This window comes from Eubalaena glacialis, chromosome 11 (genome assembly GCF_028564815.1).
Source record: "Eubalaena glacialis isolate mEubGla1 chromosome 11, mEubGla1.1.hap2.+ XY, whole genome shotgun sequence".
Taxonomy (NCBI): domain Eukaryota; kingdom Metazoa; phylum Chordata; class Mammalia; order Artiodactyla; family Balaenidae; genus Eubalaena; species Eubalaena glacialis.
This window is the reverse complement of record NC_083726.1, coordinates 72,678,679-72,822,857: the sequence shown is the minus strand read 5'-3', so window position 1 is coordinate 72,822,857 and position 144,179 is coordinate 72,678,679.

Genomic DNA, 144,179 nt, shown 5'->3' with positions numbered 1-144,179 from the left:
ATTAACACCTTCTATGTCCTATTTATATGACAAACTACATGCTCAGTTTGGAACCACTGCCTTGAAATGGAATTTTTTTTTAAAAATTGCTATGGTAGATAACTTTGTAAACTGCTACCCTATGAATACCTCAAAGGACAGAAACTGCTTTCTTCATCTTCATACACATCCAGCAATCAGCACATGCCTGACTAGCATAATGACAGGCACATGGCACCTCATAGTGTTTTGGTGTGAATAAGATAAGTGGGTAAGATATGAATAAATTTAATCAGAAAGTCTTCTGATATGGGAAACGTTTCCAGATACATTCCATCTGTTTATCACGGTTTATTTTTAGCTGTTTTTAGGAGAGATTTTTCTAAAGATTAGGTAAAACTACCGGTCAAACCATCCCGTGAAGGTACCAGCAAGTAAGGAAAGCAAAGAAGCTATGTGTTCATAAAATGAACCAATAAAAATTACGATTTTAATCAAGGACTGCAAATGAACAGGGTCGCATTCTGTAAAGAAGAACATCTGATGATGTAAGCGATTACTATCTTAAATTAATATCTGCTCTGAGATAACTACACAGCTTGAGGCAAAATGCAGGCTGCTGGAAACACTCTGGTGTGCACTATTGGTGATAAGGCCTGAGTCAGCAAATATTTTTATCATTAGATGGTACTTCTACATTGGAGACTATGGTTTTAATTGTGATTTCTATTTATAATTACTAATCAAAATTCTATGAACCAAAAAAAAAATCTCTTAATAATATGGCACTATATTTTCACTGAGAAAAGATTAATTCTTCACTTCATGTGTGGGGTGTGTGTGTGTGTGTGTGTGTGTGTGTGTGTGTTTTCCAAGTTTGGCTACACAGTCTCAGTCAGCCATGAGTCCATGTTTATTTGAAACCCTTCCTAGGTGGCTAAATTGTAAATAACTCCAGATCAAAATGCTGAGAAACTTGTTACCTAAGCTCAGTGACCATTTTCCCAGCTTACTTAGAGATAATCACAGTTTCTTTGAATCCAACTTTAAAAAAGATCTTTCTGAACATGAAATTCATGAATTGTATGGTTTTCGATCAAATCATTTTGCAAAACATATTAAAAATAGGTTTCTAAAGCATCCAATGGATGTGGTTTCTCTCCTTCCTTAGATTCCCAAGGAGTCCACAATCCTAATTGTCTTTCTTTTTTTGTCTCTGCTGACTCTTGCTGTGGTCCCTTTTCCTCCAGTTTTATAAATATAAATGCTGTTTAATGTACTGTCTTAGAGCTTGGCAATCACATTTTATTTCCTCTGTCATTTCAACAATTCCCCACCTCTTCAACTATAATGCTATGGATGCGACTCCCTAAATCTACATTCCAATCCTAAATTTTCTTCTAATTCCAGACCTGCCAGCTAGAACTCTTTATTAAAATAACATATCTGAACAATATGTATGTGCTTCCCCTCACCTGCCCAGTAATCTCCTCTTGACATCTCTTTGCCTTGTAAATACCTTTTCCAGGCACTATCGCCCCAAATCTCAAATCATTGTTAATTCTTTCCCTTCCTTGACCCCCACATCAAATTAGTTTCATACTGTAGTTTATGTCTACATTATTCTATTTCTTCCTTCCTGATCATTCCTAGCCCAGCTGTCTTTGTTCAAGTTCTCATTACCTTTCAGATATACTATTACTCGAGTCACCTAACAGGCCACCGGATTCCTTGCTCCAAGTAACTAAAGTGACTCAAGTACATAATATATAACATTATATAAACAACTGAATTTTTAAGTCATTCCCCCTGTTGTGTGTGTGTGTGTGTGTGTGTGTGTGTGTGTGTGTACATCTCCATTTATACCATTTGACCGTTTAAGGTTTCTGTGTCATTTGCTCTAATACCTGGAAGTCTCATACACTGCTGGTGGGGATATAAAATGGCACAATCACTAAAAAACTGTTTGGCAGTTTCTCATAAAGTTAAATGTGAACTTACCATATGTTTCAGTCATTCCATTCCTGGGTATTTATCCAAGAGAAATTATTTAAGTCATTTTGATAATCACCCTAATGCATTAGATTAACCAGTTTTTAAACCAGTATTTTTCAACATATAATGATAACGCACAAGTGTGCTTATGTAATGTTTCACAGCATCCTAAATCAAGCACATTAAAGTGCTTGGAAGAAATAGAACTTCTCAGAGAATGGGATGTTTGGGGAAAACATCCTCTCTAATTACATTAAAGAAACAAGCAGGAATATGGTGTTAACTTCATTATTTCTCCCCCAAAGAAATTGAACTTGTCTTCAGTTTTACTGGCAGACTTGATATGAGTGAGTTTATTCACCGGCTCATTGATGTGAGCAATTGTATTTACAGTAGACAAAACTAATGAATACAGGGAAGGGGTGACTGTTGGGAAGTAGCAAACAGGACTTTTTAGTCATTAAACCTGTATAGACTCTGTCAAGCTCCTTTCCCTGAATACCTCGAAGGACTTTACAACTGTTATTTATTAAATCTGTCTGATCCTGATGCAAGAAGAATAATGGCATCACCACCTCCTTTTTGGAGTTAGAAAAAGAAATACCTCTAACAGAAAAAAAGGAAGACATCTCTTTACTAAATGAGCTAAAGACAGGGAAGAGCCCAGAGTCTTGTTCCAAGGCTGTGGCCTCTGAACCTCAGACATCATCAGCTAGGTGACTTCAAGTAGGCCAATTACATGAGAGAAAGGAGAGGGATTTAGCTAACCATTCACCCAACTTTTGACTTTCTCAATTATCACATGTAACACCATATCTTCCTTTGTATCCCCCATATGTGACACATGATAGGTACTCCACATTTTTTTGCATTTTAACACTTTTATTGAGGCATACATGACATACTATAAAATTCACCCATTTAAAATATGCAGAATGATTTTTAGTAAATTTACAAAGTGACACACTATCATCACATTCCAGATTAGAACATTTCTATCATCCCCAAAAGTTCCATCGTGTCCTTTGGTAGTCAATTTCCTTTCCCTCCCCTAGTCCCAAGAAACACTGATCTGTTTTCTGTACTTATAGTTTTGCATTTTCTAGAAATTTCATATAAATTGAATGATACACTATATAATATTTTACATCTGAATTTTTTCACCTAGTATGTTTAGGTTCATTCATGTTTTTGCATGGAACTTTTTTTTTTTCATTTTTATTGTTGGGTAGTATTTGATCGTATGAATATGCCACATTGTGTTTATCCTTTCACCAGTTGGTGAACTGTGGACTGTTTTCACTTTTTGTCTATTATGAATGAAGTTCCAATGAACATTTGCATTACAAGTCTCAGGAACATATGTTATTTTTCTCCAAGATATGTACCAAGGAATGAAATTACTAGGTCAAATGATAACCATATGTTTAACATTTTATGGAACTGCCAAATTGTTTTCCAAAGTAACTGTACCATTTTGCACTACCACAAGCCATGTATGAGGGTTCTGGTTTCTACGCATTTTCTCCAACATTTAGTATTTTCAATGTTTTTTATTATAATTAATTTAGTGCGTATATATTTAGCTGTATCTCACTGCGTGTGTGTTTTATTGGTAGCTCTATGGACATATAATTAAGATACGATAAACTGAGTATGTTTAAAGTATATAATTTTTTAAGTTTTGACATATGTATACAACCATGAAATAATCACCACAATCAAGATAACAAAGATATCCATCACCAACAAAAGTTTAATTTTGCCTCTGGGTAATTCTTCCATCCCACATTGCCATCTCTACTCCATGCCCAGGAAACCACTGATCTGCTTTCTGTTACTGTAAGTTAGTTGCATTTTCTAGAATTTTATATAAAAAAATTAATTCATACAATATACATTCTTTGTTATCTGGCTAATTTCAGTCAGCATAATTATTTTGAGATTCATCTATGTTATTGAGTCTCTCATAATTCAGTCTTCCTTATTGCTGAATAGTAGTGCATTGTATGGACTATGGTTTACCAATTTACAAGTTGAAAAGCATTTAGGGTGATTTTTTCCCCAATTTTTGGCTATTACAAATAAAGCTTCTATGAACATTAATGCCTAAGACTTTGTATGTTCATATGCTTGCATTTCTCAAGAGTAAACACCTAGGTGTTGAATGGCTGGAACATAGGTAAGTGTATGTTTAACTCTTTAAGAAACTGACAAATTGCCTCCCAAAATGGCTATATTTTATGTTCTCACCCAAGGGATTAGAATTCTAGTAACGCCATTCTTACCAACACTTGGTATAATCAATCTTTTTAATTTAAGGCATTCCTGTAAGTGTGCAGTGGTATATCACTGTGGTTTTATTCACATTTCCTAATGACTAATGATGTTGAACATCTTTTCATGTACCTTTATGAAAAATACTTGCACACCAATATCGGAAGGAATTATAAAAAGAATTCTCAAAACCCAATAATAAGGAAACAATCCAATAAAAAGTAGGCAAAATACTTGAACAGACTCTTAGCCAAAGAAGGTATACAGAGAGCAAATAAGCACATGATCTGAGCTAACTCAGATAATCTCCTCACCTCAAAATCCTTAAATTAATCCCAACTGCAAAGTCCTTTTTGCCATGTAAGGTAACATATTTCCAGGTTCTGGGGACTAGGACATGTACATATTTTGGGGGGCTGTTATTCTAACACAAGTGGCATCCCATACATTTTGGTATGTTATATTTTTATTTTCATTTTATTCTAAATACTTTCTTATTTCCTTTTTGAAGTCTTCTTTGACCTACAGGTTTTATTTAAAAGTGTGCAATTATGTTCCAAATATTTATAAATCGTATAATATCCTTCTGTTATTGATTTATATTTAATTACCTGTCATTAATAACATTCTTTATATGATCTAATCCTAAAGTTTTTGAGACTTGTATTATGGCCCAGAATTTGGTCTGTCTTTGTAAATGTTCTAAGTGTGCTTGAAAAGAATGTGTATTCTGTTGTTCTTGGGTTTAGTGTCCTATAAATTAGGTCAAGTTGATTGACAGTGTTTGATATTCTTACTGATTTTCTGTCCACTTGTTTGATCAACTATTGCTATTGGGTGTTGAAATCTCCAACAATAAATGTAAACTTGTCTATTTCTCCTTGCAATTTTTATATCGAGTATTCTGAAGCTCTGTTATTAGGTACATAATACATTTAGGATTGTTATATGCTCTTAATTAACTGGTCCTTTTATAATCTTCAAGAGACACTTTTTATCTCTTATAATATATTTGTCTTAAAATCTACTTCATCTGATAGTGATATAACCACCCTGGCTTTCTTTTGCTTCATGTTAGAATGGCATATCTTTTTTTCATTTTTTTACTTTAACCTATTTACATCTTTATACTAAAGTGTACTTCTTATAAGCAGCATATAGATGGATATTCTGTTTTATCCAACATTACATTCACTGCCTTTTTATTGGAATATTTAGACCATTTACATTCAATTTTATTATTGATATTGCTGTGCTTAGATCTGTCATCTTGATATTTGTCTTTCATTTGTCCCATCTTTCCTTTGTTCCCTTCTCCTGTTTAACTGCCTTTCTTTTGGATCAAGTAATTTTTATAATTCCATTTTATCTCTTTTGTTGGCATATTAGCTAGAATTCTTGTGTTAACATTAATGATTACTTCAGGATTTATTGTACATTTTTAACTTATTAAAATCTACTGTCATGTGATATTATATTACTTTACATTTTGGTATAAGAACAATAAAACATTATACTTATGTTTTCCCTCCTTGTTTTTGTGCAATCATTGTCATACATTTTACTTTTACATATGCTCTAAATATTATAGTAAGTATATTATTGCTATTTTGGTTTTAAACTATAGATTATCTATTAAAGAGATTCTTTGTGTAGATCCATCTTTTTGACTAATTATATTTTTCTTGTGCTTAAAGGACTTCCATTAACATTTCTGGAAGTGAATGTCTGCTGTTGAATTCTTTCAGCTTCTGTATGTCTGAAAAGGTCTTTATTTCACCTTCATTTTTTAAACAGATTTATTGAGGTATAATATACATAGTATAAAGTTCACCCTTTGTAAGTATACAAGTCAATATATTTATAATTCAGTACATTTATAAAATTGTGCAAACATTCTAAAATCAAGTTTTGAACATTTCCATCATCCAAAAAATTCTATCATTCCTTTTTGCAGTTAATCCCTGCTCCAGGTCTCAGCCCCAGGCAACCACGAATTTTTTTCTGTCTATAAATTTGCCCCTTCTAAGCATTTCATATAAATGGGATTCTACAATATGGTCTTTTGTATTTGCCTTCTCTGAAGTAATATAATGTTTTTGTGGCTCATCCATACGGTAGTAAGTGTAAGTAGTTCATAATTTTTATTGCTAAATATTTCTTCATTATATGGATATACCACATTTCATTTTTCCTTTCACCAGTTGATGAGCATTTGGGTTGTTTACAGTTTTTGGTGATGATGAAGAATGTTTCTATGGACATTTGTGCATGTGTCTTTGTGTTGACATATGTGTTATTTCTCTTAGGAGTGATTACCTTCATTCTTGAAAGAGAGTTTTACTGGGTGAAGAATTCTAATTTGACAGAGTTTTTTTTCTTTCATTATTTTAACGATATTACACCACTGTCTTCTAACTTGTATTCTTTCCCATGAAAAATCTGCTGTCATCCTTATTTTTGTTTCTCTCTACGTAAAGTGTTCTTTTTTCCCTCTGGCTCCTTCTTAGGTTTTCTATTTGTCTCTGGTGTCAAGCAATTTGATTTTGAAGTGTCAGTGTAGTTTTCTTCATGTTTCTTTGTGTTTCATGTCTGATAAGCTTCCTCAATCTGTCAGTTTATACTTTTCATTAAATTTGGAAATTTGGGGCTATTATTTCTTCAAATGTTTTTTTTTTCATCCACATCTCTCTCTCATCCCCATCAGTTTTGCTTCTCAATAGTCCTAATGTCCACTACTTTCATTCCTCCTCATTTTCAGGTACAGCCTTCCACTAACTGTCCTCTCATCACAGACATTTACACCTACCAGATGGTGGTTTGTTCCTTTTCTTCACACTCCCTACACTGTGCACTGCATTGATGTTGAGTGCAATAAACATTTCAGCTGTTCAAAAACTGTTCTAAAATTTATGACATAGTTAGCTTTGTTAACCATTGTTAACCATGCTGGTTGTCATGAGAGACTGAGCCTTGGTTAACCCCAATGACTTCTTCAAATAATAAGTGACACATTTTAAAAAAGAAGTACCTTAAGAGAGTACTAAACACAGCGGAATGAGTAACTCTGGGCATGGAGGTGTGTAGGATTTTCTTAAGAAAGCATCATGGAAGAGGTGATGTTTGAATTGCATCATGAAGGAAGAGTAAGAGTTTGTCAGACAAATAAGAAGGGAAATAACATTCTAGGCAGAGAAAACACTACATTCAAGACTCAAAAAGGGAAAGAACTAAATATCTTTTGTGTACAGTGAAAAGTTAAAAAATTCTGTAACATGTGGAGAGGTTATAAGGGCAAGTTGTTGAAGGACTATTCCAAAGATAACTGTCCTATTAAATCCTTTTAGAAAGTTTGTTCAATAAACGGTGTGCTAAAAATATTAAAACAAACAAACAAACAAAAATAAACACTGTTGGCTTTGTTTTTTGCATCTGGAATTTCTCTAATTGTCCACCACAGATAATTGTTCCAGGGCCAGGAAAGCCCAGTCTTTCCCTAGCTCCCTCTCTGACTGCCCTTAGTATAGACAACTTTAATGGACTGATGACTCAACCTCCACACGGATCTCCCTCCAGAACTTGACTTTTGTATATGCCTTCTGGTTCTATTGGCCATGATCTCTGGAGAGAACTTTATGCCCTCCTCTTCCCACCCCCATCCCCCCTGCCCCCCACCCCCACACCCTGCCTTGGGTTACATAGTAGTTACCTGCTGGGTCTCCACTCTCCCAGCCTTCCTCATCAGACACTGCGATCAGGCAATTAGCAAAACAAAGTCAAAGAGTGGATTCAAGCAAAGAAAAAATGTGTTAGAGTCATCAAGAGTATTAATATTGGCCTTTTCCCCCCTTATTAAACATAAAAGCAACAATCATTAAAATATTAGAATTCAAAGAAAGCCAGGTAATGCAACTTCAACAAATTTTCTCAAGTGATAGGCCTATGAATGGCAAGTTTTTACAAATTAATTATGGGTATAATAACACACTCAAACACAATAAAAATAGTAAACTGTACAGGTTTTTTTCAGAATTAAATATTTGTCTAATATCCGTTTTCTCCACTGCCATGAATTTCATTAACCAAAATAACATGAGAAGCCAAGAAAAGAGACAGAGAAGGAAGAGTGTGGTATAAGATAACAAACATGAGTACTCATTATTGGACTGTAACGCAAAGTAATATTAAAATGTAAATCCCCATAGCATGAATTTAGAGAGATTTGCATGATATCAATGTCATTTATTATTAGTTTTTCTGCACTTAGAGATAAACGTAGCCAAGAAAATCTCCATTTTCCCGGCTGCAAATTTTCTGACTATGGTGTAATATTAAGCTATTGAATTGAAGAGTGTTGTCTGCTTTAACTACTAGTTTTGAATATAACATAAGTAATCAGCATGAAATAGTATTCTTAGACCCCTCATTGTAATCAGCATGTCATTGTTACAATATTATGGTACCCAAATAAAGTAGATTCTCCTCATTCTTAATTTTTGAATAAGTGTTTAAGGCATAAATTATAATAATTTCCAAACACATGAAGGACAGCTTTGTAAGAGTGCATCTTTCTCCTAAAAATGATAAGAAATTCACTAATGAGTCCATTAGACAGAGTCCATTAAAGGTGACAGGACAAAGATCTCTTGGAGACCTCATCAAGCGGAGACAATATGCAGGATTAATTCAATGTCCATTCAGCTTTCTGCGCTCAGACGGGAAACGAGATTTGAGTGACAACTTTATTTAGCAAGTCAAAGACTGCTGAAAATTTTATGAAATGGTGCAATTCACATGCAAAACAGGGCAGAGTTTTATTAGGAGAGTTTGATATGATACTGTGAAAAATGTGAATAATTCTCATTAGATATAAGTTAATAAAAGTCATGAAATATAAATTAGTTTCAGGCTTGACTTGCATAAAGTTGAATTTGTGTTTGTGATAGTGGTGTTATCACTGTACGTTTATTAAACAGGATCTTAGTTATTGTTCTGTCTCCTTTTATACTCAACTCATTTGAAATCATAATGGTTCCTATTAGTTAGGCTTCATTTAAAACTATCATTGATTGTTTAAACACCCATCCTTAGAAATTTATTTATAATTGCCATTTTTGGTTCTCAGAGATTTTGCTTCATTCAAGAACAAATTTTTAAATTAAGAAAATGTCTTATATACACAGATATACAAAGCAAGGGTTACGGATACTTCAACAACTGGAAGATTGAATTCTAAATTTTTAAGGAGTTAGTGGAAATATTCCCATCTGAAAAAGCATAAAGCTGTATGAACTAAAACCCACTGGGAACAATAATGCACATGTATAAATTTTATAATAAATATAAAACTTATTAAACTATATTGTTATATTACATATTATTATAAAAGAAGCTAAATTTTAAACAAAGAATATGGAAGCAAAGCCTAACTTTATTATATTGTATTCTATTGTAATCATGATAACACAACTCAATGTTCACAGAATTGTAAACATAAAACATTCACTAAATAGTTTACATTTTTTAATATCTTAACAATATATAAGTTCAACAGATATTTGTGTATGTTTAAGGATGTTTTGACAAAATAACCATTTCTAACTTGTTAATACATTAACCAAAATAGCACTATTAAAAAAAAAAAACAAGATGTGACTGGCATTCAGTTTATGCTGATTTCTATTATTTCAAACAATGAAATTCTTAGTGTTAGGTCCATTTTTGGGGTATTTTAGGGGTATTAATATACCACTATGTCCCAGGACAGAAGCCCAAGATACATAAGCCTGAAAATTCAAATGAGATCACTTTCACCATAGTACTCCAATCATGGATTCTCTGACCCCCCACCACCTCTTTAACCATCAAAAAGTTGACATCAGGGTAGTTGTCTGATGAATGTCCCACAGCACAGATGTGTTCATTTCCTGTGATATCATTTTACTGGTTCCTCTGAGCCCTATATCTTCTGTAGGTAGGTAGTGAATTCAAGTTAAATATGTTTGGCAAAAATATTTTCTAAGGGATGCAGAGTACTTTGTATTACATCACATCAGGAGGCCCCTGATGTTTGGTTTTCCCACTAGTGCTGTAAGTCTGATCACTGGATTAAGATGGTCACACTAGGATCTCTCTATTATCAAGATAAGTTTTTCCATTTGTGGTTAGCAAACAATCAATAGGGTGATACTTTGGCATCATACGAAGTCTTTTGCTTAATAGTTTAGCATCATGTGATAATGCTTGCTTGAATCAAATATTATGTTAGAGGTTAAAAATGATTTGTTTAACTGCATCATTCCTTCTGCATTTAAGTTGGCATTCTTCTATGAAGTTCTTGAGAGAACTTCAACATGAGTTATTTGCTTACCCTGAACTATAGTCCTAGAAAAAAGGTAGGATAAATACTTAATTCTCTCTTTTTAATTACCAACTTCTAAAGTAAGGAGTTCATTTAATAGTACTTGCCAATGGTGACAAATGAGAGTTTAGTGTTCTGTTTTATTGTAGTTGTTAAATATCAATATAAATTCATAATTTTGATATATTCAATGACTTTCAATTAATTGCATTATTTATGATGATCAAATTTGGTAAGTTGGCTTCCTTTCAAATTGGTTCCCATATCCATTTGATATGATTTCTTTGGTTACTTTTTTACTTTCTGGCACAAAATATCTCAAACCTGGAAACAGCTATTTTTCCAAGAATTTTTTTCTATATAAAGTGTTTAGAAATCATGGTTTGGACACCAAGAGTTTCTTTGCTCCTGGGGTATCAGTGATTCTAGGCTTTCTCAGTGGACAGAGTTAGAAAAAATATACATTCTAACATCATGGGTTCATATGGATAGTTCCCATTCAAATGTAACATTTCAGAGTTTTACTTCATTTCTTGGATTCTGTACTTATATTTCTTTTCTCTTATACTTAAAATTTGTTTCCTACTAACCTTAGTATTCATTCTTGCTCTATCTTACAACATTAACAAAAATAAATTCTAAATAACTGTACCAGTATTATCAATACTAACAGTGAAACTACTGACTGTAGTTTAATATTTTTCACAGTTGTTTTTTGTCCTTAGAATATATACCAGTAAATGTATTCAGAGTCTAAAGCCGTTAGAAATACTTTTCTTTGTGTGTGGTTGTTTCCAACTTGTCATAGAGTTAAATTCGTTCTCACTCAGAAGACTTCCTTTAGTTACAGCTCTGCAGTGCTTCATTAAAGGCACATACCATGGTTGACTCAACCATCCCCCTATGAATGTCCCTTTGTGTTGTTTCCAATCTTTTGTTATTACAGTTTGCCTTTAATTCAAATCTCATCACGCACCTCTGATACTATGACCTCTATTTAAATATGAAACTGAGGTTCAGAGAAATTGAGTACTTTTCCCAAGTTTGGATAGCTGTCTGAAACCAAAATCTTGCTGTTCATTTCCAAGTACAGTGCTCCTCAGGCATCCCCATCACCATAATCGTTAACTGTTTTCTGTGCTTCATTGTTTCCAGGCGTCTCTGTGAAAATGAACAAACAAATGAACAAAAGAAAAAAAGCAAGTCTCCATAGGCACATTTGGATCCAAATGAATATGTGAAGAAGGCCTGGGCAGGAGGGGTATTATCTAACACCTACGGCTAGAACTAGCTCAATACCACCCCTACCTCCTAAGGCACAGATAATTCACTATACACCCTCACTTTTGCTTAACCAAAATGCAATATCTAATTGCCAGCAAAGTGTAGTGGAATGCACAAATCCTTTGTGACAGTGGATACTGATCCTATCTGCTTTGGTATCAGTGTACAGAGTTACATTGAAATAATACAGTTTTATTAAAATTTCTCCCTATTCAACAGTATGAGATCCACCGATAAAATACCCGATATGAGTCTAGGTATAATATATGAAGAAACAGTACATGATTAAGGATTTGTTTTAGAAGCCCTAATGAATTTCCTGACCATAGACTGTTTTCACATGACAGAAATTAGCCACAACTTCAAAATGGCCACTAAGATGTCATTGTTTCAAAAATAGCAGAAGCCCACACACTCTACAGGAGTGGCTTGATTTCCTGTAAGGGTGAGTGTCAGAGATTCAAGGGAAAGATTCTGCAGGCCCTTTTCCACTGATGCTTTGTGGTAGAAGTAGGGGGAAGTAGTGAACTGACTGTTCCTTTGCATATAGAAAAAAAAATAGAAACTCCTCTTGGTTTGAATTTATATTTCATTTTCATCAAGCTTACTTTGTCCTAGAAGATAGTGTATTACAAAGTTTCACCTCTGGGATTCATGATGGCAATCCATCTCTTTCCCACAGCTAAAGCTAGAATTGGCAGTATTCTCCTTATTCTGTGAACTACTTTTAAATGACATGCAGGAGAAGAAAGACACTGTAGTTAAATATATAAAAATAAATTTTCTTGGCTTACTGGAGTAGCAAACAAATATCTATGAGTAATGCCCCTATATCACCAGCTAGCAGGGCACTTAATAAAACCCAAACAACTGTCACACACAGGTTATAAGGTCATTTCTCACATGTAAGATAAACTAGAAATCTATCCAAAGGATAGAATCACGGAGAACGTTATGAAGTTTGCTGGAAAATAAAAAACGAGTTTCACATGTTATTTCATTTCCCAAGGCCACTTTGATAAGCATACACACATATTGTCAACGCATGTTGGGCCCCAGTGCATGTTATGGACACAGAAACAAGCAAGTTCAAAATAGTAAATGTCATTTAGTAACAAATTAAATATTTGCCACAGGTGACAGGAAAGCAAATAAGTAAAATAAAGCTGTATTTTTTTCTGGTTGCCAGCAATGTGGCAAAAGACATAAATGTAAAATATAAAGACACTGTTCTTCAGGAAGGTAATGATAAGGTTTATATTTATAACATTTCCATTTAAAATAGTCACAGAAGCTTGCACCTGTCCATGTTTGTTGAATGAATGAATGAATGAATGAATGAACGAATGAAAATAAATGTTGTGGGAAGTGAGTTTATACTCACTTGTAAGGAGAAAAGGGAGCTCATGGACATTGTTTCAGAATGGTTTAAGAAGCAACAGATTTCCAAATAAAATCTAAGACTAAAGAAACCATTAGTTTTCAACACTTTCCAATACTGTGCACACATGCACAACAAAAATTCTAACCTAGTGGTGTTTAAACTTCTGTTACACTAAGATTCCCCTGGGGCATTTAACCAAAATGGAGATTCTGATGCAGGCCCAGGAATTCGCATTTAAATGCAGCCCATGTGATTCTGAGACAACGTGGCCCAAAGACAGTACTTTGAGAAACACCGTTCTATACCAAGTGGCAGGCCTGAGGAGAGGTTTGGGTTTCCGCTCTCTCCTCTGTGGGTTTTCTTTGATAGCAGTTTTTATTTTGTTTGTTTTTATTGTCCACACCACACCTCACTGTCCAATATAAATAAATATTGAGAAGGATTTTTTGCCCTCATATTTAAAACAAATTCTATCTTGCTTAAAGAAAAGTACCCTGGAAACAATTGCAGATGCGTTTTGGTTTTGTTTTCTGCAGTAAAGTAAATGTGGAAAGTTATTGATGGGCTAATACTCAAAATGTTGGGGGTGATTGTGTAACAGAAGACTACTGAATAACTGTACAGTTACATGTTTTGAAGTTAAACTAACGTATTTCAGGTACTTATGAATAATTTGAACTTGAAATTTTTGATGAACTCAATAACTACTGTCCCAATAGCCTCAGATAAGAGGGTTTCTACTATATACTAAATTATATGTATATATACTTTTAGATATTAGCAAGGTATATTTTTGCAGTAGTTTCACTTTTGTTATTATGCTAAATAACATTATGTAGTAGATAACCTCTATAGAGTTTAATCTTTCAGTCGTTCCTTCATGATTTATTTTTTATCACTTCAAATAGTTTACCAAGTTATTAATATGCAATACTGATAAATACCCAATACTGTGTTCAAGCAGTTTATATATTTTTTTAGTTAAAAAATTTATTTGATAGATATGTAATTTATTTAGTGTTCTATATTTTTCTTAAATTGCTTATCAGTGTATTCCAGTGTCATTCACTGATTTTTTTCCTAACCCATTTTTGGGTGTAGTTGACTGTTCATATTTTTAAAAATTAAAATTCTACGAAGAATTTCACTTTCATTTTCCCATAAGAAGCAAGGTAAATTACTATCTTTTCCCACCTCGAAAGAAAGAAAGAAAGAAAGAAAGAAAGAAAGAAAGAAAGAAAGAAAGAAAGAAAGAAAGAAAGAAAGAAAGAAAGAAAGAAAGAAAGAAAGAAAGAAAGAAAGAAAGAAAGAAAGAAAGAAAGAAAGAAAGAAAGAAAGAAAGAAAGAAAGAAAGAAAGAAAGAAAGAAAGAAAGAAAGAAAGAAAGAAAGAAAGAAAGAAAGAAAGAAAGAAAGAAAGAAAGAAAGAAAGAAAGAAAGAAAGAAAGAAAGAAAGAAAGAAAGAAAGAAAGAAAGAAAGAAAGAAAGAAAGAAAGAAAGAAAGAAAGAAAGAAAGAAAGAAAGAAAGAAAAGAAAGAAAGAAAGAAAGGAAGGAAGGAAGAAAGAAAGAAAGAAAGAAAGAAAGAAAGGAAGGAAGGAAGGAAGAAAGAAAGGAAGAAAGAAAGGAAGAAAGAGAAAGAAAAAGAAAGGAAGGAAGGAAGGATGGAAGAAAGAAAAAGAAAGACACAGTAGGGAAGGAAGAGAAGCTGCAATGAATTACAACCTATTCATGCAGAGCAGTGCTTCTCAAGTGGGGGTGATTTTGCCCTCCAGGAGACATTTGGCAATGTCTGGGGACATTTTTGATTGTCACTCAGGCAGTGATTCTGCTGCCTAGTGGTAGAAGCCGGAGACGCTGCTAAACATCCTACAATACACAAAACAGCCCCCAACAACAAAGAATTATCTGGCCCAAAATGTCAATAGTGCTGAATTGAAACAAAAGCTTGTTGTTGTAAAGAAGTAAATAGGATGCCTTGAGGAAACCAGAGACACACACCAAAAACTCAGAACTTAAGAATGTTTAAAACAGGAAGGCACAAATGAATTTTCCATGGGAAAAAAGAGAAAGCCTGATGTATACAACATTGTTATTAGATAATTACATACACTTAAAAATGAATGTGCATTGAACTGCCCTCTACACACTTTCATTAAAAATGTCTGTGGGGTATTAAGAGGATCTTGCTGGTAGAGAATTCTATTGATTGAGTAAAATAGTCTTTGTGGAAATTTCTCAGATGTTTGATATAAATGGTAGTTCCCAAGGTAGGGGAAATATCTTGTAAAGTTTCCTTCAAGTGGAAGTCAGATCCCAGTTATATCAGGGATCCATTCAAAGATACATCACTCACGCTCTTCACTCCATGGCCCCCAGAGAAGTAGTTTTTAACAATAGTTTTGCATGGGAAGTATTAGAGTTACCATATTTAACAAATAAAAATACAGGATGATATTTATACTAGAAAAGTATTCATTGTATATCTGAAATTCAAAATTAACTGACCATCCTGTATTTTATCAGGCAACGCTTATATGTATTTTAATTACTTTTAATTAATTTTTAATATAAAGAAAACAATTTTTACGTGTTACATTTTCCACTACAAATTCCATTTAATTACCACAGAATCAAAACTCTTGATTCACTAATTTTCTCTGTTTAAATGCTGGCTTTTGTGGGAATGGTTCTAATTTAAAATACATTCCAAATATGAACTCTGAGCTTAAGAAACAGACATTGCCAAATGTCTCCTGGAGGGCAAAATCACCCCCACTTGAGAAGCACTGCTCTGCATGAATAGGTTGTAATTCATTGCAGCTTCTCTTCCTTCCCTACTGTGTCTTTCTTTTTCTTTCTTCCATCCTTCCTTCCTTCCTTTCTTTTTCTTTCTCTTTCTTCCTTTCTTTCTTTCTTTCTTTCTTTCTTCCTTCCTTCCTTCCTTTCTTTCTTTCTTTCTTCCTTCCTTCCTTTCTTTCTTTCTTTCTTTCCTTTCTTTCTTTCTTTCTTTCTTTCTTTTTCTTTCTTTCTTTCTTTCTTTCTTTCTTTTTCTTTCTTTCTTTCTTTCTTTCTTTCTTTCTTTCTTTCTTTCTTTCTTTCTTTCTTTCTTTCTTTCTTTCTTTCTTTCTTTCTTTCTTTCTTTCTTTCTTTCTTTCTTTCTTTCGAGGTGGGAAAAGATAGTAATTTACCTTGCTTCTTATGGGAAAATGAAAGTGAAATTCTTCGTAGAATTTTAATTTTTAAAAATATGAACAGTCAACTACACCCAAAAATGGGTTAGGAAAAAAATCAGTGAATGACACTGGAATACACTGATAAGCAATTTAAGAAAAATATAGAACACTAAATAAATTACATATCTATCAAATAAATTTTTTAACTAAAAAAATATATAAACTGCTTGAACACAGTATTGGGTATTTATCAGTATTGCATATTAATAACTTGGTAAACTATTTGAAGTGATAAAAAATAAATCATGAAGGAACGACTGAAAGATTAAACTCTATAGAGGTTATCTACTACATAATGTTATTTAGCATAATAACAAAAGTGAAACTACTGCAAAAATATACCTTGCTAATATCTAAAAGTATATATACATATAATTTAGTATATAGTAGAAACCCTCTTATCTGAGGCTATTGGGACAGTAGTTATTGAGTTCATCAAAAATTTCAAGTTCAAATTATTCATAAGTACCTGAAATACGTTAGTTTAACTTCAAAACATGTAACTGTACAGTTATTCAGTAGTCTTCTGTTACACAATCACCCCCAACATTTTGAGTATTAGCCCATCAATAACTTTCCACATTTACTTTACTGCAGAAAACAAAACCAAAACGCATCTGCAATTGTTTCCAGGGTACTTTTCTTTAAGCAAGATAGAATTTGTTTTAAATATGAGGGCAAAAAATCCTTCTCAATATTTATAATGTCTTTCAGTATGTTGCAATTATCTATACCACTCTAAATTTAAAAGTATTTTTCACTTAGCAATTAATCTTTATTCTGTCCTTCTGAAACATTCAACTTAATTTTTACAGAAATACCTGTCTTTGGCACTCATATTTTGCTGTTTTAAATAATATGAAGTTGAACATTAATTATATAATACATATAAATTTCAAGTCACATGAATGAGTGTGGGAAGAGCACAGTTGACTCTTGGTAAGAATACGATAAATACACTTTAAATAAAACTGTACAATTGGCAGGAGAACCTCTAACACTAGCAGGACCCTAATTGCAAACTAAGAAAATAGACTAGTGCATTTCAGGAGCTTTTCGACCATAAAGATTGAAACATTAATCCTCAGGTATAAGAATGAATGAACTCTATAATGCTCAAATGGGTTGATGTTTGGACTGTACATTGCTGTATTATAAAGAGGAAGGAGGAGACCTTCAAGATGGTGGAGGAGTAAGACGTGGAGATCACCTTCTCCGCACAAATACATCAGAAATACATCTACATGTGGAACAACTCCTACAGAACACCTACTGAATGCTGGCAGAAGACCTGAGACTTCCCAAAAGGCAAGAAACTCCCCACGTACCTGGCCGTGTAGCTGACAAGGTCTTGGTGCTCTGGCTGGGTGTCAGGCCTGTGCCTCTGAGGTGGGAGAGCCAAGTTCAGGACATTGGTCTACCAGAGACCCCCCCAGCTCCACATAATATAAAACAGCAAAAACTCTCCCAGCGATCTTCATTTCAATGCTAAGACCCACCTCTACTCAACAACCAGCAAGCTACAGTGCTAGACACCTTATGCCAAACAGCTAGCAAGATAGGAACACAACCACACCCATTAGCAGAGAGGATGCCTAAAATCATAAGGTCACAGACACTCCAAAACACACCACCAGACGCAGTTCTGCACACCTGAAAGACAAGATCCAGCCTCATCCACCAGAACACAGGCACCAGTCCCCTCCACCACGAAGCCTACACAACCTATTGAACCAACCTTAGCCACTAGGGGCAGACACCAAAAACAATGGGAACTATGAACCTGCAGCCTAGGAAAAGGAGACCCCAAACATAGTAAGTTAAGCAAAATGAGAAGACAAAGAAACACACAGCAGATGAAGGAGCAGGTAAAAACTCACCAGACCAAACAAATGAAGAGGAAATAGGCAGTCTACCTGAAAAAGAATTCAGAGTAGTGGTAGTAAAGATGATCCCAAATCTTGGAAATAGAATGGAGAAAATACAAGAAACGTTTAAAAAGGACCTAGAAGAACTAAAGAGCAAACAGAAAATGATGAAAAGCACAATAAATGAAATTAAATATTCTCTAGAAGGAATCAATAGCAGAATAACTGAGGCAGAAGAACGGGTAAGTGACCTGGAAGATAAAATAGTGGAAATAACTACTGCAGAGCAGAATAAAGAAAAAAGAATGAAAAGAATTGAGGACAGTCTTAGAGACCTCTGGGACAACATTAAATGCACCAACATTCGAATTATAGGGGTCCCAGAAGAAGAAGAGAAAAAGAAAGGGACTGAGAAAATATTTGAAGAGATTACAGTTGAAAACTTCCCTAATATGGGAAAGGAAATAGTCAATCAACTCCAGGAAGGGCAGAGAGTCCCATACAGGATATTCAAACTATCAAAAATTGAATTCAATCAAAAATTGAATTCAAAGAAAAAATATTAAAAGCAAGAAGGGAAAAACAACAAATAACATACAAGGGAATCCCCATAAGGTTAACAGCTGATCTTTAAGGAGAAACTCTGCAAGCCAGAAGGGAGTGGCAAGACATATTTAAAGTGATGAAAGGGAACAACATACAACCAAGATGACTCTACCCAGCAAGGATCTCATTCAGATTCGATGGAGAAATTAAAAACTTTACAGACAAGCAAAAGCTAAGAGAATTCAGCACCACAAAACCAGCTTTACGCCAAATGCTAAAGGAACTTCTCTAGTCAGGAAACACAAGAGAAGGAAAAGACCTCCAATAACAAACCCAAAACAATTAAGAAAATGTTAATAGAAACATACATATCAATAATTATGTTAAATGTAAATGGATTAAATGCTCCGACCAAAAAACATAGACTAGCTGAATGGATACAAAAACAAGACCCGAATATATGCTGTCTACAAGAGACCCACTTCAGACCTAGGGACACATACAGACTGAAAGTGAGGGGATGGAAAAAGATATTCCATGTAAATGGAAATCAAAAGAAAGTTGGAGTAGCAATTCTCATATCAGACAAAATAGACTTTAAAACAAAGACTATTACAAGAGACAAAGAATGACACTACATAAGGATCAAGGGATCAATCCAAGAAGAAGATATAACAATTGTAAATATGTATGCACCCAACATAGGAGCACCTCAATATATAAGGCAAATGCTAACAGCCATAAAAGGGAAAATCGACAGTAACACAATCATAGCAGCGGACTTTAACCTGACTTTCACCAATGGACAGATCATCCAAAATGAAAATAAATAAGGAAACACAAGCTTTAACTGATACATTAAACAAGATGGACTTAATTGATATTTATAGCACATTCCATCCAAAAACTACAGAATACACTTTCTTCTCAAGAGCTCATGCAACATTCTCCAGGATAGATCATATCTTGGGTCACAAATCAAGCCTTGGTAAATTTAAGAAAATTGAAGTCAGACCAAGGATCTTTTCCGACCACAATGCTATGAGACTAGATATCAATTACAGGAAAAAATCTGTAAAAAAAACAAACACATGGAGGCTAAACAATACACTACTAAATAACCAAGAGATCACTGAAGAAATCAAAGAGGAAATCAAAAAATACCTAGAAACAAATGACAATGAAAACATGACTACCCAAAACCTATGGGATACATAAAAAGCAGTTCTAAGAGGGAAGTTTATAGCAATATAATCCTACCTAAAGAAACAAGAAACATCTCAAATAAACAACCTAAACTTACACCTAAAGCAATTAAAGAAAGAAGAACAAAAAACCCCCAAAGTCAGCAGAAGGAAAGAAATCATAAAGATTAAAGCAGAAATAAGTGAAAAAGAAGTGAAGGAAACAACAGCAAACATCAATAAAGCTAAAAGCTGGTTCTTTGAGAAGATAAACAAAATTGATAAACCATTAGCTAGACTCATCAAGAAAAAAACCGAGAAGACTCAAATCAACAGAATTAGAAATGAAAAAGGAGAAGTAACAACTGACACTGCAGAAATACAAAGGATCATGAAAGATTACTAAAAGCAACAATATGCCAGTAAAATGGACAAGCTGGAAGAAATGGACAAATTCATAGAAAAGCACAACATTCCGAAACTGAACCAGGAAGAAATAGAAAATATAAACAGACCAATCACAAGCACTGAAATTGAGACTGTGATTAAAAATCTTCCAACAGCAGCCACATACACTGGGAGATCAGCTCAGTGCTTTGTGACCACCTAGAGGGGTGGGATAGGGAGGGTGGAAGGGAGACACAAGAGGGCAGAGATATGGGGATATATGTATATATATAATTGATTCACTTTGTTATAAAGCAGAAACTAACACACCATTATAAAGCAATTATACTCCAATAAAGGTGTTAAAAAAAAAAAACTTCCAAAAAACAAAACCCAGGACCAGATGGCTTCACAGGCGAATTCGATCAAATATTTAGAGAGAGCTAACACCTATCCTTCTCAAGCTCTTCCAAAATATAGCAGAGGGAGGAACACTCCCAAACTCATTCTACAAGGCCACCATCACCCTGATACCAAAACCAGACAAAGATGTCACAGAGAAAGAAAACTACAGGCCAATATCACTGATGAACATAGATGCAAAAATCCTCAACAAAATACTAGCAAACAGAATCCGACAGCACATTAAAAGGAGCATACACCATGATCAAGTGGGGTTTATCCCAGGAATGCAAGGATTCTTCAATATATGCAAATCAATCATTGTGATACACCATATTAAAAACCATATGATCATCTCAATAGATGCAGAAAAAGCTTTTGACAAAATTCAACACCGATTTGTGACAAAAACCCTCCAGAAAGTAGGCATAGAGGGAACTTACCTCAACATAATAAAGGCCATATATGACCAACCCACAGCCAACATCGTTCTCAATGGTGAAAAACTGAAACCATTTCCACTATGATCAGGAACAAGACAAGGTTGTCCACTCTCACCACTATTATTCAGCATAGTTTTGGAAGTTTTAGTCACAGCAATCAGAGAAGAAAAAGAAATAAAAGGAAGCCAAATCAGAAAAGAAGAAGTAAAGCTGTCACTGTTTGCAGATGACATGATACTATTCATAGAGAATCCTAAAGATGCTACCAGAAAACTACTAGAGCTAATCAATGAATTTGGTAAAGTAGCAGGATACAAAATAAATGCACAGAAATCTCTTGCATTCCTATACACTAATGATGAAAAATCTGAAAGAGAAATTAAGGAAACACCCCCATTTACCATTGCAACACAAAGAGTAAAATACCTAGGAATAAACCTACATAAGGAGAAAAAAGACCTGTATGCAGAAAACTATAAGACACTGATGAAAGAAATTAAAGATGATACAAACAGATGGAGAGATATACCATGTTCTTGGATTGGAAGAATCAACATTGTGAAAATGACTCTACTACCCAAAGCAATCTACAGATTCAATGCAATCCCTATCAAACTACCAATGACATTTTTCACAGAACTAGAACAAAAAAATTGTGCAATTTGTATGGAAACACAAAATACCCTGAATAGCCAAAGCAATCTTGAGAAAGAAAAATGGAGCTGGATGAATCAGCCTCCCTGACTTCAGACTATACTACAAAGCTACAGTAATCAAGGCAGTATGGTACTGGCACAAAAACAGAAATATAGAGCAATGGAACAGGATAGAAAGAACAGAGATAAACCCACACACATATGGTCACCTTATTTTTGATAAAGGAGGCAAGAATATACAATGGAGAAAAGACAGCCTCTTCAATAAGTGTTGCTGGGAAAACTGGACAGCTAAATGTAAAAGAATGAAATTAGAACACTCCCTAACACCATACACAAAAATAAACTCAAAATGTATTAAAGACCTAAATGTAAGGCCAGACACTATCAAACTCTTAGAGGAAAACATAGGGAGAACCCTCTATAACATAAATCACAGCAAGATCCTTTTTGACCCACCTCCTAGAGAAATGGAAATAAAAACAAAAATAAACAAGTGGGACCTAATGAAACTTAAAAGTACTTGCACAGCAAAGGAAACCATAAACAAGATGAAAAGACACCCCTCAGAATGGGAGAAAATATTTGCATATGAAGCAACTGACAAACGATTAATCTCCAAAACTTACAAGCAGCTCATGCAGCTCAATATCAAAAAAACAAACAACCCAAAAATGGGCAGAAATTCTAAATAGATATTTCTCCAAAGAAGATAAACAGATTGCCAACAAACACATGAAAGGATTCTCAGCATCACTAATCATTAGAGAAATGCAAATCAAAACTACAATGAGGTATCACCTAACATTAGTCAGAATGGCCTCAAGATTTGCCTCATAAACTCTTTTCCTTCACTGCCAAAGTTCACAAAAAGTAGTCACATTTGTTGTCTCTTTCTCACTTCCTATTTCTCCTTAACCACTTGTCCCATCTTGTCTATTGTTTCTACCAGTCTATTGCAGATTCTCAAAATTAGTGCATCTACTTTTCACTTCTCCCGAGCCTTATCTCTTATATTTCTTACTCCTGTTAATGGTACAGCATCCTCTCAAGCACTCAGGTTGCCAATAACCATACCCCATGTCTGCAACACTTCTGCCATTTGGCCTCTCCCTTCCATTCCTCCTGCCACTTTCTACATGATTTTGTTACCTCTTACCTAGTTATTTTAATAGTATCCTACTTGCCCTCCTTGCTCCTAGTGTGGCCTTATCCAAACTATCCTGTACAAAACTATAAGCTCAATCTTCTCAATTCAAAGTTCTAACCTTATCCTGTCCCAGTTTGAAGATCTTTAATAGTTTTCCCCATTGTCTTTAATCCCACCACAAACTGGATCAAATTCATTAATTTCTACTCACCCATGAGAACTATTTCACTTCATGTTTTCTTTTGATTTTCCAATCTTTGTTGATGCAATTCTGGATTCTCCCCACTTCTGAATGTCTAAATTCTTCCCATTTTTCAAGATAAAAAGGCAACTTCTTAATAAATACCCTTTCCAATCTTCTCTATCTGGGAAAATCCTCTTTATCCTTCAAGACCCAGCTCAAACATCATTTCTTCCCCAGTCTCTGTACACTGAGTTAATCATTCTTGATCTCTTCTTCCAAAGCACATTGAACATCCCACTTATAAAGCAGTCCCTACCACATAGTACCGCAATTATTCTTTCTGTGACTTTCTCCCTTACTAAGCTCTTAGCTCTCCCAGAACAAGTGTGATATAATTTAAATCTTGCATCCCTAGTGTCTAGCCTAATACCTTGCAGAGACACATCTATGATAAATGTCTATTGAATGATTGAGTGAACCCATTTTTAAAAATTAATTAATTAAAAAAAAAAAAACTACAATGAGGTATCACCTAACATTAGTCAGAATGGCCATCATCAAAAAATCTACAAACAATAAATGCTGGAGAGGGTGTGGAGAAAAGGGAACCCTCTTGCACTGTTAGTGGGAATGTAAATTGATACAGCCACTATGGAGAACAGTATGGAGGTTCCTTAAAAAACTAAAAATAGAACTACTATATGACCCAGCAATCGCACTACTGGGCATATACCCTGAGAAAACCATAATTCAAAAAGAGTCATGTACCACAATGTTCATTGCAGCACTATTTACGATAGCCAGGACATGGAAGCAACCTAAGTGTCCATCGATAGATGATTGGATAAGAAGATGTGGCACATATATAGAATGGAATATTACTCAACCATAAAAAGAAACAAATCTGAGTTATTTGTAGTGAGGTGGATGGACCTAGAGACTGTCATACAGACTGAAGTAAGTCAGAAAGAGAAAAATAAATACCGTATGCTAACACATATGTATGGAATCTAAAAAAAAAAAAAAAAAAAGTGGTTCTGAAGAACCTAGGGGCAGGAGAGGAATAAAGACACAGATGTAGAGAATGGACTTGAAGACACAATGAGGGGGAAGGTTAAGCTGGGACGAAGTGAGAGAATGGCATGGACTTATATATACTACCAAATGTAAAATAAATAGCTAGTAGGAAGCAGCTGCATAGGACAGGGAGATCAGTTCTGTGCTTTGTGACCACCTAGAGGGGTGGGATTGGGAGGGTGGGAGGGAGACGTAAGAGGGAAGAGAAATGGGGATACATGTATATGTATAGCTGATTCACTTTGTTATAAAGCAGAAACTAACACACCATTGTAAAGCAATTATACTCCAATAAAGATGTTAAAAAAAATAAAAAATAAAAAAAGAGGAAGAAACATGCACAATTTCACACTTAATCAAACAAATTAGAATCAGTGACATCTAATATTTTCAATTATTTCCTCACACAGTAAACTGTTTCCAACTTCATAGATAAAATATATTAGAATATCTTTATAGTAAAGTTTATTTTTCTTCTAAAATTTGGAATTTAAAATTTTTAATACAATATACTTTACATTCACAAAAATATTCAGAACTCAAGAGCACTGACATTATTTAAACACTTTGTTATGTAAATTTTAAAACTGATTCAAATAAATCCATATTTGAATTTTAAAAAAAACTGTACAATTATCAATTTTTTTCTTTATGTATTGTACTTTTGGCATCATATCTGTGAAACCTGTGTCTAACCCAAAGTCACCTTTTCTTTTATATTACCTTCTAGATTTTTTATAGTTCTCATTTTTACACACTGATCTATTATCGATTCTGAGTTATTTTTATACACAAATATTAATAGTGTAAAGAATAGATTGGATTAGAATTTTCTGCTACTCAAAACACATTTAAGAGCATGAAAAGACAAGCTACAATTGGTGAAACTTAATTTTAAATTCACCTTGTCAAGTTCTACACAGGAAAAAACAAAAAAACAAATGAGATTTTGATTTGAATTTTATTGATTCTATAGATCAGTTGGAGAGGAACTGACAGTTCTAATATGTTGAGACTTCCAAACCATAAATGCTCAATTTATTTAGATCTTTCTTATTTATTTATTTATTTATTTATTTATTTATTTATTTATTTATTTATTTATTTATTTAATTTTTGGCTGCGTTGGGTCTGCGTTCCTGCACGCGGGCTTTCTCTAGTTGCAGCGGGCAGGGGCTACTTTTCATTGCGGCACACAGGCTTCTCATCGCAGTGGCTTCTCATGTTGCGGAGCATGAGCTCTCGGTGAGCGGGCTTCAGTAGTTGTAGTGCACAGGATTTGTTGCTCCGCAGAATGTGGAATCTTCCCGGACCAAGGCTTGAACCTATGTCCCCTGCATTGGCAGGCAGATTCTTAACCACTGTGCCACCAGGAGAGTCCTAGATCTTTTATCTATCTCAATAATGTTTTGCAGCTTTCTGGGTAGAGGCCTTACAAGTACTTTCTGTTTTATTCATACGCATTTCATATTTGTTATCTTGTTATAAGTAGCACCTTTTAAATTCTTTTCTCTTTATATTTCTGTAATTTGGTATATGTTTTCTCTATGTTAATTTTGCCCCTTTTTTCTAATGCTGTGAATTATACAGATTTTTTTCATGCTGAACTCAAGCTGCATCCCTGTAATAAACCCAACTTATATACTTTCTTATAGACCTAGTTTCAATCTGACTATATGTTGCTTAGAATTTGTACATGTGTGTTTATGAATAAAATCGGCCTGTAATATTCTTTCTAATAATGTCCTTGCCAGGTTTTGATATCAAGAATATGCTAGTCTAAAAAATAAACAAATGGGACCTAATCAAACTTAAAAGCTTTTGCACAGCAAAGGAAACCATCAACAAAAATGAAAAGACAACCTACATAATGGGAGAAAATATTGGCAAACAATGAGATGGACAAGCGGTTACTATCTAAAATATACAAACAGCTCATACAACTCAATATCAAACAAACAAACAAACAAACAATCAACCCAATCAAAAAATGGGCAGAAGACCTAAAGAAGACATACAGATGCCAAACAGATACATGAAAAGACGCTCAACATTGCTAACTATTAGAGAAATGTAAATCAAAACTACAATGAGGTACCACCTCACACCAGTCAGAATGGCCATCATTAAAAAGTCTACAAATAACAAATGCTGGCAAGGGTGTGGAGAAAAGGGAACCCTCCTACACAATTTGTGGGAATGTAAACTGGTGCAGCCACTATGGAAAATAGTATGGAGCTTTGTTAAAAAAAAACTAAAAATAGAGCAACCATATGATCCAGCAATCCCACTCTAGGGTATATATCTAGAAGGGATGAAAACTCTAGATACATGTACCCCAATGTTCATAGCAGCACTAGTTACAATAGCCAAGATGTGGAAACAAGCCAAGTGCCCATTAACAGACTTAAGAAGATGTGATATATATATTTATCTGTATACACACATACACACACACACACACACACACACATACATACACACAGAGTGGAATATTACTCAGCCATAAAGAAGAATGAAATATTGCATTTGCAGCAACATGGATTGACCATGTTTAGATTATCATACCAATGAAATTAGTCTGACAGAGAAAGACAAATATATGATATCACTTATATGTGGAATCTAAAATATGACACAGATGAATCTATATACGAAACAGAAACAGACTCACAGACACAGAAAAAGAACTTTTGATTACTGAAGGGGGGGTGGGAAATTAGGAATATGGGATTAACAGATGGAAACTAGTATACATAAAATAGATAAGCAACAGGATTTACTGTATAGCTCAGGGAACTATATTCAATATCTTGTAACAACATATATAACTGGGGGAAAAATGACAACTCTGCATTATGATTGTTGTTGAACAATTCTGTGGGGCATTTGTTGGGTGGATGGAGTTCCTACCTTTCTCATTTTAGTGACAAACTTCCAATAGAACTTCCCTTCCTAAAATGTCCATCCTAAATATTCCAATAATTACAGTGATCTTGCATTGTGTTTGAACTTTTATAATGCTGTAAACTACTCGAAAATAAATGGACCAGAAATAAAATTTTTTAAAAAAAGAAAAGAATATGCTCATCTCATGAAAGGTTTGGGAATTGTTCCTTGTAGTCTCTGGAAGAGTTTGTATAAGATTGGTGTTATTTCTTCCTTAATACTTATTAAAAATTAGTCATGAAAACCATCTAGTCAGAATCAAATCTTTAATTAGTGCAAGTCTCTTCTAATTTTCTATTATTTCTTATGCTAATTTAAGTAAGTTGTATTTTTTTAGAAATCTATTTCATCTAAATATTCTAATTTATTGACATAAACTTGTTCATGATGACAATCAGAATACTGATATTTTCTGTGGTATATGTAATAATGTTCTTTTTATATTTTATTCCTCCTATTGATTATTTGTTCCATTGCCATTCTTTACTTGATCAGTGTAGTAGAGGGCTATAAACTTGATTAGTTTCTTAAAACAGCCAACCTCGAGCTTTATTGTTTCTCTTGATTGTATGTGTTGTCGATTCTAATAATTTCTACTTTTATGTTTTTTTCCTTTCTCCTACTCTCTTTGGATATAACTTGACGTCCTTTCCCTAATTTCTTGCTATGAATTCTTAGCTCATTAACTTTTAGTCTCTTTTCTACATTTGGGCTATACTTTTACCTTTAAAAAGTTCTAATATGCAGTATTTTCTTTTTCATTTAGTTCAAAATATTTTCAAATTTCCATTCTGATTTCTCCTTTAACTCATGAGTTATTTATAATTGCATTTCTTAATTTACAAAAACATGGGGTTTTTTTTCATTTTATTCTGTTATTTGTTTCTAGTTTGATATCATTGTTGTCAGAGAACATACTCTCTATAATATTATGCTTTAAATATATTGAAATGTGATTTATAGCTTAAATATAAGCATATTTTTATCAATATTCTATTCATACTTACTTTAAAAGAGTGTGAAATCTCCAAATTTTGTGAACAGTGTTCTATGTACATCAAGTTTTCTAACAACCTTATTCAGATATTTACTATCTTTGGTAATTTTTCATCTGATTGTTCTACCGTAAATAAGAGAAGTTACCCACATACTTACTATTTTCACTGCTTTTTTATTACTTCTACCACTCCAATCCTTCATCAAAAATATTTGTTCTGCTTGAAGAACAATTTTTGTTACTTTCTTTAGTGTATATCTGCTGTCAAATAATTTGCTTTGTTTTGTCGTTATTCATCTAAAAATGTCTTTGTCTTCTTTCTTGTAGGGTTTTGTTTGTTTGCTTTTTTGTTTGGTTTATTGGCTGATAGGTTTTTGGTTTTGAGGGGTTTTTTTTTTTTGCATATATAATTCTTTCAGCACTTATAGACATCATGCCATTATTTTCTGTTTTCCATTGATTTTTACTGAATGACAATTATCAGTCTAAATGTTGCTCCCTTAAAGACAATCTGTTGTTTCGTTTTATGTTGTTTAACTGCTTTTAAGATTTTTGTATTTGTCAGTCTAGAGAAAACTGACAATATTGCTTCTGTCTAATTGCTCCTCTCCTCTTCTGCTGGGCCCCTGATCAGTTGTGTTACAGAGTTGAGGCTCATACTGCTCGCTGCACATCAAGACAATGAATCGAGAGACAAGGTGTTGGGGCAAGGAATAGCGACTTCATTCAGAAAGCCAGCAGACTGAGAAGATGGTGGGCTAGTGTCCCAAAGAACTATCTTACCTGAGTTAGAATTCAGGCTTCTTTTATACTAAAAGGGGAGAGGGTGTGATTGGTTGTTGCAGACTTCTTGATGCCAGATCCTTCGTTCTTACAGCTATCCACATAGTTTTGGTCATGATATTCCTGTAAAGCTCCAATAAGACAAATGTTATTCTCTGTTCCTTGACTTTTTAATCTCTATTTGAATGAAAAGTGTTATATCTTTAAAAGTCAAGCCTGGGAGGCAGAGCCTTGAGAATGGGCTATCATGTACATTTCAGGCTCTAGGCAACATTCCTTTAGACAAAGGTGCAGAGCCAGCGTGACTAAGCACAGGCAACGGAGCATAGATGTTAGAGCTAAAGGAATAGTTACAATGTGGAGTCAGGTTTGGTCTTCTCTGTTACACATCTATATTAGACCTTATCATTCTCTTGTCTATGTCTCTTAATCCTTTCTTCTCTGCTTTAAATCTCTTATTTTTCATTACTTTTTTGTTGTTACTATTCTAATTTATCTTCTTCAATAAATCTCAGTTTTATCTAATGTGCTGTTATTCTCATCTTTGTGCTCTTAATTTTGATTATGATACTTTATTGCACTAGAATGAACATTTAATATTTTCCTATGGTTTCCAATTCTCTGACAAAATAATCATGTACTTTTTCAATTATAAACGTATATTTTTAAAAGTCTCTGTCCAATAGCTTCATCCTTCCAATATTTGAAGCCCCTATTTGTCTATCTCTATTGTTTGTTATTTCTACTGTTTGTTCATGTTGTATTGTCACCTTGTGTGCCTGATTTTTTTTAATTGTATGCCAGACATTGTATTTGCAAAATTGTTTGTAAAATTAACTTGGGCCTAAAAATTATCTTTCTCTAGAGAGAATCTGGAACTGATCAGAACCCTGTGCCCCCACTCCCCCAGTACAAAGGCCCCTCCATGTCCCCTTCCCCTTGTTTGTCGAAAAGTTGAAATGTCCCAGGCCTCCCTGAGTCACAAAAGGGACTCAAGTCGTTAAAGATTAGGGCAATAGAGTCACAGATTCAGTATCTGATGTACCCTCCTGAGTTGTTTTACAGATGCTGTAACTGCCACCAGAGGGAAAAAGCTAACTGCACAATGACCAGACTACAGTCGTGACATAAGCTGCTCCATCTTGAGCAATACTGAATCTATGGCTACCACAGTTCCAAGAACTGGCCTTAAGAAAATGGGATTAACACTATTGCTCATAATAATCTATATCTTTATGCGCATCAAAATAATCGTAGCTTGTCCTGCCCATATATGTAAACAGGCAACTACAATTGTCAGCAAAGAGATGCTACAGACCCATGTCAACATCTTCCACTCTAAGAATACAGCGCCCTATGTCAGCAGGAAGAAGTTACAAAAGATGGACCTTTGCCCATAATCCCACAGAAATGGAATGATGTTCTAACCAGCAGGGATTTGTAAGCAGCTTTTGGTAGGAAAGAGCTTTCTGTCGCTTGTCTTGTCGCTTTAGCAAAGCTATATTGTAACTAACCTTAAACCAGGCACCACATGCTCTGCTCATCTCCAGCACAATCACACCTTTTAAATCTTTTGATCACACAATACTTTGCTTAACCTGTTGGTTCTTTCTGTAACTCAAAGAAGTAGAAATGAAGAATAAGTAATTAACCAATGACAAGATCTCTTCCTTAGCTTCCCCTTCAGTAATCTCACAAACAGTGTGAACAAGACAGCATCTAAAGAAAGATCACTAGAAGTTGACAAGCCTGCACGCAGTGTGGGATGGTGAGGACTCTGATCCCCATCTCAATGATTAACAGATTATTTCCCTTTTCCCTTTAAAAACTCTCATGGTTGGGCAGAATCTTGGGAGTTCGTTTTCGGGGACGCTGAGTCTGCGTTCTCCCCGTATTGCCAGCTCTCTGATTAGAAGCAACGTTTCCCATTCTACCAACACCTGCCTCACAGGTATTGATTTTCGACTGGTGAGCAGCCAGACCTGAGTTTGGTAACAAGTCAATGTTGTTTTTGTCAACTATTTGGGGCCCCTGGCCATCTGGGACCACCTTCTTTTAGTTCAGAAATAAAAAGTATTTGTAGGAAATCCAGTCCTTTCCAGGGCTGTTTACTCTGGTCTGTCTTTAGTCCTATAATGTAACCCCATGGAGTATGAGCCCAAAGCCAGAAATTTTCACCAGAACCTTTTTGCCCTCTTTCCTTCCAGCCCTGAATTCAAACTTCTATTCCTTTCAGGGCTGTCAAGACAACCAGTCAAGTTCTCAGTCTCTTATTTCTTTTCTCTAGAACCAACAATACACACCCTCCTAAGGAAAGCAACCCCAAACAGGGAACTCACTTCTTTGGATCTCAATCCTTCCAGGTTCTAGCCTGATTTAACTCTACTATCTTGATAACTTTCTGATGTCTTCATTGATAAATCGCTGTTGCCCTTTGGAGCCTCTGAGCCCAGCAGAGTGGGGCCAGTTTTCCTATGTGAGTCGTAAGCAAAAAACATCATTGTAACATCAGTGACAGTAGAAGCTGAGAATGAGGCTTCTTTCTCCAATATTCCTTAACCACATAAGACCCATGTTTTCTCCTTGTATTCAGTGGAAGAATTTCCTAAATTATTCATAACAACAATTACAGAAGTGGAAGCCAACTCATCTGTGGTTTATGTCTTTTTGGTTCCCTTTGTTACAGTAGTTTAGGTTTCAGACTGACTAATAAAACACTTATAAAAGTTGACCCATGAATCCTATTTCTTGGGGAAAAAATGATATGCTACATGATATGTATTGTAGCATTATATACATGATAGGAAAATCTATTGAGATGTGAATATGGGCTTAATTCTTAGAGGACATATAAGAAAATTTTTTTCCCTTCCTTCCTTTACACAACGGACATGTATGACTTTGTAATATAAAGTTCAAGGCTCTTCTTGGAGTGGAGTTCCTGGGTGCTTAACAAGCTCTTTTTGTTCTCTTTATTTCAGAAGCTGCCCTAAAGTAAACTCCCACAGAGGCCTTGGTTTGAGAGGTCTGGATTTATAAAGGAAGAAATTAAAATTGTCTGACACAGGATGGGAACAGAAGCTGGAACCACCAGAAGAGCAAGTTAATGCCAGAAGACTGCAAGGAGGGTTTGGGTTTGGGTTTTTTATGGGGGAAAAACTGTGCATATGATTGAGTACAGTGCTCCAGAAGTAGCAGAGGGAAGGTGGTTACCTATCCGAGCTGCTACCAGTGGGGCAGGGCTTCTGTGAACAGTCATCACTGCTGTCATTTGGAGCAGCTGTAAGAGCAAGATGGTGGGGACCAGCCCCCCACATTGGACTGTAACAGAAAACAAAAGGAACAAAGATGAGCTGAGGTTAGGAACCCTTCTCTAATTTTCTTGAGCCACATTAGCCCCAGGTTTCTGGTAAAACCAATGAAAGACACAGAAACTGTTTCAGAAATGACTGGGATTGTATTTCTCATTAACCTTCACAGGTGGGAGCCCTAGCCAGATTTCATTTGATTTAGACAAATAAAGAAAAGTGACCTTTCTAATACTGGAGCAATTTATTTAGGTTAGATTCATAATAGTAAAATATAGAAAACAATCTAAATGTCAGACAACAGGGCAAAGATAGTCGCACTATAGCAACACTAAAATATTTTATGCAGTTATTAAAAACTGTAACTCCTCAGACTATTTAGAAATATAAGGAATGTTTATGCAACATTTTAAATGCCAAAAGAAAGCAAAAATTCATCTATGATATTAGTTTTTCAGAAATTGTGTACAGATAAAAATGAAGTATGGAATAGAATAGAAAATAATGTAGATGATCTTTGGGTAATATACTTTGGGTTACTGCTTTTCTGTTTTGTTTATCATCACTACTACTATTATTATTATATATCTTATCCCAAAGTTAAGTGATTTTTATTTTTTAATGGTGCATGATTTATTTGTCTGCAAAGATTCAGTACATCTGAATTCTATTATTTGGTTGATTATTAATCATTAATTCATTCAAAAAATGTTTATTAAGCACTTAAAAATGTACCAAACACTATTCTGGGTGATATTATTATAAATATTATTTACAATAAAACTGAACAAATCTCCCATGGACCACAAGCTGGGAAGGGGTAGACATAAACAAAGCAAAAGTACAAACATGTATTTCAACTTTTAACTGCTATTATTCAAATTACTCCTTGCTAAGAATGAGTAGCACATAACACTCTTCAGGGAACTTTGAAATTAATATTCAAGCTGATACTTGAAAGATATGGAGCTAGGTAAGAAGAAAAGGGAAGAAACAGCCTTAGAGGAGATGCGTCAGAAAGTATCAGGCCCCGTTTTGAGGCTAGAAATGGGAGCAGAACATAGTAAGAGAATGGGAGCTGTTTAATGGTTCGAGTTTCCCTGGTGTGCATCATGTTTTCTCAGATGAAGTATTAGTCAAAGAACAATCTCCACGCCATGCTCTCTCATACAATTTTAATTTCTTCCCTCTATAAATTGGTCATTGGAGGAGAGTTTAATAATGAAACTACGTGTAGGGACTCATAAAGACAGCAAATAGGGAAGCCACAAGGGGTAGTGCAGTACTCTAGGACAAGTAATGGTAGGAGGCTGTACATGTCCCAAAACTGAAAGATGGAGGGAAAGAGCAATTACCAGAACCTGAAACAAGTGTTGTGTGGAGAGGGCCACCTGAAAGGGGCTGTGACCTAGGGCCTGGGCTACAGCCAACTGGCAGCAACCCTGAAGAGAGTGGATAATTACCTTCACTTTACTGTCTTTCCTCCCATTGATCTCCGGATGGTGTTCCTTATTGGCCAAACCCAACTGGAAGCTGAAGAGCAAGAGAAAACTGGAATGCATGCCACACAGGTCGGGCTCCCAGGGCAAAAAGCAGTGAGGAGAAGGGTAGAGATGGGAATCTGGAAAGGCACATGGAAAATATCCAGCATGGATGATAAGTTGACCTTGGCTTTGCTGTTGGACAGAGAACCAAGAGGTCCAGCAGTCATGAAGCCAAGGTCCAGAAAGGGTCACTGCTATTGCACCCATTGCCGGCCACATCTAATCCAAGGTCTAACTGGTCCTGAGACATTCTTGCTTTCCAGGGTAAGAAGTTAAGGGAAAGACAGTTGGTGCCACCTCTACTTTTTCAGTCTTCTAAACCCCCTAGATTGGCTTCTGTTCTATGAAATAACTCTATTCAATTGGTCCACATGGCAGGTTAGGGAGAATCAGGGTCAGCTAATGTTCTTAACCCACCCTTCCAGCAAAGCATGCACTGAAGCATTCTAAAGTCCTTTTTACTCCTAATGTGTGAGTCATAAATATTTTTAGTTTTCTATATCTTCTCAAAAGTCCTCTGTCAACTAATTATGGATAGACTTTCCTTCCCTTTTTCCTTATATACATTCTGAAATGTTCTTAATAGTTCATTCCAGGGTACCAAAAAGCCCATTCAGCTTTGAATGTCAGGTTAAAGGATATATCAGTCCGTCTTAGGAACTGCTGTGATTTTAATGCACTGCAAATGAGTGGAATCAGTAATAAACACAATTGCTGTACCCCTTTTGAAAAGGAACAAGAACAATCCCACAGCAACTGCCATTGTCTTGAAAAAACTCTTTCCTCATAACTAAATGAAGGAGTTGACTTCTTGACTAGGGCTTTAACAATTAGCTACTCAGGCTGCTGGTTCCTTGAACACAATTTGCAAAGTATCTGCAGAGTCACAATCAAAAAAACAGGTCCAATATTAAAATGGGCAAGGATTTATTAAATAAGACACAAGGTAATCCACAGAAAAGTGATAAATTTGATTTTCTTAAATAACTTCCGTTATAAAGAGACATCATTAAAAGAGTAGAAAGGTAACAGACTAGGAAAAATATTTGTGATAAACATAGCTGACAAAGGACTCCCATCCAAAATATACAAAGACCTTCACACACCTGTAAGAAGGATATTAAATAACAAAACTTTTCAAAGTGGGTACCAGACAGATGCTCCACACATACCTACACACACAGACACACACACAGAGAGAGAAAAATGACCAATAAACATATGAAAATGTGCTAAACAACATTACTTATCAGGGAAATGTTCCCTAAATGAAATTCAGGAATATATCACCAATCCCTCACCAGATTAGCTAAACTTTTAGAAGACAGACACAGTCCCAAACAGTGAGGATGTGGAGCAGGTTTAACTCTTACACTATCAGTAGGAACATACACTAGAAAAGTCAGTCACTTGGAGAATTATTTGGCAGTATTTATAAAAATTATGCCTAGGCCTGCCCAATGGTCCAGCATTCCCACACTGAAGTATATATTCAAGAGAAATGAATGCATAGATCCACCAAGACACTCAAGAACATTCACAGCAGTTTTATTCACAGTAATTCTAAACTGGAAACAACCCAGATGCCCAAAAAGAAAATGAATGAATAAGCTCTGGTATATTCGTAGAGTACAATACTGCTCAGCAATGAAACAAAATAAGCTGTTACACACAGCAACATGGATGAATCACACAGACATTATACTAAGTGAAAGAAACAAAAGTCAAAAGACTATAGAGTATAGGATTCATTTAGGATTCATTTCATGAAGTTGAAGAAGAGACTAAACTAAATCAATGGTGATAGAAGTTCAAGGTGGGAGTATAGGCTGGAAATAAGCACAAGGGAACCTTGTGGGAGGCAAGAAATGTTCTCTGTCTTCAGCAGGGTGGTTGTGATGTGCATATACATATGTAAAAATTCACTGAGCTGTACACTTAGGATCAGTGAGCTTTCTGCTCATTACTATGTGTATGGTATGCTTCAATTTTACAAAGTAAAAAAACGATCAGGACCCATTCCCCAAATTTCCTCAATCAGGAGAGCCTCATGTGAGTTTAGCAAAATTAAAATGAATGCACTTTGCAGTTCCCTCAGGTGAAACTCTAACATGACAGACCACCACAAATTCCAAGTGTAATTGAACTGACTCAATACTCTCTCATAATGAAATTCTGCAAGTTTGGATTTAGCTGAGAGCACAGAGAGACTCCAAAGGAGCTGTTAAGAAGGATGGTTGAACAAGCCGTTACATTCTTTCTCAACATATTTTTAAATGAAATAGGTATTTGAATACGTATTTTTAAATGAAATGAGTATTTAAATACACCAGTTATGTAGGTCAATGGAGATCCATTATCATCAAATAAACTAAACCAAGGACTCTGCAATAGGGAAGGATGAGAAAAAAATGTTTTTGAAAGTGCTTTGTGCTCATTTGCACCCAAATTCAATAGCTTTCATGCAGAAACCCAGGGGAGTTTTTGTTTAATTCAGTCCTTGAATTGTTTCAAGTTAACAGTCTCACTTCTATTTACAACATTATTTTCTATTAAAGGACAAGCCTGGAAAGTCAAAGAATTTAGAGCTACTGTTTTACTCGAATAATCAACACTTCCTAGGCTGCCTTTATCGTTCCCTTATAAAAGGATGGAAATCAAAATGACTGCTTTTATCAGCTGAGCTGAAACTTTCCAGGAACAGGGATTTGCATAAATATATATATACAGTAACTATAAAAATGTAATCAGCCATGAGAGGAAGCCAGTTATGATCCTATAATGGAAACAACTGGAATCAGTGGCCTTCTCACACTGAAAGATGGTGAGAAGGAGGCTCAGTTACAGCTCAGCTTCTCCATGACAGCAGATCTCATGTGGAGACACTTTGACTTTGTAATGCAACCAAAATATTTGACTTAAAGTTACCTTCTAAATTCTGAAGCAATCTTGAGCAAATCTCAAGAAAAACCACCTCTCATCACTCACTGATCTAGGAAACAACCAAATAACTTATTCTTTTAAAAATCAAAATCTGAACAAGTTTTCATTTATTCCAGAATCCATCACCTTGGTACTAAAGGCTTTGAAAAATCCCATCCCTGATCACTGACTTTGAGGGGGTTACCTGAGCATTTATACCGAAGTCTTTCTTTTAATTTTTTTAAGGGAATTATAAATTGCAATCAAACCATGGGTTTAAGTGACCTTTCAGAAGTAATATTCAAAAGCCCCAAGAGGACACATCAGGACTTCAAATCCTGTGTTTAAAACATATGATGGTTTTTATATTAGTTAGCTGTCAAAGCACTGGAACAAAAACTCAGATCTGATCATTTCTAGACCAAGCCTTTCTCTACTAACCACAGTGACCCTCCTCCGCCCCCAGACATCTCTACCATTGACCTTGAAATTTCTTCCATGTTGTAATGCAAAGAAGTATCTGGGATAACAAATTTATTAAGCTATTGCCCATTGTTATACCTACTCACCCTCAGGAGAGTAAATCATCCTAGAAGCATCAAAGGTTTTTTCCCTCCAAAGAATGGGTGTCTGACCCTGGACACCACTGAGAGTAGCTGCCATCAGGAAGATGAACAAGTGGCCAAGTAGCTCCACTGTCTGCAAAAAGTGGTGTAATCACATCTTTTTGTGTTTTGAGAATTTAAAAGAGACACCACCAGACCCTCACATACGAGACTAGAAGAAGGAAAAGCACCTGGGTTCTGGTAAATTCTGACCTGTGCTCTGAGCCAAGGTGTAAGTGTGGTCTTGAAGGTTCTATGTATGTGGACAGAGAAGAACTTCTGTAAATGGTCACTAGGGCTGTGACATAGCTATGATAGAAGACCCAGCTTGACACCACTGTAACCTGATGATCTTATTACTAGAGCTAGACTATCATTTTTTTTTACTATTATTATTACAACTACTACTACTACTACTACTACTACTACTACTACTACTTGTTCTAAACTGTCTTTTGGCAACCCAAAGTCACTATCACTTTCTTCTAAGATCTCAGGATAGGAGCCAGGAACAACAGTGTTTAGTATTTCTTCTCTGAATGGTTCCAGGTTAAATAATAAGAGACACTTACTTGGGATTTGAAAAGTGGAAAAGGAAAAGCCACTGTTCTCCAGAGGCAGCTGCAAGCAGATTTGAGCTTCTTTAGAGCAGCTTCCAGGGAAGCTTTTAAAAACTACCCTCTTTAATGCTTCAGGCTGATAATCTTGCTGGAGGCTTCCTTGCCCTTTGTTCCTACAGACTTTCTAAACATTGTTTAAGACTTTATTTTCCTTATTAAAATGTTTTTCATTTGAAATACAGAGAGTTGCATATGTTTTCCTGACTGACACTTTCCATCTCAAAATTCTGAGATGAACTACTATAACATCGTGAGATGCTGGTATTACCATTTTTCCTTACAAAACAATTATGCCGTTGAACAGCATTATTCATGGTAGTTACGTCCTACCAAGTCACCACAAACACTGAATCTGTGAATACTAAACCACTGCTCCTAAGGGAAACACAGGGTTAGGTTCCTGTGAGCCTCTGGGCACATTTTCATCAATCAGTCAATACATTGCCTTGTTTTGTGTGTGTTTCTCTTTAGAGACACTTCATTTAATATATATTGTTACTTAATTAACATTGAACTCAGGGCCAACAGCACTATAACTCATGTCTGAATGAAATGTAACTAGCACACATATTTCCTCCAGAAAGCACATCATAGCCTTCTTGCACTTAGGAACACAAAACAGCCATGAGCACTATGCTCGGGGGCTATTTTGAAAAGAAAAGTCACCAACAAAAAAGCAAAAGTTGGAAAAAAATGTGGCACTTAATAGAGCATGAGAAGACACTTGTTTACAGCATAAGAGCTGAAGCCTTGTTTGATCTCAGCAGGGAACATGTGCTTAGGGTAACAAGTTTTTCATTGCTCTGTGCCTGTCCATGAATAACAATAAAAGTACCATGCATATTGATTTGGGGGTTACAAATAAATTTTAGCAAGTAGGCAAATTTGCAAATATGGAATTATATTTGAGAAATTAAATGCCTTCACTTAGTGACATAGTGAGTGACAGAATTAGGACCAGAATCTCTGCCTTCTGCTTCCAAACCTGCTGTCTTCCCTTCCTATGCACATCTGTATTCTCTCTTTTCTTTTTATTGCATCCATCCTGTAGGACCAGGAAGCAGGGCTTACTGTGTTTATAGCTTAAGAAATAAATTCATAACTCAAAACTACTCTGAAAACAAAAACAAAAACGAAAGTCACACAAGACACACTGGCTGGGAAAGCATGTGGAAAGCTATCAGCAATGTCACAAGTTTCTGCAGACTTTTTTGTTGTTCAATCAATTAAAAATATAAGGAAATTGCAAAGAAGTAGGAATGAGTTAATACTAATAACCCATTCATTGGCCCATATTTTTATAAGTATCTAGTTTATTCTGACCTATTAATAAAAGATATACATGTAGAACCAGGTTTCATAGCAAACAAAGAGAGGACAGACCAGGAGTTTTCAAGCCCATCCAGAGAAGAGCTTGGTGGACTGTGGTTCCCCTTCATGCCACATGTAAAGAATCCACACATCGTGCACTTCAGTGTCTTCTTATCCTCCCCTTTCCTATGACCAAAATAAAACTTCTGTATTGTTTCGTCAACTAGTGACATGGTGGTTAACAACACACTCATTGTTTTATCTCTATGTTCTTTAGAATTTCAGGGAGCTATTTTCAATGCTTTGGGGTCAGTTGTGCACATAAAGTATTTAAAACAGATTGCATTCCAGCTCTCTAATGCCTGAACACTAAAAGAGATCCTGTCTGTTGAACTAAAAGCATTTAACACCTGTGAAATGCAATGGGATGAATCTGTCCAGAACCAAAAGAAAACCTATATTTATAGCAGCTGATTTATTTGGTTGATATACATTATGTGCAGTGGTTTATAATTTTTGAGGCATGTGGACTGGGACACATTAGATATTACAGAAAGAGTGAGTTGATGATTTACAAGACTTCATATCAGGCCTATTGACCTTCTCAATAAGAAAGGTTGGTGGTCATAAGAGCACTGAAAAATGCAGCCCTAGGGAGTCAATTTAATGTAGAATAAACTCTTTAACAGCCAGCAAGATGACCATATCAGCTCTCCATCTGCAGATTATGCTGCTGTTGTAAAAAACACTTTTTAATAAAAAATGCATAGGCTTTATTTTTGAAAACATATGTTTCCCCTACCAAACCAGCAGTTTCTCCCACATAAGCACCTTTGCATTGCAAGAATACTGGGTGTTAACAATAACAAAAAATGAGGGGAGGGGCGTGCCCTATTTTCCCAATACAAAGAATGCTGGCAGCAATTTGCTTAGTGTCCTTCTAAAAGTTAATTATGGGTCACAAAACAGAGATATACCTGTGTGCCCTTTGTTCTGATTAGACACAGTCATCTCACTCTCAATGCAAGCAATATTAGTCCATGTACAGCCCAATACAATCAATAAATGGACTCAGCAATTGATGGTACTTCATGTTAACACCCTCACTCTAAAGTTGATCTTTTGAGGACTTGATGTCTCACTTAATTACCAGAGTCATATGTCAAGGGGATTCCATACTAAACCTGTCTCAAACATAGTAAATCAAGGTTGAAAAAAACTCTAAAAATCTTCTTTATTAGCACAGATTTTCTGGGAAATCATTCACCTTTCTACCACTGGAATTAAAAAATAAAAATGCATTATAACTTGCATGGTCTTTGACTCTGTTTAGGGGAGGGGGGTGTTTCCATAGCATTCCATAAGCAATTAGCCAAAATCACTCAGGGAAAAAAGAAAAAAAGGAAGCATGATTGAGCCCTGTAGAAAAAGTCAAACTTATAAAAATTAAAAAATATTTTTGTTTATGCCAACAAAACAGTAGTTGAGTGAGACTGAATCTGTAAACAACAGTAGAGCATTGGGATGCAAAGTGAAAAACTGAAACAATAGATAGCATAATCTAGTATTTGCCGAGCAATGAGTTTGGTTGAGTCTTCTTACTGTGTCAGGTTTTTGGATGATCAAGACAAAGCTTACCATCCCACAACTTTCCTTCAAAGATTTCCTTTTATTTGTAAATCCCTGTGTCCACCCCTCTATCTTAGAACTTATGCCATTGCCAATTTGTGTCTCCGTCTCCCTATTATGTTGTGAGGTCTTTGACATTGCGACCATTTCTTAGTGATCTTTGAATTCTCCAAACCTAGCATAGTATATCTAGTACATAGAAATCATTCAATACATATATTTTAGATTGAATAAACTGTGTATATGCAAGTCCTTTCAATACTAATGGTCTTTTCTGTAGTCAGACTCACTGGTACTCATCAGAAGTTCTCTGGAATGCAAGTATCCTTTTGAAAGTATCCAGTAAGCCAAAATTTAATCAACATTCATTCATCCAACATATCGATATATTTATGGAGCAGCTGCTGTTTGAAGTCACTCAAATAGGTTATGTCGAGGATAAAAAGAATGTTAAGATGTTGTCCTTGCCTTCAGTAAGACTTTATTCAGAATGAGGATATAAAGTTTAAAATCTAATAAGGTAAAGAACACAGAACACTTAGGAGTCTCACGGAAATGGATGAATAATTACCAGGTGAATGGAACAGGCAAGAAACACCGAGGGGCACAAACAAAGGAGACATTTCTTTAAGCTGCAGACTGGATGATCAGGAAAAGGCATATAGCAAGTAGGATTTGAGGTAGGTCTTAAAGGGAAAACGTGCTCTACTTAGTACAGAAAGCCCGGGAAAGCAGCTGAGTCGTTTGAAGGGATTTTATATCCTTTCTCCAACTTCCCTTTCCGCTCTATGCCATTTCCGGTCAGGACTAAGTAGCGGCAGAAAAAAGCATTTTAAAGCAATGATTAGTATGTTCGGGAGTAAAACACGTAGGCTGTGCTGCTTGTGGGGCTTCTCCTTCTCCAGCGAGCACTGGTGAACTGTCTCCAGGGGCGCTGCTTCCGCGGCCACCTCCTCCGGTGGGAAAGCTCTGTGCCTGGCGGAACACGCCTTCCTTCAGCGCTACTCTCTAGCTCCCTGGGGGTCTTCTAAGTCTCCTTTTCTAATATGAATTCTGGTTACAAGAAAACTTCCAGAAAGGCAAATATCATAAAATGTGACTTTTTAAAAGATAAAATGCATTCTAAAAATGTTTAGTTTTAGTCTGGAAAAATGCAACCTGGCAGATACATTTACAGTACTTCATATACTACAACAATGCACAGGAATTTTTTTGTCCTCAATTCAACTGATAAATCTCTCTCTCCCCTCTCCACACACAGACAGGGAGAGAGACACGTACATTTCATGGAGCAATCAGTCATCCAAGGGTCTTCAAGACACTATTATGAATTCTTGATGAATTTTTTCTAATAGAAAAAAGAAAGGAAAGGCAATTAATTTTTTAGGTTGGTAATCTCCAAAATATTTAAATCTCCGTGCAGGTACACATTCACTAATTGATATTTAAGTAAACCTTCAGAAGATCTTAACTTGGATATCCTCCAAGATGGCCTGCCTGCCGGAGAAGTTAGGTCAGTTTTCAAATGTCAGTTGCTAGGCATTTCTTCTGAAATAGTCTGACTCTGGGTTTGAAGCCAAGTTTCCTTAAAATAGTACTTCTCAGTCTTTTCCCTTGAAGCAGGCCTAATAACAGAGGGTGAACCCATTCTCAAAAAAGCCTGAGGGCATCAATTGCTTTGAAGTCTCCTGTTTCACACCAGTGTCATGCTTATCTTAATATAAAATCAGTTTCAAAAAAAAAAAAGGTTGGGGGGAATAGTGCTCTTAAAGATGTGCGTTTTAGCATCTCATCTGGCACACTGAGATACCCTGGTGTTTTGTGGTCACCCCACAGAGGCAAGATCAAGCCTCCAACCAAAACTGGTCAGGATGTTGACACTGATGATGCCACAAACTCACTGATAGGGTGACAAGGTTAATGACTCATGTAATGAGGCTCTCTGTGGAGAGTAGGGTAACTTCTGGTCCAAAATATCTTGAACAAAGGGCAGGGTGAGTGGTTTGGGAGTTTTATTGTGGTTGCGGAATTAGGCCAAGGTGAGAGTTTCCACCTGAAGTCCAGGGTTTGAGTGGTTTGAACTTCTGACCCAAGGGAGGGAAAGTGGGGGGGTTTCTTACCAGCTTTGCCAGATTTGGGACAAGAGGGGAAGAGGTAGTAGAAAGACTTGAAAGATATCAGCAGTCATATATCAAAACCTGAGTCAGAGTCTTCATTAAAATTCACCCCTGATGTCTGACCAATGATGGAAATGTGTCATGTCTCCTTTAATTGAATTGGGACGGGTTGAAGTAAACAATGATGGCACTCTTTGAGGTCTGCCCTATGAGGTCAGTAAGAGTCCAGCATTGTGCACTTTGAGAAGTGAGTGCCATTGGGTATTAGTTTCCTATGGCTGCTGTAACAAATTACCACAAACTTAGTGGCTTAAAACAACAAAAATCCATTATCTTACAGTTCTGGAGGTCAGAGGTCCAAAATCAGTCTCTGGGTTAAAACCAAGGTGTCAGCAGGGATGGTTCATTCCTAGAGGTTCTAAAGAGAATATGTTTCCATGTTTTTTTCCAGCTTTTAGAGGCTGGCCACATTCCTTGCTTTGTGGCCCCTTCCTCCACCTTCAGAGCCAGCAGTGTAGCAGCTCTCTCTCTGATTTTCTGATTTCTATTTCCACTTTCATAGCTCCTTCCCTGACTCTGGTCCTCCTGCCTCCCTCTTATAAGGACCCTTTTGATTACTTTGAGCTCATAATCAGGAATAATCTGCACATCTCAAGAGTTTTAAATTAATTGCATCTGCAAAATCCCTTCTATTAGGTAACATATCCACAGATTCTGGGGATTAGAATGTGGACATCTTTAGAGGGTTATTATTCCCTATATCACAGTTTGTAACCTTCAGTAGTGTCTAGAACTTCAAAGGGGATAAGAAATTTTAGTGAGGCTGTGTTCTATGGCTTTAGTATATGCATAGACGTGTGTAGCCTTAATTTATATTTTGGATATCTGTGAGACAAGAAACTTCCAGAGTTTTATACCTCAAAGAGGAGTACCTTGGATATGGAATTGTTGTTGATATTGGTAGGACTAGACAGCCAGACCATTGGCAATGGGCCAAAACTCTAAAATTGTACACGTGGAGCTGCTTGTTGGCCAGGGCAGCCTCTAGTGCTAAGATAATTGCCTGAAGTTCAGCCTGCTATGCTGACTTTCAGATCTCATGCTTGATCAGAGACATCCCAGTCAGGGGATGGATAGCAGTAGTGTCCAGCAGACTATAACAAGTGATGGTGACACTACCATCCATAAAGTGCACAGACTCCCTCTGCATTACTCAGGTGATCTCCAGAGTCTTCCCAAGCGGCCAGTGGATCCAAAAGAGAGGTGACTTCCTTTCGTGTAATTACACCCAGCAAGGAACTGAGGACAGGGGAAACCACTTCCTCCTGTAAGTGGGATATGCTAGAAGGCCAGGAGTTGGATCTATCTTGTGAGTACCATTTTATGTCAATAAGAGGATCTTTGTGGCCGTGGCAATCCTGAAGGGTGCTGCCTCCATGACCTAAGAGGTAATGGGCAGCTGGGGGCAGGGAGAAGTCACAGGCTCAGGACCCATGAGAGCCTCTGTCTTCAAAGGGCCAAGAGTTGCCATCCTAATGGTGTGTGGTGTGGACTGAGAAGGGCGGTTTCTTGCACTAGAAGTTCATGGGCAACTTATGGCCGTCATGGGTTGTCCAGGGACTCCAGGAGGCTTGAGAGGAGACTGCTAAAATCTCAACAGTGAAGGGATCTCTGGGGATCACTAATAGTTGTATTGCAATTTACATGGATTTTAGAGCATTACTTGTACAAGACTCCACTCAAAATAGGCCAATTTGTGGGACAGTATGAATGGGCTTAACTAAAACTTAGAAATAAGAAACATGTTGCATCTAAAATCTAAAAAGGCCTGTTTCAATATTGGGAATGCTAGGAGGGACATTAGTTGCTTCCTCACAGTGTAGAGACAGAGCACATCAGTTGGTGTCCAAATAATTAGCAGAAATTTTACTGAGGTGTCCAGACCTTGTAATTTGTATAAGGCAATGGGCCATCCCTTCTTGTGAGAGCTCCTTTGTAATTGTAGGTCCTGAATGGATGTGTTCAGTGAATCTCCTTGGAGAATGTCATCAGTAGGATGTCAGACCTGTGTTCCTGGGGAAAGTTGGATGTGGCTGAACTCTTGTCTGCAAAGATTGTGTGCACATAAAACCTATGTTGTAGAGGTGCAAAAGCCAAATGATACCCCTTTTACCTTTTTTAGTTTTGGTTTCTTTCTTTTTTGTCTGTTTTAATTTTTGTTTCCTGTCCTTGGGTCAAGGTGTTTTGTTCTGGTTTGTTTGGGTTTGGTTTTGATGGTTACGAGATACGCTTTGGGAAGCTCTACCCTGCTCACATTGACAAATTTCTTCCTCCAGGGATTGCCAAATCAGTATCATCAGGGAAAGAGACCTCCCCCGTTGCTCTACTGAGTTTAGGGACCCTGGACTTAACGCTTTGCTGTGTTGATAAGCTGCAGCACTCAATCAAACCCAGAGTCTTTGTCTATCCATTTTGCAGGTGTTCCATAGGGCAATGGTGTCTTTGCATCCTTTAAAGGGCATGGGGTAAAGCATTAGGGCTGCCATTCTTAAGGGTCCGGGCTATGGGTGCATTCCCTAAAATCCAGAGGATCACAATCTTCTTGATGACAGAGGCCTGGGCAGCAGCAGAAGAATTATTTTGTAGAGTCCTAATGAGCCATGGGCTTTTTGGAGTATGGGCCTCAGCACTCCACATAGTGACTACTCTTCCTCATGTGAGTGATCACCTGATGAGCCATATACTGCCCAGAATAGAGTCTTTCCCTTGAGACAGAACAAAGGCCAATGCCTACTTGAGACAGATCCAACGATCACAGGGTAAGAGTCATTCCCCTCAGTCCAGTATCAATTACTGCTTATGCTGAAATTGAGACACACGGTTTAGTCCAAGACTCATAGATAGATCCAGGACAAAACACATGGCCCATGGCCACTTAATAACCAAGACATGGCAATAATAAGTATCCATTGAAAGATGAATAGATAAAGAAAATGTGGTATATAGGCACAATGGCATGTTATTCAGCCTAAAAAAAGAAGGAACTCCTGCCATTTATGACAACATGAATGGACCTTGAGGACATTTTGCTATGTGAAATAAATCAGATAGAGAAAGACAAATACTGTATGGTCTCACTTATATGTGGGATCTAAAAAACCCAAACTCACAGAAACAGAGAATAGATTGGTGGGGAGCAGGGGCTGGGGGAAATGGGTGAAAGTTGTTAAAAGGTACACACTTCCAGTTATGAGATAAGTAAGCTCTGGGGATGTAATGTACAGCCTGGTGGCTACAGTTAACGATACTGTACTGTATATTTGAAAGTTCCTACGAGAGTAGATCTGAAAAGTTCTCATCACCAGAGGAAAAAAAATGTAACTATGTGAGCTGATAAATGTTAACTAATTATTGTGGTAATCATTTTGCAATACATACATATATCAAATGAAAGAAAAAGAAAAAGAAAGAAAGAAAGAAAGAAAAGGAAATAAGAGAAAGACCCAGTCTTTTCCTCCTGTCCCTAAGCACCAATTACCAAAACTTCCAACAACTTGGGTCGGTGAAATCTATAACAGAAGTTCGGTAGGACTTGGGAAATGTAGTATAAAGTGGGACAGTTCAAAGCATACACTAGCCAGCAGGCAGGAGCTCAGAGTGCACGCTCACTGTTAGCCAGTTAGCAAACAAAAGCCAGAGAAGAGATAGTCACCACCCAGACCATCCTGCTCATAACACCAATCATTTTGTGGTTGCCCTCAGACAGCAGGATCAATGTCCCACACACAATTGGTTCAGATGTTGAGATTATTCATGCAACACATGCACTGTAAAGGTCTGAAAGGTTTATTATTCACATAATGTGGCTTTCTGTGGAGCCGGGGCAGACACCCAAGCTGGTCCGAAATGGCTTGAGTGAGTGGCTTTGGTTTTTATTGTGGTTAGAGTGTAGGGCCATGATGAAAGTTGCTGGCACCAAGGAAAGGAATCCACAGTTTCCATACTGGCTTGCCCAGATGTGGGTATAAAAGCTGTCAGCAATCAACCATCAAACATGGAGTCAGACTCTTTACTCCACCTCAAGAACCATGGTTTTTTTTTTTTTTTTTGGCCCCACCATGCAGCATGTGGGATCTTACTTCCCCGACCAGGGATCAAACCCGCACCCCCTGCAATGGAAGCTCAGAGTCTTAACCACTGGACCACCAGGGAAGTCCCCAAGAACCATGGTTTTAAGTTAACTGATTTCAACATTTTTCTTGGTTTATTTAGTAACAACCTAACCTTTCTTCTCTCTTTACGCTGATACAGGAATGTCTAAGAAATCTATTCTTTGATTCCCTGAATCTCCAGATATTTTCCTAGTGCCAGGAGCCGAGATTCAACTCTACATGTGCAAAACATAAATAGTTAGAAAAAAATCTAAGTCTTCAGCAAAATGCAACTCAGTGATTTAAAATGCCAGAAATTGATTTATCCTATTCTTATGCTAGAATCAAGAGTAATTAGGAATTACTTTTTCACTTTTTCCCAGTCAAAAATGAATGCAGGGCTTCCCTGGTGGCGCAGTGGTTAAGAGTCTGCCTGCCAATGCAGGGGACGCGGGTTCGAGCCCTGGTCTGGGAAGATCCCACATGCCGCGGAGCAACTGGGCGCGTGAGCCACAATTACTGAGCCTGCGCGTCTGGAGCCTGTGCTCCGCAACAAGAGAGGCCACGATAGTGAGAGGCCCGCGCACCGCGATGAAGAGTGGCCCCCACTTGCCACAACTAGAGAAAGCCCTCGCACAGAAACGAAGACCCAACACAGCCATAAATAAATTAATTAATTAATTTTAAAAAAAAATGAATGCATTCTTTTTATTTTGAAAGGAAAGCTGAAAATGTATGATTTTTGTGACATAGAATCTGGATCCAAAAGACGAGGAAAGCTTCCAGAGAAATAAAGCATTTTGGTGTCATTAAAGCAATTATCCTTCTCAAGGAAAAAAGAAATAACTTTCCAAATTAGATACATCAATAAAGACTGAAAGTTAGTAAGTTAGTCTGCAAAGAGCACAGGTCATGTTTGTACGTGGTCACTGACTCAGATCGTTTCCAGCTTAATTTTTTTTCCAGCCAACTTAAAAGACTTCTTCAAAATCAATGGAATCAATGATCTAGTCAATTCACTTTAGTTATTAAGGCAGGTAAAAACAATGGATTGACTATATTTTTGATCCAGTTGTGTTTGGGGAGATATTTCAGTCAGAGAGATATGGCAATAAATTTTCTTTGAAAGGAAATCTGGGTGGGAAAAGAAATGGCAGCATTAGCTAATAAATGTTGCTTTTCAAACCCACTAATGTTCTCAGATGATTTATCACCATTTGAAAGCTTTGGGCTACTTTACCAAAGAAAATGCATCATCCCTTGAAGTTGTGTAAAATTTTTCTCAAGGTCACATTTATAAAACCGAATACCACCTGAAACGCACAAACTCAAAGTTGTCCAGATGCTCGAGACCTGATGGCCGACAACAGCAAGGCAGCCTGAAGGATCTTCTGCCGTCTCGTTTCAAAAGGTGAGATTTCACATATCATGTATCTCCAGATGCTGGCTTCCCATACCCCTCTCAGAAAGGAGTCTAACTGGTGATAGTATTTGAATGATCGCCACAGAAGTCCCCCCCAGAGGTGGTATCTGGAGTATTCACTCCTATCTATCTGATGAGAGAAAGATGGAAAAAAAAAAACCCTAAGAAACAAGACTTTGGAAGACACTACACTATCTCGAGGACTTTTATATGGATGCCTGTATGGTTTGCCGAGATAGAGCTCCCCTGATCATCCACAGCCCAGTCGAGTCCCAGCCAAGCCTCGTGGTGTGAGGCAGCCAAGAGACAGTCAGTCCATGGTAGGGCAAAGGAATATAAACAAATCCCTCCTGCTTTGTTTTCAAACCAATGGCAAGATTTTTAAACGAGACAGTACAGCATTTGGCAGGTGCAGTTTGTATCAGCAGCAGCATCAGAGGAAACTTCAACCCCTGAAAATGAAACAGGCTATACTATTGATCATTCACTGAAAGTTCATTGACATTCCATGGTTTACTTTTACCCTTCTTACCCCAGGTATAATTCATCAGAAAACACACATGGTCTTCTAAAGTTTTATAAAGAGGCGACTGTCCCAGCTGAAAGTTAAAAAGTCCCCCAACCACCCCCAAAAAAAGAGAGAGAGAGAGAGAAAGATGTGAAAATAACCTGAAGTGAGGTTTCAAGCAGATAAGCTTCCTCTTTCCTCCGCAAGTCCAAGTTGAGAAATCTTTTTCTCGTTTAGTAATAAATAATTACTGAGCACCTACCGTGTGAAAGATGTGAGACCAGGCTCCATGGTCATACACACAAAAACTGATAACTGTATCATGATAAATAATAAATAAGTGATAAATTGTATCATGGGAGATAGAAGACTTGCTCAAGAGGGGAAAAGTGAAGAATTGTACCATATGATAAGTTATTCCATTCAATGTAAATAATCACTCATGGATGCATGGCTACTTGTTTATTTATTCATTTGACTCTATGGATTAAAACCTCGTACTGTCATTATTTTGTTGCTTAACTGTTTCAGTTTGGGCCATTAGAAGCTCCTTCAGGTTGGCTCCTGTATTCTTTCAATAAGCACCACCACTTCCAGGTTTTTTTGAGCATTTCCTTACTTTCTGGCACCACAAGACATTCCAGGCTAAGTTTGTATTTTCCCCGCAGCAGCCCCAGCAGCAGCCACTTCTGCAAGGAGCCTTGGCTCCTTTTTTTTTTGAAGAATGGTGTTTAGAAACCAAGATCTGTGTGCTAGACGTCAGTGATTCTTGGTCCTCTCAGCAGACAGAAGTGTATGTATGGAAGTGTATGTATGGACTCTATCCCACCTCACACACATATCTATATTTATGTATTTATCTACCTGTATGTGTAATAAAAACCAGGAGCTCATAGTGACACCTCTGATTCCAATACAGTCCCGCAGGGTTCATTTTAACCTTCCCTTTTCTTTTTTTTTTTTTTTCTTTTTTATAAATTTATTTATTTTTTACTTTTGGCTGCGTTTGGTCCTCGTTGCTGAACGCGGGATTTCTTTTTAGTTGCAGCGAGCGGGAGCCACTCTTCATTGCGGTGCGCAGGCCTCTCATTAAGGTGGCTTCTCTTGTTGTGGAGCACGGGCTCTAGGTGCACGGCCTCAGCAGTTGTGACTCGTGGGTTCTAGAGCTCAGGCTCAGCAGTTGTGGCACACGGGCCCAGTTGCTCCGCTGCATGTGGTATCCTCCCGGGCCAGGGCTCGAACCCGTGTCCCCTGCATTGGCAGGTGGACTCTCAACCACTGAGCCGCCAGGGAAGCCCCCCTTCCCTTTTCTTTATTCATAACTTCTTTCTCTAACAAAGAGAACCCAGCTTTCATTATCTACTATCTATTCACTTATTTATGCAATTCTAGTTAAGTGCTTAAAAGAGTTTCAGAATTCCCAGTCCAGATCCTGGTGACAGAGAACTGACCTACTTTTACTAACGAGATGGCTGCGAGCACGTGTACAGTTCTTTTGCGTTGGCCTCAGAGTAACTAATCCAAGACGCTGTTTTCCAGTTACTTAAGTTAGGTCTTTTCTTTCCCACCCCATCAGTGTGGGTATGTTATTTGTTTGTAACACAGTAGGTTTGTTTGTTAGTGTTTGTATTATTGCATTTTGTGTTCCTCCCACTGCCTGCTTGCTTTTCATCTTTTACTAATTAGGTGTGTGAAATAGTACTATGATTCTAAGAGTCAGAGCTGCACAAAAATTACACTCACAAAGTGTCATCCCTCCTTGTCCAGCTACCCTTCTCCCATGTCCCCTTCTTTCCAGCCCATCCTCTCCCACCCTTTAGGAAACCAGTCCCTTAAGTTTCTGGTTTATCTTTCCTGATTTTCCTTTGGCAAATATAAGCAAATATCTATGTAAGTACCTATATCCGCTTCCTTCTTACAGGAAAGGAACAACTATAGATACTCTTCTGAGCTTTCCTTTTTTCACTTAACAATGTGCTATTGCTGCAACTTCTTGCTTAGGCTTCACTCCTGGCTGTAACTTTGGTAAAACTTATTCTTCGTATGGAGTTTAAAGGGTTTCCTCTGACTTCTAGTTTCACTGAAAATGTCATTTATGGGCTTTGTTTTTGTATTCTCCTTGTTGCTCTAGAGGGTTTCCAAGAGGGAAAGCAGATTCGGAACTAAGCTGTTGCCTTATTCCCACTGAAACCAGAAACCAACAAAGTATTTGCATTTTAAAATGTTTCCCCTAGAAGAAGACTGAAGACAATGACTTTATATTGCAGTTTGAAGCATTGAGTTCCTTCCTGGAGATGTTTGAACTCAGTGAGGAGGGAGGGGCCTTTATAAAAGCAGTATCAATTCATTACTCAGGCAGAGTCACTTAGCAAGTAGTTTTCAGTGCCTACTATGTGACAGCATTGTTCTAGGTACTGGGCATACATCAGTGATCAAAGCAAAGATCCCCATCCTCATGGAACGTACTTTCTAGAATTCTTTCTATATGCAAGATACTATACTAAGGACTTAAAGGAAAATAGATATATAAAAGATAGAAATACATAGGTCCCTGCCTTAAGAAGTTTCCATTCTCACTAATAGACAATATGTATACACTTTTTGAGGGGAACTAATGTGCACATTCATGAAAAATACAAAGTGACATCCTAAGTTCCAAATGATTAACATGAATTTCTTTCTTCTTTCACTTAAATATTTATGGAGCATCTACTATGTGGCAGTCACTATTCTAGGCACTAAGGATACATCACTGAACAAAAGAGGAAAAAAATCCTGTTTTCATAGAGCTTACAGTTTTGTGGTGGTAGAAACCCCATTGATCGATCAAAAAATATAAAGTCAAAACACATCAAATATCAGGTAATATAAGTGCTCTGAAGAAAAATAAATAAATAAATTTATTTTTTTAAAACAAGAGAAAAAAAAAAGAAAAAGAAAGCAGGAAAGGGGAATGGGGTGGTTGGGATACAAATGGAGTTGCAAAGTCTCAGGAAGTTCATTTCAAGGAGTAAAGACCTAAATGATGTGAGGACTGAGCCATCTGGAGGAAAGCATGCCCAGGCCAAGGGAGGAGCTGGGGGGATTTGGAAGGGAGGAAGTCACTTGCATTGGTTTCCAGGGAGACCTCGTGGGAGGTGCTGTGTGTCTAGGCTTTGAAAGATGACTAGCCTCTGGGATGTGGAGAGAATAGGAAGGTCATTCTAGGCGAGGTAATAGAACTAGTAATGGAGCACAGGCAGGTCCAAATGAGTAAACCCATCTGATTGTAGAGGCGAGTTTGGGTAAGGTCAGAAGAGCAGGTTGGAAACAGTTACGAAGGTGCTGAGTGTAGACCAAGGAGTAGGCACTGGGGAAACCATTAAAAGAGCCTAAAAGCAGAATACACAGTACTGTACAGTTTGACCTCCATTTTATTATCAGGGAAAAAAAGCACATGTATGTATCCTCAGAGATAAAAGTCTACAAGGACTATGCCAAATGATAACACCAGTTACTCCTGGAAGATGGAATGGTGAGTGATTTTTAGTTTTCTTTGAATTCCTCTACATTTTCCAAATTTTCTGAAAATAATAATTATTACTTTTACAATCAGAAAAAAATAATAAGCCTTGCCATCCTCACAAAAGAAAGATTTAACCTGGGCATAGCCCCAGGAAGTGTTTTAGAAAAATTAACAACAGTGGATACAGATGGACAAGAGAAGGAAGGAGGAGGCTACTCTGTAGGAGCATCATTTGAGCTCCAGAACCCCAGCTCTTTTCTCCCGTAAGGCTGGCCCTGGTGCTGCTATTGGAAGTCAGCAATAAGACAGCTGTGCGGATGGTGACACTGCTCCCCATTTCACCCAGCTGTAGGCAGCAGGCCCATTTTCTCCCTCCTCCAGTGTGGAAGGAGAATCTGCTAAATTGGAAAAAGAAAAAATCCAAATCCAAAATCCATTAAGATATAGCTCCTATGTTTATTCCATTTACATATTTGTGTTTCACAGCTCACATTCCAATCTAAAAGTGATAGGAGAATGAACATTCCTTGAGAAGTGCGATGGAGTCTCCAATGTATGAAATTCTTCCTCTGGGGTGTGCACAGAAGCAGTCATCCTCCTTTATGTAACTCTGGGAAATTAGATCGCATGGGAGAGGATGTCTCTCATGGAATCTGTCAGGATTGGAGGGCATTATATGGGCAGGTCTTTGTCCTCAGATCAGCAGTGCCAGAAGCTCACCTTCTGCTGTGGACTGAATCATGTCCCCCAGAGTCATATGATAGAGCCCTAACTCCAAATGTGATGGTATTGGGAGACAGGCCTTTGAGGTTAAATGAGTAATTAAGGTTAGATGAGGTCATGAGGGTGGAGTCCTCGTGATGGAATTAGTGCCCTTATAAGAGGAGATAACAAAGAGCTTGCACTCTCTCTCTCTCCACCACGTAAGGATGGAATCCCCTTTTCTATGCCAGGCAGCTGGATGTTGATGGGGAAAAACACACAAGGTAGTTGACTAGTCAGTGCTGCCCCTAAAGCCTATCCCATTTCTTTAGTAGACTCACATTGCCCTCCACTCAATATTTCATACCTTTTTCACTCTCTTCAACTCTATCACACCTCAATCCACTCACAGCATATGACCTTGCCATATACTCTAAGGAAGTATAAGCCATCAGATCTAATATCCTACATCTGCCCACCCCAAACCTACCAACTTAGTTACCCATGTACGCATCCTCTTTACTCCTGGTACAATGGGGAAGAATCTCCCCCTGTCAAAGGACAACTGCATCCACCCTCTTTTCCCTTCAAAGATTTGGCTCCTTCAATTACCCCCAGTTATTCCCTTTCTCTAATTTGTATGGGTATGGATCATATTCTTGTGTATCTCTCACTTTTTAAAAGTATATATATATATATATATATATATATATATATATATATATATCTCACACATGTATGTATACACATATTCCCACACCCATTTCCAGCTACTGAAACATTCCTCTTCTCCATTTCATAGCCAAATTTCTGGAAAAACCTGTCTACAAAGGCTGTCTCAACTTCATCTCCATGTACTTCATACCCCACCACATACCATCATCTATCCCAGTCCTCCACTGAGACTGCCAAGGTCATCAAAGACCTCTATGTTGCTGAAACCAATGAAAATGTCTCACTAGGCTGAAACACTAGGTGGCTCAATCAGTTTCCATCAAGGCATATACCATTTACGTCTCTAGTCTACAGCATTTTCTGAGCTCTAGAATTGCCTTTTGTATTGCCTAGTTGATACCTTTGATACTGAAACTGGCTTCTGTACACTGACACTGAATTAAATCTCAGAGATAGAGTTTTGGGTGAAGTGGAAAAGAATAGCTTTATTGCTTTGCCAGGCAAAGGGAAACACAGTGGGCTAATGCCCTCAAAACTATGTGTCCCAACCTGGAGGGGGTATTGAGGAATTTTACAGTAATGGTTCAAAGTGGAGGGCGTGATCAGCTCATGGACATTCTTCTGATTGGTTGGTGGTGAGGTAACTGGGAGTAAGCATCATCAACCTTCTGGTTCCAACCGGACTGGGGTCTACGTGCTTGTGGGCAGCACACAGTTAACTTCTCTTACCTGGTGGGGGTTTCAGTACCTGCAAAACAGCTCAAAGATATTGTTATGTGTATCCCTTGTGGGGGAACCAGGACCCTGCCCCAAGGCTGCACTACTGTTTCTTGACTGTTCCTCCTTTGTCTCTGCATCCCCTCCCTTCCCTGATTAGCAACTGTTTGAACCTGCTTGTTGGAACTCAGGGAAGGTCATGGAGGCTGAATGAAGCCTATTTCCTGTAATAAAGATATGGGGGACACAGAAAGGCTTTTGTGCCCGGGAGCCCCACAGGGTCCTGCTTGGTTTCATTTTCCCTTGGATGTCTCACAGTCTTCTAAAACAGCCCCACAAAGTGACCTTCCTTCACCTCAGTCTTCCTCTTCTCAGTAAATGTTATCATTGTTCATTCAATTCACAGGACAGAAACCTAGGAGATATTATTTTTTGGTTGCTTCACCCTTTTCATCGATATCCTCCCAGCGTATATTTCCAAGAGTATGAAGAGGCTGTGCTCTCGGCTCACCTCCACTGTAACCCCCACAGTGCAGCCTCCGTTATCTCTGTCCTATGTGACAACCTCCTCCTATCTTGTTCCCTTCATTTCTTCTCTCACCCATCCCATTGCCCACTTGCCTGCCAGGGTGATCTTAGGAAATAGAAGACCCTCTTCTTCCATGGGTTCCTATTCATACTGCATGATTCTGTCCCTCCCTTCCTCTCTGACTACGTCTCAACCCACTCTCACCAAATCCACTGAGCTCCAGCCACAGTAGTCTTCTTTTAGTTTCTAGAACAGACTATACTACTTCTCACCTCAGGATCCTTATTCATCTTGTTTTGTCTCCACACAATGTGCTTCTCTCCCTCTTTAAATGGCCAAATTCTTTCTCATGCTTTATGTGTTAGCTTTTGAAAGAATGGAAAATCAATCTTCAATATTATGGGTGTCAGGTTTTAGTTGATAAGAATGTAGAATGAATATCAAGCAGGATGAGGGGGAGAAGGAAGAAGAAGAAAACAATAGAAGAAAATAAACTAAAATTGATGAACACATCACGTATGAGGTGCTATCACTTGAGCAGATAACAGAGATGCATACAGGAGCAAAATGAGACTTAGAATGGGGCCAAGGAAGGGAAGAAATGAGCAGAATTGAGGATGCCCTCATTCAGGGAGGTTCCACCTCACTTTATAATAATAACCACAAGGGTGGTTGTTGGGGAAGACAGGAAACCGGTAAATGAGCCAAAGAATGACTGATGTCATTGACCAGCCTCAGAATTTCACTTAGAATTTAGTGTCCACTCATCATAGTTTCCTTCCAAGCATCAGGAGAGAAGCACGGGCCAGGCTGAGCAAGCATGTGTACATGCCATGTTCAGACACCAGCCCAGGGATATGAGCAGTGGAGCACCATCCACCCAGCTGGGGTGGAAGATGGGTACATGGCGGGGCAGACAAAGGGCAGGGAGAATGGGTAGGCCCAAGGAAAAACACTTAAACTCCATCCCAGAGTAACTGCTCAGTGAGTATATGTACAGCACCCTAAGTCCTTAGCATAATGAAGGTCCTTAGAAACTCAGAAAAAACATTTTTTTTAAATGCTGTAACTGAAGTCTCAAAATTAAAGTTGTGTGGTTCTAAGAAGCTACACCTTAAACCCACTTTTCCAAAAATTAGCAAATTAGAAAAAAATCTTTGCTTTGAATATTTTACAATGCTTTGTTTTTCATTCTTCACGCTAACAGTATTTTATAGAGATACAATTTACGTAAGAGTCATATGCACACGGCTCCAGTACCCAGGTCCGTGACTGCTAACATATGTATTCACCCTCTGTCACCACTGCCCAGCCCAAGAGGACAATGCAATACAAGTACTACCATTGGTTCCAAGGTGAGAAATACAATTACTTGTGCTAGGCAATACCCATTATTGGTGACCGCCCCCCCCGAACTTCAGTCTAAGGGAGCCAAGGTAATTTTGGTATGGTTGAGTTAATGCCTGGCATAGAAAAGCCATTTTCACTGAAGTTACCTGTACAATGTCAAAAACCCAATAGATACCATTCTTTTCTAAAAGAAGTGCCAACCATATGAGAAAAATATTCTTATGCTTTGGAGAGTAATTTGTGACCCTGCTTCTCTGAGTGGGGTTTTTCCAGGTTATTCTGTTTCTTAAAGCCACTAATAACCCCAGCTCTACCGGTTTTCCTTACCCTGTGCCCCCAGAGGGACATGTGTACAGTCCTGCCAGGTGTAAAAGCAGAGGGACAAGAGCCTTTTAAAAAATCTGTTATTACACTGCTTTCGCCTTTGTGGGTCTCACCCTAGTGGGAGGGTCTGTGGTTTCCATGGCAATGATACCTGGCATCAATGCTGGGCAGCCTTCCAGGGACTGGGGTTGGAAGCTGTGAGGCTAAAATACGTCTGTCAGAGGTAATGAAGAGTTCTCTGTGTAAATATTTCTATCTGTCTGCTCCACTCAGCCACCTGCACAGGTCCAGAAGGTAAAGCGAATGATGCAGGGGTAGGGATCAAGGGATGGGAGTGTCAGCCTGAGACTAACATAACACGTATCACACAGAGCATCTCTATTGCATGTATCATGATAGGGCCAACACTCCCACCCAAATGGATGGCTTATTTATCCAGATAATAAATTAAAAGCTGATGCTGGGTGACTGCTGGAAGTCTTTGCAAAAATTTGCAACAATTCTCAGATTCAACTCTAAAAGTTGAATTCCCTGTGTTCCTACACCCTGCCATCTTTCATGAATTGTTTTCCCTAAATTTACTGTCTGTTAACACTATCATCATTTTCCTATGCATCTAATGCTTCAAGTTGGGCTTTCAACCCATTTTTTAAATTGAAGTATAGGTGACATAAAATAATAGTTTCAGGTATATAACATAATGATTCGACATTTACATACATCACAAAATGATCTCCACGGTAAATGTAGTAACCATCTGCCACCATTCAAAGTTATTACAATATTGTTGAGTAATTTCCTGTGCTGTACATTACAGCATGACATTTATTTTCTGACTAGAAGTTTGTACTTCTTAATCCACTTCACCTATTTCCATTCCCCCTCCCCCTTCCTCTCTGGCAACCACCAGTTTGTTCTCTGTATCTATGAGTTTGTTTATGTTTTGTTTTGCTTGTTTGTTTTGTTTTTTAGATTCCACATATAAGTGAAATCATACGGTGTCAATATTTGTTTTTGTCTGATTTATTTTGCTTAACATAATACCCTCTAGATCATACATGTTGCTGCAAATGGCAGTCAGAATGGCTATTATCAAAAAGACAACAAATAACAAGGGTAGTTTGGGGGGGTTGTGGAGAAAAGGGAACCCTCTTGCACTGTTGGTGGGAATGTAAATTGGCGCAGTCACTATGGAGAAGAGTATGGAGGTTCCTCAAAAAATTAAAATAGAACTACCATATGATCCAGCAATTCCACTGCTGAGTATCTATCCAAAGAAAACAAAAAACATTAACTCAAGGAGATATAGGCACTCCTATGTTCATCACAGCATTATTTACAGTAGCCAAGATATGAACACAACCTAGGTGTTCATGAACAGATGAATGGATAAAGAAGATGTTGTACATATGTATAATGGAATATTACTCGATCCCTTTTTCTAATTGAGTCAACAAATAATCCTAACAGCTTCTACTCCCCATTTTTATATCAGCCATTTATATCCATTCATTTATTCGTGCATCCATTCACTTTAAAAATACTGAGGATGCAACAAAGAACAAAATAGAAAAGGAAAAGTTCAGTGTTTACAGACAGACTAGCGCACAGAGCAAGGTGAGAGCTGTAACTCTCTATTGAGACAGCTCAAGTCAGATTTCTGCCCACTAGACTAAGAATTTTTCCAGTTGTAAAGATCAAGTAATCCTCTGGTAGGATGCCCATTTCTTTCATACCTCTGGACTTATGATGAATTAGCTACCAGGAAATATCCTTTTCAGGTCCACGTATTCTGATAACATTCCTGTTGTTATTTACTGTTTCTACTTTGTTGGTGCCTTATTTCTGGAAGTAAGTGCTGGTGTTTGATCTCTGCCACTGTAGGAGCCCTTCATCCCCATCATAATGACAACATCTCCCACCACCAATCTAGCCTACAGAGGCAGCTTCCATTGAGCTTTTCAAGAATGCTGGTAATTGATTCACCAGTTTATTTTTTAGTGCCTTCATGAAGTGAGTACCTCGTGGGATTACCAAAGCACATCCACCACAGAAGAGACTCTTAATATCCAGCCATTCAACGAGGTGTGTTTTGTGGCAGGTAGCAGCTTTCCCCAGCCACCTCAGGGTTCTTAATGGCAGGGATGGAGGAGCTTACGGTCATGGAGTTCCACTCTCCAAAGCTGAACTGGCAATCACTATGGCTGAGTGTTTAACCTACCAATAGCATAGACCAAAACTATCATTTGCACAGAAACCAAGTAGAGAGAGCTACCTAGTAGAGGACTCCTTGTATTGGAATGCTTCATCATAGGAGGGAGCCACTTGTGCTGATTGGAACATACACGTATTAGAGTATGGACTTCTCTTCCCTATCTCTAACGTTTCTGCCCATACCATTATCCTTTGACTCACATAATGCCTTATTCACCAACATGGTATCCCACACAATATTGCTTTTAACCAAGGAAATTATTTCATGGCACAAGAAGCATAGTGGCAAGTCCACGCCCATAGAATCTACTAGTCTTACCAAGTACCACATCACGCAGAAGTAGTTGCTCTGATCAAATGGTGAAATGCCAATTAAAGGCCAGTTGAGAGAGAAAACCCTAAAAAATCTAGGTTCTATCCTATTGGATGAAATACATGCTTTCAACCAGTGACCAATACATGGAGCAATTTATCCCATAGGCATAATCAAAAGGTAGAATTTGGGAATAGACCCTCCTACAAATACATCTTATAATCTACTGAGATAGTTTTTGTTTTCTGTCTCTACAGTGTTGGCTTTGCTGGTTTAGGGCTCTTAGTTCACAAGGAAACATGATTCCACTTAAGCTTCTCTGACCATTTGGGTTTCTCATGCTACTGGACCAAAGGCTCAAAAGAGTCTCATATACTGCTGGGAAATTTGGGTTCTGCTCCTCATGGGGGCAGAAAGGACTATGTGTGCAAACTATAGTCTTCTATGGGTATCTCTTAGTACTTACATGTTTAAAATTTGTGGAAATCTACATCAACCCACTGAAATAATGACTTCTGGGAATTCAGACCCTTTTAGGAATAAACGTTTGAGTCATGCTACCAGTAAAGAGGCTTTACCAATTGAGTTGCTACCTTAAGATAAAGGGAACATCAAATAGTTAATGGAAAGGAAATTATAAATATCCATCATGGCCTCATAAACAATTACAAAGATGTCACTGTTATAAATATTTTCTACCATGTTTGTAGTGTAGACATTGCTAATGTTAAGTCATGTTTTTCCTCACACCTCCTTTCTCCTATTATTTTACTTAAGCACTACTGTTGGTGTAACAAATCTATAACTTTTTCTTTACATTACAGAATATTCAGATATATGTGCATATGATTTCTGTAGGAAATCTTTCCTTTTGGGGAGAAAGTACAGTCTTGGTTTGTATGAAAGATAATTGCATCTTTAGTCAGAAGCATAAAACTCTATCTTGGTTGGGAGAGTATGGGTGCTGATTAGCTGAGGAGATAGATGGTATTGGTTATTTACTTGTTTTTTCAGTGCCCCCAAGTGCTTCTGTGCTCTGGGCCTAGATCTGCATACTACATTCTTCACACTAGCTTGCCAGTTGGCATAATAGGTTTTGCTGATGGGAGGCACCAAAGAAATGGAAGGTGGCAAGAGGAGAGAAGGGACATTCCTCCTGTTTTCAGTCCCTTTAGCAAAGCTCCAGCAAACACAGATGATTGAGTCCAGCCTCCAGCCTTCTTCACTATTCCCAGCATCAGCCTTTCCACGCACCTTCATAGGTACCAGCAATAGTGAAGCTGGGGATTCTTTGGCATTCCAGTACTAACCACGTCACACTCCCTCCCCTGCTGGGCCTGGCCCCCCTCCACAGTCTGCACCTGTCAGATCATGCCGACTCTCAGAAGTCCAAGCACCCGTTAGGTCACACACCAACTTCAGAGGTCCAGCACTCACCTAACTATACCCTTCTTCAGAATTCTGAACACCAACAGTGAGGGGGTGTTTTATTTTTTGTTAATATAAATTCTAATATTGCTTTAAAAGTGATAATATAGTTCTATATGTTTTCATTACCAAAACAGAGTTCTGTCTATAATAGGAGTATCATGTATCCTAATAGTAATCAATCTTTCTAAAGAAGATTCCTTCTTCTCTGTTTGCAATAAAACTGGCATTCATTCAAACATTCCTGACGGAGGGTAGAAAGTGGGAAAATGATGTACTCTCTGTTTTAAATGTCTAGTTTCTTAGGTTTTGTGGGGTTGTTTTTTTGTTTTTTTGATTTCTAACTGGACCCTGCTTGATATAGAGAAGAGTGTCAGGTTTGGAGGGGAAACTAATTACCACCACCATTCATTGTTACTGTATTCATTCATCCCTTCCACATTTGATACTTATTGGATACCTATTGGGCTTTGGGATTATAAAGATGAGCCAGGCATTGTTCTTTCCAGCCATCAAAGAACTTAGAGTTAGTGAAGGAAACAGGCAATTAAAGCAGCAAGAGAGTGTAATAGATGTTAGAAGAGTGCTTATCTCAGTCAAGGGTTGGGGGAGAGTGAGCATAAACTTCCAGAAGCCATGATATCTGAACAGAAACACAAAGTGTGAATAGGAACTAACAAGGTAGAAAGTGGAGGTTGGGGAGAAAATGTTCCATGCAGACAGAACAAGTGACAAGAAAAAATGTTTAAGAAAATGTGACAAGTTTAATACAGCAGTAAGGATGGAGCTTAGTTTGCAGAGCAGGGTGGGCCAGAGCTGGAGGGGATGGCAGGGAAGGTATAGAGGAAAAGCCAGGCAAGAGAACAGAGGCTGGGGGGCTTCCCTTGTGACTCAGTAGTTAGGAATCTGCCTGCCAGTGCAGGGGACACGGGTTTCAGCCCTGGTCCGGGAAGATCCCACATGCCACGGAGCAACTAAGCCCACGAGCCACAAATACTGAGCCCTCGTGCCACAACTACTGAAGCCCGCGTGCCTAGAGCCCGTGCTCCGCAACAAGAGAAGCCACCGCAATGAGAAGCCTGCACATCACAAGGAAGAGCAGCCCCCACTCGCTGCAACTAGAGATAGCCCATGCACAGCAGCGAAGACCAAACGCAGCCAAAAAAAAATTAATTAATTAATTAAAAATAAAAGAGAGAGGGGCTTCCCTGGTGGCACAGTGGTTGGGAATCCGCCTGCCAATGCAGGGGACATGGGTTCGAGCCCTGGTCTGGGAGGATCCCACATGCCGCGGAGCAACTGAGCCCGTGAGCCACAGCTACTGAGCCTGCGCGTCTGGAGCCTGTGCTCCACAACGGGAGAGGCCATGGCAGTGAGAGACCCGTGCACCGTGATGAAGAGTGGCCCCCACTTGCCACAACTGGAGGAAGCCCACGCACAGAAACAAAGACCCAACACAGCCAAAAATAAATAAATAAATAAATTTTAAAAAGATAAGAGTGTGACCCAAAGCCAAAGATAGTGAGAGCTGTTAAGTGTATGTCAAGATATTTCAGATCAGAACAAATGTGTATCAAAAAAATAAATAAATAAAAGAGAGAGAACAGAGGGTGGGTGGGCAGGAGGAGGGGAGCCTGATGGTTCTTGTAACCTCTTTTCTTCCCTCTCTTGTTCCATACAGTGTTCAGAGCTCGACACAAAGAGGTCATCTTACCCGTGGAAAAGGAATAGTGCAATGAACTGGAGTCCCCCCGCCTCCAAATTCATATGTTGAAATCCTAACCCACAAGGTGATGGTATTAAGAGGTGGGGGGTCTTTGGGAGGTGATTAGGTCATGAGGGTGGAGCCCTCATGAATGAGATTAGTGCCCTTATTAAACAGACCCCAGAGAGTTCTTTCCATCATGTGACTTTGTTATAGCAGCCTGAACTAAGATGAGTGTAGTGTGATTGTAACTGAGCAAGACCTTATGGGCCCTTCCCAGGAACAGACACCACCCTCCCCCATGTCTTCTGCCTGCCTCTTGTTTGTAGAAAAACTTTAGCCTCCTAGACCTTCCCTGAGTTCCAAAGAATGAATATAATCAGAGAAGTGAGAAAATGCAGAAAGAAAGGAAAACAGTCAAGCAAGAAAAATAATAATAATTTAGCCATTAAACGAAGTCAAGGACTTTTAGTTCCTCCTCAAGGGCTATGGTTAATATTCTGAGGCATGTCCTTTGAGCTGTTTTGTAGGTACTGAAACCCTAACCATGTGGGAGAAGTTAACTGTGTGATGCCCACAAGCATGTAGACCTCAGATTGATTGGAACCAGAAGGTTGATGATGTTGATTCCCAATTACCTCACCACCAACTGATCAGAAGAATGTCCACTATCTGATCATGTACCCCACAATCCCCCTCCCTCACCCTGTCTTTAAAAACGTTTCCTTGAAAGCCATCAGGGAGTTCAGGCCTTTAATCACTAACTACCTGGACTCCTTGCTTGGCACCTGCAATAAACTCTGTACTTTCCTTCATCACAACCCAGTGTCAGTAGTTTGGCTTTACTGTGTGTGGGCAAGTGGACCCAAGTTTGGTTCAGTAATATGATGAGTCCCTTACTCAATTCTGCAGCCTCAGTCCAAGAGTACCAATAACAACACTTCCCAAGTAAGTCTTCTCACCTCCAGGTTACTTAGCTTCCCCTCAAATGTGGCTCTCCACTTCTATTTCCCTCTAGATTTTTCTCTCCTTTGTTTTTCCTGGGCTTTTTCCTTCTCAGACTCTCCCTCTTCCTATGCAAAGCCATCTTGTTCTCCCTCAGCTGTCCCAAATGTGCATCATCACCCCCATCACATTTATTCATCCAGTTACCAGGGCCCACCCTCCTTAGCAGGCAGTCAGATTACATGTGACAAAGCATATTTTCTTGTTGGACTTCCCTGATGGTGCAGTGGTTAAGAATCTACCTGCCAACGCAGGGGCCACAGGTTTGAGCCCTGGTCTGGGAAGATCCCACATGCCACAGAGCAACTAAACCCATGCGCCACATCTACTGAGCCTGTGCTCTAGAGCCCGTGAGCCACAACTACTGAGCCCATGTGCCACAACTATTGAAGCCCGCATGCCTAGAGCCCGTGCTTCATAACAAGAGAAACCACTGCAGTGAAAAGCCCGTACACCGCAACGAAGAGTAACCCCGCTCACCGCAAGTAGAGAAAGTCCACACGCAGCAACGAAGACCCAACACAGGCAAAAATAAAATAAATAAATAAGTAAATTTATAAAAAAGAGTATTATCTTGTCATTGAATGAATACAGTAAATAATTTGAGTGTTAGGAGTGTGTTAGAAAGTCATTTGAAGAAATTCTGTGTGAAATAGCTACCTCTCCTTGCCAGGCTCACAGTGAGGTTGGCAGTAGAAAGAGATACTCTTAATGCCTGGTGAGTATTCCCAAATCCAAGAAGATTGTGAATTCATTTAATTACTTTTTAGTAAAAGATTTTGTGAACAAAGTACAACCTAAGTACCTTAAATGATTTTTAAATCCATTTCAAATGCTGCATTTGAAGTTACAGGATTCTTTGACTTATATGAAGGATGTATTCCACGTGTAATTAGAATTTTGTTAATGAAATTCTACCTCCCCTTGACTGCCACATTTAAGCCATGTCCATATTCCCTCACAAACTATATCCTGGCACCAATATTTGGATATTCTCGCCACATGTCAGAATGCCCAGCCATCATCCCATCACTTGAAATCCAGAGCAAACACAGAACCGCACAACCATCCAATCACTGTTACGAAGAGAATCACCAAAGTAAGATGCAAAATTATGTGTGTAAAAATAAATCTCTCTCTCTCACACATGATCTCACTCCAGGTTTCCTTCTCTCAATACTCTCTATCGTCAAATATGGTGGCACCATGAGTATATTTTTCTATTTTCCAAACTGTCTACAATACAAATGTATTCCTTGTAATTATGTAGTAGAGCCTTTACACAAGGTATTCAAATATCTGGGAATATCTGGCAAACCAATGGGGTCAGCCATCCTGATATGTATTTGCATGAGGAATTGAAGAGACTTCTCAGAGAAAAGGTCACAAAACAGAGCCAAGAATGAGAGTCTTGACCCAGCAAACAAACCATAGTCATCAAAAGGGAGGGATGATCCTGAATACATCCTGATATGGGTTATTGGATGTGTCTGTCAACTTTGCTTTCATATCTGAGTTTTTTAAAGAAAGTGTGGCTGAGATAAATGTTAACATCTCTGTATCATTGAACATCCTTTATGACACTGGGGTACAAGTAGCCCAGGTTCAGGACCCCTCTAAATAGGTATAACACAGGGACAAACATTCTTCCCTCATTTGCAATGGAACTGCCTTGGCACCTGAAACAATCCGGTGGGAGACTGTGATGCCCAGCAAGAGGATGTTGGGTCTGGAAGTCACAGAGATGCTCAACTAGGAAGAGAAGTGACTCTCTGCAGAAGCAGTGGTATTACAAGATGATTCTCACAGAAGAGGCAAAAGTGCCCATTAGATGTGAGAGGTACCAGGTAGACCTTGAGGTCGTGTCCAGAAATGTCAGACACAGCGGTGTGCCTGGCAGACTTGATAAACCACTTGAGGAAGACAGTGCCAGGAGAAGATGAATAAAATCCCCAAGCCACATGGAAACACATCAGACATTCCTTGGGGACTCTCAGGAAAACACAGCAAGAATTTTCAGGATGCCAAAGCAAGAGTTTGAGAAGGACATCTAACAGTATCTCACACAGTGTAGGCATGCAAACTTTTTCCTTTAGAAGTGTGAGTTTAAATGCCAGTAGAGCATGTAGAGAGTATGATACAAAATGAGTGACTCATATTTGTAATGAGGTGGATGGACCTAGAGTCTGTCATACAGAGTGAAGTAAGTCAGAAAGAGAAAAACAAATACTGTATGCTAATGCATACATATGGAATCTAAAAAAACGGTACTGATGAACCTCATGTCAAGGCAGGAATAAAGATGCAGACGTAGAGAACAGACTTGAGGACACAGGGGTGAAGGGGAAGCTGGGACAAAGTGAGAGAGTAGCATTGACATATATACACTACCAAATGTAAAATGGATGGCTAGTGGGAAGGTGCTGCATAGCACAGGGAGATCAGCTCGGTGCTTTGTGACCACCCAGAGGGGTGGGATAGGGAGGGTGGGAGGGAGGCTCAAGAGGGAGGGGATATGGAGATATATGAATACATATTGCTCATTCAATTTGCTGTACAGCAGAAACTAACACAACTTCATAAAGCAATTATACGCCAATAAAGATATAAAAAAAACCAAACAAAATGAGTGACTCAAATTTATAAACGTATCCTCTAAATAGTGCTACAATCTGCTGGAGGAAATGTCTGTCTTCCGGTCCTTGCTCTGCTCTCCATAGCAGCGACTTACCAAACTGTATTTTATGGATTATTGGAGGCTCCTCAGAGGGAAAGTGAAGGTCTGTGGGAGGGGCTCAGGGGTGATTTCATAACTGATTTTGCTGACATTAAAAAAAAGAAAAGATTTTCTCAACTTAAGACAAAGTCACTGCTGTATGGCCATATAATATAAGACAACTTATTCTTCAAAACCGTAACCCTTAAGATATTTGAAGACAGCTGTCATGTCTCTGCTGAGTCTCTTCTGAGGCTAAACACCTTGGACATCTGTTCCTCAGATAACACGGCTGCGGTCCCTTCCACATGCCAGTTGCTTTCCTATGTTGCCCTCTGGTTAGTTAATCCATGTCTTTTTGAAAAGGTGTGTGGCTGAATCAGAATTCACAGATGTTGACGCAGATGTGCTTTTTAAGAAGTTTTTATTGTCGACAATTATTTTTGTCTTACTCGCAAGCCCCTTTCCTAATCATGAAAAGAAAAACTAGACTTTCCAAATAAATCTAACTATTTCTCCTGATTTAAAATATAGATTATTCTGTTACAATGCACATTTTTATAGCATCAATTATTCATACATGATTGGTTAGTAGGAGAATGATGTCAACATAATGCAGAAGTTACTTTGGTTCATACATCATTCCTGCTAGGCAAGGGAAGCAGAATTAGCAGGGAGAGAATTAAAACCATCAGCAGAAAAAGAAAACACCCTCAGCTTGACACCTGCACAAGCAGGAGCCTTCTACTCTGCACTTTAAGAAAATTAAAAATGGGTCTCTACTAATGAATTGTTTGTTTGTTTGCATCAACACCAGGGGCTCTTCCCTGTGCTCAGGACTCCAGCTCACCTGCCTTCCCTCTGCACAAAAAGCCTGTGCCCTTGCACTATTGTTTCTCAGAATTCTTATTCTCTAAGGCAGCCTGAGGTCACGGATCAGTGCTGGGCAGCCCATTTCAGCCCTCAAATAGATATAATTGTTTGGTTAGTGCTCTGATGAACCAGGCACATAGGTTTTTCGAGTGGTTTGTGCCTAAACTTATTTTTCCTACAAACTTGCTCTTCTTCCTGAGCAATTTTACAGACTGAGAGGTTTTTCAGGTACAGGTACATGGAGTTGTAACAGAAAGACCCAGAGACTCAGCCATGTCAATATTCAATCAGTTCAAAGGTTAGCCTCTCCATAAGGCTGTTTCTCCCTTCTCAAAGCAACTCCCACCCCCACCCCCTGCTTTTCCCAAAACAGTGTGTAAGTTCAGAGGCAGCTTTTGTATCCTAATGGCAGTAGAGATGGGCAAGGGCTTCCGACCTCATTCAGGACGATCTCTGGGTCATCACTGTCTTCTGTGGAGATGTTCCCTCTCATTTGGTTTCTGGTCCTCTGGGCTGCCATTAGCGTGCCCCGACCTTCCTAGTGTCTCTAGGTATTATGTGAGCACCAACTGCTAAAAACCCTGATCCTTCCTATACCCTTCACTCGCAAAGTCCGTCACCTGACCCAAGACCTTGCCTGGTCCACAGGCCTCCCAACCACTCCATCCCCCACTGGAAGAGGCAAGAACCTCTGGGTACACTGTTCAGCCTTTGCAGGATGCAGGCGACCAGCGGCATAGCCCAGACCCCTCCCTCCACACTGCTGCTCTTCTGCTCCGCACGGTGTTAAACAGTAGTGTGGCAGGAACTCTCCTTATACCTTATCCTCCACCTTCTTAAGATCTGCTTTCTCTTATAACTCTGTGCTCAGACTGTCATAATCCACCCTGGATAGCTAAAGGGAAACATGGAAATTTACAACCCCTTTTTGTCTGGCTTTCAAGATTATTGCCTCTCTATATTCTCAAGAATAGTCAAATTTGAGTCTCAATATTGAAAATTATCGTTCCCATTTTTTTCTCATTCCCATAAATGGCTAATAAACAGCCATTTATTAGGCTGTTATTTTCCCTTCCCCTGAAACAATGATTTGGGGTGAAGGAGCCATGGGACAACAAGGAAGTCAGGAGCATCGGGAAGCAAGACACATTGGTGGATATGTTTCTAAAGTTTATCAAGGTTTCATGTGATGTCCAGAACTGAACATGGAGGTCTGACCAACAGAGAGTTCAGTGGGACTAGAGCTGGGAGTGAGCTGACCTCTATAAAGGGCCTTCCTTTTTTTACTATGCATATCATGTTTTTGATTCATGTAACTGAGTTAAGTGACTATTGCGAAAGGGAAGATGTGGTCCCCCCTTGGGTCTGCAGGGTCCCACACTAGTCGTTTCCTGAGCCAAAGATCCTGCTGAGATTTCCCCATCTGCTGTTTTCATCACCATGAGCTGCCTCTGGTCCAGGCCCTAGTGATCTATTAGTTTTACTTGTTCTATTACCTTATGTCTCCAAATTCCTTTGCTCAAAGGAGTTCCCTGCAGCTGCCAAGCAAAGGGAACAATGATGCAGCCTTCCCCACAGGCAGCTGACCCAAGCCTCTCCACACCAGACACCATGGTCAAAGAGCTCCCAGACCTTTGGGAGGAGAGGCTGACCTCATCCCATGCCTGCTTTCTCTGCTCTCTACGGGTCACCTAGTGCCCTTGCCTGCTCCATGCCTTGCAACCTGATCAAATACTCTTGTTATTTTTTCTTCATTTTCAATTAATAAACTTCTAGAAGAGGGTTTCAGCATCTAGAAAGGGCTACACCAAATGGCAAAGTTCATGTTAAAGAAGAAACAACAAAGAGATGGGTGTTTCTACGAGGAGCACTACCTGGTTTCCCCTGGTGGCTTCCTTCCAACGTCCCTAAATAAGGAGCATCCCTGCCAAGGAGCCTGTCAGACACCCTGAACCTGACATTCAGAGCTCAGTGTCCTCTGCAGGGGAAATGTGTTTTTATACAGTTTTAAAAGCTAATTAATATTTTTTATTGTCATCATTTTAGTAGGTGATTTCACTTCAAATGAAATAATTGCCCATTTTTTGACTAGCTTTGCTTTAATTGGAACAAATATTACAATAAGGTTAAGGGAGGCCAAAGGATATGAAATGGCAGACTTGCTCACTCATCATTTGACTCTCTTTCTCCCCTAGAAACGATAGAGAAAAAATTGTATGACAGAATGAATTCATTAGTGACAAAATGAAAGCAAAATAGGGTTTTTGCTCTTAGAACTGAACTCATGAAGCCTAAGAACTACATTTTAACAAAAGTGTGTTATCTATCTAAAGAGGAAGTAAGGATACACAACAAGGCTGACAGGACTGGAGGAAGAAGCCAAGTTTGAGATAAACCTGGACCTCCAGGAAACAATGAAACAGAAAAGGACTGAAACAGACCACAGATCTGCATGCCCAGAATCATGTTACCTGCTCAGGTGCCCTGCAAGGAATCTATTGTGCTCACATGCCCCCAAATACACACACCTGCAGTCAGCCCTCTTCAGAAGAGAGGTCTTCTGGATGCAGGGCCACCCACATCAGCCACCTGTACTCATCAATAGAGCACTCCACTCACAAAAAGGAATGAAACACCCAAAGAAATCCAAAAGAATGGGAGAACAGAGAGGGCAGACAGCAGAAGCAAGAAGAACTACAATCCTGCAGCCTGTGGAACAAAAACCACATTCACAGAAAGATAGACAAGACGAAAAGGCAGAGGGCTATGTACCAGAGGAAGGAACAAGATAAAACCCCAGAAAAACAACTAAATGAAATGGAGATAGGTAACCTTCCAGAAAAAGAATTCAGAATAATGATAGTGAAGATGATCCAGGACCTCGGAAAAAGAATGGAGGCAAAGATCTAGAAGATGTATGAAATGTTTAACAAAGAACAAGAAGAATTAAAGAACAAACAAACAGAGATGACCGATACAAAAAATTAAATGAAAACTACACTAGAAGGAATCAATAGCAGAATAACTGAGGCAGAAGAACGGATAAGTGACCTGGAAGACAGAATGGTGGAACTCACTGCTGCAGAACAGAGTAAAGAAAAAGGAATGAAAAGAAATGAAGACAGCCTAAGAGACATCTGGGACAACATTAAATGCAACAACATTCGCATTATAGGGGTCCCAGAAGGAGAAGAGAGAGAGAAAGGACCCGAGAAAATATTTGAAGAGATTAGAGTCGAAAACTTCCCTAACATGGGAAAGGAAATAGCCACGCAAGTCCAGGAAGCTCAGAGAGTCCCGTACAGGATAAACACAAAGAGAAACACACCAAGACACATAGTAATCAAAGTGGCAAAAATTAAAGACAAAGAAAAATTATTGAAAGCAGCAAGGGGAAAACGACAAATAACATACAAGGGAACTCCCATAAGGTTAACAGCTGATTTCTCAGCAGAAACTACACAAGCCAGAAGGGAGTGGCATGATATACTTAAAGTGATGAAAGGGAAGAACCTACAACCAAAATTACTCTATCCAGAAAGGATCTCATTCAGATTCGATGGAGAAATCAAAAGCTTTACAGACAAGCAAAAGCTAAGAGAATTCAGCACCACCAAACCAGCTTTACAACAAATGCTAAAGGAACTTCTCTAAGTGGGAAACACAAGAAAAGAAAAAGACCTACAAAAACAAACCCAAAACAATTAAGAAAATGGTAATAGGAACATACATATCAATAATTACCTTAAAAATGATTGGATTAAATGCTCCAACCAAAAGACACAGGCTTGCTGAATAGATACAAAAAACAAGACCCATATATATGCTGTCTACAAGAGACCCACTTCAGACCTAGGGACACATACAGACTGAAAGTGAGGGGATGGAAAAAGATATTCCATGCAAATGGAAATCAAAAGAAAGTTGGAGTAGCAATACTCATATCAGATAAAATAGACTTTAAAATAATGTTACAAGAGACAAGGAAGGACACTACATAATGCTCAAGGGATCCATCCAAGAAGAACATATAACAATTATAAATATATATGCACCCAACATAGGAGCACCTCAATATATAAGGCAACTGTTAACAGCTATAAAAGAGGAAATTGACAGTACACAATAATAGTGGGGGACTTTAACACCTCACTTACACCAATGGACAGATCATCCAAACAGAAAATTAATAAGGAAACACAAGCTTTAAATGCCACAATAGGCCAGAGAGATTTAATTGATATTTATAGGACATTCCATCCAAAAACAGCAGGTTACACTTTCTTCTCAAGTGCGCACGGAACATTCTCCAGGATAGATCACATTTTGGGTCACAAATCAAGCCTCAGTAAATTTAAGAAAATTGAAATCATGTCAAGCATCTTTTCTGAACCACAATGCTATGAGATTAGAAATCAATTACAGGGGAAAAAATGTAAAAAACACAAACACATGGAGGCTAAACAATACGTTACTACTAACCAAGAGATCACTGAAGAAATCAAAGAGGAAATAAAAAAATACCTAGAGACAAATGACAATGAAAACACGACGATCCAAAACCTATGGGATTCAGCAAAAGCATTCTAAGAGGGAAGTTTATAGCTATACAATCCTACCTCCAGAAACAAGAAAAATCTCAAGTAAACAATCTAACCTTACACCTAAAGGAACTAGAGAAAGAAGAACAAACAAAACCCAAAGTTAGCGGAAGGAAAGAAATCATAAAGATCAGAGCAGAAATAAATGAAATAGAAACAAAGAAAACAATAGCAAAGATCAATAAAACTAAAAGCTGGCTCTTTGAGAAGATAAACAAAATTGATAAACCATTAGCCAGACTCATCAAGAAAAAGAGGGAGAGGACTCAAATCAATAAAATTAGAAATGAAAAAGGAGAAGTTACAACAGACACCACAGAAATACAAAGCATCCTAAGAGACTACTATAAGCAAGTCTATGCCAATAAAATGGACAACCTGGAAGAAATGGACAAATTCTTAGAAAGGTGTAATCTTCCAAGGCTGAACCAGGAAGAAATAAAAAATATGAACAGACCAATCACAAGTAATGAAATTGAAACTGTGATTAAAAATCTTCCAACAAACAAAAGTCCAGGACCAGATGGCTTCACAGGTGAATTCTACCAAACATTTAGAGAAGAGCTAACACCCATCCTTCTCAAACTCATCCAAAAAATTGCAGAGGAAGGAAAACTCCGAAATTCATTCTATGAGGCCACCATCACCCTGATACCAAAGCCAGACAAAGATACTACAAAAAAAGAAAATTACAGACCAATATCACTGATGAATATAGATGCAAAAATCCTCAACAAAATACTAGCAAACAGAATCCAACAACACATTAAAAGGATCATACACCATGATCAAGTGGGATTTATCCCAGGGATGCAAAGATTCTTCAATATATGCAAATCAATCAATGTGATACACCATATTAACAAATTGAAGAATAAAAACCATATGATCATCTCAATAGATGCAGAAAAAGCTTTTGCCAAATTCAACACCCATTTATGATAAAAACTCTCCAGAAAGTGGGCATAGAGGGAAACTACTTCAACAAAATAAAGGCCATATATGACAAACCCACAGCAAACATCATTCTCAATGGTGAAAAACTGAAAGCATTTCCTCTAAGATCAGGAAGAAGACAAGGATGTCCACTCTCACCACTATTATTCAACATAGTTTTGGAAGTCCTAGCCATGTCAATCAGAGAAGAAAAAGAAATAAAAGGAATACAAATTGGAAAAGAAGAAGTAAAACTGTCACTGTTTGCAGATGATATGATACTATACATAGAGAATCCTAAAGATGTCACCAGAAAACTACTAGAGCTAATCAAAGAATTTGGTAAAGTTGCAGGATACAAAATTATTGCACAAAAATCTCTTGCATTCCTATATACTAATGATGAAAAATCTGAAAAAGAAATTAAGGAAACACTCCCATTTAGCATTGCAACAAAAAGATTAAAATACCTAGGAATAAACCTACTTAGGAAGACAAAAGACCTGTATGCAGAAAACTATAAGACACTGATGAAAGAAATTAAAGATGATACCAACAGATGGAGAGGTATACCATGTTCTTGGATTGGAAGAATCAATATTGTGAAAATGACTCTACTACCCAAAGCAATCTACAGATTCAATGCAATCCCTATCAAATTACCAATGGCATTTTTTATGGAACTAGAACAAAAAAATCTTAAAATTTGTATGGTGACACAAAAGACCCCGAATAGTCAAAGCAATCTTGAGGGAAAAAAATGGAGCTGGAGGAATCAGACTTCCTGACTTCAGACTATACTACAAAGCTACAATAATCAAGACAATATGGTACTGGCACAGAAACAGAAATATAGATCAATGGAACAGGATAGAAAGCCCAGAGATAAACCCATGTACCTATGGTCAACTAATCTATGACAAAGGAGGCAAGGATATGCAATGGAGCAAAGACAGTCTCTTCAACAAGTGGTGTGGGGAAAACTGGACAGCTACATGTAAAAGAATGAAATTAGAACACTCCCTAACACCATACAAAAAAATAAACTAAAAATGGATTAGAAACCTAAATGTAAGACCAGGCACTATAAAACTCTTAGAGGAAAACATAGGAAAAACACTCCTTGACATAAATCACAGCAAGATCTTTTTTGATCCACCTCCTAGAGTAATGGAAATAAAAACAAAAATAAACAAATGGAACCTAATGAAACTTAAAAGCTTTCGCACAGCAAAGAAAACATAAACAAGATGAAAAGACAACCCTCAGAATGGGAGAAAATATGTGCAAATGAATCATTGGACAAAGGGTTAATCTGCAAAATATATAAACAGCTCATGCAGCTCAATATTAAAGAACAAACAACCCGATCCAAAAATGGGCAGAAGACCTAAATAGACATTTCTCCAAAGAAGACATACTGATGGTCAAGAAGCACATGAAAAGCTGCTCAACATCACTAATTATTAGAGAACTGCAAATCAAAGCTACAATGAGGTATCACCTCACACCAGTTAGAATTGGCATCATCAAAAATCTACAAACAACAAATGCTGGAGAGGGTGTAGAGAAAAGGGAACCCTCTTGCACTGTTGGTGGGAATGTAAATTGATACAGCCACTATGGAGAACAGTATGGCGGTTCCTTGAAGAACTAAAAATAGAATTACCATATGACCCAGAAATCCCAGTACTGGGCATATAACCAGAGAAAACCATAATTCAAAAAGACACATCTACCCTAATGTTCATTGCAAAACTTTTTACAATAGGCAGGTCATGGAAGCAACCTAAATGACCATCAACAGACAAATGGATAAAGAAGCTGTAGTACATATATAGAATGGAATATTACTCAGCCATGAAAAGGAACGAAATTGGGTCATTTGTAGTGACGTGGATGGATCTAGAGACTATCGTACAGAGTGAAGTAAGTCAGAAAGAAAAAAACAAATATTATATATTAACGCATATATGTGGAATGTAGAAAACGGTACAGATGAACCAGTTTGCAGAGCAGAAGTAGAGATGCAGATGTAGAGAACAAACGTACGGACACCAAGGGGGGAAAGCCGCGGGGGGTGGGGATTGTGGTGTGATGAATTGGGTGATTGGGATTGACATGTATACACTGATGTGTATAAAATGGATGACTAATTAGGAAATAAATAAATAAATAAACATAAAAAAATAAAATTAAAAGAATGGGAGAACAAAGACCAAGATGAACAAAAAGAAAAACAAATCTGAGAAACAAGGGCAGAATAAGACTAAGTTGTACTTGTCCACAAAGACAAATTGCTACAAAAAAGGAACAATTCGAGAACAGGAAAGATTGGAAACGTTATGGTCAACTTAATGTAAAGGATAGATTAAATGATAATAAGAAAGTAGTCAAAGATAGGACTGGTGATATATAAAATACAGTCCATCGTGGTGCGCGGGCCTCTCACTATCATGGCCTCTCTTGTTGCAGAGCACAGGCTCCAGACGCACAGGCTCAGTAGTTGTGGCTCACGGGCCTAGTTGCTCTGCAGCATGTGGGATCTTCCCAGACCAGGGCTCGAACCCGTGTCCCCTGCATTAGCAGGCAGATTCTCAACCACTGTGCCACCAGGGAAGCCCTTAAAGAGAGTGGCCCCCGCTTACCGCAACTAGAGAAGGCCCTAGCACAGAAACGAAGACCCAACATAGCAATCAATCAATCAACAAATCAATCAATCAATCAATCTTTAAAAAAAAAAATAGAGTCCAAGAAATCCTCCAGAATGCAGAACAAAAGTCAAAATAATGTAAAATATGAGAGAAAAAGGACAAGGGTGATAAATTTTAAAACTTTAATATTCATTTGATAGTTCCAAAAACACAAAACAGAGACACTAGTGTGGAAAATATATACACATATAAAAGAAATAGTAAAAGGTGATTTTCCTCAGTTGAAAAGGCCAAGGTCTGAAGATCCACACAACTGGTCATTTCTTACTGAAATTTTAAGATAGGATAAATTAAGATCTGAGAAACTTCCAGAAAGAAAAAGAAAGCAGGCTAACTGCAAAGGAAAAAGCCACAGTTGATACTACAGAATAAAGAACAGAGTCCAGAGAGGAAAGTTCTCCTGAATCTAGAAATCTGTGGACAGTACAGCCAAATTCTGAACCACAGGTGAAGAGTTTTTTAATGTTTTTTGATGCAGGATATCACAAAGTTTAAAACCCATGTTCCATATGTGAAAAAAAACTTAGAAGTATATACCAGCAAAAGTAAAAAAACAAAGACATCCAACAAAGAAAAGACATAAAATAAAAGGAACAAGAGCAACTGTGACACAGAAATAGTAAAGGAAATGAGATGGAAAACAAAAGAAACTCCTTAGGCTGCTAAACTTTGAAGATTTTATTTCAAACAGCAAAAATTTAATTTGCTAGATTATATTTCAATTCACCTTAAATCTAATTATTCTATGTAGTTCTGGAGTAAATAATAGTTTATAATTGTAATATTCAAAATATTAATTAATTTTCTTATTTTAGACTCAGCCTATGGACAGAATACGACAGAGTTAATTATAAGCACAGAACTGCAGGACAAAATGTAAATGTTATAAATAATGTACAATAATAAAAACCAGGAAATAGATGGAAAAAAGTAAGAGTAATGTAGTTGGAGGAATTGATATTATTAAAATGACATACTACTCAAGGCAATCTACAGATTCAGTGCAATCCCTAGCAAAAGAAAAATGGCATTTTTCACAGACCCAGAACAAATAATTCCAAAATTTGTATAGAAACACAAAACGATCTTGAGGAAGAAGAACAAGGCTAGAAGTATCATGCTCCCTGATTTCAAACTATACCACAAAGCTACACTAATCAATACAGTATGGTACTGGCACAGAAACAGACACACAGATGAATAGAAAAGAAAAGAGAGCCCAGAAATGAAACCACATTTATATGGGCAATTAATATATGACAAAAGAGGCAAGAATATACAGTAGAGGAAAGACAGCCTCTTCAATAAATGGTGTTGGGAAAACTGGACAGTTACATGCAGAAGAAACAAACTGGACTACTCTCTCACACCATGCACAAAAAAAATTCAAAATAGATTAAAGACTTAAATATAAGACCTGAAACCATAAAACCTCTAGAAGAAAACATAGGCAGTATGCTCTTTGAAATCAGTCTTAATAATATTTGGGGGGCTATGTCTCCTCCAGCAAAGGAAACAAAAGCAAAAATAAACACACAGGACTATATCAAACCAAAAAGCTTTTGTACAGCAAAGGAAACTATCAACAAAACAAAAAGGTCACCAATGAACTGGAGCAGGTATTTGAAAATGATATACCTGGTAAAGTGTTAATATCCAAAATATACAAAGAACTCATACAACTCAACACCAAAAAAAAAAAAACCTTATTAAAAAATGGTCAGAGGATCTGAATAGACATTTTTTCCAAAGAAGACATACAGATGGCCAACAGGCACCTGAAAAGATGTTCAACATCATTCATCATCATGGAAATGTAAATGAAAACAATGAGATATCACCTCACATCTGTTAGAATGGCTATCATCGAAAAGACAACAATAACAAGTGTTGGTGAGAATTTGGATAAAAGGGAACCCTCAGGCACTATTGGTGGGAATATAAAGTGGTGCAGCCACTATAGAAAACAGTATGGAAATTCCTCCAAAAATTAAAAATAGAACTACTACTTGGTTGAGCAATTCCACTCCTGGGTATTTATCTGAAGAAAATGAAAACACTAATTAGAAAAGATATATGCACCCCTATGTTTATTGCAGTATTACTTATAATACCCAAGCTACAGAAGCAACCTAAGTATCCACTGATAGACGAATGAGTAAAGAAGGTTTGGTGTATACGATGCAATATTACTCAGTCACAAAAAAAAGAAAGAAATCTTGCCATTTGGGACAACATGGATGGACCTAGAGTGTATTATGCTAAGTGAAATAAAGAGAAAGACAAATACTGTATGATTTCACATATATGTGGAATCTAAAAAACAGAACAAATGAACAAACATAACAAAACAGAAACAGAGTTATAGATACATAGAACAAACAGGTGGTGGCCAAAGAGGTGGGGGATGGGAGGAAGAAAGAAATAGGTGAGGGAGATTAAGAGGTACAAGGTCCCAGTTGCAAAACAAATAAGTCATGGTTATGAAATTTACAGTGTGGGGAATATGGTCAATAATTATGTATTATCTTTGTATGGTGGGAGATCATGACTAGATTTATCATGGTGATCATTTTGAAATATATAGAAATATCAATTCACTATGTTGTGTACCAGGAACTAACAGTGTTGTAGGTCAATTACACTTTGAAAACAAGCAAACAAACAAACTCATAGAAAAGAGATCACATCTGTAGTTACCAGAAGCAGGGGGGTGCATGAAGGGGGAATTGGATGGAGGCAGTCAAAAGGTACAAACTTCCAGTTATAAAATAAATAAGTCATAGGGATGTAATGGACAACATGATAAATATAATTAACATCACTGAATGTTATATATGAAAGTTGTTAACAGAGTTAATCCTTAGTTCTTATCACAAGAAAAAAAACTTTTTTTTTTAAACTTTTTTTTTTTTTAAAGATTTATTTATTGATTGATTGATTGCTATATTGGGTCTTCGTTTCTGTGCTAGGGCTTTCTCTAGTTGCGGCAAGCGGGGGCCACTCTTCATCGCAGTGCGCGGGCCTCTCACTATTGTGGCCTCTCTTGTTGCAGAGCGCAGGCTCAGTAATTGTGGCTCACAGGCCCAGTTGCTCCGCGGCATGTGGGATCCTCCCAGACCAGGGCTCGAACCCGTGTCCCCTGTATTAGCAGGCAGATTCTCAACCACTGTGCCACCAGGGAAGCCCAAGAAAATAAACTTTTTTAAATTTAATTTTGTATCTATGTGGATACATATAGATGTATGTTCACTAAACTTATGTGATAATCCTTTCATGCTGTATGTAAGTCAAATCATTATGTTGTATGCCTTAAACTTATACAGTGCTTACACAATTATATCTCAGTAAAACTGGAAGGAAAAAAGAGAGGAAAAAAAGAATAAGGTAAGAACACTAAATTGCTCATCTTTCGTAGGAAAGTTAATATATAATGTTTAAAATTGATAAAGCAAGAAATAGAGGCATAAAAATATTATTTCAGTGTATAATGGAAACCTCCAGAAGCACTAAAAACCAAATCTGCCTCCACAGTTGTCTCTGAGAGCTAAGACTGGAAACAAGGTGTGGCGAGACCAGGAAATTGTATGTTTCACACTATACTCTTTTGTACCGTTTAAATCGTTTACCTTTTGGATGCACTCATTCTATTACTTAGTACAAAAATGTGGAGAAGGAAGCACTATACATGAAGAGCATACCCTTAATCCTTAGTGTATATATTTTGGCTATTTAAATAGAAAAACAAAATAGGTCCCATTTTATGTTTAAAACTTTGTTTTTACAAATCCTGAGTTTTCAGAATAAAGTCTGGGAATCTTTCCATTAGAGGCCCAAGTAGCTATGGGTCCACCAGACCTGTAATCCCCACAGTTATTTGCGGCTTTGGATTTAGACATGGAAGGCATTGGCTGAAATGTGCGGGAATCTGCAAGAACAAGGTAATTGATATTTAACCCTTTGTTAAAGGATTGAGAATTTAGCATAAATTAGTCAATCAGATTAGCTAGTGAGTCACAAGAATGCCCAAAATTAATTGGAGTTTTGGTTTGGAAACAAATGGGACAGTAAAATGGAAGAGCTCCCCTAAAAAGAATGTCCCATTAAGGACCAAGAGGATACCATAGAGTCATTTGACACCTAAAGAGGGGAAAAGGCAGGAAGGAAGCTACCTATTTCACAATATTGCTTTGGGTCAGCCCTGACTGTAAACCTGGACAAAGCTGAAGTCTTATCTGAGGTTTGAACGTCACATTTTAGATCACTTTACTAAAAATATCATTAATATTTTTATCACAGGCCTCTAAAACAAAGCTTTATCCAGTCATCCTCAGAAACCAGGGCCAAAGTAACGAGTCTATTTAGGCACAATGGGATCTATAGTGACCAGACGCAGGTATAGTTTGTAAATATCAAAGCTGACCCCAAAGCACATTTAACAATGAATCTTTTATAAGAATGAAGACTATCAAAAGGGCTGTATGAGATATTAAGGTAATAGTCACACAATATTAGGTAATGGTTATAAATGCTTTGAGGAATAATATTTACCAACTTGCTGGTATATTGGTTTTAAGTGTAATTGTGTAAGGTCATTTGCATAGAGTTCTTTTTAGCTTATCATCTCTGTGTCTTTTCTCATTCTTTGAAAATTCGTTTCAGCTATGTAACTTATGGTATTTTGCTGGATACAAACAGCTACATCAATCTGAAGGTGACACTCAGCACAAGAAGAAAACAGGTGACAAACACAAATCAAAGATGTTAAAATAAATCATATGGGAACCCCTGAGTGAGAAAATATATTAATAAATGGACTAAAATTTTTGTCATTTATATTTAACCCTATGAGTGAGAAAAAGTAAGTGTTAGAAAAATTTGATCTTGAGGCCTCTAGAGCAAAATCTGTACGTTGACTAGAAGAGCAAGGGAAGAAGTAGAAAGGCATCTTGCTATCAAATGCAAACACAGAGGACTTTCCCAGAGCCGTCAATGAAGTGACAGTCCAGGTGGGTCTGGGGCTGGCTGCTGAAACACCTCTCAACCTCCATCCAGCCCCTCCTCAGGCTCCACCTGTCTTGTAATGACACCTCCCACCACTCCACAGTTGCCTCCAGGGCTCGCCTTGTAACCCTGTTTTCTTTGTATGTTTGGGAAATCCTCAGTTTGACTTACTTTGGGAATTCACTTCTATCTCAGATCACCTGGAGGAAATCTTAAAGAATAAATCTCCAAGAGAATAAAATATCTGATTAGCTGATCCAATCAGTATGACAAAATTTAAGGAGAGAGCAACTCTTTTTCCAATATGGTTTCTATTTCTTTTCATTTTCATTTTGAAGGCAAACGGGACATTTTTTAGTAACATATCTTCTGTACTACAAAGATGGCATAGCTTTAAAATTTGCTACAACTGAATTATTTCCCATGTTTCTCTGACTCTTTCCTTGTATAGGGTCTGAATTTCTGTATCATATTTATTGGATAATTCACCACTCACCAATGCCAGCATCTCGCGAGCACATGAAAGCCCTGCTAATTACCGATCTGAAGCATTCATTAAATTATTCTGAAACACGACAAGCACCACTCTATCGCATAAAATAAGACGCAGGGTACACATGCATGCCTGCTTGTTTAGTGGTAATACGGATTTTAGCGTGCACTTGTCATCCACTTTAGGTTCTCATTACTGTCCTGCTCACCCTAATTCAGTGATGTATCATCTTCCTGCATTTGTCTAAATCAGTTCAGCAGCCGATAAATCAAAGCTTTTCTTGCCCTTGTCCTTCCAAACTGTTCAAATCGTCCATCTGACCATGGAAGAAAGGAAATAATCACTCGCTTGGAAGAAGAAAATATCTGCATTAACTCTACAGTAAACCTCTACGTCAATGTATGCAAATATGCACGTGAAGCGTGTATGTGCACATATCCTACACACTGACGTCACACACCTTGGGTCAGGTTCTGAAAGAAAAACATCAAAGCCTCAAAATGTTGCACTTTTTTTTTTTTTTTAAGGAAAGAGAAAAGCCATTTTCAATTCTCTTCTTTTAAGAATAGAGTATGTCCTCCATTTCAAAAGCCATGTAAGATCCTATTTTTATATCCTCATGAGCTGTAGGAGCTGGAAATTAATTGGTCCTTTAACTGACAAATCCTTTGACAGACAATACACTCTGGCATTTGGAGGCCTAATACATTTTTCTCTTTGTGGTTCAACAGAGGAAGAATCCTAAACCAGGAAAGACTTCCTGGGTAGACCTAAAGAAGGCAGCACCGCCCTCTTGTCCTTTTCATTCCCTTTCTCCAGCCCACTCCCACTTTTTGATATTTTATTTTACTTTTTTTTTTCTTGCCTTTGGAGCTTTTGCTTCTTTTTCTAGGAAGAATGTTACTGGAAAATAAAAAACATATATAGAGAAAGCAAGGGCTACGGCTGTGACAAGGGAGACTAAAGTTTCCACCATATCCTCCGCTGGCATCTGCTCAATTTCCCATGTCTCCATCAGGACAGGGGCTACACAGCTCTTCCCTCTATCGCAGAATTAACTCTGCTGCTCCTGGAGCATTTGCTGGCATGTCAGAAATGAAATCAGGGCATTTGTCTTCTTTCACGTTCTGCGGGATATCAAGCAAAACTCCAGTTTTACAGAAACAATAAAATAAACGGACAGGAGTCTCCCCGTGTTCTGGAAGGGATCCAAACGTGCTTCTCTGAACTGGTTTTACTGTGTCACTTGTGCCCAGGGTAGAATCTAGGTTGAACTCTGGAAACTAGGATTTTGACTTTCTTTCTCTTGAGGCAAAAGTAGCAGAATGTGGTTGTACAGTCTATTTATTTCAATTTATAATTTTATCAAAAATTGCACTCTCTCCCCATCCTTCTTACTCTTTTGTTTTATTATTATATATGTCTTTATACATATGTTCTTTCTCTTTTTTTTAAAGACTTTTTTTAGAGCAGTTTTAGGTTCACAACAAAATTGAGAGGAAGGTACAGAGGTATCCATATACCCCCTACCCCAGCACATGATAACCTCCCCCAATACCAGCATCCTCCGCCACAGTGGTACATTTCTTACAATGAATGAACCTGCACTGACACGTCATAATCACCCAAAGTTTACAGTTTACATCAAAATTCACTCCTGGGGTTGTAAATTCTATGGGTTTGGAGAAATGTATAATGACATATGTCCTTCATTATGGTATCATACAGAGTATTTTCACTGCCCCAAAAATCCTGTTCTCTGCCTATTCAAACCCCGACCCCAGCCCCACCCCTGGCTACCATGAATCTTTTTACCATCTCCATAGTTTTGCCTTTTCCAGAAAGTCATGTAGTTGGAATCATACAGTATGTAGCCTTTTTCAGATTAGCTTCTTTCACTTAGTATATTATGCATTTAAGTTTCCCCTATGTCTTCTCATGGCTTGATATCTCATTTCTTTTAGCTCTGAATAATATTTCTACTGTCTGAAGTTGCTACAAACATCTGCGTGCAGGTTTTTGTGTGGACATAAGTTTTCAACTCCTTTGGGTAAATACCAGGAGTGTGATTGCTGGATCGTATGGTGAGAGTATGTTTAGTTTCGTAAGAAATCGCCATCAAACGGTCTTCCAAAGTAGCTGCACTATTATGGATTCCCACCAGCAATGCATGAGAGTCCTTGTTGCTCCACATCCTCATCAGAATTTGATGTTTTCAATGCACCTTATATTTTATATAAATTAATTTTCTCAGCTATGAGCCTAATATTTTTTAATTAACTGATCAAAGTAATATATATTTTCTTTAAAGTTTTCATGTCATGTATCTGTGGGTGTAGATACACACAAACACATACGTTCTCTCTCTGGTTTTGGAGAGCTTTTCTTTTGATTCTTTATGATTTCATCAACATCCCTAGGCTTACTGCCTCTGTATTATTCCCTTTGTATACTAATTCTGTCTTCTCTTTCTTATCCTAAAAAATTCTGTCCTAATGTTTCACTGGACAGCACCCAGAGGAGAGAAAACCTCCATAAGCCTGCAGGTTCATTTCCTCCTTGGATCTGTTAGTAGTTAGGAGAGAGCTGACTCAACTCCTCTGAGTTAGCTCAAAAGAACAGACTGATAGAAATCCCTGAGTTCCAAAGGTTTCCCTTTCTAACAAAGCCACTGCCCTGATCGGGGAGCACAGCTGTAACCTGCTCCTCCAGTCCCTACGGTACATACAGCATCACACGTCCCAGGCTCTTCTCTATGGACCGTTGGCCATGGTGCACGCAGTTCACCCATGTCCCACACGAGCTGTGGGATAATGAGATTTTGATGGATTTGTGTGCACTCTACTACCTCTCTGCTTCTGAGTTTTTCCTCAATGAGGTCTATTTTATACCTGCATCCCCAGTGGCTCTGGTGGTCTCTTTCCTGACCCCTCCTTACATAGTTCAATCTTTAGCTGGTAACTCTTTACCTAACTTCTTATGAGGCATCCCTCACCATCTAGAGGAGTGGTTTATAAACTATTGTACAAGTTTCTCAGGCTAGTTCCAACGTGTGCATCTTAACAGCATTAATGTTTATTTCACACAATGACCTTGTTTCTGATTCAAGCAGTTTTCTGACAACATCTCTCACAAGAGAGCCATCAAGGCAAGTCCCATTCTTATAAGAATTTGGGAGGTTATGAGCACAGAACCAAATGAGTGAGGGGTGTGGTTTTTGTCCGGCCACAGTTATCTGCAGATTAAGGACATTTGACTCTGGCTACTCAGATTCCTGCCCTTGTTGTCCCTTTACTGGTTGGTTTGTTCTCTTGATTTAGGGCAAGCGTATGTGTGTAGAGGGTAGGGTGGGATGATAGCATATGTTAGTCACGATTCTAATGTTTTTCAAATTGTTGAAGCACGCATTTAGAATACTCACCAGTCATTGCCTGTTGCCTCTAAAAATATTTAGAATTTTTCAAATAATCAGGAAGAATAGAAACTCACAAAGTTATCATGCATTCTTTTATATATAAAAACCCCAATTAAAAATTATAGCTAGAGGTTTCAAACATAAAAATAAAAATTAAGTAATAGTCTGTGTTTGAAAAAAGTTTAAATAAAGATATCAGCAACTCACCAAATATTTTACGTACTAAAGGGAATTTAAGGAAACGTAATTCCTTATCTTTCTACGTTTCAATGAAATCTTACAGCAGCACATGTTCTACACAATTTAGTCAGAAACCTCAGAGGATTCAGAAATATAGTCATGGGAAGAGTGCTGTTCCAGAATGACAACCCGACAAGAAGTGAAAAGAAAATAAATGGATTACAACAAGCATACTAAAAAAGGAAAAATAATGTTAGATCAATTTCCCCAAGAAACTAGTGATAAAGGAATAGATTTTGCCTGGTTTTTTAATGTGCTTTGTTTTCTTATTTCCAAATAACATGTGCAGTTCAAAAAATAAGATAACATCAAATAGCATTATTTTCAAGTTTATCTCAGGGGAACTTAGTATTATAAAATAACAATAACAAATAATAATACATCTCAGGGCTTAGGACTGATTTATTAAGAGATTCAAATTATAGAAATCTAAAAGGGAGGAAGACAAAGGATATGGTACATTAATAATTCTTTGCAAGTAGCAAGCATCCCTAATGGGAAAATAATTTAATTAACATAAAGGCAGTGAACAATTAGTGGTCTTTATCTGGCTCAGGACCCATGAACTCAATTATTACTAGTCATCCCATTAGTTAAGTTTAAATTTGAGAAACTTTGGACACTGTAGACAGGAATGTGATTCAGCTTCAGTGTTTGCCAAGTTTGAACACAAAGTACCAGGTAAGGGAGAGCCATGCGCCCCCCTACATTTTCACTGCTGTATGTTACAGCTGAAACGTAGCATTGATGCTAACAAAGTGTGGTACAGTGTCCAGCGAGGGCTGAAAAATGTGGGAGCAAGGGGCATGGTTTATTTTACTTTCACTTTGAGAGGTGGAGTTTTGGAAGACAGGCATGATAGGCACAAAAAATTCTCAACCTACATACACCACTGTTACTTCCCCTTAACTTCTTTGAGAGCCAACCTGAGGACCCTTGGGACCTCTGTTGTGATGTTGGTTTAGAAACCACTGGTTGGCAAGAGCAAATGCAGAGAGTGTCAGGGATGGAGGTGTGAGTGGACAGGTGAAGGAAGTACTTCTAAACTCTTCCATCAAAGAAAAAAATGATGTCAGCATCACCAATCTATCATAAAGAAAGCATTGCAGGCCAGGTTAAAGATTTTGGTCATCCTCCTAAAAGCATCAGGGAACCCCTGAAAGATTTATGTGATGTGACTCTATCTCACTGAGGATTGATTGGGTGTGAAAATAGTCAGATACTTGAAAGCATACAGTCTATCCACAGATGGACCTTTGGAATTCTGCCATGTTTCTTGTACGGCCAAGAAGCCCAGACTGCCAAGCCCTTAGGCATCGTGACATGTGCTGCTTGTGCAAGATAACATGCCCACAATAGAGGTTAGTAAATACATCGACACTCCAGAAACCAAACCAGAGGAATGGGGTCCATCTGGATGTCATTGCCACGCACGATTCAGAAAATAAGACAGAACCATGATAATGGCCACAAAGCACTGTAAAAGCCTGTTCTGCATCAAGACCACATTCCGGCCAACGTTGCAGAACAGGTGGGACATCAAGGGGATAATTCTGGTCATTCCAACACCTTTTCAGTAAAACAATATGTATAGGATCTTTTTAGCCCCTCAAACCCAGCTCACCTATTTACTTATCTCCAGAAATGGTGCTTCATATAAAATTGAGAAGCACTTATCTGAAAAGTGGAAGAATCAGGGATCAGGGGAGCAAAATTCTTAAATCAGAGCATTATTTTTCAGATTCAAACTAATTAACAGTGATTCTGTAATAAAGTTGCTTTTTTTTTTAAACATGATTTTTTTTATACAATTCATGTGCTTAGATTAGAATTAGTGGGTAGTATTTTCATTTTAGCTTGGCTAATATATATTTTCTTTATCATATTTCCCCTTATATTGACTATGTAAATTCATGTCTTTTTAAATTAATAGATAGAAAAATAGTCTTTTCCAACAATCCTTTAAAAAAGTAAAGCTGTATTTTAAAAATAATTATGAAAGACCAAGGTGGCAGCTTGAGCCTAGACACCCAAAGACAAAGACTCTCTTTTGACTAAACCTGAGTTATACTACCCTGAGCCCATTTCTCTACTAGGTCTTGACCTTGGGCTCTGTCCTTGGCCTGCTTCGTCCAGTTTTAACAAGAATCCTGCCAGGTCAGTTTAATGGAAATCCCCCACTCTCAATATCTAACCAAATTCCTTATCCCTCACCCTGGATACCTTATCACCCTGGCCTGCCTTCAGCAAGAATTCCTGTCAAGTTAGTTTAGCCAAAATCCTCCCTTACCTCTGATGTTTCCTCTTAGTAATTGTCTATCACTGACCCCACCTTGCTTCTTTGCTCTAAATCTCCATTTGTCTTGGCTGCATTTGGAGTTGAGCCTGATCTCTTTGCCCTACTGCAAGACCCCCCACTGAGATGAAACCCTCTTGAATAAAGTCTTTCTTACCATTTTTAACAAGTGCCATAAGTAATTTTTTTCTCTAACACCAGGATTCTTCAAAATTCACATAGAAATGATAAGAGAATGCTCTGAGAGAAACATCTTCATCCTTACTGCAATCAGGAATGATCATCATACACATACCAGAGATCTGGATGAATTTCAGTTAGATGCAGTCCCTGTGGTGTGAATTGATGAAAGGCAGGGACCACCATTGTCAGCATCCCTTGGAGAGCACAATATTGGGAAATTAGTGGAAGGTGACACCGACACTTGCAAAAACCAGAGTTGCAGTAACGGTAGATCAAAGTAATGAGAAGGGTAATAAAGAATTTTGGTACTTTGGTTCTTCTGGCCTCTATAGCCATGTGATCCTACCAGTCAGAAAAGAGGCATAAGGGAAACTTTCTCTGGAAATACTGTCCCTGTCAGTGTCCTTGAAAACCTCTCAGCTATGGCCCTGGTCCAGCTGTCTCCCCAATCCCAAAACTGCTAATCCTATGATGGTTCTCTCCTGCTTTACTTCTTTCTGTACATTCTAAATAGAGAAATCTTTCTATAAAAATCATTGGCAGAGAAACATACATTAAACTGTGTTAAGAACCCAGCCTAATCCTACTTAACAAAAAGTCAATGAGATGGTTTCTTATAAAGCTAATCATACACTTATCTTGCGACCCAGAAATCCTACTCCCAGGTATTTGCCCATGTATTAGTCTCCTATGGATGCTCTTACAAATTATCATAAATTTAGTGGCTTAAAAACAACCCAAACTTATTATCTTACAGTTCAGAAATTCAACACATGTCTCACTGGGCTAAAGTGAAGGTGTTAGCAAGGCTGCATTTCTTTCCGGGATTTCAAGGGCAAAATCTGTCTCCTTGCCTTTTTAGCTTCTAGAGGATGCTTGTATTCTTTGCCCCTTCTATCTTCAAAGCTAGTAACAATGGATCAAGCCCTTCTCAGACTGCTATCTCTCTGGTTTTCTACAACAGTTAGGAAGGGTCTTTTTCTTTTAATAACTTATATGATTTGGTTGGGTCCACCTGGAAAATCCAGGTGGTAAGCTCATTAGCAACTTTAATGCCATCTGCAACCTTAATTCCCTTTTGCTTGTTATGTAGCATATTCACAGGTTTGAGGATTAGGGGATAGGCGTCTTTGGGAGCCACTGTTCTGCTGCTACAATCCAAGAGAAATGAAAATATATGTCCATACAAAGACTTGTATTCAAATGTTCATAGCAGTTTTATTCATTAAAGCTGGTAACTAGAAACAATCCAAATGTCATCAACTGGTGAATGGATAAACAAATTGTGATACATCCATATAACAGAATACACTCAGCAATAAAAAGGAACAAACTACTGATACACACAAAAAATAAATTATGCTGAGTGAACGAAACTAGATATAAAAGGCTCTATACTGTATAAATCTATTTGTATGAATTTCTAAGCAAAGCAAAACCATAGTGTTAGAAAGCAGTGATAGGATGCCAGAGAGGAGAAGAGACTTACCACAAAGGTAGAGAACTTTTTGAAAGGATGGGCATGGTTTATATCATGAGTGTGGTGGTGGTTACACAATCATATACATTTGTCAAAACTTATTGGATCATACCTTAAAATTGGTGAACTTTATTGCATATAGATTAATTAAAATATATAAATAAAATATATAATTATATAAAATATATAATAAAATATAAATTCCATTTAAAATATAAATTCCATTAAATATATAAAGAAACTGAAATAGACTTTAAAAAGCCACTAAGAGGACTATCATAGACTTCCTAGTAAGAATGAATAAAGAGTCATGAGGTCCATGAAAAATTCTGCAATGCAAAATATAAATACAAAAGAAGAGAACTCTGGAAACTGACTCCCTCTGCAATAAATTTTCTAAAAAGACCAAAAAAATCAAAATAATATCTGATTTTTATTTTCACCTAGAGAAACTGCACCTATGAAAGAAGAGGAAAACATCATGAAAAAGAAGAATCTAAGACAAGGAGAAACTGTACAGAGATGTTAAAAAGCCAACGTCGTATTGAAATTAAAATCCACAGAGAAGACACTTTTCCCCACGTGAACTAATTGTGTTTACTCATTTGTTTACTTGGTGATTGTCTCTTCCCCCGATGTAACCTGTGAGCTCCCTAAGCACCAGAACCTTGTCCTCTGTGTTCACCTTCTGCCCTTGGTATCCAGCAGAGCCTTGCGTTTTCCAGGTCTCCATAACACTGGTTGATTTAAAGGATGCATTATTTAAAATTAGAAAAAATAAAATGAGTTATTACACAAAATGGAGGGATACACAATGAAAAAGAAACCAGCCCCTCCATAAGAAATCAGTGCCACTATCTGTAACTAGAGAATTACCAGGAAACCTCTGAGAGCCCTTCAGAATACGAGTGGGCAGAAACCCTCTGTATGCAGCCTTTTTGAAGTTGGCTACCTTAAGATAGCAAGGTTCCCCTTCCTTTCCCCTGCCGAACATGAGCTCTCCTCTCCCCCCAGTGAGTATCTCCTCCCCTGCTTGTCACAAAGCAATCTTGGAGAAAGTCTTATGTTGCACTCGGGTATGACAGTTTGATGGGAGCTGGGGTGTGGCGAGGGCCGCTGCCAGCTTCTTTGCTTTTCTTCCTTCCTCCTACAATGCTGTTCTTGTACACGACATCTTACTTAAACTCTTAGACTGTGGTCTTATTTTCTACAAGAGTAGCTATTAAGGTAATGCTAATAAAATTTTCTCATCAGGAAAATGCTTATGATGTGACATTAAATTTTTTAAAAGCACTAGATAAAAATACACAGAAAAATACTGGGAGAAAATTAACTATGTTGCTAGTAATTGTTATTTCTGTATGGTGAAATTTGAGTCATTTGAATTTTTATCTTTATACTTTTCTAGTGTTTTTCTTTCATTATTTAAAAAAAATTTTGAAGAAAGAAAATGACAAACAAAATAATACAAGAACGGCTTCCCTGGTGGCACAGTGGTTGAGAATCTGCCTGCCAATGCAGGGGACGCGGGTTCGAGCCCTGGTCTGGGAGGATCCCACATGCCGCGGAGCAACTAGGCCCGTGAGCCACAACTACTGAGCCTGCGCGTCTGGAGCCTGTGCTCCGCAACAAGAGAGGCCACGATAGTGTAAGGCCCACGCACCGTGATGAAGAGTGGCCCCCGCTTGCCACAACTAGAGAAAGCCCTCGCACAGAAACGAAGACCCAACACAGCCTAAAGTAAATAAATAAATAAATAAAATAATATGAGAGTTCTAAATGAAGTGTGATCTACAAAGGAATATCAATTATTTTTGTTTAATATTGAGCACCAGCTATGTCTAAACCCTAAGGATTCACAGTCTAGAAGGGATGCCCACATACACACTTATACCTATAGTAATAGGCAGAATGTGGTAAGTACCACAGATAACACTGCATGGGAGTTTCAAGCATGAAAACATGAATATGTATGTGAGCACTTTATAACAATACTGAGAACTGTTATACTTGACATATAAGAGAGGATGTGGAATTTTTCTGTATTCACTTGAAATCATTAAAGTAGTTCAGAGACTGGGAAGGAGAGAGGGATGTAGATTTCGACCAGTGGTTTTCAATCAACGTGATTTTGCCCTTCAGCAGACATTTGGCAATATCTTGGAGATGTTTTTGGTTATCACAACTGATGGAGAGGTATTACTGGTATCTAATGGCTAGAGCCCCAGGATGCTGCTAAAAATCCTGTAGTGCATAGGCCAGCCCTCCACAACAAGGGATTACCCAACCCAAAATGTCACCACTGCCAAGTTTGAGAAACTCTGAATTAGACAGATAATATTGTATTGGGGTTGGCCAAAAAGTTCCTTTGGAGTTTTCCATAACATCTTATGGAAAACTCCAAAGGAACTTTTTGGCCAACCCAATATAAAGCATGTATGTATTTGCATAGTGGAAAATTCATTTGAGGGATTTATAATTTATTAGATATATAAAATTAATACTTTACCCTGAGATCACTAATAGGTAGTTGAGTAATCCTGCCAACACTTATACTATTCCCAATGACCATATCCTAAAGGATTTTGAAAGACTCAAATTCCTATACTAACATCAGATTAAAACATGAAAGATTGCTTAGCCCAATTCCTGGATGTTGACTGGAAATAACATAATTGGCTATGCAAACATAAACAGGAGAAAGAAGATCTGTCTGATGTGTCTCAGATATGATATTCATCCTACAATTACAGATTAGGAGGTGAAAGGGAAGAGAAAGAGCCCATCATTCTCTAGAGACATTTTCTGAGTATTTACAGCTCCCTGGGAGTAATCTTTTGTTTGGTAGATAGCAAAATTTGTGCAGCTCGCTGAGTCGGTCATTAAACATTTGCCTGAAGATCTGAGTGTTAGCATCAGTGACAGGGTTTCCTAAACATGTCACATTTCCTCCAGCTGTCATGAAGAATTATAGCTTCTGTGATTCACATTATAATAGCAGCTATTTGTGATATTTTAACCTAATGTACAGCCCCAGAGGAGAAACAGCAGAAACAATAAAACATCTGCCAGGGACTTGCTTGAAGGAAGGGCTTCTGAGTGTTCTCAGGATTCCAAATTAAAGAGTGAAGTCTCGGGTGTCAAACACTAAAGGGTCTGCCTTTATTAACTTCCCAGTAATTTATGTCTTGATTATCTCCATACCCCAAAGGGGGACATTCTAATTCACCTATGTTGGCTTTATTTGGTAAAATCATAGGCAAAGCCAGAAAATGTAAAGAGCCTAATTTTGTTTTTCTATTTCCACGGGCTGGGGTGGGGCAGGGGAACTACTAAACTCAAATACAAAAAAAAAATCCTCTTTAATGAGAGTTTATTCTTCTGCGTGGATTCCTGCCATGGCTAGATTTTTGCTGTGTGGCAGGAAGGGAGGGTGCCAAGGGAATTGGTCGTTTTCTTTTTTAATGAGAAGCCCAGTGTCAAAACCACCGTCAGGATTTCTCCTTTCTTCTTCTTCAGCCTATCAGAGACGAAGGTTTGCAACAGGCTCTGGAGAAGCGAGCACCAGCTTTGGAGAGACCAAATCCACTAAACAAAATAAACCGTGTCATTTCATGCTAATTCAAAGACTCATTCCAACTGCTGTGTGATGAGGAAGCCAAGAACCGAACTGTAACCCAAACACAAACACATCGCATTGCCAGGAAACGGCTAATGCGGCCTCCCATTACACAGAGCTTTCAAAATGTTTTAAGCGTTGATGAATACCTCGTTTTGGAAAGAGTTCAAACATATGCAGCATTAATTCGACAACTATATCTTTCTTTCAAAAATAATCCCCCTTGCCTCGGAATGTGGATGAGGAAACGGGGCCTTTGAGTCGAGGTGCGTGGACGGTGCCTCTCGGTGGTTTGCTCACCTGCAGTACGGTGCCCAGTTCCTGCAGCCTCATTAGAGCATCTTCCACTGCATTGATCTCCCTTTCAGAAAAAAGCACAACCATGCTAGAGCCTTACTCTTCAAGAATAGGAGATACATTGAAAGTCTCTTTAGGGTGCTCTGTGCAATCACAGGCTTCAGGGACAAAGACACAAGTGTATTCACTTTAAAATTCATTTTTGAAGAGAAGGAAATGTGATCCCCTGTCCCATAAAAATGAGTATATGAAGACTGATAATCCCCTTTGTGCCCATTTACAGGAAGGGGCAGCAAAATCCACAGGGACTATGGAACATAGTGAATAGCCATCAGGTACCATTTGCAAAGAAAAAGCTGCCCCTAAAAGTAGATTGGCCACACCATGTTTGGCACAAGAAAAATATTCCTTCATTGAGACCCAAACACTTACCATTATCAAGCCAGTTTGAAACAATTTCAATCTGAGTTGAGCTCTGGACTTATTTTAGTCTACACCTAGATGGCTAGCGGACCTGCTTTTAAAACTCAGATGAACACAAGAAGTTCCTCTTCCAAAGGTTCTAACTGGGTGGGGCCAAAGCCAACGGGAAGACCCTCTGGTGAACTGAGGAAGCCACCAGGTTAAGTTAGCTGGTGCTTCACAGTGGGAAGGAGGAGCATTTCAACCTGGCTGTGCCAGTTTGTTATTTACCTGTTTTCTCTCCACGCTAAGGAGGAAGGGAGGGCACAAGGGTAAAGGAAACCTGGGTTTTTGGAGAAGTCAAGGTTTTGCACTTGTTGGAGAATCAGCTAAAAGTGAGGCTGTGGATCAGTGGTGTCCAATAGGGTAGTCTTTGAAAGATGGCTAGTATGACTCTGGGACTGAACGTAAGTCATTTTTTGGTATTCAGTTTGGTTATGTTTAGAACAACTTAAGTAAGTGAATGTACTCTTTTAACTGCACATTTTATGAAATCTATATAGAGATGATTTATCTCTGATGAAAAGGTTGCATACAAATTGAGATATGCTATAAGATACATGCTGGATTTTGGAAGCTTCACATTTTTAAAAAAGAATGTAAACAGCTCATTAATTTTTCACAATGATAATATGTTAAAATGATACTATTTGGGATATATTGAGTTAAACTAAAGGTATTATTAAAATTAATTTCACCTGCTCTTTTTGTCAGTGTGGCCACTAGAAACGTTTAAATTACTTATGTAGCTTCCATTCTATTTCTATCACACCATGCTGCTCTGGGCTCTGATTTCTTATACCCTCAATAGCCAGGTTCTTCATCCAAATACATTGCTTTAGTTATTGTGCATTTGGTAGCACATAACAAAAACCAACTCTGGATAGTTTAGTAAGAACAAATTGCTGGATACCAAAGCAACAGCAAGCAGAGTAGAAACCCGAAGTTAAAACACTAATGTAAAAATGTCTGGAGAACCAGAACTAACCTGAGTTTGACACCAAAGAACTCAACCACCTGTATACTTCCTCACGTCCCAACATGCTATTGTAGAGCCAGATGGCAAACAAAATAACAGAAACACATAAACAGCAAAGCCAGATAAAAGAATATCCCTCTAAATTCAATCTAACAGTTGCAGATAATTAGCTTATAATGTCTGAGTCATTCAATATGCTTTCAAATTTCACAACAAAGTCATCCAAATGATTACAACTCATTTGTTATGAGTCAAAGTTCGCCAGTAAAATAGAGTGAGAATTCTGGATTTGGGGTTTCAGAGGAAGAAATATAGTAAGATAGCATCAGCAATTATACCATCCACTTAAATTGTACATTTCTGTGTATTTCCATAAGACAGGTTTCCTATTAATGTTGTCTCTTTTCTAATCATAAGAAAATTAGTTTGCATACAGAATTTTTCTATGTTATAGCCAATATGTTTCCATTACAATTCTTTAAATTCTGTAAGAACCTACAGACCAATCAAGTAATATGCAAATGCTTATTCAATGTCTACTAGGAAACAAAGCACTAGGTGAGGGGCTTGGGTGTTGAAGAAATAACCATGTCTTCTTGGCAAGGAACTTGCAAATGAGAGAGAGTGAGAGAGAGAGAGAAAATACAGAATACTACAACTTTAGCTTTGGAAGAACCTTAGAGGTCACCTAATCTAATCTTCTAGCTGATGGATAATTCAGCTTCTGCAACTGTCCCTGTGAATATTCAGCTTCTTCTTAAAGCTGCTTAAACAGGAACAGATAATTCACTACCTCGGGATCCTGTCTACTCCATGTTTGTACTACTTTGATTTTTAACAAGATCTTTATGCTAAATCAAAAAATGCATGCTTATAATTTCTACTCACTGTTCCTTTTTGTGTCTTCCTTTACAAATAATAGACCTTCAAGTATTTAAAGTGCCTTATCATATTTCTGTCTTCTTTTTTATTGGCAGTATTGCCCTAGTATGTTTCATGAAAGGGAAAAGAGAGCATTCCATGGGGAAATACTCTTATAAAATAGAACATACTTTAATCTTGTCTTGAAAATACAACTTTTTTGAAGCTCTGAAGGTTTGAGCAGTAAGGAAACCCATCTGACTGCATTGCACTTTCCAAACCAATTTGACCACAGAAATTTGATTTCTCCCAATTTTATCCTTTTATCATCACACAGATTTATGGTTCAATGGAAATTTTATCTATTCATTCACTCATTCAATAAATATTCAGTAAGCATCCATTTTGCACCAGTCATTGTGATATGTGCTGGAACACTATAGTAGACAAAACAGAAATGATTCTTGATGTCCAAGAGCTTAAAGTCTAGCATGAAAAATGAATGATTAAGCAAAAAACAACATAAAAAGTTAACATAGGAGTTGTTGGGGAAGTGCAGTTCCATGGGTACACACTTTGGGTACTGCTGCTCTGTGTTGAACAGTCTCAGATTTTTCCCTGGTTCTTTTTACATCAGAGTTTCCAGAGTCTGTGCCTTCCTGATTCTTTGCACACCATCTAGTTTGTCAATGTCCCTCAGAAAGGGCCCCAAACTAAACATAATACCACAGGAATGATTTGACCAGTAGAGCCTTGGGCAAGATAATATCTTCCTTGTTCTGGGCATTGAATGCCTATTAACACAACTCGCTACACAAATATAAAACACTAAAAACAACCATAAAAGAAAAAATAGCTTATTGCAAAAAAAATAAGAGCTGCTCCAAGAAATCCCTTTATACTAATTATCAATTACATGGTAGACCAAGGTGACTATCAGAAAAGAAACCTCATCTCTATCATGAGAGACTAGATAAGACTTCAAGAAATATTTGAGTTAAATCTTGATAAGAGAGTAGAATTTGGATGGGAAATGCCTTTAGATTGTTCACAGAAACGTAAAAGCTAAATGAAATCTGGGAAACTCAAGCTTAACCAAGATCCCTATAAGCTGCTTAGAAATACAGAAAACAAACTCAGGGTTCAGAAGCCAATTTGTGGCATCTAATCATAGATTCAAAGCTTTACAATGAAAATGGGTGGCATATCAGACAATTTGTGTTTAGAATGGCCTTGACTGAACTTTCAGATTCCTCAGGAGATCCAAGGATCTGCCTCCTCTCACCTAATGGAAGCTAACAGTGAGTACAAATGGTGCTTCTCATCCTGGCAGTGGTTCAGGATGGGAACCACTCAGCATAAGGAAAATCTGTGCTTGAATGGATCAAGAAGATGTGGTACATATATACAACAGAATATTACTCAGCCATAAAAAAAAAAGAAATAATCCCATTTGCAGCAACATGGATGGACCTAGAAATTATCATACTAAGCAAAGTAAGTCAGAAAGAGAAAGACAAATACCATATGATATCACTTATATGTGGAATCTAAAATATGACACAAATGAACTTATCCACGAAACAGAAGCAGACTCACAGACATAGAGAACAGACTTATGGTTGCCAAGGCAGGGGGGGAGGGAGGGATGGATTGGGAGTTTGGGATTAGCGTATGTAAACTATTATATGTAGGATGGATAAACAACATGTCCTATTGTATAGCACAGGGAACTATATTCAATATCCTGTAATAAACCATAATGGAAAAGAATATGAAAAAGAATACATATATATGTATGTGTATATATATGTAACTGAATATATATATATGTAACTGAATCACTTTGCTGTACACCAGATACTAACACAACATTGTACATCAACTATACTTCAATTTAAATAAATAAATATATAAATAAGAATCTGTGCTGAAACAGAGATCTTAAACTAACCTCAAAGAAGTGACCATCTTTTATGTTAAGATGGCATCATAACTAACATGTCAGTACTATTAATAGGTAAAAGCAGCCCGGAAAGTAAAATGTGAAACAGTCAGGCAAAATTGCAGACCGACTTCCTCATTGCCCACACAGCCCTCTGGAGCCCTTGATGTAACCAGTACTGTGCTTGCTAAATCTTCCCCACCATTTCCAAAGGAAAGAATAGATAATTCAGCCCTTTCTACTCCTCTGGCTAAATGGTTCAAAGGAATAGCTGAGATTATTTTTTATTATTACTATTATCATCCTGGTTTTCATTCACCCATGCCTCCTGTCTCCCCGATTGGCATGGATAATTGAGAGCTGGATGTGGTATGCTGCATTTAAATCAGGAATATTTAGTACTAATAGCCTGATCCTCTTTCCCTCTCCTGACATCACACCACCTGACTGCACCTAATACACTGAAGGACACGAATGCCCTGATATCATAATTGGCCACAACTTATTAGTTACACATGAGAGGCCCTCCTCTGTTTACTTTTAATCTGAGTTTCAGAAATTGTTCTATTCATCATCAACAATGGAGAATCCACAAGGGCAAACCAAAAGCTGTATGCCAAGGACCCTGTTGAATGAAAATTTTCAAACAATCGTCTGAAGAGGTTTTCTGTACCTGGTAAAGTCGTCAAAAGTATGGGCACTTTTAGGTAACTGACTGAATTTTTCATATTTAATTAGGTTGCTTGACCTCAGCATTTATTTACATTTCCCTAGCTGGATATGCCAATAATCTAAATTATCTGTGAAAATGACCAGCAACAGCCAGGTAAGCTTTATTTCCAGCCAGGCTAAATAGAAATATCATTGGAGGGAGGGAGAGGAAACTGATGGAGGCTAATGGAACAGAGAAAGATGAAATGGAAGAATGAAGGAAGGGAGAAGGAAAGAGGACCAACAAGCAAAGTGCAGAGTAAATCACTTCTCACATGCCTGACGCATGTAGGGACTGCAAAACCTTCATTAGTTTTTCTATGTGTTTGCTCATTTAATTGATGAGATTTTCTGTTGAGTGATGAGCTTTTCTATTGGTAATATTATGAATGGATACACAAGAAAATGAGAGTCACTGTCTTGGCCTTAGATCACTAAAAAGCTAAGTGTCGAGATTTTTTTATCCCAATGTGGTAGGCTGGAAAATAGCCCCCAAAGATATTCAGGCCCTAATCCCTGGGACATGTGAATGTTAATTTATATGGAAAAAAGATCTGGTTAGATGAGATTAAGCTAAGGATTTTGAGATGAGGAGATTATCCTGGGTTATCCAGGTGACCCTTAACTTCTACCGTATGTTTCCATATAAGAAGGAGACAGAAAGAGATTTAACTATAGATTTAACTGTAGAAGGCAATGTGACCAGGAAGGCAGAGACTGGAGTGATACAGCCATCAGAAGCTGGAAGAGACGAGGAATGGATTCTCCCTTAGAACCTCCAGAGGGAACATGACCCTACCAACACCTTGATTTCAGCCCAGTGAAACTGGCCTAGGACTTCTGACCTTCAGAACTATAAGAGAATACATGCGTGATGTTTTAAGCCACCAAGTTTGTGGTAATTTGTTCCAGCAGTACTAGGAACTGATACACTACATTAAAAAAAATTTAAAAAGCAAGCATCCAGTATCTTCAAAATCCATTTCAAACTGCCAAGTATCCTTTGGCAAAGAGGTCCTTCTCCAGGACCTCAAGCCACAGATCCCATACATTCCCTAGGTACCCACTTGAAGAACCAAAGCTCATCTCTTCCTGGGAAAATAGTCAATGTGGGCACCCATCAGCAGTGAAAGATTATAAAAACGAAGTGAATCTATAAATAGTGAGATTATACAGAATGTCTTTTCAAAGACTCCTTACAAATCAGGAAAGATAAAATACCACCGAAAAGTTATGAAATAATGAGACTTCAAGAAAGAATAGAGAAACAAGTGAAGTAAGAAAGAAATGTCCCACGAATGCATGAAATAGGAAAATATCTGAGTGTAATTATGTTCAGAATAGGTACTGATCAATAATTCTAAAGAAATTTCCAATTTCTTTATGAAATCCTCCCTAAGGGTGAATCAGATTTTCCCTCTTATCTCCTCCACAGTGCATTAAAACATGTAAGTCAGTGATTGAAAGGGAGCTCAATTAAAATGCATGGCAAAAAGTCAGAAAGCTGTGCATCTCGCGCACGTGTCCACACACAACACACACACACACACACCCGCCTGCCCCATCAAGGTCATATGTTGAAACTCTAACCACCGGTACCTCAGAATGTGACTGCATTTGCAGAAGGGTCTTTAAAGGGGTAAATAAGGTTAAATGTGGCCATGTGGGAGAGCCCTTAATTCAATCAGACTGGTGTCTTTATGAGAAGAGGAGATTAGGGCACACAGAGACACACAAGGGATGAGTGACCAGAAGAAAGATTTCTGTGAGAAGCTGGTGGTGCCACACATTTGCCTTCTCAGCCTTCTTTGCAGCTGGATGTGGGAGGAGACCCAAATTCTGCTACCCCCACACACCTGCCTGGCCTAAGTCTGTAGCTAGTAACACAAACAAGGCAGAACTGAGGTCCCTCTCTGGAAGTGGTGGCAGTCACAGGCAGTAGCAGATGTTCTGGGGGTGGACAGTGGCGGCAGTGCCCGCTGCACCAGGAGAGCCAGACGTCAGCCGCGCCCCCAGTGTAAGCTACAGTGTTTGGATCGGTCCTGGCAGGATCAGCCCTGCTGTGTGAGTCCAAGTGATACTCCTGGTCGCTGCCCAGCCTCTTACCTCAATGCCCAGCCTCCAAGTAATTGCATGAGCTGCCCCAAATCCTTTTCTTTTTTTATAGATCTTTATTGGAGTATAATTGCTTCACAATACCATGTAGTTTCTGTTGCACAACAAAGCAAATCAGCCATATGCATACACATGTCCCCATATCTCCTCCCTCTTGAGCCTCCCTCCCATCCTCCCTATCCACCCCTCTAGATCGTCGCAAAGCATGGAGCCGATCTCCAATCTCCCTGTGCTATGCTGCTGCTTCCCACCAGCCAACTATTTACATTCAGTAGTGTATATATGTCGATGCTACTCTCACTTCGCTCCAGCTTTGCCCTCCCACCCCATGTCATCAAGCCCATTCTCTATGTCTACCTCTTTATTCCTGCTCTGCAACTAGGTTCATCAGTACCATTTTTTTTTCTTAGATTCCATATATATGCGTTAGCATACGATATTTGTTTTTCTCTTTCTGACTTACTTCACTCTGTATGACAGACTCTAGGTCTATACAACTCTCTACAAATAACTCAATTTTGTTTCTTTTTATGACTGAGTAATATTCCATTGTATAAATGTGCCACATCTTACTCATCTTTCCATCTGTTGACGGACATCTAGGTTGGTTCCATGTCCTGTCTATTGTAAATAGTGCTGCAATGAACACTGTGGTGCATGTCTCTTTTTGAATTATGGTTTTCTCAGGGTATATACCCAGCAGTGGGATTGCTGGGTCATATGGTAGTTCTATTTTTAGTTTTTTAAGGAACCTCCATACTGTCTTCCATAGTGGTTGTATCAATTTACATTCCCACCCAACAGTGTAGGAGGACTCCCTTTTCACCACACCCTTTCCAGCATTTATTGTTTCTAGCTTTTTTGATAATGGCCATTCTGACTAGCGTGAGGTGATAACTCATTGTAGTTTTAATTTGCATTTCTCTAATAATTAGTGATGTTGAGCATCTTTTCATGTGCCTCTTGGCATCTGTATGTCTTCCTTGGTGAAATGTCTATTTAGGTCTTCTGCCCATTTTTTAACTGGATTGTTTCTTATTTTGATATTGAGTTCCATGAGCTGTTTGTATATTTTGGAGATTAATCCTTTGTCTGTTGTTTCATTTGCAAATATTTTCTCCCATTCTGAGGGTTGTCTTTTTGTCTTGTTTATGGTTTCCTTTGCTGTGCAAAAGCTTTTAAGTTTCATTAGGTCCCATTTGTTTATTTTTGTTTTTATTTCCATTACTCTAGGAGGTGTGTCAAAAAAGATCTTTCTGTGGTTTATGTCAAAGAGTGTTTTTCTTATGTTTTCCTCTAAGAGTTTTTAGTGTCTGGTCTTACATATAAGTCTTTAATCCATTTGGAGTTTATTTTTGTGTATGGTGTTAAGTAGTGTTCTAATTTCATTCTTTTACATGTAGCTGTCCAGTTTTCCCAGCACCACTTGTTGAAGAGGCTGTCTTTTCTCCATTGTATGTTCTTGCCTCCTTTGGCATAAATTAGGTGCCCATATGTGCATGGGTTTATCTCTGGGCATTCTATCTTGTACTATTGATCTATACTTCTGTTTTTGTGCCAGTACCATACTGTCTTGATTACTGTAGGTTTATGGTATAGTTTGAAGTCGGGGAGTCTGATTCTTCCAACTCGGTTTTTCTTTCTCAAGATTGCTTTGGCTATTTGGGGTCTTTTGTGTTTTCATATGAATTGTAAGATTTTTTGTTCTAATTCTTTGAAGAATGCCATTGGTAGTTTGATAGGGATTGCACTGAATCTGTAGATTGCTTTGGGTAGTATAGTCATTTTCACAATGTTGGTTCTTCCAATCCAAGAATATGGTGTATTTCTCCATCTGTTTATGTCATCTTTGATTTCTTTCATCAGTGTTTTATAGTTTTCTGAGTACAAGTCCTTCACCTCCTTAGGCAGGTTTATTCCTAGGTATTTTATTCCTTTTATTGCAATGGTAAATGGGAGTGTTTCCTTATTTTCTCTTTCTGATTTTTCATTGTTGGTGTGTAGGAATGCCAGAGATTTCTGTGTATTAACTTTATATCCTGCAACCTTACCAAATTCATTGATTAGTTCTAGTAGTTTTCTGGTGGCATCTTCAGGATTTTCTATGTATAGTATCATGTCATCGGCAAATAGTGACAGTTTTACTTCTTTTCCAATTTGTATTCCTTTTATTTCTTTTTCTTCTCTGACTGCTGTGGCTAGGACTTCCAAAACTATGTTGAATAAGAGTGGCAAGAGTGGATATCCTTGTCTTGTGCCTAATCCTAGTGGAAATGCTTTCAGTTTTTAACCATTGAGTATGATCCTTGCTGTGGGTTTGTCATATATGGCCTTTATTCTGTTGAGGTAGGTTCACTCTATGCCCATTTTCTGGAGAGTTTTTATCATAAATGGGTGTTGAATTTTGTCAAAAGCTTTTTCTGCATCTATTGAGATGATCATATGGTTTTTATTCCTTAATTTGTTAATGTGGTGTATCACATTGACTGATTTGCATATATTGAAGAATCCTTGCATCCCTGGGATAAATCCCACTTGATCATGGTGTATGATACTTTTAATGTGTTGTTGGATTCTGTTTGCTAGTATTTTGTTGAGGATTTTTGCACCTATGTTCATCAGTGATATTGGTCTGTAATTTTCTTTTTTTGTGTTATCTTTTTCTGGTTTTGGTATCAGGGTGATGGTGGCCTCGTAGAATGAATTTGGGAGTGTTTCTCCCTCTCAATTTTTGGGAAGAGTTTGAGACAGATCAGTGTTAGCTCTTCTCTAAATGTTTGATAGAATTAGCCTGTGAAGCCGTCTGGTCCTGGACTTTTGCTTGTTGGAAGATTTTTAATTATGGTTTCAATTTTATTACTTGTGATAGGTCTGTTTATATTTTCTAATTCTTCCTGATTCAGTCTTGGAAAATTGTACCTTTCCAAGAATTTGTCCATTTCTTCATGGTTGTCCATTTTATTGGTCTATATAGTTGTTTGTAGTAGTCTTTTATAATCCTTTGTATTTCTGCAGTGTCAGTTGTGATTTCTCCTTTTTCATTTCTAATTTTATTGATTTGCGTCCTCTCCCTTTTTTTCTTCATGAGTCTGGCTAAAGGTTTATCATTTTTGTTTATCTTCTCAAAGAACCAGCTTTTAGTTTTATTGATCTTTGCTATTGTTTTCTTCATTTCTATTTCATTTATTTCTGCTCTGATCTTTATGATTTCTCTCCTTCTACTGACTTTGGGGTATCTTTGTTCTTCTTTCTCTAGTTGCTTTAGGTGTAAGGTTAGATTGTTTATTTGAGATTTTTCTTGTTTCTTGAGGTGAGATTGAATTGCTATAAACTTCCTTCTTAGAACTGCTTTTGCTGCATCCCATAGGTTTTGGGTCATCATGTTTTCATTGTCACTTGTTTCTATGTATTTTTTAATTTCTTCTTTGATTTCTTCAGTGATCTCTTGGTTATTTAGTAATGCCCTGTTTAGCCTCCATGTATTTGTGTTTTTTACAGTTTTTTTCCCTGTAATTGATTTCCAATCTCATAGCATTGTGGTCAGAAAAGATGCTTGATATGATTTCAATATTCTTAAATTTACTGAGGCTTGATTTGTGATCCAAGATGGGATCTATCCTGGAGAATGTTCCATGTGCACTTGAGAAGAAAGTATATTCTGCCACTTTTGGGTGGAATTTTCTGTAAATATCTATTAGATCTATCTGGTCTATTGTGTCATTTAATGTTTGTGTTTCCTTATTTATTTTCTGTTTGGATGATCTGTCCATTGGTGTAAGTGGGGTGTTAGAGTTCCCTACTATTATTATGTTACTGTCGATTTCTCCTTTCATGGTTGTTAGCATTTGTCTTATGTATTGGGGTGCTCCTATGTTGGGTGCATAAACATTTATAATTGTTATAACTTCTTCTTGGATTGATCCCTTGATCATTATGTAGTGTCCCTCCTTATCTCTTGTAACAGTCTTTATTTTAAAGTCTATTTCATCTGATATGAGTATTGCTACTCCAGCTTTCTTTTGATTTCCATTTGCATGGAATATCTTTTTCCATCCCTTCACTTTCAGTCTGTATGTGTCCCTAGGTCTGAAGTGGGTCTCTTATAGACAGCATATATATGGGTCTTGTTTTTGTATCCATTTAGCCAGTCTGTGTCTTTTGGTTGGGACATTTAATCCATTTACATTCAAGGTTATTATCGATATGTATGTTCCTATTACCATTTTCTTAATTGTTTTGGGTTTGCTTTTGTGGGTCTTTTTCTTCTCTTGTGTTTCTGGCTTAGGGAAGTTTCTTTAGCATTTGTTGTAAAGCTGGTTTGGTGGTGCTGAATTCTCTTAGTTTTGTTTGTCTGAAAAGCTTTTGACTTCTCCATGGAATCTGAATGAGATCTTTGCTGGGTAATCTTGGTAGTAGATTTTTCTCTTTCATCACTTTAAATATGTCTTGCCACTCCTTTCTGGCCTGCAGAGTTTCCACTGAAAAATCAGCTGATAACCTTATGGGGATTCCTTTGTATGTTATTTTTTGTTTTTCCCTTGCTGCTTTTTATATTTTTTCTTTGAATTTAATTATTGTTAGTTTGATTAATATGTGTCTCAGTGTGTTTTTCCTAGGGTTTATCCTGTATGTGACTCTCTGTGCTTCCTGGACTTGGGTGACTATTTCCTTTCCCATATTAGGGAAGTTTTCCACTCTAATCTCTTCAAATATTTTCTCAGACCATTTTTTTTTCTCTTCTTCTTCTGAGACCCCTATAATTCAAATGTTGGTGCATTTAGTGTTGTCCCAGAAGTCTCTGAAATTGTCTTCAATTCTTTTCATTCTTTTTTCTTTATTCTGCTCCTCGTAGTTATTTCCACCATTTTGTCTTCCAGCTCACTTATTCGTTCTATTGCCTCCGTTATTCTGTTATTGATTCCTTCTAGTATATTTTTCATTTCAGTTATTGTGTTGGTCATCTCTGTTTGTTCTTTAGTTCTTCTAGATCTTTGTTAAACATTTCTTGTATTTTCTCAATCCGTGCTTCCATTGTATTTCTGAGATTCTAGATCATCTTTACTATCATTACTCTGAATTCTTTTTCAGGTAGATTGACTATTTCCCTTCATTTACTTGTTTTTGTAGGTTTTTACCTTGCTCCTTCACCTGTGACATTTTTTTTTGTTGTCTCATTTTTTTCTTTTTTTTTATGAGTGGGATTGTGTCCCTGTTTTACTGGTTGTTTGGCCTGAGGCTTCCAACACTGGAATTTGTAGGCTATTGGGTAGAACTGGGTCTTGGTGCTGAGATGAGGAAGTCTGTGAGACCTCACTCCAATGAATATTCCCCGGGGTCTGAGGTTCTCTGTTAGTCCAGTGGTTTGGACTCGGAGCTCCCTCTGCAGGAGCTTCTCCCCAACCCCAGGCTGTGAATCAAGATCCCACAAGCCACATGGGGTGGCAAAAAAAAAAAAGAGAGAAAAATAACAAAGTAAAAAATAAAATTAGACTAGGAAACTAACAGATATGTTAGAAAGAACGTAAAAATAAAAATATAGATGAATTGACAACCAGAAGGTACATCAGTACCACAATAGTAAAAAAGAGGAAGGGGGAAAGAAAAAAAGGGGGGGAGGGGACGGCCTTGGCTGTGGAGAGCAGGGTTTGGGCGGTGGGCAGGGCCAATGCTCAGGACCCACAGAGCTGGAAAAGGCCCTGGGGGCTGTGAGGGGTGGGGCTTAGGGTCAAGGAACAGAAGGTGCCCAGGCATGCCCCCCAGCCCAGTTTCAGGGGCAGGGGACCTCACCTGGGAGCCTAGCAAGCTTCCTGGTCTCGAGTGGGTGGAGCAAATGTCCTCCTCTCCTCTCCTGCTCCTCTGGTCTGGGGTCTGAGAGGGCCCCTCCCACCTGCCTCTCCTGATCTCCCCAGCCTCCCTCCTATGCTCCCAGGACCAATATGGCTGGTGGGGGGGGAGGGGGACCTTGCAGGGCAGGGGACTGGTCTGGGAGCTCAGCAGGCTCTCCTTGCCCAATTGGGTGGGGCAATCACCCTCTGCTCATCTCCCACTCCTCCCTGAGGGCCCCTCCTGGCTGCCTCTCCTGTTCTCCTCTCAGCCTCCTTCCTATGCCTCCAAGGACCCACGCAACCTGGAGGGGGCTTTGGAGGGCAGGGGATTGGCCTGAGAGGTCAGCAGGCTCCCCGGACCCCAGTGGGCAGGGCGACTGCCCTCCTCTCCTCTCCTGCTCCTCCTGGATGGCCCCTCCTGCCTGCCACTCCTGATTTCCCTGGCCTCCCTCCTATGCTCCCAGGACTCACACAGCCTGGATGGGGCTTTGGATGGGGGGAAGCAGCTTGGGAGCTCAGCAGGCTCCCCTGCCCAAGTGGGCCAGATGATCGTCCTCTGCTCCTCTCCCGCTCTCCCCGGAGAGTCCCTCCCACCTGCCTCTCCTGATCTCCCTGGCCTCAGGGGCGCTGATCTTGTCTGGCCTCCACTTCTCCTCCCTCCTCGGTCCCCCTACATCCTACCAGTTCACTTTGGGGTTCTTCCTGTCCTCTTGGGGTCAGAGTCCCCCACCAGTGGCCAGCAGATGCTAACTCTGCGTCTTCCCACATTGCCATCTTGACTCCTCCCCCCCAAATCCTTTTAACAAATTCATTTTCTGCTCAAAATCAACCAGAGTTTTTCTGTGATTGATTGCACTGAAAACCCTGACTGACAATATTGCTATCTGAGTTAGAGCTCTTTGCTGTCTTTGTCTAAAGTTCTCACCTATTCCAGGAAGCAGCCAACCTTCCATTGTTTCTATGTATTTTCCTTCTTACGCCAAATGGTACCTCACCCGGTAGAAGACCATGTTATTCACTTGGCTTGATGATACTCTGCCATGACAGTGTGTGTCTTACATCTTATGTATATCTTCACTTAAAGCAAAAAACAAACAAAACAAATTTTAATACATATGTATCTTCATTTAAAGCAAAAATATATTTTAAATATATATATTTAGGAATGTTAAATATATCATAAATATTGATCTCAGTTGCATACTTATGAACTGTATGAGGTGCAGAAGTGTGAAAAAACACTGAGTTAGTTAGAGTATGGAGAATGGATCTACTCAATTTCTGGAGGCAGAGAAGAGAGCCTAGGGCAATGGTTACCAATTAGACGATCATTAGAACATTCCAAGAGTTTCTGATTTTAAATATAGATTCCAAGTCCCTCAGAGAAACTTATTTTATATATCTAGCATATAGCCCAGAAATATGAGCTTTTATAATGCTTAGCAGAATCAAAAGAGACTGTCCAAACTGACCAAATAAGAATGGAGGTTCAAGTTACAAAGGTAAGCAATAAAAAGATTAATGTAAAATATAACTAACAAAACTTGGGAGAAGTGTTGTGGAGTAGGGAACTATTATAAGAAAGCTAAATACTTCATCTTTCATGATGAGGGCTCAATAGATAAGGACTAAAGATGATAAATCTACAAATGGACTTATAAACCTTATCACTCAGAATTATGGCAGCAACCATCTGGAAAAACTAAAACTGTATCTTTTCAAAGTTCTGGCCCAATTAACTTCATCTACAGTCTCTTCCTGCCCATTATGCTCTTTTTTCTGCAATTCTTTATACTTTCTATTTGATAATATATTTTTATTTGTTTATTTCTAAAGTTATAGCAAGGCCCATTAGGCAAGGATCTTGTCTGTCTTGTTCTTTGTGTCCCCACAATTGGAACAGTGCCTGTGTATAGCAGGTGTTTAATAAATTTTTGAAGAAGGAAGGAAGGAAGGAAGGAAGAAAGGAAGGAAGGAAGGAAGGAAGGAAGGGAGGGAGGGAGGGAGGGAGGGAGGAAGGAAGGGAGGGAGGGAGGGAAGGATGGAGGAAGGAAGGAAGGAAGGGAGGAAGGGTGGGAGGGAAGGAAGGGGGAGAGGGAAGGGAGGGAGGAAGGAAAGAAGGAAGGAAGGAAGGGAGACAGGGAAGGAGGGAGGGAGGGACAGAGGGAGGGAGAAAGGGAGAGAGGGAAGGAGGGAGAGAGAGAAGGAGGAAGGAAGGAAGGAAGAAGGAAAGAAGGAAGGAGGGAAGGAAGGAAAGGAGGAAGAGAGGGAAGGAGGAAGGGAGGGAGAGAGGGAAAGAGGGAGGAAGGGAGAGGGGAGGGAATGAGGGAGGGTGAGAGGGAGGGAGGGAGGAAGGGAGGAAGGAAGGGAGGGAGGGAAGGAGGGAGGGAAGAAGGGAGGGAAGGAGGGAGGGAGGGAGGGAGGGAAGGAGGGAAGGAGGCATATGTAATGGTAGATACTCCTGGGGAGTAGAATAAGGATGGCAGAATTTTACACTTTATTTATGCTATTCTGGACCATTTGAACATACTTTTCCATGAAAATGTATTATTTTCTAATAAAAAAATGTAAATGCTCTCTTAGCAGCTCTGATGTGTAACCAGGTTTGGACACTGGACTAGGGCATGAAAGAAAATACCTATACGGTTAGAGAAGGATTTAGAATCAACTTAGATAAGTGTGTGTGTGTGTGTGTGTGTGTGTGTGTGTGTGTGTGTGTTTGTGGGAGGGGTGGGTTTGCTGATTTTGTTAGTAAGCTTTTTTGTTTTAACATTTTTTCTTTTTTTTTCTGATTGTGTTAGTACTAGGCTGTCCCCCATATTATGTGATGCGAATAGCCTTGGAAAGACAGTACCCAATCTTCTCCTAACAATTTAAAATTATCCATTCTTTTATTCAAAAAACTTTTCCAGATTGTTTATTCTAGTTGGATGCCCACTTCAGTCCTCTTTTAAAATGCGAACACTCTATAGAGGGGTGGCACATATTATGTGATCAGTATCTTAGTATGAATTTCTTGTGTGGTTTAATCATCTTCTCACTCTGTTTAAATGCCAAAGCACAGAAAAAGGAGATAAATCTCTCTACAGGATTCCAGCTACGAATGTTTCATATGATGAATGAAGAATTTGATCTTCTCTTTCATATTTGCATTTACACAAAGGCTGAGAGTAAATACGGAACTTTCAACTTAGCCTTTTTTTCTTTTTTGAAAACTGATTTTTTCTTTTTTATTGAAATATAGTTTATTTACAATGTCTCAGGTGAACAGTAGAGTGATTCAGTTATATACATTCAGTTATTTATACATATATATTCTTTTTCAGGTTCTTTTCCATTATAGGTTATTACAAGATATTGAGTATAGTTCCCTGTGCTATACAGTAGGCCCTTGTTGGTTATCTATTTTATATATATTAGTGTGTATCTATTAATCCCAAATTCCTGATTTATCCCTCCCACTCCCTTTTCCACTTTGGTAATCATAAGTTTGTTTTCTATGTCCGTGAGTCCATTTCTGCTTTATAAATAAGTTCATTTGTATCAATATTTTAGATTCCACATATAAGTGGTATCATATGGCATTTGTCTCTCTCTGTCTGACTTACTTCACTTAGTATGATAATCTCTAGGTCCATCCATGTTGCTGCAAATGACATTATTTCATTCCATTTTATGGCTGAGTAGTATTCCATTGTATATATGTACCACATCATTTTTATCCATTCATCTGTCGATGGACATTTAGGTTGCTTCCATGTCTTGGCTCGTGTAAATAGTGCTGCTATTGAAACCACACTCCTTCAGTGGGGCTCGAACCCAACCACACCTCAGATTAGGACCTGAACCCACAACCCCTGACTTAGGAGGGGACTTGAACCCAGTGTCTTTTAATTAAAACTGCTCACCTGGAGTCAGGACTTACTGAAGCTCAGGTTCTTTTGTTTCAGCACAGAATGAATTCAGTGTGAGGCAAAGTGATAGGCAAAGAGTGAGTTTATTAGCATAGGATGCTTGTGAGAGATACAAGCAGGCAGGCAAGGGAGCACAGCCCAGAGAAAAAAGGGGGCTACATTTTTATAATCAAAGAAAAGGGGGGGAAGGGAGAAGACCACCTTCTTTCTCATTCTTCTTCCTCATTCTTTGGTAAATGTCAAGGCTTACACTATGAACATTGGGGTGCATGTATCTTTTCCAATTAGAATTTTCTCTGGATATATGCCCAGGAGTAGGATTGCTAGATCATATGGTAACTCTATTTTTACTTTTTTAAGGATTGAAAACTGATTTGATTTGATTTTATTTTTTATAGGTTATTACAAGATATTGACTATAGTTCCCTGTGCTATACAGTAGGTCCTTGCTTTTTTTTTTTTAATATTTATTTATTTATTTTGGCTACACTGGGTCTTACTTGCAGCATGTGGGAATCTTCATTGAGGCATGTTTAATTGCAGCATGCAGACCCTTAGTTGTGGCATGCATGTGGAATCTAGTTCCCTGACCAGGGATTGAACCCAGGCCCCCTGCATTGGAAGTGTGAAGTCTTACCCACTGGACCACCAGGGAAGTTCCTGAAAACTGAGTTTAATAACAAGGTAGTGAAGCTCTTGACAGAGTTTGCCTCATATCTGTATGAGCCCCATTTGGAGTCAGTGTCATATATTCAAGTGTACCAATGATTCAGTATTTTTAAAGGAAAAGGAAATAAGTAAGCGGCATGGCTTGCTTTTGCTGATGCACTCTTATATCTACTTGCTCTGAAAGAAATGAAAGCTAATGTATACGGAAAGTCCTCCCACACAGACACCACTGTGGTGCATTCTTCAAATCACTTCCCTTCTAAATGGAAGATCAGGCAGCTCTTCTGCCCCTAATATAGATTCAGGGCTAAGGACTCAGAGTGATCTAAGGTTGCAGAAGCCCAAGAGTCAGGTCTCAGGACTTACCATACAGGTTTCTAGAAGTAACAAGGTCACATCACCTTTCATTACCTGTTTCATCCATTTTCAGGTCAGTTTGTTTTTCTTCTGCGTATACTACTTCTTCTCACTTTCCAGTGATGACCCAAAAGATTAGAATCTACACACCATAAGGAGGATTTTGCTTTGATTCAACACAATAGAATTCTCTATCCAAATAAGTTTTACTCAATTAAATACTTAATTTGGGAAGTCAAAGATTCATTCCACTGATGTACCATATTTCAGAACATTTTCAGAGGTCCTTGGAATTGTCTTCAGGGCCTAGAGTACAATTTTTTTTTTTTTAAGTTCACAGAGGTAGCAAGTAACTCTTTAGGAATTTAATTGACTTAAAGCAACAGGTCTCAAAATTTTTGGTCTCAGGATCCTTTCACACAGGTGAAAATTATTGAGGATTCAGATAATGTTTATATAAATTGTTTTACAGTATAAATATTTACCATGTTAGAAATTAAAATAGAAATTAAAACTTTTTTCATTGACTAGTTCATTTTAAAATAATAAACCCATTAAATGTTAACATTTTTATAAAAATAATCACTATGTTTTCTCAAACAGAAAACTTTTGTGAGAAAAGTAGCACTATTTTACATTTTTTTTGTAAATAATTTTAATGTCTGGCCAATATAATACAGCTGGATTTTTATATCTGTTTCTGCTTTCAATCTGTTACAATGTAATTTTAAATGAAGTATATGAAGAAAATCCGGACTCACACATATGTAGCTGGAAAAGAAGGATTATTTTAAGAGTTTTTTCAAATAATTATGATATTCTTCTTTGACACGTTGCTAAACTCAACAAGTGGTAGTTTCTTAATGATTAGTTGCAAAGTGAAATCTGAAACCATATCAATAAGCTTTTCATATTCTATTACATTAATATCCCTTGGTCTAACTTGCACTTTGAAAGAATTCTTTATCCATGCATAATTTTGTAGCATCATGCATTGGCTATTTGGAAACTACCAATTCACTGAGCTGTGCAGATCTTCCAAATATCAATACATTTCATTATATAATGGTATCACGTGCCATGAAACCTCTGGAAAACTCCACTGTACTCTCATGAGAGAAAAAGAAAAAAGACAAATAATGTCTCAGTATTATTAATTAAAGATAGGTTTGACTTTATTGACCCCCCCAAAAGAGTCTCAGGAACCCCAGAGTCCCCAGACCACACTTTGTGAACCCAGACTTAGAGGATAACCTAAAAGTCTTTCAGAGTCAAGTTTTATAAGACACATTTTCAAATTAAGCAACACAAAACATATCATTTAGGAACTTAATAATTTCAACTACTTTAACAGCTTTTGTGGAAAAATACATTTCAATGAATTTTTTCTGCTGTCAGGTGTACTGATTAATGTCAAGTTTCATCCCCTTACATCATATAAGACAGTTCATGATGTTGGCCCATTTTAGGTGTTAAAGTTGCCCTAAATCACACAGCCAGTTAGAAACCAAGCTGGGTCAAAGTCCACAATATTTAGCACTGTCACAACAAAAATATTTTTATTTTCTAAACCCCACATGGGGCCCATTTACTTCAAGAAATGTACAAAAGGACCGTGGTTAGTATCAGGAATAATGTGGATATCCTACAGTGTTTACTGGAAAAGGATTTTCTATAGCTCTAATGCAAACATTCCTGTCTGTTCTCTTTTTAAACTGTGATTTACAATTGTAGAATTGAAGAGCTATGAATAACTAAGAGGCAGTCTAGTCTAATGTTCTAATTGTACAAATCATAAAAGTGAAAATCAGAAAATCAAAACTACGTATCTACTCTGAGGCAGAGCTGAAACCAAAATCCAGATCACGTGACATCCTGCCCAGTATTCTCTGCATAGACAAAGAAGGTTCTCAAAAAAAATTATCTTATCTCAGCTTTGTATTTTCCATTTATCACCCAATCCAAGTTGGAGATGTGCAAAAATGTGTCCACTAATTTACAAACATTTTAAACTTTTTTTCTTCCAGAAACAAGTATGTCAGTTTTTTTAAGTTATATTCTTGTAACCGACCCAAAAGTTATAAGTGACATTTTATAAGCAAGGGATGAAGAAATATTGAAGTAATTTGGTGAAATGCTCACACATTGCAAAGCTAACCAAAATCAGAAAATTATTATCTATTTTATCTGCCTTGGTGATATTCTTCCAAACGTAATAAACTAAGGTTCATGGTCTTGAAATAAGCGATAAAAATGATACTTAACAAGAATGACTAAAGATAGGTGGAGTGCCATTAATTAAGCAATAATCCCTTAAATCAGTCATTACCAGCAGTTTTTCCTATGGGCCATTACCACTCTAACTAGCAAGTCATTAATAGTGGTAATAACCAATTCTGAGGGGATTGTTGCTCAAATAAACTATATATAATGACTTTTAAGCTTTGTAAAAATTTTCACACTTTTATGTTAACCTTTGAATAATAATTATGAAAGGAATTAGCTGAGAATATTGCTGGCTAATTTTTTAAAACATAAATATTTATCTCTCTCCATCTATTCCTAGTATTTGTCTATCATGTCCTTCACATCTGAGGGTGGTGCTCTTGATACTCCAGTATATAGAGGGTTTTGCTATCCTCATTTTTTCTTTTTTTATTGAAGTATAGTTGATTTACAATGTTGTGTTAATTTCTGCTGTACAGCAAAGTGATTCAGTTATACATATATATATATTCATTTTCATATTCTTTTCCATTATGGCTTATCACAGAATATTAAATATAGTTCCCTGGACTTTACAGTAAGACATTGTTGTTTATCCACTCTATACATAATAGTTTGCATCTGCTAAACCCAAACTCCCAATCCACCCCTCCCCACCCCCCTCCCCCATGGCAACCACAAGTCTATTCTATATGTCTGTGAGTCTGTTTCTGTTTCATAGATAAGTTCATTCATGTCATATTTTAGATTCCACATGTAAGTGATATCATATGGTATTTGTCTTTCCCTTTCTGACATTTCACTTAGTATGATAATGTCTAGGTCTATCCATGTTGCTGCAAATGACATTATTTCATTTTTGTATGGCTGAGTAGTATTCCATTGTGTGTGTGTGTGTGTGTGTGTGTACACAGCACATCTTCATTCATCTGTCGGTTGTTTCCATGTCTTGGCTATTGTAAATAGTGCTGCTATGAACATAGGGGTGCATGTATCTTTTTGAATTATAGTTTTGTCTGGATATATGCCCAGGAGTGGGATTGCTATCCTCTTTTTATACAATCTTTGTAATGACTGTGTGGTGGTTTGCAAACTGCCCTCACTCGTTTAGAGCCCAGCATTACTACTGACTTCATCTTTTAAAGTCCAAACCTGTTTGAAGTCATTTTTTGTCCAATTTCATCTAGGTCACTTTGCTGATTTTTCTTTTTTTTTTTCGGTATGCCTGTAACACTGAGTATCTTCAGTAATGTAGACAATCCCTATAGCTTGCTCTAAGTGCAAAGGGCCACACCCAACACAGAAACTGACCCAATTTAGGGGAGGGGGATTGGTAAAACTGTTCCCGATGTTTTGATCCATAATGGTAGCCTACAGGTAAACACTTTGGCCCTGGCTTCCTCCTTTCTCTCCGGCTCCTGGAACTCCAGCAGGGCTTTTGGTGGTAGCTTTACCTTAGTTGCCTAGTTATCATAACTTGTTCTTTTTTTCCTTCATGCTGCATCTAGGTCAAAGAGGGGATGGGTGTTGGACCTCTCTGATATAGTTCACATCACAACTTGACTCAGATAATTTTACAAATTATAAAACAATATTGGGTAAACATAGACCCCCCACCAAAAGAATGAGTCAAATAATGGGTATAATAACTATTAATGGGCTATAACTTTTAAACACTGTGAATCACTATGTTGTCCACCTGAAACTTATATAATATTGTACATCCATTATACCTCAATTTTTAAAAAGTTTAAAGAAAAAAAGAAAAATCATGGGATACATGAAAAGATCCTGGAAAGAAAAAAAGAGCACTGAGTAGGGAAAAGAGAAACACCCATCTTCAAAAGAATTAAAATTTTTTCTTTGCTCAGAAATAGTATTAAGGCATAAGAATAAAATCTTCCATTTTGTACAACCCTTCAGAGAGCCCTTATATTTACTAGATGGGAAGCTGCCCGATTCATGAATCATTCAATAACCCCAATTAGATCTTCAAATTGACTCAGTTGAATTTTGTTTTTTAACACTACGAATCTGGGTTGGAACATGTGACTACTTTGACCAATAAAATATGAAGAAGCTATGCTTTATGACTTTCATAGCTAAGTTACAGAAAGGATACAACTTCCACCTGGTGATTTCTCACCCTGCGATGCTCACTCTAAGAACCCAGCCCCGTGATGTGAGGAAATCAAGCAGACACATGAAAAAGCCATGTTCCAGCTACAGCCGCAGCTGTTTCAGTCTCCCCAGTCAACCACCATTCTCAACTGCCAGACACCTGACGGAGCCACGTGGAGCAAAGATGAGCCTTCCCCACTGAGGCCTCCCCACATTGCAGATTCATCAGCAAAATAATGTTTCTTTACCATCCTTACAACTCTCATCTGTGTTGGTTTAGAAGTCTCAATCCCCCCCAAACAAATGTTTCCAACAGGGGCTACCATGATGGTCCAGTGAACTGGAAGTTATTACTGCCACTGAGCCACTCTGACCTCTCCAGGCTACTGAACCAACAGGCAAAAAAGGGACTACAGTACTGGCCTGGGAAATTATCATTATTAACAAGGGGAAATTGGGTTACTGCTCCACTTTGTGGGTAAGATGGACTATGTCTGGAACTCAGGGGATTCTCTGGGGCACCTCTTAGTAGTTCCTGAGTAATGTTTAGGATTATGGTTACTGGAAGTTTACAAACTTTCAAAGTAATATGCTAAATCTTTTGGTCCAAGGTGAAGACCAAAGGGACAATCTTGGTCACCAACTTTACACACAGAGCCCAAACACAAAGAGCCTATGCACAAGAGGGGACAACCGTGACCACCTAGGCCCTAGAAGAGTGAGTCCCTCAAACTCAAGAGAAGATCCCTCTCTGAAGCATCGAGTTTTGAGAAGTTCAGGTTGCCAGATTGGATGGAAGGAGAGAGGGGGACAAAGTAAGCTTGGCACCTGCCCCTATACACTTACACATTTCATCAGTTCTAATTCCAGTCATGGATACATTTTTATCTTTCCCAATCATAATTGCATGATATGATTTACAAAACCATCTTATGAACCAATTATGCTCACATATAAAAATTAGAATACATTTTCCATTTCTTTATGGAGACATTCAAATATTCAGAATCTGGTTTCTAAACAAGATTTCATTACTAAAGAAAAGAAACTTTTAAGGTTAGAAGCAAATAAGTCTTTAAATAGAAATTCTTCCTCCATTTGGACTCAGCAAAAAAAAAAATAGTGACTTGTTTTCTATTTTAAAAATGGGGAGGTTCAACCTGGTGTCAGAACACCTATGGAAACACAAGTGAAAGTTGACAAAAACACACAGCAAGTGAGATAGTTGAGAGAAATGCAGGAAGGAAGAAAATACTTGGTTGAATATATAAATTTCCTCTGTCTGAATTTGTCTAATTTTTTTCATGTCCCCTGAAAACTGATAACTTATCTTAAGCTACAAACCCCAGCCAAAAAACAACCAAAATATGTAGATAGTATTTAAACAAACTACCATGTAACCCAATTTTCAGTCTTCCCTCACTTCATGGGTCACCTTCTTTGTCAGATTGCTCATGTATTTTTTTTTTGCTCATTTATCCTTTAAAGGAATTTTGAAAAATGATGTACCCCCCTCACCTATTTGTTTAGTTTAAAATTAACTTTTTTATAACTTTTCATGATTGCAAAGGATCTACTTTCCAGTATGTTAAAAATATTAACATTTATAGATATAATTGTTACTGCACTCTTTTAAATATATCCAACAGATCCTAAGTATTATGATTTGGGGTTTTTTTTTCAAATTCTAACATCTCAGAAATTGAAATGAATCTCATTATTGCTCTGATCAGGTAGCAGGTGTGCCTGCGTCAGTCACTAGGAAGAAAATTCTAGAGAAAATAGCATTTAAGAAATGCTGTACCAAGGCTTTTGATGACTCACCCAGACACTGACAGCTAAGCAAAAAAGTGTATTCAAAGACTGAGACTCTGAAGATTAAAAAATTTTAGTAATAAAATATTCTAGTACCAGTTCTAATGTGGTGGGGGTGTGGTCAGGGGGATAGAGTGCCACACCACCAAGCAATTCTCCGACACCAGATGGGAGTCCTACATTTCAATTCAATTCTGACACTATTTACCTGGACACAGCATCAGATTCCACAGGTTAAGGTCTCAGTCCTACAAGACAGCCCCCCCCCATCCCCCTACTTCAGACACCAGTCACAAATCCAGGTTGTGACTTCTGACCGACAGGCTGTCGATCTGAGGTTCCAAGGACACCCTCCTTGGGTCTGATTAATTTGCTAGAGCGGCTCACAGAACTCAGAGAAACATTTCACTTACTTGATCACAGGTTTATTATAAAAGGATACAGTCATCCCTTGTATCTTTGGAGCATTGGTTCCAGGACCCTTCTCTGATGTGAAAATCCTCAGATGCTCAAGTCTCTTACATAAAATGACATAGTGCAATCAGCCCTTCATATCTGCAGGTGCAGAACCCATGGATACAGAAGGTGTAACTCAGGAACAGTCAGATGGAAGAGATGCATCGGGCAAGATCTGGGGAAAGGGTACAGAGCTTCCATGCCCTCTCTGAGCCTGCCACTCTCCTCAAATCTCCACCTATTCACCAACCCAGAAGCTCTCCCAACCCCATCCTTATGGGTTTTTATTGAGATGTCATTACATAGGCATGATTGATTAAATCATTGGACATTGGTGATTGATTCAACCTCCAGCCCCTCTCCCTACTCTTAGGAGGTCGGGTGGGGGGGGGGGGTGGAACTGAAAGTTCCAACCCTCCAATAATATGGTTGGTTTTCCTGGCAACCAGCCTCCATACTTAGGTGGGGTCCAAAGTTATCCCATTAACATAACAAAAGACAACTTTGTTGCTCTCATCACTTAGGAAATTTCAAGGGTTTTCAGAGCTCTGTGCCAGGAATAGTGGACTAAGACCAAATATATATTTCTAATAAATCACAATATCACAAGTAGTATCTTAACTAATTTTTTCTGTTCATATTTCCACATATACATGAGTGTATTTGATGGTAAAGATCCAAATAAGTCTAAAAGATCTGTTTCAGTAATAATAGAACAAAATTTGTAAGTGATAAAAACCATCATAGTTTGTTACAGATTTTTTCTGGCTTAGTTATACAAAAGTAATAGTGCATCTAAACAATCAGTGGTATCTAAGATTTAATAAAATATGAGACTAATGATTTAATACCCACAGATATTCACTTTTTTAAAGTTCATGAATAAACTCTTCTTTTTATGTGGTAAAATATACATAACACAAAATTTACCATTAAACTATTTTTAGTGTACAGTTCAGTGGCATTAAGTACATTTGCTTTGTTGTACAATCATCATCTGTATCCATCTCCAGAACATTTTCATCATCCCAAACTGCCACTCTGTACCCACTAAATAATAACTCCCCATTTTCCCTCCTCCCTAACCCCTGGTAACCACTATTCTACTTTCTATCTCTATGAATTTGACTATTCCAGGGACCTCATATAAGTGGCATTGTACAATATTTGTCCTTTTGTATCTGGCTAATTTCACTTAGCATAATGCCTTCAAGGTTCTTCCATGTTGTAATAAGTATCAGAATTTCCCTCCTTTTAAGGCTGAATAATATTCCATTGTACGTACGTACCACCTTTTGTTCATCCATTCATCCACTGAGGGACATTGGGTTATCTCTACCTTTTGGATATTGTGAACAATGCTGCTATGAACATTGGTGTGCAAATATCTGTTCAGATCCCTGCTTTCAATTCTTTTGGGTATCTACCTGAAGTGGAATTGCTGGATCATATGGTAATACTATGTTTAATTTTTTTAGGAACCTCCACACTGTTTTTTAATTTTATTTATTTATTTATTTATTTTTGGCTGTGTTGGGTCCTCTCTTCCGTGCGAGGGCTTTCTCTAGTTGCGGCAAGCGGGGGCCACTCTTCATCACGGTGCACGGGCCTCTCACTATCGCGGCCTCTCTTGCTGCGGAGCACAGGCTCCAGACGCGCAGGCTCAGTAGCTGTGGCTCACAGGCCCAGTTGCTCCGTGGCATGTGGGATCCTCCCAGACCAGGGCTCGAACCCGTGTCCCCTGCATTAGCAGGCAGATTCTCAACCACTGCGCCACCAGGGAAGCCCCACACTGTTTTTAAAATGCTTTCTTTATAGCTATTTCCATTCCACTTCTCCCACAAGAATTAACCTAACATAAAAATATTTTTTGTTTAAAATTTTTTGATTATTTATCATAATCTTCTACAAAAAATAATATAAATTGAAACATAAATTTCCTATTATCATAAAGACCTAGGTGTTAAAATTTCTTCTAGATTGAGTTATCAATAACAGTATTACACATTTGATCAAAACAACATAAATGGGTTATAGATTTTATAAATATTAAGAAAGGAATTATTTACAAGTCAAATCATTTTAACTTTCAAATGAAATTGGTATTACTTTAGAATTTTAGTGAACTGCTATGAAGATTGGATGAATGTATCTTTTCAAATTAATGTTTTTGTTTTCTTTGGATATATACCCAGGAAGGCAATTGCTGGATCATATGGTAGTTCTAATTTTAGTTTTTTTGAGGAACCGCCACACTGTTTTCCATAGTGGCTGAACCAATTTACATTCACACCAACAGTGTAGTAGGGTTCCCTTTTCTCTACATCTTCACCAACATTTGTTATTTGCTGTCTTTTTGACAATAGCCATTCTGACAGGTATGAAGTGATATCCCATTGTGGTTTGATTTGCATTTTTCTGATGATTAGCAATGCTGAGCATCTTTACATGTGCTAGCTGTCCATCTGTATGTCTTCTTTGGAAAAATGTCTATTGATGTCTTCTGCCCATTTTTTAATCAGGTTGTTTGTTGTTTTCATATTGAGTTGTATGAGCTGTTTATATATTTTGGATATTAACCCCGTATTGATCATATCATTTGCAAATATTTTATCCCATTCAGTAGGCTATATTTTTGCTTTGTTAATGGTTTCCTTTGCTGTGCAAAAGCTTTTAAGTTTAATTAGGTCCCATTTGCTTATTTTTGTTTCCTTTGCCTTGGGAGATAGATTCATGAAAATATCACTATGATTTATGTAGAAGAGTGTTCTGTCAATGTTTGCCTCTAGGAGTTTTATGGTTTCCAATCTTACATTTAGGTCTTTAGTCCATTTTGAGTTTATGTTTGTATATGGTATTAGATAATGTTCTAATCTCATTCTTTTACATGTAACTGTCCAGTTTTCCCAGCACCACTTACTGAAGAGACTACCTTTTCCTCACTGTATATTCTTGCCTCCTTTGTTATAGATTAATTGAAAATAAGTGCATGGGTTTATTTCCGGGCTTTCTATTCTGTTCCATTGATCTATGTGTCTGTTTTTGTGCAAGCACCATACTGTTTTGATTACTGTAGCTTTGTGGTATAGTCTGAAGTCAGCCAGCATGATACCTCCAGCTCTGGTTCTTCTTTCTCAAAACTATTTTGGCTGTTTGGGGTCTTTAGTTTTCCATACAAATTTTAAAATTATTTGTTCTAGTTCTGTGGAAAAAAAATGTCATTGGTATTTTGACTGGGATTGCTTTGAATCTGTAGATTGCCTTGGGTAATATGATCATTTTAACAATATAAATTCTCCCAATCCATGAATATGATTTATATTTCAATCTGTTTTTGTCATCTTCAATTTCTTTCATCAATGTTTATAGTTTTCCAAGTAGAGGTCTTTTACCTCCTTAGTTAGATTTATTCCTAGGTATTGTTTTTCTTTTTGATATGATTGTAAATGAGATTGATTTCTTAATTTCTCTTTCTGATAGTTTGTTGTTAGTCTATAGAAATGAAACAGATTTTTGTATATTAATTTTGTATCCTACAACTTCACCAAATTCTTCAAGTTCTAGAAGTTTTTTTTTTAGTGCTGTCTTGAGGATTTTCTATGTATAGTATAATGTCATTTACAAATAGTGAGAGTTTTATGTATATCTCAGAAATAACTAAATTTCCTTGTCAATTTCATTATTATGAACTTTCATCAAATCTTTAACCGTGGTCATTTTTAAGTCTTTTGTCATTTACAGACAGTTCTGGGTGTACTCTGATGCTTTTGCAAAAATGTTCCTATAAAAGGGTTTCATCTTCAAGGAATTCATGGAAAAGACTCTGACAAGTACCAGTTTCTGGTAACTGACTATATTGCTGAACTGAATGAATAAGCATTTTCAGAACTCTAACGGAAAACTGATAAATTCATAAAAGTGTTAACAAAAGATCAAGATAAAAAAAATTAATTACATGGGAATGAGTGAACTGATGAGGATGATTATAATTTGGGGGACTTTCTGTTTGAATTAAAAAAAAAGCAAATAGTGAGAGTTTTAATCCTCCCTTTTCGATTTGGTTGGCTTTTATTTCTATTTCTGCTTGCTGTGGCTAGGACTTCCAATACTATGTTAAAAAGAAGTGGCAAGAGCGGGCATCCTTGTCTTGTTCCTGATTTTAGAGCTTTTTTTAAAAAATTTATTTATTTATTTATTTTATTTTTGGCTGCGTTGGGTCTTCATTGCTGTGCACAGGCTTTCTCTAGTTGTGGCGAGTGGGGCTACCCTTTGTTGTGGTGTGCGGGCTTCTCCTTGTGGTGGCTTCTCTTGTTGCAGAGCACAGGCTCTAGGTGCACGGGCTTCAGTAGTTGTGGTACGTGGGCTCAGTAGTTGGGGCTCGCGGGCTCTAGAGTGCAGGCTCAGTAGTTGTGGTGCATGGGCTTAGCTGCTCCGTGGCATGTAGGATCTTCCCAGACCAGGGCTCAAACTCGTGTCCCCTGCATTGGCAGGTGGATTCCCAACCACTGCACCACCAGGGAAGCACAATTTTAGAGCTTTTAAAGCTTTCAGCTTTTCACCATTGAGTATGATGTTAGCTGTGGATTTGTCATGAATGGTCTTTATTATGCTGAGAAATGTTTCCCTCTATACCAACTTTGACTAGAGTTTTTATCATGAATGAATGTTGAATTTTTGTCAAGTGCTTTTTCTGTTTCTTTTGAGAGGATCATGTGAGTTTTATCTTTCTTTTTGTTAATGTGATGTATCACATTGATTGATTTGGGATATTGAACCATCCTTGCATTCCTGGAATAAATTCCATTTGATCATGGTGTATGATCCTTTTTATACATTGTTGGATTCAGTTTGCTAATAACTTGTTGAGAATTTTTGCATCTATATTCATCAGAGATATTGGTCTGTAGTTTTCTTTTTTTGTAGTGTCTTTGGTTTTGGTGTCTGGGTAATGGTGGCCTCATAGAATGAATTTGGGAATGTTCCCTCCTCTTCAATTTCTTGGAATATTTTGACAAGGATAGGTAGCTCTTCCTTATATATTTGGTATAATTCCCCTGTGAAGCTGTCTAGTCCTGGACTTTTATTTTCTGGGAGTTTTTTTTATTACAATTTCAATTTCACTACTAGTGATCAGTCTGATTAGATTGTCTATTTCTTCCTGGTTCAGTCTTGGCAGGTTGTATGTTTCTAGAAATTTGTCCATTTCTTCTGGATTGTCCAATTTGTTGGCATAAAATTGTTCATAGTATTATCTTATGATCTCTGTAATATTGGTTGTTATTTCTCCTCTTTCACTTCTTATTTTTTTAATTTGGGTATGCTTTTTTTTTTGATGAGCCTGGCTAAAGATTTATCAATTTTGTTTACCTTTTCAAAAAAAACAAGTCTTGGTTTCATTGATCTTTTCTGTTGTTGTTGTGTTTTTTTGTCTCTATTTTATTTATTTCCTCTCTGATCTTTATTATGTCTTTCCTTCTACTACTTTAGGTTTTTTGTTATTTTTCTAGTTCCTTTAGTTGTAAGGTTAGGTTGTTTGAGATTTTTCTTGTTTCCTAAGATAGGCTTGTATCACTATAAGCTTCCCTCTTAGAATTGCTTTTGCTGCTTCCAATATTTCAAAGTGTTCCTTTGACCTAAAGTTTAAACACCCAAGGACAATGTACCAAACAGTGCATCTCAGTAAGATTTTAATGGGTGAGAGATTTGACTCTTTTGTAAATTGGGAGAAAGAAAGTTTATAGCTCTGGCAAATCTAGGGGAAATGGAACTTGTTTCATACCCACCCAAGTCTCAGCTAAGTAGCTGTTCCTGCTCATCCTGTCACCCCTCCTTGGGCATCTGCCAGCTTCATCATGGTCACACCTTGAATTCCAAACTATTCTTATCCTTGATAGTGCTGGCCTCACTGAGAGGCTGAAATGGGAAAATCCTATACTTTCCTTTGTGGTCTAATCCTTAATTCCCTTCAACTACCCCAACATGAGGCATTGCAATAACAGGTTTTAGGTTCTAAGATGCTATAGACAACCAGAGAAATTGCAAAGCAGAGGTAAAAACTTGAAACTGCACTATTCCCACAATCCAAAGAAAAAGCAGAATAAAACAGGCAAAAATTTAGAAGCTTCCTTGGGTGCCATAGTGGACACACTTGCCCCTGTCTCAAGAATCAGCCTCCTCTCCTCCTGTCTGAAACAAACCCATCCTTATTTTTTCCGGTGCGAATCTCCATCCATTGCTGCATTTGGAAAATTTAATCTACTCAGAAGGGAGAGCCATGTCCTTTCTCTCTGGGGGGGGGCATTCCAAGGCAAAAAATTACCATCAGTAATACCTTTCCTCAAGCTTAAATTAATTAATTGAGAATAACATCATGAAAGGCTCCAGCTAAACAGTCCAAATTGGCTTTGTTACCTTAAGTCTTGTACCATTCAAGATCTCTCTGCCAGTGAATTATGTTTATATTCATCCCCTTCTCCCTGTAGTCTTATAGTGGTACATATTGGACCAAGCATGCACACACACAGACACACACACACACTCACTCCTTTTAAAGAAAAAAATTACAGTAAGTCCCCTACATATGAACCTTCAAGTTGAGAACTTTTAAAGATGCGAACGTGCCTCTGGTTCCAGCAAGGAACCAGAACCTGTGCCATCAACGTCAGGCGTGAGTGAAATTGCAGCTTGCCCTCTGTCTCCTATTGCTGACAATCCTTCAGCTTTACCATCTCCCACCTCTTCTCCCTCCTCCAGTCAGTCACTCTTCTTGCCTGTTCACTCGATGCCAGCCCCTGTATGCCAGCTGTTGTACTGTACTACTGTACTTTCCAAGGTACTGTACTCTAAGATTAAAAATGTTTTCTTTATTTTTTGTGTTTGTTTTTATGTGTTATTTGTGTGAAAAGTATTATAAACCTATTACAGTACAGTACTATACAAGACTGTATATATAGTATAATACTGTATGTATACTGTGTGTGTGTGTATATATATATATATAGCCGATTGTGTTAGTTGGGTACCTAGGCTAACTTTGTTGGACCTATGCACAAATTGCACTTACAAACGTGCTCTCAGAATGGAACTCGTTAGTATGTAAGGGACTTACTCTATTTCCAAAGACAATACACATTAAGTCCATATTAAAATAGTATATCCATTAAGATAAGAATCAGCTGCATGTAACAAAAGACCTAAAGAAGTGACTTTAACAAGGTAGAGGTTTCTTTCTTTATCATAGTCTGGAAGTCAGCAGTCCTGAACTGGTCTGGTTAGGGCCCAGGCTCTTTCCAACTCCCCATGTCCCCAAGATCTGGCTTCATCCTCATGGTAACAAGATAGATGCTTGAGCTTCAGCCATCACATCTGAGATCCTGGCCCTCCCTTTGAAAGGACACCTCTGGAAAATTTTATATAACTCTTCCATTTACATGTCATTGGCCAAAATTTCACAAATTTCCCTGCCCATAAAAGAAATCAGGTTTTACATTATGGTACCAATTATTTTATCAATACCTTAGGCCCCTCATAAAAACAGGACTCATAGCAATGTCTTGCCAAAAGCAAAACTGTATTATCTGATGACCATTTTAGTTATACCTAAGCCTGGAAGAAGCATTGATTTTTTTTCAAATTTGGATCCAAGTTAAATTCCAGTGTTGAGCATCCTCTCACTAACATCTATAATCTGAATGGAGGCCATATAAAGATTCATTATGCTCTTTAACAAAGAAAATCCTCTGTGGTCAGAGAGAAAGTGAGGGGTGGGAAAGCTCATTTTAAGTTTACTCACATCTTGCCACTTTCTTAATTTTACTTATCCTTAGACTGTATGTGTCTAATGAGTGGCAGCTTTTTCTTTTCTTTTTTTTTTATATAATATATGGAATATACTTCCAAGTGTAACACCCAAATAAGCAAGTTTGGCTCATTGGGTAAATTGCAGACTACTATGAATGGGAGTGAGAGAAGAGAGCAATTGTAGTAATGCAACAGTGATTCAGTGACTTCTGCAAGAGGGGAGATGTTTTCAGTTTTCTGTTTTCAGTTCACCATCAAATTGGAAGTTTCCTACTTTCTACCAAAAGCAAAAATTATCTATATAATCCCTCCCACTGATACATCACAGAAAATAAGGAACTCTCTTCAGGTGTTAAGACCCTACATCAGACATTTTTCAGAAAGTTCACTGAAGCAGTTTTCAGCATTTCATTGTTGTATAGATCCACACAATAGAAAATTTAGAAATTCATAAATAACATTAATAACTCCCTATAGTTAAAGTGTGAGTTTTCAACAAATAAATGTAGAGTTTCTGAGAATTCTGTGTCCAGGAATGAGTGAAATATGGACCAGCATGGAAAGAGAGGAAGTAACTGACAGATGATCAAAAACCCCTTGAAAAAGAAGAGAAAACTCAGGAAGAATTAGAACACAGACATTTCTCTTAAACAAATGTAACGAAGTATGTGCCTGATTATTCAGTGAAAAGGATTTAAATTAATTAATAATAATATACTACACTGTATATTATTTCTACTTTGTTATGTGTAAATCCATTTATAAGACAATATTTAAAACATGGTATGTAACCCATATTTCTCCAGGTCACACAAACCTGCAAGTATAAATCAGTTAATATAAACAGCATAGTGGTAGAAAAGAACAGGCTGTGGACAGACTATCTAACCAAAAATTAGAATAGAGAGTTCAGAAACAGTCTCATACATATATGGTCATCCGATTTAAGACAAAGGTAACACTGCAGTGCTATGGAGGAAAGAAGGCCCTTTCAGTTAATGGTGTTGGAGCAATTGACCCCCAACTTCACACCATACATTTAAATTAAGTCCAGATAAATTACAGATCAAAATGTGAAAGGTAAGCAATAAACATAAGAGAACACATTCATGATCTTAGGGTAGGCAAAGATTTCTGAAAGAGAATGTACAAACACTAGCCACGAAAGAAAATAATTGATAAACTGAACTATGTTAAAGTTAAGACTGTCACTGTTCTTCATGATGTCTTCATAGAACATCATAAGAAACATCACAAAGACACCATAGTCTTCATAGGAACATAAGAAAATTAAAGGCAATCCAAAAAAAGGAGGACATATCACAACACATATCCAACAAAGGATTCGTATCAAGAGTATAGGAGAACTCCAGTACGGTGAGAATAAAAAGACATATAACACAATAGGAAAATGGGCAAAAGTCTTGAGCATACTTTTCACAAAAGAGGATAAACAAATAACCAATAAACATGAAAATGTACAGGGTAAAGAGAATTAAAACGACCCACAGCATGATACTGCTCCAATCCTGCCAAAATGGTTAAAATAAGAAAGATAGGAAATAACAACTGCTGACAAGGAGATGAAGCAACCCTAACTCTCACATGCTGCTGGTGCAAAAGCAAACTGGTTCAACCACTGTGGAAAACTATTTGACAGTACCTGCTAAAGATGAACATACATCTACTCTGTGACACAGCAGTTCCACTCCTAGGTAAATACCCAATAGAGATGTATAAATAGATTTACCTAAAGACATGTACTAGAATATTTATAGCAGTACTATCGTCAATAGTCAAAACTGAAAACTACCCAAATGCCTACCAATAGTACAATGACTCAAATACTATACAGCAATAGGAATGAACTAGCACGCAAAAACATAGATAAAACTGGCAAACATAGTGTTGTGTAAAAAAAAAAACCAGACATAAAAGAGAATACTGTATAATTTCACTTATAAAGGGTACAAAAACAGCTAAAGCTACTCTATGCAATTGGAAGTCAATAGCAACTGGAAAGAGACATGAGGGATCTGGGACACTGGTCGTGATCTGTTTCTTCCTCTGAGTACTGATTACACATGCATGTGTGGTCTGTAAATGTTAATTTGTACACTTAAAATATGAGCACTTTTCTGTATGTATATTACACATTAGTAAAGAGTTTTTTTTAGAATAAGTTATGGATTGAGACTGCCTAATTTCACATTCACTAGCTGCATAATTTTCAGTAGATTAACTAATCTTAGAATTTCATGCTGATAAATTGGGAATAAAAGTAGTATCTACTTCAGATAACTATAGACAAGATTAAAACTCCACCATAATGTAATAAATAGGAGCCCCCAAATTCGACTAGGTATAAATATATGTCACATTGAAAGGTTAATCAAATGGCAAGGCAGTCCTGTGCAACTCACCACCTGGGGGCTCTAGGAGTCCAACTATACAATTCAAATCCATCTTAGTCCTGGCAAATGTAGGCTTTGGTTTGAATATAATGGAATCCAATTATAATATAATATAATTATAGTATAATAATTCTGGATTATATGGATAGCCAGGACTTCCAACACAAAGAGTTAGTTGGTGCCCATTTTGTCACCCACGGAGAAGCTAGGTTGGAAAAGTCTTGGGTCTCTACCTTCTTGTTTCCTGAGCCAAGATTGCCTTCAGTTTCCTAACTTAGCATGACCCTCTCTTCCATTTTCCCCCTCTCTTTGAAGAGGAGAACCCTATCCCATCCTTTTTATTGAGAACATGGGCTGAGCAGAGGACAGGAGAGAAACATAAACCCCCTAATATCTGAATGTGCATGTTGTAGGATAGGAAGTTATTAAACATATAAATCACGTGAATAACAAGCACACAATAAATATTAGCTATTTTCCCCTTCCTGGCTGTTGACCCACCCACTTTGCAAGACCTCTGAACCTCCTCAAGATCTTTCCCAGCTATTCCTATAATCCTCAGAGGATATTTGGAATTTCCTGCCATGTACTCATCCCATCATCCCTGAGACACTGGGCTAATAAACATTGTAACTCTTCATTTATTTTTAAAATTTATTCATTTATTTATTTATGGCTGTGTCAGGTCTTTGTTGCTGCGTGCGGGCTTTCTCTAGTTGCGGCGAGCCGAGGCTACTCTTCACTGTGGTGTGTGAGCGTCTCACTGCGGTGGCTTCTCTTGCTGCGGAGCACGGGCTCTAGGCACTTGGGCTTCATTAGTTGTGGCACATGGGCTCAGTAGTTGTGGCTCGTGGGCTCTAGAGCGCAGGCTCAGTAGCTGTGGCACACGGACTTAGTTGCTCTGTTGCATGTGGGATCTTCCTGGACCAGGGATCAAACCCACGTCCCCTGCATTGGCAGGCAGATTCTCAACCACTGCGCCACCAGGGAAGTCCCAGCACTGGGAACTAAATCACCACACTGCATGGGGCTCAGCCTCTCCCCTCAGACTGACATTTTGTTATTGGGCCCAGCTAGACTGTTTGTTTCCTTAGGATAATCTCAGCTTCTGTTGCAAACACTCCTAGTCCATTAGACAAATCTAGATATGTCTGAGTCCCCAAAATGAAGGCACTTGTATTCTAGGAGAAACTCCCCCTAAAACATTTCATTACATATTGTTGGCTTTATGAAACGCAGAGCTTAAAAAACACTTCATACTGCTCTGAAGATGGATGTCTGAACCAGGTGGATCCAGTGGATACATGGGACAAAAGCTCTGGGACCTGGAAGAGCCTACAACACTCAACAAGCTTTAGGCCATGTTATCAAACTCTCTTTCTACAAGGCCACATCTTCCTGATGCTGACACGGGATACATCCAGAGTCCACACAATTCTGAGCACCCACACAACGTCACCCCTTCTCTCCCACTCAAGAAAACATGTTCGAATGTAAGAAAGTATACATGGTGGTTAATCATAAATATAACCTCGACAGTTCACTAATCTACTAAAGTAGGAAAACTTTCACGGGTTTTAGTTCTTCCTTATAAAGAAAACACTACTGCCACCACTGCATCACTGTTGTTTTGGCCACTGAATGCGTCACATTCCTATGACACGAAGACCCACTACCTGAATAAGACTCAATTCACCAAGATTCATCAGTTTACAAAGGACAAAAACCCAAATCAAACTAACTTGGGAAAAAGGGAGTTTGTTGAGAGTATATGAGGGAACTTCACATGAATGCAGGAAAGGAGCAGGGTAAATCTGGGCTCCAGAGACAAGTTTCATGCTGTCTGGACTCGCCTTGTCTTTCGTATCTGCTTCATTCTTTCCTGGAAACCAGTTTCTTCCACATTGTAGAGAAAGTGGCCCTCTGAACTCCTGTGGCCCTCACAGCCAGAGAGGGGTTGCTGTCCTTGGTTACAACATGAAAATCCACGGAGAAAGCGATTGGCAGCACTTCTGTCAGATGTCTACCCCCAATCCAATCAGCAAGGGCCACAGGGTTTGTGTTCCAGGGGACAGACAACTTTACAAACCAGAGCCAATCCAGAGAAGGAAAATTATTGATATCTATTACAAAGATACATATCTGTCTGGATGCAACATAGTTTCTATTCTGATTATGACATTTACCGAATGCAGGGGGTAAAACTAACAGAATAAGTCACAAAAGAAGGCAAAATCAGATCCTAAGAAGTAGAAATCAGTAAGTGGTTTTCTCAGTTAAAACATCCAAGTTGAAATCAGGGTTGGATTGAATATCACAGCGGTGTGAAAGTGAGTGAAAGGAAGTTGTTTGTGACAGCCTGATGGCTCCCCATGATAAGGCACTGATCCCCATCTTTAATAATAACCAATAATAAGCACACTGCACGACTCTCTTTTACTTCTAATATTATGGGTAAAATTGTGCAGGCCGAACCAAATGCAATTACCGCTTAAGGCAGAATGGATGAAAACCCACAGCTCCTACACATTAAAAAGATTCAGTGGGTGAAAGAACTAAAGAGGAAAGATGTAATAATGTTTTTTATGATTATTACTTCCATTGTTATTATTTTGGCTTGGGTTATTATAATTATTATTATGATAATTGCTTTTTTATTGATACTTCTCGTTACTTTTATCTTGAGACAGAAACAATAACTGCCCAGCTCTCCTTGTAAAAGTGCCAAGGGAGTAGTTGGAAGTAATGATGAAAAAGTCTTTTCCTTTTATATTAGTTCTGCCATAAAAGGGGTGGTTACTCTTTCTATAAAGGTAGCTTATGTCACATAAAATAAAGTCATATATTTTTTCCAAAGCTGTTCACTCAAATCTGGAAGTAACTTCTTCTTCCTTATGAAAAGGCATACTTGAGTGATTATCAATCAAATCTTCTGAACTTCCCTTCCTCATATAATATGCGGAGTTAATAAAGAGGCATGGCCCCTGTTTCTGTGCCTGGGTCCCATTTTCCCCCATGTTCTGGTGTTTCGTTGACTCCGTTGATTAAAGAGCTCACAGAGCAGGGTTTCATGTGACCAGTGTTTTTCAGGAGGAGAAGAATAGGGATTAATTGATCTTTTGTCCCTGAATAATACTAGATGATAGAAATTTAATAGGAACTGGTAGATTTCAATATCACCAGGAAGCCATAGAGAACTTGACATTTCAATTTGTTTCTGAATCATTCATACAGGAGAAAAGCCAGGAATATACATACATTAATAAGCTTTCTGACAGAGCAATGAGGAGAGAAGGAGAGAAAGAACTACACGGATCATTCATCCATAGGAGACTCAGCAAGAAATGAGTTTGAGCCATGTGTAGAGATTTCTTTTCATCTGTGTTTACGAGCTGGGAATAAATAAGTGCGTTACTCTGGGGGATTATTCCACTGAGAACCCAAATTTAAGGTAATGCAGATTTGGGAGATTTTAGGGGACCTGGGCAATTCCTTGACCCCTGCTTCCTCCCCAGCTGAGGCCCCTGTCACCTGCACTGGGCGTGGACAGTGGGTGAAGCTAGTGCCCTGTGCCCCAGTACAGTCCTCCTGCATCCTCCTTATCAACACCTCCTTCCGCCTCAAGGCCATCTCAGTGCCCAGCCCCTCCAGTCAGAGCAGGAAGCAACCTAGATAACCCTCTCTTTTCAAGGCAATAGTGACTTGTGCCACCTCGGGGTGGGGGAAGATTGAGCTTAATTATCAAGAATGACCTAATTACGGGTGTTCCTGCACCCTGCAGCCCAGTACCTGACAAGTCCTGCTACAGAGGACACTGCCCCCTGCAAACCCCTGGATGCCATAGGGTGTACTCGTTAGAAAATAATAGCTTCTAATCTAAATAAAGATATAGATTTTTCCTAACTTACCTTTCAGAGCACCTAGATGAGCCCTCCTTAACTAATCTTGATAATAGACATTTTAGAAAATTTTACTTTAAGGTTCTTGGTAAAGAGTGAGAGTAAAGAAAGTCCATTCAAGTGTTTTTTATGTAAAAAATTAATGTGCACACAACTTTTTAAGAAAAAAATTTTTTTGAATAAAGAGAGGTTTGCCACACATACATGCGAACACCCACCCTTGTTAAACTCAAAAAGATGAAAAATGGACAATTAGACCACATCCATTTAAGATGTCTCCATCATGGGAACTAACAAACCATTGATGCCATCTCTGGCTTTATGAGCTGTTTACACCTGGGGCAGCCTATGTGGATAGTAATTAATCATCATACATCACCAAGCTCCACTCACTGCCTAACAGATGAACCCTCTGCAACCCTCATGGTTTCCCCACATTTCTTCATCTGTGAATTCATTTAACCTTCAGAATACTGCACAACTGAGTGATTCTGCATCTCAAGTAACTTTTCCTTCATTTTGACTTTTTGTTTGAATTAACATTAGCCAGGTGTTGTAAGAAAAATAATGCCCACCTACCCCCAAGCTGTTTGCATCCTCATCCCCAGACTCTGTGAAGGTGTTTCCTTATATGGAAAAACAATTTTTGCACATGTGAGTAAATTAAGGATCTTGAGATAGAGACAGTATCCTAGACTATCTTGTTGAGCCGAATGATGTAATCACACGGGTCCTCACGAGAGAGAGGCAGAGGGAGATACTATGACCAAAAAGGAGCAGGTGATGTGATGCCGGCAGCAGAGACTGGCAGAAAGCATGTTGAAGATGGAGAAAGGGACCACAAGACAAGGAATATAGGTAGCCGCGAATCTGAAAAAGGCAAGAAAATGAATTCTCCCCTCGTAGCTTCCCGAAAGAGCCAGCCCTGCCAACATCTTAACTTTAGCCCAGTGAAACTGATTTCAGACTTCTGACCTCCCAAACTGTAAGATAATAAATTTGTGTTGTTTTAAGCCCCTAAATTTGTGGTAATCTCTTACAGCAGCAAAAGGAAACTAACATGCGAGACAAATGTTTTGTTATCTTGTGAACAAATGCCCTTAAAATTAGGAGGGCGTTTTTAACCTCCTATGATGTATGTTATTTGGGAAGCATGTAAGTAATACTGGCATTCAGGATAAAAATGAAAACAACCCATCTCATAGTTATATGGATTATTAATCAAAAAGTATTTATTCAATACCTACTTTGTAGAATGCATTGTATTGTGAGAGACAGTTGCATAAGTACATTGCCCTTGAAGAACTTTTTTAAAATGGTAGGAAAGCTAAACATGCATAAAATTAAATAACTTTGAGTATTGTTTTCAAATCACCTGTTAATCTCCAAAATATTTTCTGGAATATAGTAGGAGCTATACGTATTCTATTGCACTATATAAATTAAGTTCGTGTGATGTAAAACAACAGTGCAAGTATTGTTGTGAAACAGCCTGTGATTAGCTGTGAAGTTGTTGCTATTTTAATTAATAGCTGAGGAACAGAGAAAGAGAAGGAAGAAGAAAAGGGAGGAGAGAGGAAGAGAGGGACGGAGGGAAGGAGGGGGAGAGGGAGAGAGGAAGGTGGGGAAAGGAAGAGAATTCTACCAGCTGGCTTTCCAAACAGACTGCACTAGAAGGTGAGTGAACTTCTCAGGGGAGGGCCTACAGGTGTACCAAGGTTTGGCCTTTAGTGGTGCATGTTTAGGCCCTCAGTTTACTCAAGGCTCATCGGGTCCTAGAAGATCATCAGGTCTGGAGGTTGTATTTGAGAATCCTAAATTTTAAAGAAAGGTTATGCATCTGAGTCTGTACATTTCACTTGATGCTGCTGCAGGGGGTACAAGCTGAAAAATCCAATCACAAATAAACCAACAACAGGACCCTGTTTGGTTCAGAACTCAGATGGCAACCGTAAAGTTACTAGGCCTGGGGAGTGATTAAAGCCAAGGTCAGGGCAGGAAAATAAGGCAATGATGACAAAACACTTACAAATGATACAAGCACATAGATGCAAGAATGAAGGATGGGAGCATAGGAAAAGATAACATCAACTTCCACGCCCAGAAGTTGGTGTCCAGAAGATGACAGTGTGGCAAAAGGTAACTGAGCATGTGCAGCTGTGAGATGGTTACAGAACAGGCATGATGAAAGTGACGTAGAAGAAAACAGAACGGGCACAAGAGGAGTCCAGGACTCAGGCCTAAAGCACCTCATGTGTGAGGAGGCTGAGTGTGAGTAGCTTGAAAGTTTCTTCGTGAGTTGGTTGGGTGGTAGTTATCTGTGGCCAATCCTCAGAACTAGCTATTTTGGCTGAACTTAATCCAAGTCATAACAGCTAACTTTTATTAAGAACTTGCTGTTCTAAAGACCACATCTCATTCATTCTCCCCAACAACTCTATGAGGTATATACTGTTATTATCTCCACTTTATAGGCGAGTAAAAGGCAGCATAGAGAAACTAGACAGCTTGCCCCAAATCACACAAAGAAATGGTGGATCTCAGATTAATTTTCTTTTCCTGAGCTATCAACATCATTATCTTAATCCTCATGTTATTTCCAGACCATGACAGGTCATGACTGTCATCAGAACAAGTGTTCTCGTCCACCTTCAAATTATACCCCAGAATCTGACCTTTTTTTTTTTTTACCACCTCCACTGTTACTGCCCTAGTCCACGCCATCATTTAGTCTCACCTGGATTATTAAACTAGCCTCCTAACTAGTCTCCTTGCTTCCATACTTGTCCCTAAATAGTCTATTTTCAACACAGCAACCACGGCAATGCTTCTCAAATACATCACACTTCACAAAAGAATCTATCCAAGTAACCAGTATGCACATGGAGAAGGGGTGCTCAATACCATCACTCATCAGGAGGCTACAAAATTAGACCACAATGGAGTGTCACTGCACCACCACCACAATGTCTAAAATGAAAAAGTAGACCAAACCAAGTGTTGGCAAGAATGCAGAGCAGCCGAAATTCTCATATACTAGTGGGTACAATCACAGCGGGAAACTATTTGACAATACCTGCTAAAAGTAAGCATACTCAAAAAAAAAGTTAAAGGGAAGCATACTCTATGACCCGACAATCCTACTCTCAGGCATAGATCTAACCAAATGTATATGTACATTCACCTAAAGGTACACAAGAACATTCAGAGCAGCACTGTTTATAATAGCAAACTCCAGAAAAACTCATAAATTCATCTATAACTGAATGGATAAATAAGCCCCATGGGATTTGATTGTGCCCCATAGTCACATACATACAGCAATGGGAATAAACAAAGTACAGCTACATGAATCTCACAATGTTGAATGAAAAGAGCCAGACACAAAATAGGACATACTATTAGATTCCAGAACTAATTATTTATGTTAGAAGTCAGAGTAGAGGTTACCTTTGTGGAGGAGGAAAGGTTTGTGACTGGAGAGAGGACACAGAGGAGATTCTGGAGTGCTGGTAGTGGGTGTCTTGAGTTGGAAGCTAGTTACACATATTGAGTTTTCACTTTGAGTAATCTCACTGAGCTGTATACTTATGAACAGTTACATTTGTAATATATTTATATTTAATATATGAGATATATGAGCTATACATCATATAAATATTATTCAGTAAAAATTTTGCAAAATAAATACATGTCATATCATCTAACTTCATTGTTCAAAACCCCCAATGACTTCCAATCAGATTAGTAAAGGCCAAAGTTCCACTGTGGCTTCAAGGCCTTGCTTGATCACCATCACCCATGTCTGATCTGACCTCCTATGACTTTCCCCTTGCTCACTGTGTGCTAACAACACATGCCCCCTTGCTCTTGCTGCCTCAGCACCATTGCACTTCCTGTTCTCTCTGCTCTTCCCCCAGATATCTGCAAGGCTTGCTCCCTCCTCTCCCTTAGGTTTTGTGCAAACGTTATATTTACAGTGAAAAATTTCCTAACCACATGTCTGAAATGACAAGCCCTCCCTCCTGGGACTTTCTATCTCCTTTTCTGCTTTATTTTTCCTCATAGAATTTATTACCTTTTAATTTGCCATATTATTTGTTTGTTTGATTGGTTTGGTTTTTTTACCTGTCTCCTCCACACTAAAATGTGCCTTCCCTGATGATGAGGATATTTGTCTGTGTCATTCATTTCTGTATCCCCAGTGCTTGGCATATGGTAGATTTTCAATTAATATTTGTCAAATGAATGAATATAGCTCTTATACCTTTATTACATTTGTTAGTTATGGGTACAACTGTCTTCTCCAATAGGCTGTAAATAAGTCATAGGTTATATATTAGTTTCCCAGAGTTGCCATAATAGATTACCACAAACTCGATGGCTTAAACAGTAGAAACTTATGCTGTCAGAGTTCTGGAGACCAGAAGTCTGAAATGAAGGTGTCAACAGGGTCACTCCCTCCAAAGGCTCTAGGGGAGAATCCTTTCTCACCTCTACCAGCTTCTGGTGGCTCCTGGTAGAATGTGTTATAGGCCTGGTTGTCAATGACACACAGAGGAGGTCAGTTGGATTAAAGGCCTGGACTTTGAGGTCAGTGAGGGACCCAGGCAGAAAAGGCCATGCATACCTTGACTATCATATGGCTTCTGTGAGAGAGAGGAATCAGAGCAGGATTCACACAAAAGCAAAGTATAGCAAATTGTGTAGAAGGAACAAAGGTAAAGGAGGAAGGTAATGTCTCAAGGTAAGAGTCTAGGAAAGAATAAGACTACATATTATGAAACTACAAGGCAAACTCATAAATATAATTGACTTCATGGATAACAGGTAAAGAGGGGATGGATTTCATGTGCATTGCTATAATAAGCTGAATTTATGGTGCTGTGTAAGCATATAAATTTAATGGGGATGGTTTAATAAAAAGTCATGATTTAGAATGAAAATAATTTCTGTTGTGATATGGTTGTATCTGATTATTGATTACATTGACTGTGTAGTTTTACAATTAAGATAATGGTCCAAATTTTGGTCTAAGCTCTGTCTCTCATTCTGCAAGAGGAAAATAAAAAAAAAAAAAAAAAAATCACTGAAGTATCACCGTTTATATGCTTTAACCATATTGGTGACTTGTGGTTAGCTGATGATTTTTTAAAATCCTATCTTCTATGCCCACTCTTACCAGCAGATAACCTAACATCATTTCTGGCAAAAGTAAGCATGGGCCCCACAGCCCTAGGATCCATTTTAACAAAAAAATCAGGGGGAGTCAAAACCTGTTAGTTCTAGATTCATGTGTGATCTCATGAAACGTAAGTCCAAAATGGTGACCCAAAACCTTTTGGGATGTGGTAAAATTTAAAGCTTAGAAATTTCTTATTTCTTCAAAAAAAATCCTTAACTCTAATAAAACCATATGGTGAGACAAGAGTCTGACTGTAAGGTCTCCTAGTAAGGAGAGATCAATAGTTATGTGAGGCACAAAATAACTGAGGTCACAGGCTCAGAGCCTAATTGAAATCAAAAAAGTTTATCTTCCTGCATGAATATCTTAATAACAACCCTCATATATTGAGTTGGCCAAAGAGTTCATCCGGTTTTTTCCGTAAGATGGCTCTAATAGCTCTTAGTTGTCTTTAACTTCATTCAAAACAATTTTGTCAGATTGTATTGTGACAGCTGTCACATCAGCGTGCATTTTTTAAAAAATCAAAATTGGTGAATTTTTGTGTAGCCATTTTAATATTGAAGATGGAAGAAAAAAAGCAACATTTTCAGCATATTATGCATTATTATTTCAAGAAAAGTAAAAACGCAACTGAAACACAAAAAAAGATTTGTGCAGTGTATGGAGAAGGTGCTGTGATTTATCGAAGCTGTCAAAAGTGACTTGCGAAGTTTCGTGCTGTAGATTTCTCGCTGGACGATGCTCCACGGTCGGGTAGACCAGTTGAAGTTGATAGCGATCAAATCGAGACATTAATTGAGAACAATCAACATTATACCACACAGGAGATAGCCGACATACTCAAAATTTGCAAATCAATCACTGAAAATCACTTGCACCAACTTGGTTATGTGAATCGCTTTGATGTTTGGGTTCCGCATAAGTTAAGCAAAAAAAAACCTCTTGACTGTATTTCTGCATGTGATTCTCTACTTAAACGTAACTAAAATGTTCCATTTTTAAAACAAATTGTGACAGACGATGAAAAGTGGATGCTGTACAATAATGTGGAAGGGAAGAGATAGTGGAGCAAGTGAAATGAACCACCACCAACCACACCAAAGTCCAGTCTTCATCCAAAAAAGGTGATGTTGTTGTGTATATGGTGGGATTGGAAGGGAGTTCTCTATTATGAGCTCCTTCTGGAAAACTAAACAATTAACTCCAATAAGTACTGCTCCCAATTAGACCAACTGAAAGCGGCACTCGATGAAAAGCATCCAGAATTAGTCAACAGAAAGTGCATAATCTTCCAGCAGGATAACACAAGACTACGTGTTTCTTTGATGACCAGACAAAAACTGTTACAGCTTGGCTAGGAAGTTCTGATTCATCCGCTGTATTCACCAGACATTGCATCTTCGGATTTCCATTTATTTCAGTCTTTACAAAATTCTCTTAATGGAAAAAATTTCAATTCCCTGGAAGACTGTAAAAGGTACCTGGAACAGTTCTTTGCTCAAAAAGATAAAAAGTTTTGGGAAGATGGAATTATGAAGTTGCCTGAAAAATGGAAGAAGGTAGTGGAACAAAATGGTGAATGCGTTGTTCAATAAAGTTCTTGGTGAAAATGAAAAATGTGTCTTTCATTTTTACTTAAAAACCAAAGGAACTTTTTGGCCAACCCCATAGCACAGCTGATTCTAAAAGGCTGAATAAACACCCAGTGAAGATAATTGGCCTTCAAAATATTTAAAGCCCTCTCTGAATGATCAACTCTATCTTTGCTCTTATTAATCCCTCAAACCTGGTCCAGTCTATGGACAGAATGCAATTTGTCTCATATTTAAAATGCAAATTGCTTAACCTTTCACAGTTAAAATACCCCTCCATTATTTCAGCGAGGGGAAGAGAGAACAAGGGAAGAGACATTCCATCCAAAGTGCAGTGGTTTCCTGCTTGAATAATCTCAAACCCAGCCCCTCAGGCTACTGTGGTCTATGAGGAGCAGGTGGGTTCACCTCAAAATGGACCCATTCTGGACCACTTTTAACAACTGACAGTCTTCATGAGAAATCTGCTAAGGATTACATTCAATTATTGCAACTTTTAACCATCTTTCCTCAAACTTTGACTCTGTGCTTCCAAGTTAGAGAATGTCAGATTTTTCTTTTTATCTCACTTTGAACTGAGGTCCCAAGACAATAGAAACCCATGACTCCCACATTCCAAAATGAACTACTTGATCACCTATAAGATTTACTAAAGAAGTGCTCAAGAAAGTTGTACAACCCTTCACTGACCACCTACATTCAGTCTATAAAATTTGCTGGCAAAGATAAGAAAGGAGATGGAAATTTGAAGCTGTTTATAGTCACCTCCTGAATTTGGGTGAGATGATGGAAAAACCCATTGAACTACACTCAAAATATCAATAGACAACCAAGAAACATAATTTAAAGAAAAAAACAAGACAAATGAGAAAAATAAAGAGGAATGAGTAGAACACTAGATTTCAGCAGAAATAGCAGTTAGGCAGCATAAAAGGACTTTTCAATATGTTGAATATCCTCACAGACATTTGAAAACAATTTGCATCCAGAAAACAAGAACAGGCTGCCATAAGGAGAGAATCAGAAAACAAGAATTAAATGTTAAAAACAAGAAATAAGTGTGAAAACAAGAATTAAATGTGAAACAAGAATGTGAGACAAGAATTAAATGATGAAATTTTAAATGCAATAGAAAGACTGGAAGAAAAAGTCAAGGAACTCTCCTAGACTATAAAATAATAATAAAAAGAAATAAAGGGCAAGAGAAGAGCAGAAACACAGAGAATCTGTCAAGATATCCAATACTGAGGTTCTAGTAAAATAGGGAAAACAAAGAGACAGAACTTGAGAGAATTGCCTAAAGCTAAAGAAAGAAATGCTTCTTTAGACAGAAAGTCTAGTAAATGCCAAGAACAAGGAATGAAAAAGGACCTCCACCTAGACACAGCCTCATGGAATTTCAGAACACCTTAGACAAAGATCCCAAAGACTTCCAGAGATATAAACATGTCTAGAAAGAAATAAAAATTATATTGGATTCAGAATTCCATTAATAACAATAGATGTTAGAAGATAATGAAAACTTCAAATCAATGCCTTCCACAGTTTGAGGAAAAAATACTCTAACTCCAAAAGTCTAGAATTCTAGACTCAGTTTAAACTATTAATCAAACAGAGAACAAAATAAAGATACTCAACAACAAAGAAATGTTTACCTCTCAGGCATTCTCTCTAAAAAATTTGCTTGAGGTGGTGCTCCAACAAAATGAAAAATATCCACTCTTTTTAGATCCAAGAACAAAAAGGTATGAGACCTCCCACTCCACACACACACGTAAAGGGTGTATCTAACCCACAAGTGGCATAGAGAGTAATATTAGGCTGATGACCGTACCGCTGGCATAAAGGGCAGCTAGCCAGGATCAAAGCAGGAGATGAGGGGAAGGGGTACCAGGCTAAAAACCATAAAGAAAAGAAGACAGTCACTTTAGCATAAAGTTAACATATAGTATGGTTAGAAAGTTGGATTATTTTGGTGATAAATTGAAGGCATTTGCTTACTTCTCTCATTTACAAAAAGAAAGAAACATCAGAAAACTTTAAAACTATATGAGAAACCTGATGGCAAAATGAAAAGCAAATTAGAATGTGGTATTCTCTGATAAACTATGAGAATTTATTTGCCCTTAATTGTCTTAACATTTAAGCCTTACTTGTCTTAACTCCTGGGTGCACAGGTCTAGCAAAATAACATGGGCTTCCCTGGTACCTCAGTGGTTGAGAATCCACCTGCCAATGCACGGGACACCGGTTCAATCCCTGGTCAGGGAAGATCTCACATGCCGCAGAGCAACTAAGCCCGTGCGACACAACTACTGAGCCTGCGCTCTAGAGCCTGTGAGCCACAACTACTGAGCCTGCACACCACAACTACTGAAGCCTGCATGCCACAACTACTGAAGCCCACACGCCTAGAGCCCGTGCTCTGCAGCAAGAGGAGCCACCGCACTGAGAAGCCCGTGCACCGCAACGAAGAGTAGTCCCCGCTCACTGCAACTAGAGAAAGCCCATGCACAGCAACGACAATCCGATGCAGCCAAAAATAAATTAATTAAATAAATTTTTTAAAAAATAGCATGAATCTCCTTCCCTGGGGTTCAAACCATTTTTGGTTCTATGATGAATAATATATTAACACGTCATACTAATATAATGCTCTTAATTCATTTTGTAGTTTTTGGATAACTTATTAAAGCATGAAAATACATAGTTACAAAATAGAGTATAAATGTGAGAGCCCTCAATAATACAAAATAATGTATCAATCTATATGAAAGAAGATCATGTGTGATGAAGAGGAGGTGATGTGAGGGGAAGATAGGAAAAGAAAATGTGAGTGTAATCATTTCCTCATCATCTTTCCTAGTGAAAATTTGATGAGTTTTAAAGTTGATAGGTTAAGAAATAAAACTTAAAACAAAAAATGGCTATGAGAAGTATTTCTGTGGGGCAATGCATTATAGATGGGAGAGGGATGTAGAAGGAGAATTTGGCTTATATTTTTATGATTTTCTGAAAGGTTTCAATTCATTGTTATTTACAATGTATCTGCTATTGCTTTTAGTCATGGGAGAAGCAATTCAGAGAACATGGGTTAAAACAGACTCCAGAGACAAAACATGGGCTCACATCTCGGCCCTGCCACTTCCTAGCTGTGGGGACTTGGCCAAGTTAAACACTCTGTGCCTCATCTATGAAAAAGGGATAATAACAGAATCACTTCACAGAGATGTTGTGAAGATGAACTTCTTTTTAGTATGAAAATTTTAAAGCATAAACAAGTATAAACATAGTGGTACCCATACACCTCCTGTTTAATTATATTTTATTTCACTTTATTTGTTTCAAATCATTGGGTATTCTTTTAGGAAATAAAATAATACAGTGAACGTTCCTAACTGACCCCAGTAGACTCCCTCCCTCTTGAAGGAAACCACCCTTAAGAGTTGGGCATGTATCTTTTATATCCTTGTTTTTATATTTTTATTACATTTATACAGACACATGAATAATACATGGCATTGAATGTATGTTTTTAAGTTACATAAATGATGTTTAACTCTATAGATCTATCTTCAACTTGTTTTTTCTCATGATTTTGAAGATTATCCATTTTCACATACATAGATGTAGTTCAATCATTTTTATCTGCTGTGTGATATTCCATCACATGATTGTAGTACAGTGTAGGTATCCATTGTCTACTAATGGGAATTTATGTTTTTCCACTATAATCTCTTTCTGTCTTAAAATATTTTTCTAGCAATTATTATGAGCACTTGCATACAGTTTGTCCTAACTAATCTCTGTTTGCCTATTGCACTTCCTAGCTACTCTTCCCCATACCACCAGAATGATTTTTCTGTATATAAATCACATCCAACCACTCCTTAAGCACTTTATCATCTCTGGAAATGAAATCCAAGCTCTTTAGCTAGGCGTGTAAGTCTGGCTTTTGCCCAACCTCATTTTCTGCCACTCCCCACTCACTCCCTATGCTCCCCATGGGTCAGCCCTGGCACACTACTGCAGATTCCTGAAGGCACCATGCTTTTTGCAGTTACCTATGAGGTCTATGCCTTTTTTTTTTCTTGCCTGGACTGAAAGCCTCCTCTGTCCTCTTCAAGCAGAAATAAATGCTTCCTCTTCTCTGCTCCCGGAAGACATTGTGTATAATGCTACGAAAATGCTTACACAATTCATTGTCATTTTTTTCAGGTATGTCCCCCTACTATTCTGTATATTTCTGGGAAGGAGGGTCTGTATTCTAGTCATCTTTGTATCCCCAGTGCACAACAGAGTAGGAGCTTAATAGATGTTGACTGAAAGAACGAATTGAAGAATGGAACTAATTCTATAGCAATTGAGAACAACTGAGTATTTGTGATAAAGAGAGATGAAGAAAATCTGATGTCTGTGCTTGAAACTGCTTAAAATGGAAACTAGAGGCAAGAAATGAAGTTAAGAAAGGTATTGCAATGTTCTAACCAGGTTTCAGCATGTGTTGTTGCCTTATATCAAGGGATATGATTTAAATAGTGATATGTCTTAACATGTGTAATACTAAGCTATAACAGGGTCTAATATTAGGCAGGAAGCTGATTGCAATTATGTCGATGGTAATTTCCTTTCACATGTACTGCGGTGTGCCCCTAAGCCCCATCTTCATTTCCACCATGGGACATGTGTCATTTTCAGTTTCCCAACCTTCAAAAAGCTATTCCATGGCAACAGACTGCGAGCTTCTAAGAAAGGCCTTAAGGCACTCATCCAGGGACTGCTGTGTGCTAATAAATGTTTCTTAAAATGACATGGAAGTTATGTATTAGATGAATTGTGCACTTATTCATAAAGAGATCATTAATTAAACTTTTCTATAAACAAATGTGTCCACATGTATAATATCAACTGAGCAAGAGCTCAGAAAGCTTGTTGTTCATCCCTTACCCACTCTGAGGAACAAAGAGAGATGACAGATTTCAGAGCCGGCAGTCCAACAAAGTTCCAATAATAATGCTGGTACTTATGGGTAGTGCATCAGGCTTGCGTAAGTACTTCATGTACATTATTTCATTTGATCTTGACCACAAGTCAATGTCCATTCTTACCAAGTAAGAAACTGAGGCTTAGATGGGTTAAATAATTTGTTTTGGGTCACACAATACATAAGTGTTCGAGTGAGATTTTCACAAAGTTTTTCTGACTCCAGAACAGCAGCTTTTAGCTGCTATTATGACATTGTGTTGTCAGCTGTTTCCACTTCATGTATGGGGCCAAATCCAAGCTAATGTTTTTCATCTTATCCACTGCTCAATTAAGAAAATTACTGCAGTGTGCTTTGGATGCCTAGGCTTCATTTCCTCCTTCCTGACAGTATGCTGACTTTCCCATTGCTGAAGCCAAGAGTTTCTGATGTTCCTTCCATCTGAGTCTTTCCTCTCAGTATAGTCAGGGGCCGGCCTGGAGCAAACCTCAGCTCAGTCAACTTCTCTCTCCCAGGGCTCTGAATCACCAAAGGGCTTCAAACACCATAGAAACCACTGGAGTTAATGCATTCTAGGCCTCAGGCGGGAAGATTACTGAACAGGTCCCATTAAAGAGACCCAGCAGAGATGCCTGGGCTTGTACTTGCTGGCCCTGGTTCTTCATTCTTCCTGTCAATTTTGTGAGAGCTACATCTCCTTCTAAGGAATTCTATTTTTGCTTAAAATATACAGAGTCATTTTCTGTGACTTCTAAACAAATAACTAAATTAACCAAGTTCATCTCTAATTCCTGGGAATATTTCCCTTAAATGTCCCCTTATGGAGAACAACATACAATGAGTACCGTAAGGCAGACAAATGCACTTAATACAACACTCAAAACTGTGTCAGAGGACTTCCCTGGCGGGCCAGTGGTTAAGACTTCGCCTTCCAATGCAGGGGGTGCGGGTTTGAACTCTAGTCGGGGAGCTACGATCCCACATGCCTCAGGACCAAAAAACCAACACACGAAACAGAAGCAATATTGTAACACACTGAATAAAGACTTTAAAAATGGTCCGCATCTAGAGGGGTGGGATAGGGAGGGTGGGAGGGAGGGAGATGCAAGAGGGAAGAGATATGGCAACATATGTATATGTGTAACTGATTCACTTTGTTGTAAAGCAGAAGCTAGCACACCATTGTAAAGCAATTATACTTCAATAAAGATGTTTAAAAAAAAAAAAAAAAATGGT